Here is a 124,792-nt window from a genome sequence, read left to right on the forward strand (position 1 = left end):
CTAACACAAAACGCCTAGTCTCACAGTGTTATGATCTGCTACGGCAGCCGTCCTAACACAAAATGCCTAGTCTCACAGTGTTATGATCTGCTACAGCAGCCGTCCTAACACAAAATGCCTAGTCTCACAGTGTTATGATCTGCTACAGCAGCCGTCCTAACACAAAATGCCTAGTCTCACAGTGTTATGATCTGCTACAGCAGCCGTCCTAACACAAAACGCCTAGTCTCACAGTGCTATGATCTGCTACAGCAGCCGTCCTAACACAAAACGCCTAGTCTCACAGTGCTATGATCTGCTACAGCAGCCGTCCTAACACAAAACGCCTAGTCTCACAGTGCTATGATCTGCTACAGCAGCCGTCCTAACACAAAACGCCTAGTCTCACAGTGCTATGATCTGCTACAGCAGCCGTCCTAACACAAAACGCCTAGTCTCACAGTGCTATGATCTGCTACAGCAGCCGTCCTAACACAAAACGCCTAGTCTCACAGTGCTATGATCTGCTACAGCAGCCGTCCTAACACAAAACGCCTAGTCTCACAGTGCTATGATCTGCTACAGCAGCCGTCCTAACACAAAACGCCTAGTCTCACAGTGCTATGATCTGCTACGGCAGCCCTCCTAAATCAAAATGCCTAGTCTCACAGTGTTATGATCTGCTACGGCAGCCCTCTTAACTCAAAACACCTAGTAACACAGTCTTATGATCTGCTACGGCAGCCCTCCTAACTCAAAACACCTAGTCTCACAGTTTGTCTGTCTCCTTTTCTCCAACTATAGCAGGTAACCTTGTGGTTAGCGCGTCGGGTCAGTAACTGAAAGGTTGCTTTTAATCATTTTACCTTTATTTAACTTGGCAAGTCAGTTAAGAACACATTTTTATTTTCAATGATGTGGGTTAACTGCCTGTTCAGGGGGCAAAACAACATACCTTGTCAGCTCGGGGGTTTGAACTTGCAACCTTCCGGTTACTAGTCCAACGCTCTAACCACTAGGCTACCCTGCCGCCCATTGAGCTGACAAGGTAAAAATCTGTCATTCTGCCCCTGAACAAGGCTGCTCCTCACTGTTCCTAGTCACTGTAAATAAGATATTTTTCTTAACTGACTTGCCTAGTTAAATTAAGGTTAAATAAAAAAAACTATACAGAGGGCTCTACTAGTCATCTCAAGGAGACCTGGTTTAAAGAGTTAAATATTGAGATCTCAGATAGCCAAAGAGAGAAAGTCTATGGGGAGAAGCCCTGTCTACAATTCACTCCTATTACATCAATGCCAGACATCAATGGATACGATACAAAATCATGCATAGACTTCATTACTCCAAAACCAAATGACATAGAGTTCACCGACCAGGTCTCCACACTGTGTGACACATGTAAAGCCTCGGAGGGTTCATTAACTCATAATTGTTTGGCTCTGCCCCCTACTTCACAATTTTCGGAGTGAACGTCTTTGATTGTTATTCAAAGGTATATGAACCAAGACCATTGAACCTGACCCAGAACTTTCTCTCTTTGGCTATTCGGACTGTTCTCCTACGAGGAAAAAAAGTATCCTCACAGAATGGAAGTCACCCACCCCCTCTGGCTTCGATAGATGGCTTGCAGAAACGATTAACACCATGGATATAAACTGTCAACTGCCTTTATTTTCAGCAAACTTTTCAAGAACATAACAAGATTCAACAACTGGGACATAAACTGAACAAGTTCCACAGACATGTGACTAACAGAAATGGAATACTGTGTCCCTGAATTGAATGAAGGGGGGGTCAAAATCAAAAGTAACAGTCAATATCTGGTGTGGCCACCAGCTGCATTAAGTACTGCAGTGCATCTCCTCCTCATTGACTGCACCAGATTTGTCAGTTCTTGCTGTGAGATGCTACCCCACTCTTCCACCAAGGCACCTGCAAGTTCCCAGACGTTTCTGGGGGGAATGGCCCTAGCCCTCACCCTCCGATCCAACAGGTCCAAGACATGCTCAATGTGATTGAGAACCGGGATCTTCGCTGGCCATGGCAGAACACTGACATACCTGTCTTGCAGGAAATCACGCACAGAATGAGCAGTATGGCTGGTAGCATTGTCATGCTGGAGGGTCATATCAGGATGAGCCTGCAGGAAGGGTACCACATGAGGGAGGAGGATGTCTTCCCTGTAATGCACAGCGTTGAGATTGCATGCAATGACAACAAGCTCAGTCCGATGATGCTGTGACACACCGCCCCAGACAATGACGGATCCTCCACCACCAAATCGATCCCGCTCCAGAGTACAGGACTCAGTGTAACGCTCATTCCTTCGACGATAAACGCAAATCCCACCATCACCCCATGTGAGACAAAAAACCACGACTCGTCAGTGAAGAGCACTTTTTGCCAATCCTGTCTGGTCCAGCGACGGTGGGTTTGTGCCCATAGGCGATGTTGTTGCTGGTGATGTCTGGTGAGAACCTGCCTTACAACAGACCTATAAGCCCTCAGTCCAGCCTCTCTCAGCCTATTGTGGACAGTCTGAGCACTGATGGAGGGATTGTGCTTTCCTGGTGTAACTTGGGCAGTTGTTGTGGCCATCCTGTACCTGTCCCGCAGGTGTGATGTTCAGATGTACCGATCCTGTGCAGGTGTTGTTACACGTGGTCTGCCACTGCGAGGATGATCAGCTGTCCATCCTGTCTCCCTGTAGCGCTGTTTTAGGCGTCTCACAGTAAGGACATTGCAATTTAATATCCTGGCCACATCTGCAGTCCTCATGCATCCTTGCAGCATGCCTAAGGCATGTTCACACAGATGAGCAGGGACCCTGGGCATCTTTCTTTTGGTGCTTTTCAGTCAGTAGAAAGGCCTCTTTAGTGTCCTAAGTTTTTATAACTGTGACCTTAATTGTGTACCGTCTGTAAGCTGTTAGTGTCTTAACGACAGTTCCACAGGTGCATGTTTATTAATTGTTTATGGTTCATTGAACAAGCATGGGAAGCAGGGTTTAAACCCTTTACAATGAAGGTCTGTGAAGTTTTGGGGATTTTTTCAAATGATCTTTGAAAGACAGGGTCCTGAAAAAGGGACATTTCTTTAGAAAATATTTGTTTTCCCAGGACTAATTCCATGTGTGTTATTTCATAGTTTTGATGTCTTCACTATTATTTTACAATGTGGAAAATAGTAGCAATTAAAAGAGAAACCCTGGAATGAGTAGGTGTATCCAAACTTTTGACTGGTACTGTATACATAAAAAATATGTTTTGTTGTCGTGGCACTACTGTTGTAAGGTCATTATTTTTGTAGTGGTCATAACTCCTACAGTAAGGTCACCAGTAAAGTGGATTAAAATGGTTTGCTGAAAGAGGTTCTCATGCTTAGAAAATACCCATGGGCAGATTGCTGTTGTACTAGGGTTTGTTTCTGAATCAGATCTTTTTTTTTTCACAGCTTGAGTGTCCTGTGTCGGCACTCAAATGATTCAGAATCTTATATTTCTGTCTCAACCACAGGTTTCCCCAACAAGGAAAATAAGAAGCTGGTTTATTTGGCTGGTACCGTTTCAGTTCCACATGACAGTAACCACCCTGGCATCATAATGGGCTAAGTAGTTTGTTTAGTAACTTGCCACTTTGACAACATCTTCACCACTCCCCCTAATTCATCCCTTTCATGATCCATGAAAATAATGTGTTGTCCAAGCGGGTAACACATACAATATCCCCAGAGCCATGAGGAAGCAAGTTAATACCACCCAGGGTTGTCTAGTGAATACCACCCAGGGTTGTCTAGTGAATGCCACCCAGGGTTGTCTAGGGAATGCCACCCAGGGTTGTCTAGTGAATACCACCCAGGGCTGTCTAGTGAATACCATCCAGGGTTGTTTAGTGAATACCGCCCAGGGTTGTCTAGTGAATACCACCCAGGGTTGTCTAGGGAACGCCACCCAGGGCTGTCTAGTGAATACCACCCAGGGTTGTTTAGTGAATACCACCCAGGGTTGTCTAGTGAATGCCACCTAGGGTTGTCTAGTGAATACCACCCAGGGTTGTCTAGTGAATACCACCCAGGGTTGTCTAGTGAATGCCACCCAGGGTTGTCTAGTGAATGCCACCTAGGGTTGTCTAGTGAATACCACCCAGGGTTGTCTAGTGAATACCACCCAGGGTTGTCTAGTGAATACCACCCAGGGTTGTCTAGTGAATACCACCCAGGGTTATCTAGTGAATACCATCCATTGTGGTCTGGTGTCTAGTGAATACCACTCAGGTTTATCTAGTGAATACCACTCAGGGTTGTATGGTGTCTGGTGATTACCACCTAGGGTTGTCTAGAGAATACCACCCAGGGTTGTATGGTGTCTAGTGAATACCACACAGGGTTGTATGGTGTCTAGTGAATACCACCGATGGCTGTATGGTGTCTAGTTAATACCACCCAGGTTTGTATGGTGTCTAGTTAATACCATCCATGGTTGTATGGTGTCTAGTTAATACCACTCAGGGTTGTATGGTGTCTAGTGAATGCCACCAGGGTTGTCTAGTTGGCTAGTGAATACCACCCAGGGTTGTATGGTGCCTAGTGAATACCACACAGGGTTGTCTGTTTTCTAGTGAATACCACCCAGGGTTGTATGGTGCCTAGTGAATACCACACAGGGTTGTCTAGTGAATACCACCTAGGGTTGTCTAGTGAATACCACACAGGGTTGTGTAGTGAATACCACACAGGGTTGTCTGTTGTCTAGTGAATACCACCCAGGGTTGTATGGTGCCTAGTGAATACCACCTAGGGTTGTCTAGTGAATACCACACAGGGCTGTCTAGTGAATACCACCCAGGGTTGTATGGTGCCTAGTGAATACCACACAGGGCTGTCTAGTGAATACCACCCAGGGTTGTATGGTGCCTAGTTAATACCACCCATGTTTGTATGGTGTCTAGTTAATACCACCTATGGTTGTATGATGTCTAGTGAATGCCACCAGGGTTGTCTAGTTGTCTAGTGAATACCACCCAGGGTTGTATGGTGCCTAGTGAATACCACACAGGGTTGTCTAGTGAATACCACCTAGGGTTGTCTAGTGAATACCACACAGGGTTGTGTAGTGAATACCACACAGGGTTGTCTAGTGAATGCCACCTAGGGTTGTCTAGTGAATACCACCCAGGGTTGTCTAGTGAATACCACCCAGGGTTGTCTAGTGAATGCCACCCAGGGTTGTCTAGTGAATGCCACCTAGGGTTGTCTAGTGAATACCACCCAGGGTTGTCTAGTGAATACCACCCAGGGTTGTCTAGTGAATACCACCTAGGGTTGTCTAGTGAATACCACACAGGGTTGTGTAGTGAATACCACCCAGGGTTGTCTAGTGAATGCCACCTAGGGTTGTCTAGTGAATACCACCCAGGGTTGTCTAGTGAATACCACCCAGGGTTGTCTAGTGAATGCCACCCAGGGTTGTCTAGTGAATGCCACCTAGGGTTGTCTAGTGAATACCACCCAGGGTTGTCTAGTGAATACCACCCAGGGTTGTCTAGTGAATACCACCCAGGGTTGTCTAGTGAATACCACCCAGGGTTATCTAGTGAATACCATCCATTGTGGTCTGGTGTCTAGTGAATACCACTCAGGTTTATCTAGTGAATACCACTCAGGGTTGTATGGTGTCTGGTGATTACCACCTAGGGTTGTCTAGAGAATACCACCCAGGGTTGTATGGTGTCTAGTGAATACCACACAGGGTTGTATGGTGTCTAGTGAATACCACCGATGGCTGTATGGTGTCTAGTTAATACCACCCAGGTTTGTATGGTGTCTAGTTAATACCATCCATGGTTGTATGGTGTCTAGTTAATACCACTCAGGGTTGTATGGTGTCTAGTGAATGCCACCAGGGTTGTCTAGTTGGCTAGTGAATACCACCCAGGGTTGTATGGTGCCTAGTGAATACCACACAGGGTTGTCTGTTTTCTAGTGAATACCACCCAGGGTTGTATGGTGCCTAGTGAATACCACACAGGGTTGTCTAGTGAATACCACCTAGGGTTGTCTAGTGAATACCACACAGGGTTGTGTAGTGAATACCACACAGGGTTGTCTGTTGTCTAGTGAATACCACCCAGGGTTGTATGGTGCCTAGTGAATACCACCTAGGGTTGTCTAGTGAATACCACACAGGGCTGTCTAGTGAATACCACCCAGGGTTGTATGGTGCCTAGTGAATACCACACAGGGCTGTCTAGTGAATACCACCCAGGGTTGTATGGTGCCTAGTTAATACCACCCATGTTTGTATGGTGTCTAGTTAATACCACCTATGGTTGTATGATGTCTAGTGAATGCCACCAGGGTTGTCTAGTTGTCTAGTGAATACCACCCAGGGTTGTATGGTGCCTAGTGAATACCACACAGGGTTGTCTAGTGAATACCACCTAGGGTTGTCTAGTGAATACCACACAGGGTTGTGTAGTGAATACCACACAGGGTTGTCTGTTGTCTAGTGAATACCACCCAGGGTTGTATGGTGCCTAGTGAATACCACCTAGGGTTGTCTAGTGAATACCACACAGGGCTGTCTAGTGAATTACCACCCAGGGTTGTATGGTGCCTAGTGAATACCACACAGGGCTGTCTAGTGAATACCACCCAGGGTTGTATGGTGCATAGTGAATATCACACAGGGTAGTCTATTGAATACCACCTAGGGTTGTCTAGTGAATACCACCTAGGGTTGTCTAGTGTCTAATTAATACCACTCATGGTTGTCTAGGGAATACCACCCAGGGTTGTATGGTGTCTAGTGAATACCACCCAGGGTTGCACGGTGTCTAGTGAATACCACCCAGGGTTGTATGGTGTCTCGTGAATACCACCCATGGTTGTATGGTGTCTAGTGAATACCACCCATGGTTGTATGGTGTCTAGTTAATAACACCCATGGTTGTATGGTGTCTAGTTAATACCACCCAGGGGTGTATGGTGTCTAGTTAATACCACCCATGGTTGTATGGTGTCTAGTTAATACCACCCAGGGTTGTATGGTGTCTAGTGAATGCCACCAGGGTTGTCTAGTTGTCTAGTGAATACCACCCAGGGTTGTATGGTGCCTAGTGAATACCGCACAGGGTTGTCTAGTGAATACAACCTAGGGTTGTATGGTGTCTAGTGAATACCACCCATGGTTGTATGGTGTCTAGTGAATACCACCCAGGGTTGTATGGTGTCTAGTGAATACCACCCAGGGTTGTCTGATGTCTAGTGAATACCACCCAGGGTTGCATGATGTCTAGTGAATACCACCCATGGTTGGATGGTGTCTAGTGAATACCACCCATGGTTGTATGGTGTCTAGTGAATACCACCCAGGGTTGTCTAGTGTCTAGTAAATACCATCCAGTGTTGTCTGGTGTCTAGTGAATACCACCCAGGGTTGTCTAGTGTCTAGTAAATACCATCCAGTGTTGGCTGGTGTCTAGTGAATACCACCCAGGGTTGTCTGGTGTCTAGTGAATACCACCCAGGTTTGCCTGGTGTCTAGTGAATACCACCCAGGTTTGCCTGGTATCTAGTGAATACCACCCAAGGTTGTCTGGTGTCTAGTGAATACCACCCAGGGTGGTCTGGTGTCTAGTGAATATCACCCAGGTTTGCCTGGTATCAAGTGACACCACCCAGGGTTGTCTGGTAAATAGTGAATACCACCCAGGGTGGGGTTCAGTAGGGAGAAAACGTTTTGAAATTAAGTGAAACTGGGGGTGGGACTACCTGGTCTTGTCCAATGAGAAACACAATTTGTAGTTTTCCAAAATAACAACTGTACTAATAAAGACATAAGGCCATAAACAGTGTACAGCCGACTGGGAACATAAGAACATGTTGGCCTTTGAGGAGCTGAGTTGCTAGCTGCTGCTATTTTTATATATATATAATGTAACCTTAATTTAACTAGGCAAGACAGTTAAGAACAAATTATTATTTACAATGACAGTCTACCAGGGAACAGTGGGTTAACTGCCTTGTTCAGGGGGCAGAACAACAGATTTTTACCTTGTCAACTCTGTGATTTGATCCAGGAATCTTTCGGTTACTGGGCCAACGATCTAACTACTAGGCTACTTGCCACCCCCAGGTAACTGAGCAAGCTGTTGACACCTGGCGCTAACATGCGTCCTTGTTCCTGAACTTGTCCATATTATGATTGTGCGCACACATGGTATTAAAGCGTGTCTCTCATCCGTCCACTGTGTCCCTCCCTGTATTCAAATTATTTGACAGATATTCCTTCAAAAAATTAATTAGGTTCATATTATTTTAAGACACATATTTATGTCAATAACTCAATGGTGCCACTTGTTAAAAAAAAAAAAGGTGGGGATAACGACGATTTAAATGGTTTCGCTGTCCAGATCCGTCTACACTTGTAAGATATCCAGACACAACGTCTGTACCAGGTATACAACGTGGCTATAAAGGGAGACTTAACATAAAGACATCATGAAAGTTCATTCATGATTTTAAAAAGTAATTCACAAATATATATATATATTGTAGGCTTTAAGTAAGTGCAGAACTAAATGAATATAATTTAACAGCGCATTTCAAATGAAAATGCAATCCAGTAGGGTGCAACATTAAGTGGACATAGTTCTATCCCGGACCTTTCACACTCCTGGATAAGAGCCCCTTTTGCAGCTGCATTAAACGTTGAATTGACTGAGTTTTAACATTTCAGTCATTTAGCTGATGCTCTTATCCAGAGCGACTTACAAGTCAGTAGTGAGTGCAGACATTATCATACTTTTAGGAATCGAATCCACAACCCTGGCGTTGTAGGCGCCGTGCTCTACCAACTGAGCAACGTGGGACCATTTCTTTACTCATACGTTCACTATGCTATACTTATGTTGTACACTTCAAAAACCAAGGAAAAAATCTAAACTCAATCAAATAAAATATATATATTTTTTTTTTACATACATGACTGGTGATACATATACAGTACTGTCTTAAAACATAAATGATCTTCCTGATCAGTTGACATAAAACAATTATAATATTTCAAAATGAACTAATTAAAAACATAATTAAACTCATTAAAAACATATAAAACACAAAATGCTAGGACAAAAAGTTTGGTTTTAAATGACCAGAATTGTTCAAGAACAGTGATATCTTTTGGAGAAAAAATAAAACAAGCTTACAAAACACTTTTTTTTTCTAAGAATATGACTTAAAACATAGCAATTATTCCTTGTTCAGTCTTCTGTCTCTGTAGATGCATCATCTCGCAGAGGGGTAAACGCGTCAATCTCTTTGACAATCCTTTCAGCAATTATCTTGTTATTTGCAGCAACAACCCTTCTGGACATGAGGTCCAATGGTCCACCTAGAAAAATGAACAATTCATGTTGTAATCTTTTTTTTATAGCTGTAAAGAAACGTATATCTTATTAACTATTGATAATGAAAGTAAAACTAGTTAAAGTATTCCCTGCAGGAATTGTTAATGAAAATACAACTGCTAAATAACAACAACAACAAAAACACTGTCATTTTTACAAACTGATCAGATCTCAGCGTCTGGGTAATCGATTGTTATTGAGGCTTAATTGAAGTCTATGCTGATCTGTGATTGGATCTTGAGTGCTATTGTGCATAATAGTACTATATACTGTGATTAGTACCACTTAGCAGATACTTCCATACAAAGCGACACACAGTACAGTAAGTGTATACGCGTTTCATCCCTGCAGGAATTGAACCCACAACCTTGGACGTTGTTAGCGCCACACGGTACCACCCATTTTTACGAGTGAACACGCAAACCATTTGGCCGACGCATCAGAATGGGCTGGGAATATGTAGATCAGAATTGTATTTGCCACATGCACCTTACAGTGAAATGCTTTACTTACAAAGCCCTTAGCCAACCATGTCGTTTTAAGAAAAATTATTGTTAAGTAAAAAATAGAGAAGTAAAAAGAATATATAAAAAAATATAAAAGTAGCAAAGAGTGTGTTCATGGTGCCTATGTTTAAAAAAAATATCTTTTTTTAAATAATGTAACCTTTATTTAATTAGGCAAGTCAGTTAAAAACACATTCTTATTTACAATGACGGCCTACACCGGCCAAACCCTAACCCGGACGATGCTGGGCCAATTGCGCATCGACCTATGGGACTTCCAATCACGGCCGGATGTGATACAGCCTGGAATCGAACCAGGGTCTGTAGTGACGCCTCTAGCACTGAGATGCAGTGTCTTAGACCGCCTGCGCCACTCAGGAGCCCAAATGTGGGGCGGAGGTCTATGTGCTATCTGGGATATACAGTGACGTACCATCTACATCCATGAGGACGCCCCCTGCCTCTGTGACTATGATGGCCCCGGCAGCGATGTCCCAGCAGTGAATCCCTATCTCGTAGTAGGCCTCCACGCAGCCCGACGCCACCAGACACATGTTTGTGGCCGCTGTGCCCACACCTCGAATCCTAGGAAGATGGACAGAGAGAGGTTGTGTTCATTACCGTAACAAAATGTTTTACAACAGACAACTAAAACGGGCATTTCTTATTGGACAAGACTATTGCTTGCACAAAGCTTTTCCAGCGTCAGAGTTAGGGTTAATGTCATCAAGTTACCCACACAGAGCAGAGTCTTATCTGATGGTACGAAGGTTTTCCCGCTAGCAATAGGATAAGTTCTGGGATACGAAATGTGAAAAAAACTTCCTGAATAGTATGCAGAGTGGTCCCATACTCATGTCTCAGCTAATGTAGTATGCCATCCTAGTCTTTCAAGAAAACATTTAAATACTTGGCCTCCACGCAATGTCTAATAAGTAGTATGGAAGTATGCCATTTAGGAACGTGGCCAGGACATTCTTACCCGTGGATGACATTCTAAACGTGGCCAGGACATTCTTACCCGTGGATGACATTCTAAACATGGCCAGGACATTCTTACCCGTGGATGTAATTCTAAATGTGGCCAGGGCATTCTTACCCGTGGATGTAATTCTAAATGTGGCCAGGGCATTCTTACCCGTGGATGTAATTCTAAATGTGGCCAGGGCATTCTTACCCGTGGATGACATTCTAAACGTGGCCAGGGCATTCTTACCCGTGGATGACATTCTAAACGTGGCCAGGGCATTCTTACCCGTGGATGACATTCTAAACGTGGCCAGGGCATTCTTACCCGTGGATGACATTCTAAACGTGGCCAGGACATTCTTACCCGTGGATGTAATTCTAAATGTGGCCAGGGCATTCTTACCCGTGGATGTAATTCTAAACATGGCCAGGGCATTCTTACCCGTGGATGACATTCTAAACGTGGCCAGGACATTCTTACCCGTGGATGTAATTCTAAACGTGGCCAGGGCATTCTTACCCGTGGATGTAATTCTAAACGTGGCCAGGGCATTCTTACCCGTGGATGACATTCTAAACATGGCCAGGACATTCTTACCCGTGGATGTAATTGTAAACGTGGCCAGGACATTCTTACCCGTGGATGTAATTCTAAACGTGGCCAGGACATTCTTACCCGTGGATGTAATTCTAAACGTGGCCAGGACATTCTTACCCGTGGATGTAATTCTAAACGTGGCCAGGACATTCTTACCCGTGGATGTAATTCTAAACGTGGCCGAGGCATTCTTACCTGTGGATTATATTCTAAACGTGGCCAGGGCATTCTTACCCGTGGATTATATTCTAAACGTGGCCAAGGCATTCTTACCCGTGGATGACATTCTAAACGTGACCAGGGCATTCTTACCCGTGGATTATATTCTAAACGTGGCCAAGGCATTCTTACCTGTGGATTATATTCTAAACGTGGCCAGGGCATTCTTACCCGTGGATTATATTCTAAACGTGGCCAAGGCATTCTTACCCGTGGATTATATTCTAAACGTGGCCAGGGCATTCTTACCCGTGGATGGGTAAACACAGGATCTTCCTCATGCTGGAGAAGATTTTGTCAACCACCTCTGTGTCCCTGTTGGAACCAAACTCAGTAGCAATGATAGACTGGCTGATTTCTGTAATGAGAAAGTTCAGCACTTCAGTGACATTCCTATTTGAGGTTTGTTGGATAGACAGGGTAAGAGAGACAGGGAGGGAAGTTTAGCAGGGGAGTGTGAGGAGGGAAGTAGGTCAGAATTGAATGATGATGTGTATAAACGATTACAAATTTGTTTTAAGAACTAAAGATGTTGCAAATGCTCATGAATTGTAATAGTCATGAATTGTAATAGTCATGCATTGTAATGCTCATGAATTGTAATGCTCGTGAATTGTAATAGTCATGAATTGTAATAGTCATGAATTGTAATGCTCATGAATTGTAATAGTCATGAATTGTAATAGTCATGAATTGTAATGCTCGTGAATTGTAATGCTCATTTTAACCAAAATAAAATACTAGTTTAAATGCAGCGCTACAATGTAAATCTGGACTCAAACGGAGTAGGGAAATGTAAAAATGTGGCTTCTCACTAAATAAAAGATTGGGAAACACTGGTCTATAGTAAAGTAAAATATGAATAGTAGTGAATTCCGAGAGACATAATACTAGTATTACTATACAGCACTATAGATGCACTGGTTGAACTAACTACTGAACCTTTCTGGTCTGACACATTAAGGAGCTGTCCATTGCAGAAGGCCCCCTGCCCTTTCCTGGCTGTGTACATCTTGTCTTCTATGCAGCTGTACACCACTCCAAACTCCAGCTGAGAGAAACAAGAGAGGAATGTCTGTTGCGGTGGCAATCTGAACAGAGATTCACTATCCCCGTATACACCATGAAAGAGGTGAGGGTACACAATCGACCACAATTCAAAAACCAAAAATAGAAATCTAAATTCAATAACATTTTAGACTTTTACAGCCCCTTTAATGACTGGTGATGAATATACATTAAACTGGTTTAAACATAGATGATCTTCCCGGTCAGTTGATCATTAAAAAAAAATTCGCATTTATATAACACAGAATGCTAGGACAAAAAAAAGTTTGGTTTTAAATTACCGTAATTGTTCAAGAGTACTGTTGTCAATTGCAACAATTACAGAAAACTTTGCAATTTTAAATGAAGAATTAACAATGAAACGTCTCAGGAGTTCTCTAGGCTCAGAAAAATATCTGAATGATTAATAGGAAAACTTGCCTTTCTGTTGACTGCAAAGCCAATAGACACGGCAACAAATGGATATCTGTTGGAAGCCATGGATTTCAGAAAGATGGTGTTAAATAAGATAACCAATGCTACAGAAAGATGGTGTTAAATAAGATAACCAATGCTACAGAAAGATGGTGTTAAATAAGATAACCAATGCTACAGAAAGATGATCAAATGTGCATGCTACATAATGACAGGATTAAATGGAAATCAGGTGTTTGATAAGATATTTTAAAATCGACACAAAATGATTACCACATTTTTTTGAGAAAATAACAATAATTTAATAAATTACCCGTGGACAAAGTTAGTGGTTCCGTCTACCGGGTCGACAATCCAGGTTGGGTTGTCAGTTAGAACACAGGGCTCTCCAGCAGCCACCGACTCCTCGCCTATGAAACTGCAACACAAGGAGAACAAGGTCATGTTCACAAAGCTGCTTAAACACACCAGGAAAAGAACAACCCAGTCGACCTCCATTTGTTTCTATGTAAAGCCAGAGGCGGCTTCGCCTGTGTTTTCAGCTCTCTCTCTGCGTGCAAGATCATTAAGGCACTAAAGGAAACCGACTGCAACAGAGAGGGACAATCTGAAATGCTCATTTTCATTTTCCGTAGCACACTGTTTTCTTATTGGACAGGTCTAGATCGCCCCCTCTTATTGGACAGGTCTAGATCGCCCCCTCTTATTGGACAGGTCTAGATCGCCCCCTCTCCGTAAAACTACCTACTAAACTACCGCCATTAAAGTCCATATAGTCTGCATCATTTAGAAACACCCAACACCTTTATGTCTGCATCATCTATAAACACCTTTATAATGTCTGCATCATCTATAAACACCTTTATAATGTCTGCATCATCTAGAAACACCTTTATAATGTCTGCATCATCTATAAACACCTTTATAATGTCTGCATCATCTAGAAACACCTTTATAATGTCTGCATCATCTAGAAACACCTTTATAATGTCTGCATCATCTAGAAACACCACACACCTTTATAATGTCTGCATCATTTAGAAACACCTTTATAATGTCTGCATCATTTAGAAACACCAAACACCTTTATAATATCTGCATCATCTATAAACACCTTTATAATGTCTGCATCATCTAGAAACACCTTTATAATGTCTGCATCATCTAGAAACACCTTTATAATATCACCTTTAAAATATCAGCATCCTCTAGAAACACCATGTATAATATCACCTTTATAATATCAGCATCCTCTAGAAACACCTTTATAATATCAGCATCCTCTAGAAACACCATGTATAATATCACCTTTATAATATCAGCATCCTCTAGAAACACCTTTATAATGTCTGATTGAACACCAACAGATACTGATCGGGAGGTTCTGTAATACACCTGTAAAAATCCTTCTCTTTTTCTTTGGCTATAAGAAGTGTGTGTGTGTGTGTGTGTGTGTGTGTGTGTGTGTGTGTGTGTGTGTGTGTGTGTGTGTGTGTGTGTGTGTGTGTGTGTGTGTGTGTATGTATGTATGTATGTATGTATGTATGTATGTGTCAGGATATGTCTTTATATAAGCAAAGCCACAGTAAGTTATTGTACCTGTGCGTGGGGAATTTCTCCTTCACAGAGTCTATAATGAGTTGCTCCACCTTTTGGTCAGTTTTAGTCACCAGGTCCACAGAAGAACTCTTCAACATAACCTTCATGTCATTCTGTACTGCATCCCTTACAAGCTGCAGCAGATAGATACACGGTTGAATACTGGAACTTCTGTCTGAAGCCAAAAGGTCAGTGAAGAAAACCACAAGACAAGCAGCACCACCACACGCTCTGACAGACACAAAGTAAGTAGCTAAGTAAGTCAGTCAGTCAGTCACAGTCAGACAGACAGACAAAGACATACAGACAGACAAAGACAGACAGACACAAATTCAGACAAACTCAGTCAGACAGAGACAGTCATACAGAGACAGTCAGACAGACAAACACAAAAACAGACAGAAAGGAAAGACAGACACAAAAACAGACAGAGACAGTCAGACAGAGACAGTCAGACAGACAAACACAAAAACAGACAGAAAGACAGACAGAAAGACAGACAGACACTCACTGAGCCTGCTTTCCTGGCCAGAGCCACAGCATGGTCCATGGCATTCTGCCAAAGGTCAGTCATGGTATGGTGCCTTGATGCAAGACCTATGTCCTTAAAAGGATGCTGTGGAACAGACAGTGAAAAGGTTTTACTTAATACATAAAACATTGATAAAATAACACCTCAAAGTTTATCGATCATACTATGGTTATGTTGGAGAAATTTGCAAATAAACTAGCTACCCCAATACTGGGTCCAGTATGTGCTTGTAGCAATGGAGCTGAACATGCTGTCAATTCCATCAGAATAAGAGCTTTATGAAACCTGAGGCAAATCCTCCTGTAATTTCCATTTTCCAAGAGCATGACCTTTGTAAAAATAGCAACCCTAGAGGGAAGAACGACTGATTGTTCCTATACTGATGGGAATAATGCGAAAGTACATTGACAAATTATGGTATAATCATTTAATTAATTAAAACAAATAGCGATATTCTATAATAAAACTGTTTGCATTGCAAATGTTTTCAGATAAAGTCTTGTTTATCCATTTAAAAAACGATTTACAGTACTGATCCGAGATTGGTTTAGCCTAACAGTTCTCGAGCTATATGCGGGGATTTATAACCATTCCATCTTAAAATGTAACACACAACACGTTATCGAGCTAGTCTGTGCACAGAATAGGAAATAAGAGACTGTAACTAGCATACGAATGATCGAGAAAAAAAGACTAAAATCTCACCGATAGTAGATCGAGTTGGGAAAAGTCAATAAGCCACCACTTCCGCATAGAACCAATTTTTTTATTTTTTACTTCCGCATAGAATCGTCTTCTTCTTGGCTAGTTTGCCCAACAAGACGAATGACGGGTATGTGCTGCCGCTTACTGGCCAGTGTTGCGCCATTGCACGCCATTAGCAATACTGAACAAAACTATTAAACGCAACATGTAACAATTTCAAAGATTTGACTGAGTTACAGTAGTTCATAAAGGGAAATCAGTCAATTTAAATTTTTATTTTATTTATTTATTTTACCTTTATTTAACCAGGTAGGCAAGTTGAGAACAAGTTCTCATTTACAATTGCGACCTGGCCAAGATAAAGCAAAGCAGTTCGACAGATAAAACGACACAGAGTTACACATGGAGTAAAAACAAACATACAGTCAATAATGCAGTATAAACAAGTCTATATACAATGTGAGCAAATGAGGTGAGAAGGGAGGTAAAGGCAAAAAAGGCCATGATGGCAAAGTAAATACAATATAGCAAGTAAAATACTGGAATGGTAGTTTTGCAATGGAAGAATGTGCAAAGTAGAAATAAAAAATAATGGGGTGCAAAGGAGCAAAATAAATAAATAAATTAAAATTAAATACAGTTGGGAAAGAGGTAGTTGTTTGGGCTAAATTATAGGTGGGCTATGTACAGGTGCAGTAATCTGTGAGCTGCTCTGACAGTTGGTGCTTAAAGCTAGTGAGGGAGATAAGTGTTTCCAGTTTCAGAGATTTTTGTAGTTCGTTCCAGTCATTGGCAGCAGAGAACTGGAAGGAGAGGCGGCCAAAGAAAGAATTGGTTTTGGGGGTGACTAGAGAGATATACCTGCTGGAGCGTGTGCTACAGGTGGGAGATGCTATGGTGACCAGCGAGCTGAGATAAGGGGGGACTTTACCTAGCAGGGTCTTGTAGATGACATGGAGCCAGTGGGTTTGGCGACGAGTATGAAGCGAGGGCCAGCCAACGAGAGCGTACAGGTCGCAATGGTGGGTAGTATATGGGGCTTTGGTGATAAAACGGATTGCACTGTGATAGACTGCATCCAATTTGTTGAGTAGGGTATTGGAGGCTATTTTGTAAATGACATCGCCAAAGTCGAGGATTGGTAGGATGGTCAGTTTTACAAGGGTATGTTTGGCAGCATGAGTGAAGGATGCTTTGTTGCGAAATAGGAAGCCAATTCTAGATTTAACTTTGGATTGGAGATGTTTGATATGGGTCTGGAAGGAGAGTTTACAGTCTAACCAGACATCTAAGTATTTGTAGTTGTCCACGTATTCTAAGTCAGAGCCGTCCAGAGTAGTGATGTTGGACAGGCGGGTAGGTGCAGGTAGCGATCGGTTGAAGAGCATGCATTTAGTTTTACTTGTATTTAAGAGCAATTGGAGGCCACGGAAGGAGAGTTGTATGGCATTGAAGCTTGCCTGGAGGGTTGTTAACACAGTGTCCAAAGAAGGGCCGGAAGTATACAGAATGGTGTCGTCTGCGTAGAGGTGGATCAGGGACTCACCAGCAGCAAGAGCGACCTCATTGATGTATACAGAGAAGAGAGTCGGTCCAAGAATTGAACCCTGTGGCACCCCCATAGAGACTGCCAGAGGTCCGGACAGCAGACCCTCCGATTTGACACACTGAACTCTATCAGAGAAGTAGTTGGTGAACCAGGCGAGGCAATCATTTGAGAAACCAAGGCTGTCGAGTCTGCCGATGAGGATATGGTGATTGACAGAGTCGAAAGCCTTGGCCAGATCAATGAATACGGCTGCACAGTAATGTTTCTTATCGATGGCGGTTAAGATATCGTTTAGGACCTTGAGCGTGGCTGAGGTGCACCCATGACCAGCTCTGAAACCGGATTGCATAGCAGAGAAGGTATGGTGAGATTCGAAATGGTCGGTAATCTGTTTGTTGACTTGGCTTTCGAAGACCTTAGAAAGGCACGGTAGGATAGATATAGGTCTGTAGCAGTTTGGGTCAAGAGTGTCCCCCCCTTTGAAGAGGGGGATGACCGCAGCTGCTTTCCAATCTTTGGGAATCTCAGACGACACGAAAGAGAGGTTGAACAGGCTAGTAATAGGGGTGGCAACAATTTCGGCAGATAATTTTAGAAAGAAAGGGTCCAGATTGTCTAGCCCGGCTGATTTGTAGGGGTCCAGATTTTGCAGCTCTTTCAGAACATCAGCTGAATGGATTTGGGAGAAGGAAGGAAATAAATGCATTACGCCCTAATCTATGGATTTCACATGACTGGGAATGCAGATATGCATCAGTTGGTCACAGATACATTTGGAAAAAAAATAAAATAAAAGGTAGGTGTGTGGATCAGAAAACCAGTCAGTATCTGGTGTGACAAATAATTTGCCTTACGCAGCGCAACACATCTCCTTCGCATAGAGTTGATCAGGCTGTTGATTGTGGCCTGGGGAATGTTGTCCCACTCCTCTTCAAGCTATGCAAAGTTGCTGGATATTGGCCGGAACTGGAACACGCTGTCGTACACATCGATCCAGAGCATCTCAAATATGCTCAAAGAGTAACATGTCTGGTGAGTATGCAGGTCATGGAAGAACGGGGACATTTTCAGCTTCCAAGAATTGTGTACAGATCCTTCCGACATGGGGCCGTGCATTATCATGCTGAAACATGAGGTTATGGTGGCGGATGAATAGCGCGACAATGGGCCTCAGGATCTCGTCACTGTATTTCTGTGCGTTCGTTCAAATTGCCATTGTTAAAATACAATTGTATTCATTGTCCGTAGCTTATGCCTGTTTATACCATAACCACACCACCAACACGATGGACTCTGTTCACAACGTTGACATCAACAAACCGCGTGTTCAGTGTATTTTAAAAACGTTTTACAGGCAATCCTCTGTCAGGTTGATATGAACAACCCAATAATACAAACAGTCTCAATTGGAGTAATTTCTAACACTTTACTGAAAAGTAGGAACTGTAGCAGTTATTTGATGCCATAGAAATAGGTACTCTAGATGTATATAACCCCTTGTAGCATGGACATTGCCATTGTAGGAACTGTAGCAGTTATTTGATGCCATAGAAATAGGTACTCTAGATGTATATAACCCCTTGTAGCATGGACATTGCCATTGTAGGAACTGTAGCAGTTATTTGATGCCATAGAAATAGGTACTCTAGATGTATATAACCCCTTGTAGCATGGACATTGCCATTGTAGGAACTGTAGCAGTTATTTGATGCCATAGAAATAGGTACTCTAGATGTATATAACCCCTTGTAGCATGGACATTGCCATTGTAGGAACTGTAGCAGTTATTTGATGCCATAGAAATAGGTACTCTAGATGTATATAACCCCTTGTAGCATGGACATTGCCATTGTAGGAACTGTAGCAGTTATTTGATGCCATAGAAATAGGTACTCTAGATGTATATAACCCCTTGTAGCATGGACATTGCCATTGTAGGAACTGTAGCAGTTATTTGATGCCATAGAAATAGGTACTCTAGATGTATATAACCCCTTGTAGCATGGACATTGCCATTGTAGGAACTGTAGCAGTTATTTGATGCCATAGAAATAGGTACTCTAGATGTATATAACCCCTTGTAGCATGGACATTGCCATTGTAGGAACTGTAGCAGTTATTTGATGCCATAGAAATAGGTACTCTAGATGTATATAACCCCTTGTAGCATGGACATTGCCATTGTAGGAACTGTAGCAGTTATTTGATGCCATAGAAATAGGTACTCTAGATGTATATAACCCCTTGTAGCATGGACATTGCCATTGTAGGAACTGTAGCAGTTATTTGATGCCATAGAAATAGGTACTCTAGATGTATATAACCCCTTGTATATAACCCCAATTCATAGCTTAGTGTTCTGGACAGGTGACAATGAGGCTTTTAAAGGCATTTCACTCGATGCAGTTCCAACTTGCGAAACTGTCCATGCTTTCCAATGCTGGCTGGTCATTGGTTAAAGTAGGATTCTGTTTCAATGTTGTTGTGGCTGCAGTAACTGACCCTATTGGCTCAAATAGTGCATCTCTTATGGCTCATCTCCAGATGGGCCATAACGCTGAGGAAAGGGGTCCTCCTGATTTGAATGTCATGATGGGCTTGCCTGGCATAAAGAAAATACTTGTTTTGAAATATTAGCCAGGCTTGATGGTTGAATGTAGGGCATTGCAACCTGGACTCAGGGGGGAAGGCGTAATATAGTAAATGTAAATCCGAGGACATTCCAATTGGTGTGATATGTTACGAATTACAATTCGTATGATACTGTACGTTTCAGATTGCACTTGGTTGTTGCTAATTTTAGCTAGGTGGCTAACGCTAATGTTAGCTAGGTGGTTAACATTAGCTAGGCTAGGGGTTGGGGTTAGAGTTTAAGGTTAGGGTTAAGAGTTAGGTTTTTTTTATTTATTTTACCTTTATTTAACCAGGTAGGCAAGTTGAGAACAAGTTCTCATTTACAATTGCGACCTGGCCAAGATAAAGCAAAGCAGTTCGACAGATAAAACGACACAGAGTTACACATGGATTAAAGGGTTAGCTAACATGCTAAGTCATTTTAAAGTAGCTAAAGAGTAGTAAGTAGTTGCTAATTAGCTAAAATGTTCAAGTTGTCCATGTGGAGATTTGAACAGGCAAAAGGTTACTAGATGTTTGCATTATACGCCCATCCATCCATCCACCCTGACCAACCACCCTACTTTCAGTTTTTTTTAATGCCTTAATTAACCCTCTGTCTTATGTAATGAGACCAGACTCGGCATCCATCTGATATAGGCAGGCATCAATGCATTCATTAAATGAAATGGTTGCCTCACCAAAAAGAAAACCAAGATGAGAATTCAATGTGTAGCCTAAACGTTATAACAGTGTCTGTGTTTATTCAGATTTTTAAAAAATTTAAATCTACCTGAATATAATAGCAGATTTTTACTGTACCCAAAACCATTCTGTGATTTTATTTGACCAATATGGGATTGACATTATATGGCATTACTGCATAAATGTAATGGAGGTTTAACTGAATTGCGCATCAAGTGACGTTATTATAACCATTTCGTTTCACTATGTCAATGGTAAAAGACATGTAGGTAGAACACACAAACAGTAGGTGGCAGCATAACCTCAAGGATGAGAATCCACACATTGGGTATATTCAATTAAATTGGTCTTTATTTCACGAAGACGTACCTCTCCAAAGCAATGGCGGTTCATTGTTCAAATGGCTAAACAAGGAGAACGCAGTGCCGTGCCTAATGTCCCGTTCTGAACGCTGTGTCCGTTGCTAGGCATCCCACATTTACTTGGCTTTAGAATCCTCGTTGTCATGGGTACAGGGGAAGGCCTGGACCACCTGCGCGTTTTGATTGGCTACGGCCGAGCTGCCCGCTGCAATAACCTTCCTTGACATCATGTCAAACTCAGTGCCTGATGGTATGAAGAGGAGTAACTCTTCAGTGGATACAACATGGAGACCTCCGGACATCTTCACAACTGACATTGATGTCCAAAAGATATGGCTCATGAATTGACATCGAAACAGTGTTATATAGCGCTATGCGTTTCTGCACACACCTGAGTTCCTACTACCTTACCTGCATGTTTCATTTGTATTCTTTTGTCTGTAATGTATGCTGAGCCCTTTTAAACTCATACCTGTATTATTGGGTTGAAAAATGGCACATTTGGGAACTTATAACTGTCTAAATTGCAATGTAGTGTCTGACTTGCCTAGTTAAATAAAGATAAATAAATAAATAAATAGAGAGGCACACCGTTGAGGAAAGCCCCTTTGCCCTTCTGAGCACAGTAGAGTTTGTCCTCCACATGGCTGTAGATGATCCCAAACTCAGTCCAAAGGTGAATGATTACTACAGTGTACTATTATGGTCTGCAGAAGTGGGACCAAAGTCATTGTTTTACAAGTCCCAAGTCAAGTCCCAAGTCAAGACAGGCAAGTCCGAGTCAAGACCGTCTCAAGTCCTAAAGTTTGTGTTTCGAGTCCTAAACAAGTCATAATGTGCTCTTCACCAAATGTAATACCATTTCATATTTTTTAACAAGAGTAATAGTTAGTATATTACATTTACGCAAATCATGAATGCTTAAAAAAATCTCTATATATTTATTACTTTCCATATACATTTTATGTTGCCATGGAAATACATGGGTAGCCATGAGAAAGACACCCCAATAGTGATCGAGGATCGCTATGGGGCGCCATCGGGCGATGTAGGCTTGTACACAATCGCCCAACCTTAACACACACACTGTCACGCCCTGGCCATAGAGAGGTTTTTATTCTCTATTTTGGTTAGGCCAGGGTGTGACTAGGGTGGGCATTCTATGTTCATTTTCTATGTTTTGTATTTCTTTGTTGTTTGGCCGGGTGTGGTTCTCAATCAGAGGCAGCTGTCTATCGTTGTCTCTGATTGAGAACCATATTAGGTAGCTTTTTCCCACTGGGTTTTTGTGGGTAGTTGCTTTCTGTTTTTGTGTCTACACCAGACAGAACTGTTTTGGTTGTTCTCTTTGTTGTTTTGTTAATCAGTGGTCAGTTCCATTAAATGATGAACACGTACCACGCTGCACCTTGGTCCTCACCTTCTTCCACCAACAGCCGTTACACATACACTCTCTTTGTGTGGTTACAGTAGGCTAACGTATGTCATTGGTTTTAGGAACAGCAGTAACATCAGGCAGGATTTAGGCTACATACTGCCTACTGGGTCCTCACTGCCGAGAACAGCAGTAGAGACACTCTGCCCCCCCTTGGCCAGGTCTGGTAATACAGGTATCATTAGTGATTACTAACACCAATCAGAACAGCAGCTTCAAATGTCGAACAAAGTTGGAAATTGTTGCGCCTTCCTCTTATTTTCTTCTTGCATGTTTTGCAGGTTGCAATCAATTTTTTTGTTGATACAGCGTCGTGTTTATATCTGAAAATATATACATTAAAAATGATCATTTGGGGTATCATCTGGTATCAAGTCAGGTCGAGTCATAAGGCTTAAGTCCAAGTCAAGTAACGAGTCATTGGTGTTAAAACTTCTTATGGCTGGGGGGCAGTAATGAGTAGCTTGGATGAATAAGGTGCCCAGAGTAAAATGCCTGCTCCTCAGTCCCAGTTGCTAATATATGCATATTATCCGTATATTTGGATAGAAAACGCTGACGTTTCTAAAGCTGTTTGAATGATGTCTGTGAGTATAACCAAACTCATATGGCAGGCAAAAACCAACCAGGAAGTGGGAAATCTGAGGTTGGTCGATGTTCAACACAGCTCCTATTGAAGATACAGTGGGATATTGGTCATGTTGCACATCCTAAGGCTTCCACTAGATGTCAACCATCTTTAGAAACTTGTTTGATGTTTCTACTATGAAGGGGGGTTGAATGAAGGGGGAATGAGTCAGAGGTCTGCCAGCAGTCATGCGCATTTCACATGAGGTATCTCCAGTTATTTTGCTTTTCTGAAGACAAAGGAATTGGAATATTATTGAAGATTATGTTAAAAACATCCTAAAGATTGATTCCATACATCGTTTGACAGGTTTCTACGGACTCTAACAGAACTTTTTGACATTTCGTCTGCAACTAGTGAACACGCTTCATGAGTTTTGATTTGTTTACCAAACACTCTAACAAAAGTAGCTTTTTGGACATAAATGATGGAAATTATTGAACAAATCAAACATTTGTGGAACTGGGATTCCTGGGAGTGCATTCTGATGAAGATCATCAAAGGTAAGTGAATATTTATAATGTTATTTCTGACTTCTGTTAACTCCAACATGGCGGATATATGTATTTGTTCTCTGAGCGCCATACTCAGATTATTGCATGGTTTGCTTTTTCCGTAAAGCTTTTTTGAAATCTGACACATCGGTTGCATTAAGAGAAGTGTATCTAAAGTTCCATGCATAACACTTGCATTATGATAATGAGTATTTCTGGGGCGGCAGGCTAGCCTAGTGGTTAGAGCGTTGGACTAGTAACCGGAAGGTTGCAAGTTCAAACCCCCGAGCTGACAAGGTACAAATCTGTTCTGCCCCTGAACAAGGCAGTTAACCCACTGTTCCTAGGCCGTCATTGAAAATAAGAATGTGTTCTTAACTGACTTGCCTGGTTAAATAAAGGTCAAATAAAAAATTAAAAAATAGCAGCTTCATTCACTCTTCTTCTTCTACTAACTACTTGCTCGCGATAGTTTTAGAGAACTGCTGTGGAAAACTCGGGCCAGAAGCAAGCGAATCCACCACAACATTACCACAAATGTCTTTTCAAGCCACGTTCAAGCCACAATCGTTTGAGATACTAGCTAGTGATGTTATAATGTCACAATTTATCAAATAGATAATCTGTTCTATAAGGTTTTAAATAGGCTATGATAGCTAACGTTAGCTAGCTACTGTTATGGTAGCTAGGTTAAAAAAACATTCACATGTAAACATGCAGTGGACGGGCTATTTTGAAAATATGATTATATCAAATGAATGCAATTAATTCTGAGAATATTTTTTGTAGATAACAATTTTAATGGTTTGGCATTATAAGTAGTGTGGAAATATATTGAGAAATGTTCATGGATAACATTAGCAGTGCAGAGGAGGAAGACTGGATAGGAACAAGAGTGAAGGAGATAGAAGAGGAAAGGTAAAGATATGGTGACAGAGCCTGCCAATTCATTTTTCCAAACAATGTTTATGAGGAAAAAAAGAAAAAGAAATGGGGCAAACAATGGGAATCTATTAACCAAATATTTGATCTAATAGTTATTTATTAACACAGATTGGAGAGGAAGGAGAAGGAAACAGTAAAGGAGTAAAAAGAGTGAAGCAAGGAGGGTGTAGAAGAGTGAGGTGGAAAGGTGAAGAGAAGGAAAGGAAGACGAGTGAAGAAGAGGAGGAGAAAGATTGGAGGAGAAGAAAAAGTGAAGAGTGTAAGTAGAGTGACACAAGGATAGTGAAGAACAGACAGAGGAGATGCAATGACTCCTTTTTCTATTTCTGAAGACAAATGCCCTTGTTGTCATGCGAACAATGTTCGAAGATCCACTGACTGAACTTTGGCTGGCCTTTGTCCATGGAAACTTGACACGAATTCCGTGACACGATCAAGATGCTTGGAGGCCAGGACCACTGCCGTGGAGTCCGCCGCTATTCTGAGAAACGTTGAGGCAAAATTGACTGCAAGACGTGATGACAACTTCATTACAGTTTTGGTCAGAGGACTTCTGAGAGAGCTAGAGGACAATGGAGACATGTCTAAAGAGAGCTTTCTCAAAACATCCCAATCGTTCTTCACTACGGCTGTGAACTACTTGCAAGCATGGGGAAAGCACACAGATAATCTAAAATATTTACATTGTCTCCTTTTAAAATGGCAACCTCTGCGTGAAGAGATCCAGAAGGCAGCAGTCACACTGCAGGAAAAATGCCCCAATGTGACCATCAATGAGGATGCATTGTGTGACGAGGTTACTGGCCTGCAAGAGTTCCTAAAGAGGGGATCGCTTGAAGAATGGAAAACATCTGAGACACCTCTTAGTCAGAGATGGAGCACGGTGGTTACCCACTTCAAAGAGAACGACATCCCACACACTAACCTGGCTAGATTAGTGTCTGTTGTCATGTGCTTACCTGGATGTAATGCACCAGTCGAGAGAGTATTCTCCCAAACTAATGATATGGACGGCAGCAAGAAATAGGTTCACTGATCCTACCATCAAGTCCATTCTTATTGTGAAGACAAACTTCAACCTCCCCTGCCAGGAGTTCATGGAGAAGCTGGCCAAAGACAGAGCAATCCTGAAGAAAATACATTCTTCTGAGAAATATACAGATTAGGTTGGTATAAGTATATTATGTAGTTACCAATCTCATCAGCATCTTATTTCTTTATTATGTTGTTAAGTATTTCATATAGACTATTGTCTCTTTTTTTCAATGTATCATGTTCTCTTCTGTTCTTATTCTACCCAGACTAGCAGGACCACTGAATGGCTGTTCAGATCAGTTCTACCCAGACTACCAGGACCACTGAATGGCTGTTCAGATCAGTTCTACCCAGACTACCAGGACCACTGAATGGCTGTTCAGATCAGTTCTACCCAGACTAGCAGGACCACTGAATGGCTGTTCAGATCAGTTCTACCCAGACTACCAGGACCACTGAATGTCTGTTCAGATCAGTTCTACCCAGACTACCAGGACCACTGAATGTCTGTTCAGATCAGTTCTACCCAGACTACCAGGACCACTGAATGGCTGTACAGATCAGTTCTACCCAGACTAGCAGGACCACTGAATGGCTGTTCAGATTGGACAGTTCTGTCTTGTCTATAGTGTTTCTGTAGGATAGTTGTTTTCTCTATCACAATGTGCCTGTTAGACGAAACACATGAAACCAGAATTGTCTCTTTTTTTATTTTTTATTTCCTAGATAATAACATTGGATATTTTAATTATATATTGACCGCCGAACTGGAAATGTCCCCGGTTCTCATTCCAGAAATCTGGTCACCTTATGTTAAAGTCGAAGTCGAGTTGCAAAGTCATCATATTTGTGACTCATGTCTGACTCAAGTCCAAGTCATGTGACTCGAGTCCACACCTGGTCTGTATATCTCCGGATTTATTTTCAATAATGACACAATTCGCACACGACAAACACTTCCATAATATGGCCGAGCCTAACCGAACAACAGACTGAATGTTGTCACACTCAATCAGCTGGCAAATTTCACAAACACTTCCAGCTGATTGCGAGGAAATGCTTTGGTCAACTGCCTTCTGTTACATTTCTCTATTTACATATTGTGCATCACCTGCATGGGACAGGAGAATGAAAATACAAGTGACAATTTAGCTAACGAGATTGCAGTACGATAGAAAAGGGGGTGTCTATGGCAACTATTTCACGCTCGTGAGTATTTTTACATGACACTTCCGGACGGATGCTTGCCTAAACGTCAGACTGTTACCATGTTTACCCCGTGGCTATTCAGTCTGAAATAAGTCTGTCTAAAAATAAATAAAAAACGACTCGAGTCTCTACGAGGCAGAATGTTGACTAAAATGAAATTTACACTTACTTGACCTGTTGCACATGCGGTGGGTCCATTTGATGGTAGGTTGGAGGAGATTGGGTATCTGCAGGAAAGTGTTGTTTACCCAAATTTTTGTTGTAGGTTATGTTAACTTGTTAAACTTACCAGTAATGAAGTTTGCGCTAAATACCCGTTTGTATTTTTAACGCTGGCGTCCAACCACCTCGTTTTACAGCAAGTATCCATGCATCTCGTTGTGCTGCTCCTTTGGGAAAATCTATACACTTTTCATTTCTGTCAATCGGGAACACCCCACCAGCGAACATGAATGTCCAAAGCTTTTTACTCTCTACATGGCCCTTAATGTCCTCACATTACTAGCCTAATTCTAGGAGATGGCTAAGATAACTTCCTGTGCGAGTGTAAACCAACAGCTAAAGAAAGTTTCTGGGAACAACGGTTGCGGAACACTTTCGTACATAGCTCCTTGAAAACGGTTCCCAACTGAGCGATATCATTTGCCGCTATGGCCAAGCTGCAAAGTCAACATTGGCTATATCGTGAAATATCGTGAATATGGCTATAAATTAGCCAGAATCTAATATATTTAGAATAGAACTGTATTGTCCCTCAGAATGGTCAATTAGTATTTTTTTTTGTGCCAACAATAAAACAAGGCCAGGATGTTGTACACAAACACCTTAATCACACCGATAGTATGTTTACGCAAAATAGTACGCAGCATCATTTGGATATGTGTGCAACAAATGTTCAACATTCACCTTCCGCTACCATTTCTGTCAAGCCGTCTACGCATACATTTTGACGCTTAACTTCGATAAATCCAACGTATGCACAACGCAGGACGCAGTGCAACTGCCTCTCCAACGCAATGCTGCAAGGCAAACGCAGTGTTCCATATCATATCCATCACACCAATGCTGTTGCTAAACGTTTCTTAAACAGAAGAAAAATTGGGCGGGAGCTACCTTTTATTTGTCCTATAGAAACTCTTGTTTTAGTTGCAAAACGTTTAAACTGTTTTGACTAATAATTACACCCCTGAAATCTCACTGCCATGCTATATTGGATGTAGTTAGCACATTCACCACTACGTGGCAGAATTTGACAGGTTTCAGTAGAACAAAGGCGATGGGTTATGTAAAGTTCAGGAATGTGACTGTACTTGTTCATAATGTTGACATTAAACAGGGAAAATTAAATAAAATACATATATAAAATAAAACACAAAGATTAGATTATTTGTGGGCATGTGGTGGTCGATGTAATGCCGAGAATGGAAGCAGGAGACCATATTTTTTGTGGGCATGTGGTGGTCGATGTAATGCCGAGAATGGAAGCAGGAGACCATATTATTTGTGGGCATGTGGTGGTCGATGTAATGCTGAGAATGGAAGCAGGAGACCATATTATTTGTGGGCATGTGGTGGTCGATGTAATGCCGAGAATGGAAGCAGGAGACCATATTATTTGTGGGCATGTGGTGGTCGATGTAATGCTGAGAATGGAAGCAGGAGACCATATTATTTGTGGGCATGTGGTAGTCGATGTAATGCTGAGAATGGAAGCAGGAGACCATATTATTTGTGGGCATGTGGTAGTCGATGTAATGCTGAGAATGGAAGCAGGAGACCATATTATTTGTGGGCATGTGGTAGTCGATGTAATGCTGAGAATGGAAGCAGGAGACCATATTATTTGTGGGCATGTGGTGGTCGATGTAATGCTGAGAATGGAAGCAGGAGACCATATTATTTGTGGGCATGTGGTGGTCGATGTAATGCCGAGAATGGAAGCAGGAGACCATATTATTTGTGGGCATGTGGTAGTCGATGTAATGCTGAGAATGGAAGCAGGAGACCATATTATTTGTGGGCATGTGGTGGTCGATGTAATGCCGAGAATGGAAGCAGGAGACCATATTATTTGTGGGCATGTGGTGGTCGATGTAATGCCGAGAATGGAAGCAGGAGACCATATTATTTGTGGGCATGTGGTGGTCGATGTAATGCCGAGAATGGAAGCAGGAGACCATATTATTTGTGGGCATGTGGTGGTCGATGTAATGCCGAGAATGGAAGCAGGAGACCATATTATTTGTGGGCATGTGGTGGTCGATGTAATGCCGAGAATGGAAGCAGGAGACCATATTATTTGTGGGCATGTGGTGGTCGATGTAATGCCGAGAATGGAAGCAGGAGACCATATTATTTGTGGGCATGTGGTGGTCGATGTAATGCCGAGAATGGAAGCAGGAGACCATATTATTTGTGGGCATGTGGTGGTCGATGTAATGCCGAGAATGGAAGCAGGAGACCATATTATTTGTGGGCATGTGGTGGTCGATGTAATGCCGAGAATGGAAGCAGGAGACCATATTATTTGTGGGCATGTGGTGGTCGATGTAATGCCGAGAATGGAAGCAGGAGACCATATTATTTGTGGGCATGTGGTGGTCGATGTAATGCCGAGAATGGAAGCAGGAGACCATATTATTTGTGGGCATGTGGTGGTCGATGTAATGCCGAGAATGGAAGCAGGAGACCATATTATTTGTGGGCATGTGGTGGTCGATGTAATGCCGAGAATGGAAGCAGGAGACCATATTATTTGTGGGCATGTGGTGGTCGATGTAATGCCGAGAATGGAAGCAGGAGACCATATTATTTGTGGGCATGTGGTGGTCGATGTAATGCCGAGAATGGAAGCAGGAGACCATATTATTTGTGGGCATGTGGTGGTCGATGTAATGCTGAGAATGGAAGCAGGAGACCATATTCTTTGTGGGCATGTGGTGGTCGATGTAATGCCGAGAATGGAAGCAGGAGACCATATTCTTTGTGGGCATGTGGTGGTCGATGTAATGCTGAGAATGGAAGCAGGAGACCATATTATTTGTGGGCATGTGGTGGTCGATGTAATGTCGAGAATGGAAGCAGGAGACCATATTATTTGTGGGCATGTGGTGGTCGATGTAATGCCGAGAATGGAAGCAGGAGACCATATTATTTGTGGGCATGTGGTGGTCGATGTAATGCCGAGAATGGAAGCAGGAGACCATATTATTTGTGGGCATGTGGTGGTCGATGTAATGCCGAGAATGGAAGCAGGAGACCATATTATTTGTGGGCATGTGGTGGTCGATGTAATGCCGAGAATGGAAGCAGGAGACCATATTATTTGTGGGCATGTGGTGGTCGATGTAATGCCGAGAATGGAAGCAGGAGACCATATTATTTGTGGGCATGTGGTGGTCGATGTAATGCTGAGAATGGAAGCAGGAGACCATATTCTTTGTGGGCATGTGGTGGTCGATGTAATGCCGAGAATGGAAGCAGGAGACCATATTATTTGTGGGCATGTGGTGGTCGATGTAATGCCGAGAATGGAAGCAGGAGACCATATTATTTGTGGGCATGTGGTGGTCGATGTAATGCTGAGAATGGAAGCAGGAGACCATATTATTTGTGGGCATGTGGTGGTCGATGTAATGCCGAGAATGGAAGCAGGAGACCATATTATTTGTGGGCATGTGGTGGTCGATGTAATGCCGAGAATGGAAGCAGGAGACCATATTATTTGTGGGCATGTGGTGGTCGATGTAATGCTGAGAATGGAAGCAGGAGACCATATTCTTTGATCTGGGTTGTTTGATTCAGTTCAATCTACCAATGTGTTCCAGTCACAGCAATACCGTCTGATGTATGCAACTACCCACACGATAGTAGTGTTAAATGGTTTGAGAACGTGACTGAATGTTTAATCTCTTACTGTAACTATTTCCAGCATGCAAAGTGACTTGAATGTTTTCAACAATATGATCTGTAGAGCAGCCAGGGGGAATAATAATAACTATATGATCTGTACAGCAGCCAGGGGGAATAATAATAACTATATGATCTGTAGATTAGCCAGGGGGAATAATAATAACTATATGATCTGTAGAGCAGCCGGGGGGAATAATAATAACCATGATCTGTAGAGCAGCCAGGGGGAATAATAATAACTATATGATCTGTAGAGCAGCCAAGGGGAATAATAATAACTATGATCTGTAGAGCAGCCAGGGGGAATAATAATAACTCTATGATCTGTAGAGCAGCCAGGGGGAATAATAATAACTATGATCTGTAGAGCAGCCAGGGGGAATAATAATAACTATATGATCTGTAGAGCAGCCAAGGGGAATAATAATAACTATATGATCTGTAGATTAGCCAGGGGGAATAATAATAACTATATGATCTGTAGATTAGCCAAGGGGAATAATAATAACTATATGATCTGTAGATTAGCCAGGGGGATTAATAATAACTATATGATCTGTACAGCAGCCAGGGGGAATAATAATAACTATATGATCTGTAGATTAGCCAGGGGGATTAATAATAACTATGATCTGTAGAGCAGCCAGGGGGAATAATAATAACTATATGATCTGTAGATTAGCCAAGGGGCATAAACACACCTATGAATGGAAGTCACCGTTCCAGACAGAGTTGCATGGCGAGCTCCTTAGTGTCTCATTAGTTTGTAATCACAAGCAATGTTTTGCATGGACCATTTCCTGAAATGTTTCAAGAAAAAAAAAAGATATGTTATTTGTGTAAAAACCCAATATGGATGTGATCAGCACAGACAAATCAGGAAATCAATTATTAGACACATAACAGTAATTCATTCTGCAATGAAAATACAAAATGAAACGGATTATGACAGATGACCAACCTTGACTGAGGTGCGGGTTTGACCCTTGTTTACATAGAAGAAATCTTACTCCTCAATGTCTGAGGAAAAAGCATTAATTCCTGATAATTGCACATATTCATTTTAACATTTGGTAGCATCTCTGTTTGATTGCATACTAGTTCTATAATAAGAATTTTGAGACATACATGACTCAGAGGCCATCCTCATTTAGGACATTATTTTATTCCACTATTATGGCAATAAAAAGTAGAGAAGTGAACACACTTGTTCTAGTGATTGTCTGAGCATAGTTAGTGTACACAATTCTTTAACAAAATGGAACTGGACATTGAATTCCCCAAAAAACAAAAAAAACACACTTCACTAAAACCACGGACATGATGGTATGATTGTCTAGCATTTAAAAACTGCAGAAGAATGACACGTAAACAATGAATAAGAGCAGATTTTAGGCTCTAGTTGAAAAGCCAACATAAAAATGAAAAAAACAATGTAAAGGTTTAAAAAGGAGATACAGAACGTTTGCCTCTGGGGGTTCCCTTAAATGTACAGAGATATTGCTCACCGATCACCTGATTGGACAGGAAAGGTGCACGCCTCTCCACGGCACGAGTAGAGGCATATTCTTAATTAAAACTAAGGGTTTTATGTGGTTTCATGAGTTAAGAAATGGACTAACATTCTATCGTATGAACTGTACAGCCTCTTTAAGCAATGTGGAATGACTGGGAGTTACTGGACTCAGCAATGCCAACTGAAAAGGGAGACGTCTTCAGTGGAATGTCACACGTGAACCTTTGACACAAATAAGATAATCATTACTCATAATTAAATTGCATTCCATTTCAAATTCTTGGCCTGACAAAGATACTGAGAAAGCACTAGGAGTTGAGTTTTTTCATGCTATTATAGTTGTTCCTTTCAAATGAATATACACTGTTTTATTACATACAGCAGTCATCTGCTTAAAAACGGATCCCTTTTAGAATTAAAATATGTTCTGAAAAACATTTAAAAAATTGAAAGTTGAGAAACAGCTTGTAGTGAGGGAATAGGGAGGGGGAAAAAAATAACTTAAAAACAGTCTTATGAGTGCTATAATAACAACTATGATAGATTGTCATGTGCACATTACATTACGTGTAGGTGTGGGATACAGGCTTCAGTTTGTAGCCCATTCTCCCCGTCCCCCCGTCCCCCTCAGAAAAAGGCTGGGTTTGTGTGCTCGATGACACAGCGCTTGCAGTGGCGCTTCACGAATCGCAGTGCGTCCAGTGGCGCGTCGCAGTCCTGCACGTTGAGCAGCTGCAGGTCGAAGCAGTTGGCCGCCACCACTTGCAGTCCGCGGCCCGTGATGCTCTCGCACGACTTGAGGCTCAGCCGCTTCAGATTGAAGCAGTTGAGCGCCAGCAGTTCCAGGCCTGCATCCGACACCAGCGGACACTTTCCGATGTCCAGCGACTTCAGCTTGGGGCAACTCTTGGCCAGGTACTCCAGGCCGTGGTCCGTGAGGCCCTCGCAGCCCCGCGCGTTCAGGTATCGCAGCCGTGAGCAATACTTAGCGACATACCGAACCCCGACGTCAGTGATCTTTCCACAATGCGCCACGCTCAAGTAGCGCAACCGGCCTTCGAGCTTGGCGATCTCGCGCAGGCCGAAGTCGCTGACGTATCGGCAGTCGCTGACGCTGAGCTCGCGCACGGCGGGGCAGTAGATGACCAGGTAGCGAAGGCCCTCGTCGGTGAGGCGCATGCAGCGCCGCAGGTATAGGTGGGTAAGCTGGGTGCAGTGGGCGGCGATGGTGTGCAGGCCTTCGTCCTCCAGGGCCAAGCAGTCAGTCATGTCCAGGTAGCGGATGGAGATCTGCTGGCCATGCATTGGCGATAGTTTAAGGGAGACCTCCCGCGTCAGACTGATGCAGGTCACCTTGCAGCAGCCTTGAGAGAGAAGAGAGAGAAAAGAGAGAGAGAGAGAGAGAATGTAGTATTTAGGTGTATTCAGGATTTAGAGAGCGTATCAAAACTACCAACAACAAACAAAACAAAAGTGAAATACAGTTGACCACAGAACCCTTTTTTTAAAACAGTCCCAACATTCAGAGCATAGCTACTTTCTTAAGGCCCACTAATTACATTTTATGGAATTCCATGTCCTGACAATTCTACTCCTGTTTGTTTTAATTCCCAGAGCAATATTAAAACCAGAAGTCATTGAGATCTGCTACTGATCTACAAATGGAAAGCAGCACGGCGCTCCATCTTAAGTGGGGGGGGGGGGGGGGGGTTAAATGTAAAAACACAATGGATAGTAGGGGACACGTCTGGGTTTTCTGGTTCCACACTTTTGCAAAATTTTTCCACGAAAACATGCAGGATGTTTTTAATTGTGACTGGCCACAGCCTTTCTTCTTTCACCAGGCCATCCCTTCCTGAAAAACATGATGTTGAGTTGAGCACCTTTTTATAAGGCTTCTCTTTCCTTCTCCTATAACCTCTCTCCTCTCTGGGGCGGCAGGGTAGCCTAGTGGTTAGAGCGTTGGACTAGTAACCGGAAGGTTGCATGTTCAAACCCCCAAGCTGACAATGTACTGACAATGACAATGTGAGCTGCCAGATAGGTTAGTTGATGGTCTTGCCTTTCGGGGACTGTATGAACGCTATGAAGTGGATGGAATGGTCTTACCTTTCGGGGAGTGTATGAACGCTATGAAGTGGATGGAATGGTCTTGCCTTTCGGGGAGTGTATGAAGTGGATGGAATGGTCTTGCATCTAGGGGAAACATCTGAGATGTGTTACTCCACTTTGTTTCTGAACATTTTTCTTCCATTTGAGGCCTAATGAACAGAACACAGATTCCTTCAACAGAGGGAACTCCAGCAGACCTATGACACGCACCGGGACGGTAACAATCTACCCCGGCAGGAAGAAGGGCACAGGAAGTGGGAAATAAAACACCAGGAAAGAGACTGAAGTCGCATTCCATTCAGTGTGCAGTGAGAGTGTAGAGAGAGAAATACTGTGGCAAACAACACTGGGCTCTGGACAGCTTGTACCACAGAGAACATAGGAAGTTTGTTGGGTTGTCTCAGCAGGTCAAATACATACTGGTATACATGTAACATTTGTGGTGCACTTATCTTGAGATTTTGCACTTTTAGGAGTATTCCATTGGTTCTTCCATTGTGCCAGGAAAAGTAGTGATTGAAAGTATTAAATAATGACATTCGACACACAGTATGTATTTCCCCTAGGTCTGCAAAGCTGGGTTGACTTGGACATGGTGTTAACTCAAAGAGGCCCCTTTTTTCACAGTGCTAGTCAAATTAGGGTTGTGTTATAAGCCTACATGCATTTGGACTAATCTTTCATAGATTAGTCATTTGACTCATGTCAGGTTTTCTGCATGGGAAATAACACTAACATCTGAACGCATTATTCAAAGAGTAGGTCTTTGAAGAGATGAGAGAAGAACATTCCAGAACATTGTGATCCTGTAAGTCCGACATGTTGTAATGTAAACAGAGATAACGCCGTGGGGGGGGGGGGGGGGGGGTTGTTCCTGGGAGTGGGAGGGACAGTCAGAAGTAGTATTCATTACTGCCGGCCCCTGGTTCCTGAAGAACAGGAGAGCTAGGTCATAGGTCATACTTTAGGAATGTACCACCTTACTTACACAAGGTTGCTCTGGTTTGTCTTCTTTAAAATAACAACTCAATGTATCCCTTCCGTACCCGAGAAATTAGTGCATTAAGGTGGCCTTGCTGCATGGGAGACTACCTCTCCAAGAGGAGCGTTGGCACCTTAGATACATTAGACACCATAATGATTTCTGTATGGGAGACTACCTCTCCAAGAGGAGGACTGGCACCTTAGATACATTAGACACCATAATGATTTCTGTATGGGAGACTACCTCTCCAAGAGGAGGACTGGCACCTTAGATACATTAGACACCATAATGATTTCTGTATGGGAGACTACCTCTCCAAGAGGAGGACTGGCACCTTAGATACATTAGACATCATAATGATTTCTGTATGGGAGACTACCTCTCCAAGAGGAGGACTGGCACCTTAGACACCGTAATGATTTCTGTATGGGAGACTACCTCTCCAAGAGGAGCGTTGGCACCTTAGACACCATAATGATTTCTGTATGGGAGACTACCTCTCCAAGAGAGTTGGCACCTTAGATACATTAGACACCATAATATCTCTGAGCAGCAGTTTTTTTTAAATGTTATTTAAGGCAGGAGGAGGCTAAGTGTACTTTTCTTTCTTACACACACAGTTTTTTCTTTGTGGCACTGATTCTGCTGACTGCGGGTATTGGTCTACTTGTGATAACTGTGATATGTGGTGAGGGTTTTTTCCCTACTGAACCTAGTGAATACACTTGACATTAAGTCTGCTAAATGATTCAAATGTTCAATGTAGATGTTTACCTGAAACGTCTAGATGCTCCAGGTTGGGGCAGCGCGACACCACCTCGAACACGGCGTCATTGGACACGTTATAGCAGCCCGCCACCTCCAGGCGGCGCAGCTCGGGGCAGCACTGGGCCACCGTGAGCAGACCGCGGTCCGTCAACCTCCGGCACCCGCTCGCCACAAGGGTCTCCAGCATCAGGCACACGTTGGGCGTGTCCTGGCAGAGGCGCCGCGTCAGTACCCGCAACGCCCGGTCGACGTGCAGCACGTCCCCCGTCAGCCGAATGCTCCGCCACAGCCGGGGATCCCACGCCAGGTTGTACCAGCGGCGGCAGACGCGGGCGCAACGGCACAGCTGGTTGGTGGGCAGGCGGGCAAAGACGTCCAGGAAGATCTGGTCCGGCAAGAGGTCGATGGGCACCGATGCCCCCTGGTGGTGGTCCCGGGTGGCGCGGCGGCGTGAGTGGGTGGCGGAGAAGAAAGGGGGAGTGGAGGTGGCGTGCACCATGGCAACCGTCTCAGAGGAGGAGGTGGAGGAGGAGCTGTTGAAGGGGGCCGACAGGGGGAGGAGAGGAGAGAGAGGGTGGAGGTGAGGAGGAAGGATGAGAGCAGGGCTGGGGGTGCTCAATGTCCGCATGCTCAGGTCCGAATCTGGGTGGGAGCGAAGGAGAGAAATAAAGAGAGAGAGAGCGAGAGAGTGGGTTAATTGTTGCCTCTGTGTGTGTGAAACAACATACTGTCAGATGACCAATAGGAATGACTCTCTTTGTTCTCTGTGGCATCAACAAACCATGAATCAAAATGAATTATTTCCTACGAACCATGAATCAAAATGAATTATTTCCTATGAACCATGAATCAAAATGAATTATTTCCAACAAACCATGAATCAAAATGAATTATTTCCTCAAACCATGAATCAAAATGAATTATATCCTACAAACCATGAATCAAAATGAATTATTTCCTACAAACCATGAATCAAAATGAATTATTTCCTCAAACCATGAATCAAAATGAATTTTATCCTACAAACCATGAATCAAAATGAATTATATCCTACAAACCATGAATCAAAATGAATTATATCCTACAAACCATGAATCAAAATTAATTATATCCTACAAACCATGAATCAAAATGAATTATTTCCTACGAACCATGAATCAAAATTAATTATATTCTACAAACCATGAATCAAAATGAATTATTTCCTACGAACCATGAATCAAAATGAATTATTTTCTAAATTTTTAAACCATGTTTGGGTAATTTGCACTACAGCAAATTAGGTATGAAAACAGACAGGTCCCGTCTATTATGGCCGTGGGCCTGAACTCTGCAGCGTTCCTTCAACAGTCATGTCTATCTCTGTTACGTCTAATTTGGTTAGGTATACATTGTTTAAATGGTCATGCCAAAGATGTCTATAAATCTTCTGTCTGTCTGTCTGATTGAGGTACTATAATTAGTCTATCTGAATATCTGTCTGTCAGATACTAAACTACAGGACTGCTTTGCTAGCACAGACTGGAATATGTTCTGTGATTCTTCCAAATGGCATTGAGGAATACACCACATCAGTCACTGGCTTTATCAATAAGTGCATCGAGGATGTCGTCCCCACAGTGACTGTACATACATACCCCAACCAGAAGCCATGGATTACAGGCAACATTCGCACAGAGCTAAAGGGTAGAGCTGCCGCTTTCGAGGAGTGGGACTTTAACCCGGAAGCTTATAAGAAATCCCGCTATGCCCTCCAACGAACCAACAAACAAGCAAAGCATCAATACAGGACTAAGATCAAATCGTAACACCCCAGCCATCCTACAATCTAAACTTGATGCCCTCAATCTCACACAAATAATCAATGAACCTACCAGGTACCTCCCCAAAACCTTAAACACGGGCACCCTCATAGATATCATCCTAACCAACTTCCCCTCTAAATACACCTCTGCTGTCTTCAACCAAGATCTCAGCGATCACTGCCTCATTGCCTGCATCCGTAATGGGTCAGCGGTCAAACGACCTCCACTCATCACTGTAAAACGCTCCCTGAAACACTTCTGCGAGCAGGCCTTTCTAATCGACCTGGCCGGGGTATCCTGGAAGGATATTGATCTCATCCCGTCAGTAGAGGATGCCTGGATATTTTTTTTAAATGCCTTCCTAACCATCTTAAATAAACATGCCCCATTTAAGAAATTTAGAACCAGGAACAGATATAGCCCTTGGTTCTCCCCAGACCTGACTGCCCTTAACCAACACAAAAACATCCTATGGCGTTCTGCATTAGCATCGAACAGCCCCCGTGATATGCAGCTGTTCAGGGAAGCTAGAAATCATTATACACAGGCAGTTAGAAAAGCCAAGGCTAGCTTTTTCAAGCAGAAATTTGCTTCCTGCAACGCTAACTCAAAAAAGTTCTGGGACACTGTAAAGTCCATGGAGAATAAGAACACCTCCTCCCAGCTGCCCACTGCACTGAAGATAGGAAACACTGTCACCACTGATAAATCCACCATAATTGAGAATTTCAATAAGCATTTTTCTACGGCTGGCCATGCTTTCCACCTGGCTACTCCTACCCCGGACAACAGCACTGCACCCCCAACAGCAACTCGCCCAAGCCTTCCCCATTTCTCCTTCTCCCAAATCCATTCAGCTGATGTTCTGAAAGAGCTGCAAAATCTGGACCCCTACAAATCAGCCGGGCTAGACAATCTGGACCCTTTCTTTCTAAAATTATCTGCCGAAATTGTTGCCACCCCTATTACTAGCCTGTTCAACCTCTCTTTCGTGTCGTCTGAGATTCCCAAAGATTGGAAAGCAGCTGCGGTCATCCCCCTCTTCAAAGGGGGGGACACTCTTGACCCAAACTGCTACAGACCTATATCTATCCTACCGTGCCTTTCTAAAGTCTTCGAAAGCCAAGTCAACAAACAGATTACCGACCATTTCGAATCTCACCATACCTTCTCTGCTATGCAATCCGGTTTCAGAGCTGGTCATGGGTGCACCTCAGCCACGCTCAAGGTCCTAAACGATATCTTAACCGCCATCGATAAGAAACATTACTGTGCAGCCGTATTCATTGATCTGGCCAAGGCTTTCGACTCTGTCAATCACCATATCCTCATCGGCAGACTCGACAGCCTTGGTTTCTCAAATTATTGCCTCGCCTGGTTCACCAACTACTTCTCTGATAGAGTTCAGTGTGTCAAATCGGAGGGTCTGCTGTCCGGACCTCTGGCAGTCTCTATGGGGGTGCCACAGGGTTCAATTCTTGGACCGACTCTCTTCTCTGTATACATCAATGAGGTCGCTCTTGCTGCTGGTGAGTCCCTGATCCACCTCTACGCAGACGACACCATTCTGTATACTTCCGGCCCTTCTTTGGACACTGTGTTAACAACCCTCCAGGCAAGCTTCAATGCCATACAACTCTCCTTCCGTGGCCTCCAATTGCTCTTAAATACAAGTAAAACTAAATGCATGCTCTTCAACCGATCGCTACCTGCACCTACCCGCCTGTCCAACATCACTACTCTGGACGGCTCTGACTTAGAATACGTGGACAACTACAAATACTTAGGTGTCTGGTTAGACTGTAAACTCTCCTTCCAGACCCATATCAAACATCTCCAATCCAAAGTTAAATCTAGAATTGGCTTCCTATTTCGCAACAAAGCATCCTTCACTCATGCTGCCAAACATACCCTTGTAAAACTGACCATCCTACCAATCCTCGACTTTGGCGATGTCATTTACAAAATAGCCTCCAATACCCTACTCAACAAATTGGATGCAGTCTATCACAGTGCAATCCGTTTTATTACCAAAGCCCCATATACTACCCACCATTGCGACCTGTACGCTCTCGTTGGCTGGCCCTCGCTTCATACTCGTCGCCAAACCCACTGGCTCCATGTCATCTACAAGACCCTGCTAGGTAAAGTCCCCCCTTATCTCAGCTCGCTGGTCACCATAGCATCTCCCACCTGTAGCACACGCTCCAGCAGGTATATCTCTCTAGTCACCCCCAAAACCAATTCTTTCTTTGGCCGCCTCTCCTTCCAGTTCTCTGCTGCCAATGACTGGAACGAACTACAAAAATCTCTGAAACTGGAAACACTTATCTCCCTCACTAGCTTTAAGCACCAACTGTCAGAGCAGCTCACAGATTACTGCACCTGTACATAGCCCACCTATAATTTAGCCCAAACAACTACCTCTTTCCCAACTGTATTTAATTTTAATTAATTTATTTATTTTGCTCCTTTGCACCCCATTATTTTTTATTTCTACTTTGCACATTCTTCCATTGCAAAACTACCATTCCAGTATTTTACTTGCTATATTGTATTTACTTTGCCATCATGGCCTTTTTTGCCTTTACCTCCCTTCTCACCTCATTTGCTCACATTGTATATAGACTTGTTTATACTGCATTATTGACTGTATGTTTGTTTTTACTCCATGTGTAACTCTGTGTCGTTTTATCTGTCGAACTGCTTTGCTTTATCTTGGCCAGGTCACAATTGTAAATGAGAACTTGTTCTCAACTTGCCTACCTGGTTAAATAAAGGTAAAATAAATAAATAAATAAATAAAATAAAAAGTACTACACCGGCTCCGACTCTCATTGGATGTGGCAGGGCTTGAAAACTATTACAGACTACAAAGGGAAGCACAGCTGCGAGCTGGCCAGTGACACGAGTCTACCAGATGAGCTAAATAACATTGATGCTCGCTTTGAGGCAAGTAACACTGAAACATGCATGAGAGCACCAGCTGTTCTGGAAGACTGTGATCATGGTCTCCGCAGCCGATGTGAGTAAGACTTTCAAACAGCTCAACATTCACAATGCTGCAGGGCCAGACGGATTACCAGGACGTGTATTCCGAGCATGCGCTGACCAACTGGCAAGTGTCTTCACTGACATTTTCAACCTCTCCCTGTCTGAGTCTGTAATACCAACATGTTTCAAGCAGACCACCATATTCCCTGTGCCCAAGAACACTAAGTTAACCTGCCTAAATGACTACTGACCCATAGCACTAACGTCTGTAGCCATGAACTGCTTTGTAAGGCTGGTCATGGCTCACATCAACACCATTATCCTAGAAACCCTAGACCCACTCCAATTTGCATACCATACCAACAGATCCACAGATGATGCAATCTCAATCGCACTCCACACTGCCCTTTCCCACCTGGACAAAAGGAACACCTATGTGAGAATGCTGTTCATTGACTACAGCTCAGCGTTGAACACCATAGTGCCCTCAAAGCTCATCCATAAGATAAGGACCCTGGGACTAAACACCTCCCTCTGCAACTGGATCCTGGACATCCTGACAGGCCGCCCCAGGTGGTAAGGGTAGGTAACACCACATCCGCCACGGTGATCCTCAACACTGGGGCCCCTCAGGGGTGCGTGCTCAGTCCCCTCCTGTACTCCCTGTTCACTCGTGACTACACGGCCAGGCACAACTCCAAGACCATCATTAAGTTTGCTGATGACACAACAGTGGTAGGTCTGATCACCAACAACGATGAGACAGGCTATTGGGAAGAGGTCAGAGACCTGACCGTGTGGTGCCAGGACAACAACCTCTCCCTCAACGTGATCAAGACAAAGGAGATGATTGTGGACTACAAGACAATTAGGACCAAGCACGCCCCCATTCTCATCAATGGGGCTGTAGTGGAGCAGGTTGAGAGCTTCAAGTTCCTTGTCGTCCACATCACCAACAAACTAACATGGTCCAAGCATACCAAGACAGTCGTGAAGAGGGCACGACAAAACATATTCCCCATCAGGAGACTTGGATTTGGAATGGGTCCTTAGATCCTCAAAAGGCTTTACAGCTGCACAGAGCATCCTGACGGGTTGCATTACTCCCTGGTATGGCAACTGCTCGGCCTCCGACCACAAGGCACTACAGAGGGTAGTGCGTACAGCCCAGTACATTACCGGGGCCAAGCTTCTTGCCATCCAGGACCTCTATACTAGGCGGTGTCAGAGGAATGCTTTAAGACTCCAGCTACCCCAGTCATAGACTGTTCACTCTGCTACCGCACGGCAAGCGGTACCGGAGCACCAAGTCTAGGTCCAAGAGGCTCCTAAATAGCTTCTACCCCCAAGCCATAAGACTCCTGAACAACTAATCAAATGGCTTCCCAGACTATTTGCATTGCCCCCCCCCCCCCCCCCCGAGGTGGGTGCTTGAGGTACTATAATTACAGTATGTCTGTCTGTCTCATTGAGGTACTATAATTACTGTCTGTCTGTCTGATTGAGGTACTATAATTACTGTCTGTCTGTCGGTCTGATTGAGGTACTATAATTACTGTCTGTCTGTCTGTCTGTCTGTCTGATTGAAGTACTATAATTACAGTCTGTCTGTGTCTGATTGAGGTACTATAATTACTGTCTGTCTGTCTGTCTGATTGAGGTACTATAATTACTGTCTGTTTGTCTGTCTGATTGAGGTACTATAATTACAGTCTGTCTGTCTGTCTCATTGAGGTACTATAATTACAGTCTGTCTGTGTCTGATTGAGGTACTATAATTACTGTCTGTTTGTCTGTCTGATTGAGGTACTATAATTACAGTCTGTCTGTCTGTATGTCTGATTGAGGTACTATAATTACAGCCTGTTTTTCTGCAGGTACATGAAATTTGACCACTTGCTATTTTTTGATATTGGGGTAGGCTATCCTCAAGCCATTCTCAACACACCATGGTGTTCACCAACCTCAAAACAAGTTCAAGGTCCATTTATGTGAATATACTATTATAGCCACAGCAATAAGAACCAAAATCTTCCCTCTTTTTCATTTTGTCTTGGAGATTAGAATTCCAGACCCTTCTGAGGTTTATCCCCACACTCTGATGAAGAACACAGGCACAACGTCTGACAAAATGGCCTCGAAATGTCAAGTTCCTCCAGACTGAAACTAACAAAATGGCCTCAGTAGCAACATGTTTTTTCTTTTCTCCAATTAGACCAACAACTATCTTTTTTGCAATCTTGAATAAAGATTCATTCCACCAAATCCAACACCAGAATCGTTTCATAGATAGAACAAGAATACTCCAATGAACGAACTGGTGTGACCTTCTCCTTGAACCAGGCCAAGCATTCCACGCTGAACAAGAAGTGCCGTGTAGCGCTGCGATACAGTCTTTTGTGTTAGTTCAGTAAATGACCCGAAACAACAACAATGTAACCAACAATTGCATTGTTTCAGTCCTTTCATTTTGATCATGAATAGAGGACGTAGTAGAGGGTGGACCTGGACAGGTCATTTAGGTGCAACAGACCAGGAGGAAAAAAAACAAGGCTCGATCAAACACATAAGCTACTGTACATGTTCTACTTTGACAGAAGAAATATTGTGGCGCATGTCTATTGTTTTTGGTCCTATTAAGTATTAGTGAGTTTTTATTTGGTCTCATTTGACGGAAGCACAGCTTATAGGGGCAGCTAAAGACAAGAACGGGACTGGACCTTCTCAAACCCAATTGGTTTGAATAATCCAAAGGTGATTTTGAGATATAACCCTATTTAAAAAACAAAAAACAATAACCAGTTTTATTGATCTCATTACTCTTATTGATTCTCAACCAGCACGGAAGGTGTGGGAGTCCTGCAAACACTCAACTTAATCTAAGGCTAGTCGACCATGTCCCCGTTATAGATAGTTTGTAGCTACACTGTGTGATCACTGTGGCCCGTTCACTGTGTGATGACTGTGGCCCTTTAGCTACACTGTAGCCCTTTCACCATTCATCATTATATAATAGTCAAGTTCAGGATCTGGTTAGAGGGTAAGGTAGCATAGCCTAGATCTGTGCTTGTGAAAAGCCTTCAACGAGCGTCAGACAAGTTGCTTACAGAGCAAAACATATGAAAGGTACTTCTGAGCTCATTAAAAAGTAAGACCGATACATCTGTTGACCAACCGTCTCTTGAAGATTGAGAAATAAAGGACAATATCATGCCTGTCATGTGATATATCTACAATATGGCAATTAAGAGCACTCAATTTAAAATGGAGCAAAGAAATATGGACTCTTTCATCTCACGAGAGCATTAACAGTAATTACTCCAAAATACGAGAAGCAACTGAGATTGCAAGTTTATCTCACATACTGAACCCATTGTTGAAGTCTGGAAAGAATCTTTCCTCCCTCTTTGAAAGTCGAAAATGAGATGTCTTGAGCGTGGGGCCAAAGCTACACAATTATTCGGTGGGCTCCTCGAGTCCTGTCGTGTAGGTGAGTTAAGAAGAGGTCAAGCCTGTTGTTGACTTTCAACAAGTTTCCATGGAGGTGTGCGGTCAGCATTGGATGGGTGTATACTCAAAGCATATTGGATGGGTGTATACTCAAAGCATATTGGATGGGTGTATACTCAAAGCATTGGATGGGTGTATACTCAAAGCATATTGGATGGGTGTATACTCAAAGCATATTGGATGGGTGTATACTCAAAGCATTGGATGGGTGTATACTCAAAGCATTGGATGGGTGTATACTCAAAGCATATTGGATGGGTGTACACTCAAAGCATTGGATGGGTGTATACTCAAAGCATATTGGATGGGTGTATACTCAAAGCATATTGGATGGGTGTATACTCAAAGCATTGGATGGGTGTATACTCAAAGCATATTGGATGGGTGTATACTCAAAGCATTGGATGGGTGTATACTCAAAGCATTGGATGGGTGTATACTCAAAGCATATTGGATGGGTGTACACTCAAAGCATTGGATGGGTGTATACTCAAAGCATTGGATGGGTGTATACTCAAAGCATATTGGATGGGTGTACACTCAAAGCATTGGATGGGTGTATACTCAAAGCATATTGGATGGGTGTATACTCAAAGCATATTGGATGGGTGTATACTCAAAGCATATTGGATGGGTGTATACTCAAAGCATTGGATGGGTGTATACTCAAAGCATTGGATGGGTGTATACTCAAAGCATTGGATGGGTGTATACTCAAAGCATATTGGATGGGTGTATACTCAAAGCATTGCATGGGCTATAGAGGGAGATTTTCCACTCCTTTCTTCCCGACAGCCGTTTCCTTTAAAGGGTTAATCCTTTAATCCACAAAAGGAGATGAGGAAGTGTACATTTAGGGAGAACGGACAGAGAATTGGCACGCAGGACATGTCATTCTTACAGACGTCACACTAACTTTAGACCTACTACGGTGTATATAGGAACTAAAACACTATTTATTTATTTTTACCTTTATTTAACTAGGCAACAAATTCTTATTTTCAATGACGGCCTAGGAACAGTGGGTTAACTGCCTGTTCAGGGGCAGAACGATAGATTTGTACCTTGTCAGCTCGGGGATTTGAACTTGCAACCTTTCGGTTACTAGTCCAATGCTTTAACCACTAGGCTACGCTGCCGTCCCATATTGTTCCCTCTGTTTGGTGCTTTATAATTTCTAAAAGGGGATAGTCCTCGTATGTTTGGCGTTTCCCCCTCTCTTGCTCTCTCTCACTCACTTCATCTCTGTTTCTATATATCTCTCTCTCCTCTCTCTCTGGTGTCTTTGAACAAAATTCAAAGCTACCCTTCTGACATACCTCCAGCCCTGACAATCATGATCACTTTCCTCGGCAACTCTAAAAAGAAATTCAGAGGCCTAATAGCCTATTGAGTTTCACTAGAAATGCTTCATATGTTTTGCATAAAGAGAAACAGACAGTGATTTTACAGGTCGTTATTCACACAGGCTTGACCCATTGGTTTCTATGGTAACCTGACTCACCACCACACCTGGGCTAACAGGCTAGTAGTAGACTCACCATGGCACCCTGGCTAACAGGCTAGTAGGAGACTCACCACAGCACCCTGGCTAACAGGCTAGTAGGAGACTCACCACGGCACCCTGGCTAACAGGCTAGTAGGAGACTCACCACACCACAGCACCAAGGCTAACAGGCTTGTAGGAGACTCACCACAGCACCCTGGCTAACAGGCTAGTAGGAGACTCACCACAGCACCAAGACTAACAGGCTAGTAGGAAGCTCACCACAGCACCAAGGCTAACAGGCTAGTAGGAAACTCACCACAGCAGCAAGGCTAACAGGCTAGTAGGAGAGACCTGTATCCTAGAAACATACTGTTCTCATAAGAAACAAATTGACTGTTTGGTGGTGTCACAATGGAAAAGCAAGCGCTTGGAGGGAAATGACCCGTCTCAGAAGTGACGTCTGATTTCTTTTATCCTTGTTCTCAACATGCAATCGCCCTGCCTTCAGCTTTTCTTCTTTTTTTTAAGTACACTAAGCGTTATGTACTTTTATTTTGGTTTTCAGACAGAACAAAACATATCTGTATACAAAGAAAACAAACAACTTAACATTCCTCAGTCATAGACCCACTAGATCAGGGGTGTCCAACTCATTCCGTGGAGGGCCTAGTGTCTGCCGGGTTTTTGTTTTTTCCTTTCAATTAAGACCTAGGCAAACCAACTAGTGACCTTAATTCATCAATAAAAAAAGTTGTGTTTAAACCCGCAGACACTCATCCCTCTGTGGAATAAGTTTGACACGTGCACTAAACTAAACATGACGTTGGCGGGTACTTAATGCCCAACCTTTAACATAAAAAAAGTAAACTGCCCAGAAGCTAGGATGGATATGCATATAATTGGAAGATTTGGATAGAAAACACTCTAAAGTTTCTAAAACTGTTAAAAGTATGTATGTGAGTATAACAGAACTGATATGGCAGGCGAAACCCCGAGGACAAACCACCCCCCCCCCCCCCACCCCCCAAAAAATTGTTCAGCCTACCACTGTTTTCAATGGCTGTCACTTTTATTATAAGGTGAAATCCTCCCAGATTGCAGTTCCTAGAGCTTCCTCTAGATGTCAACAGTCTTTAGAAAGAGTTTCATGCTGGTTTTTGTAAAAATGAGCCAGAAATTGTAGTTTTTCTAGGTGGCTCCCATTTTGGCTGTAGTGTGGAGGAGAGCGTGTTCATTGGTATTTTTCTCCGGTAAAGACGATAACGATTCTCCGTCTTAAATTTGATCGTTTGTTTCCGTATTAGGGTACCTAAGGTTTGATTATAAACGTTGTTTGACTTGTTTGGACAAGGTTATTAGTAACATTTGGGATTCATTTTGTATGCATTTTGATGGAGGGAAACTGGGTGGATTATTGACTGAAGCGCACCAGCTAAACTGAGTTTTTATGGATATAAAGAAGGACATTATCGAACAAAAGGACCATTTGTGATGTATTTGGGACCTTTTGGAGTGCCAACATAAGAAGATCAAAGGCAAGGCATTCATTATATCGCTATTTCGGACTTTCATGGAACACCTGCCTGGTTGAAATATGTTTTCATGCTTTTGTATGCAGGGCGCTGTCCTCAGATAATCGCATGGTGTGCTTTCGCCGTAAAGCCTTTTTGAAATCTGACACAGCGGCTGAATTAACAAGAAGTTAAAGCCTTATTTTGATGTATTACACTTGTGATTTTATGAAAGTTAAATATAATTCTGTAGTTTAAATTTCGCACTCTGCAATTTCACAGGATGTCCCACCTGCCCATAAGAAGTTAACGATGGAGGATAATTTGATTTCCAATTAAGTATTTTTTTTCTTTAATTGATTGATGAGAAAAGTATGGTCCAACCCTTTGGGTATATCACCGTACCCTTAAAATATGCAGATTAAAATTAAACTTACAGTGTAAAACATCTGACAGCCATCTTTCTAACTCTGCCCATAACTTTAGGACTTCATAGCACTCCCAGAAGGCATGAATCATTGAGTCATTGTTAGTTTTATACTTAAGACATGACTCTGCCGTTGTGCTACTAGAATTTGTGAATTTTGTATAATACATTCTGTACATTAGTACAGTAGGGGAGTGAACCAGGGCAGAGTTTGATCCAGTAGGGGGAGTGAACCAGGGCAGAGTTTGATCCAGTAGGGGGAGTGAACCAGGGCAGAGTTTGATCCAGTAGGGGGAGTGAACCAGGGCAAAGTTTGATCCAGAAGGGGGAGTGAACCAGGGCAGAGTTTGATCCAGTAGGGGGAGTGAACCAGGGCAAAGTTTGATCCAGAAGGGGGTGTGAACCAGGGCAGAGTTTGATCCAGTAGGGGGAGTGAACCAGGGCAGAGTTTCATCCAGTAGGGGGAGTGAACCAGGGCAGAGTTTGATCCAGTAGGGGGAGTGAACCAGGGCAGAGTTTGATCCAGTAGGAGGAGTGAACCAGGGCAGAGTTTGATCCAGTAAGGGGAGTGAACCAGGACAGAGTTTGATCCAGTAGGGGGAGTGAACCAGGGCAGAGTTTGATCCAGTTGGGGGAGTGAACCAGGGCAAAGTTTGATCCAGAAGGGGGAGTGAACCAGGGCAGAGTTTGATCCAGTAGGGGGAGTGAACCAGGGCAGAGTTTGATCCAGTAGGGAGAGTGAACCAGGGCAGAGTTTGATCCAGTAGGGAGAGTGAACCAGGGCAGAGTTTGATCCAGTTGGGGGAGTGAACCAGGGCAGAGTTTGATCCAGTAGGGGGAGTGAACCAGGGCAGAGTTTGATCCAGTAGGGAGAGTGAACCAGGGCAGAGTTTGATCCAGTAGGGAGAGTGAACCAGGGCAGAGTTTGATCCAGTAGGGAGAGTGAACCAGGGCAGAGTTTGATCCAGTAGGGAGAGTGAACCAGGGCAGAGTTTGATCCAGTAGGGAGAGTGAACCAGGGCAGAGTGAATGCACTCCAGGTAGCAAGTTGATGAACTGGAACTCGTGTCGATGTCTACAGTGTTTCCGATCAGTCCCTATGGCTTCTTCCTTGCACACACACACACACACACACACACACACACACACACACACACAGAGAGAGAGAGGGCATTGCAAGAAGAACCCCAAGAGCTCCGGCAGCCGGCGAGGACCGGCCTGCCTCGCATGAGAAGCACAGAAGGCATTTTAATTAGAGCAAGGTGCCCCGCTGGCGGCCACATAGCAAATGGCAGCAGCCCCGGCAGGCTCGCTGAAGAAAGACGAAGGGCCTGCCAGCTAGCTGCTAGTTTGTCTGGGAGAGGGGGATGGGAGAGAGGGAGGGGGGATGGATGTATAAGAAGAGGGAAGTGGGGATAGATGAATGACAAGGGGGAAGTGGGGATGGATGAATGACAAGGGGGAAGTGGGGATGGATGAATGACAAGGGGGAAGTGGGGATGGATGAATGACAAGGGGGAAGTGGGGATGGATGAATGACAAGGGGGAAGTGGGGATGGGTGAATGACAAGGGGGAAGTGGGGATGGATGAATGACAAGGGGGAAGTGGGGATGGATGAATGAGAAGGGGGAAGTGGGGATGGATGAATGACAAGGGGGAAGTGGGGATGGATGAATGACAAGGGGGAAGTGGGATGGATGAATGACAAGGGGGAAGTGGGGATGGATGAATGACAAGGGGGAAGTGGGGATGGATGAATGACAAGGGGGAAGTGGGGATGGATGAATGAGAAGAGGGAAGTGGGGATGGATGAATGAGAAGGGGGAAGTGGGGATGGATGAATGCGAAGGGGGAAGTGGGGATGGATAAATGAGAAGAGGGAAGTGGGGATGGATGAATGAGAAGAGGGAATTGGGGATGGATGAATGAATGAGAAGGGGGAAGTGGGGATGGATGAATGAGAAGAGGGAAGTGGGGATGGATGAATGAGAAGGGGGAAGTGGGGATGGATGAATGCGAAGGGGGAAGTGGGGATGGATAAATGAGAAGAGGGAAGTGGGGATGGATGAATGAGAAGGGGGAAGTGGGGATGGATAAATGAGAAGGGGGAAGTGGGGATGGATGAATGAGAAGAGGGAAGTGGGGATGGATGAATGAGAAGGGGGAAGTGGGGATGGATAAATGAGAAGGGGGAAGTGGGGATGGATAAATGAGAAGAGGGAAGAGGGATGGATGAATGAATGAGCGCAACAGAACAGAGCGAAAAGCCATCTGAGGAGACTGGGTCTCTGAGTAGCAGGAGGAACTACGTCAGTGCCTATGTCACTGCCGCCCCAAAATAAATACCTGCCCCCCCCAAAAAAAAAAATACTAAATAGGAGCTAGCAAGATGAGTGCATTTCACAAGTGGCTAGTTTACATCAACTACCTTCACTAAAACAACTGCAAAAAGTTTTGCCTGCAAACATTAGTTTTGAATCCTAACGTTCTGGCATGTCTGCCTCTTGATTTGTTGGGAAGAGACCCCCGGAATATTCACTTTTGTCAATTGATGTTAATTAAAAATGCAATGTTGGAAAGCAAAGTTTATTTTTAATTTTTTGAACTTGCCCTTTTCTGAGTGAGTATGGTGGGCTGGAGCAGCCTACACTTTGGGTGGGTCACATGGTGAAAGGACTGTTTTTAGCCTCACACTTTTTAAATTGTTTTCATACCATATTGTTATCTTTCTTTTACATTGTTGCTCCTCTCATAAGCCAGCCACTGCAGGTTGGAATGGGCTACTGAATGAAAACCCATATGAATCTACCTCGATCAACAAGGCAGCTGCTCCCAAAACCCTCTCTCTCCATCTCTTATTTCTTACACTCTCGGGCCCTGTTAAGAGGATACATCCTATTTTCCTCCTGTCCTTGAGGAAAGGGGTCTCTGTGTGCTGACCTGTGTCTGATGGTTCCACCTACAGCTGCAAAATACAGAATACTTCCCTGATTTTTTAGAAGTCACAGTCGGAGGATCCCCAGAATCATAAGGGAATAGATAAGGAGGAAATCCTGTATCCTGGATTTCTGGAAAAACCCAGGAACACCCTACTGCTTTCATCAATCTTACTGGGACGATCTCTTGTGCAAAACTCAGTTGTCTATTGAAAGCAAATGGGTGACTCCCTTAAAAAGTTTACCTCACATAGAAAGAAGTACACAGAGTGAACTCTGCTTGAGATCGACGATTCCAAGTGAAACTGTGCCAAAGGTATCTTTGCTTAGGATTTGTTTCAGTGCAAAGTAGATAGGACATGGCAGACTGTGGAATAAACCAGTGAGTTAGACAAAGGTAAACTTCATAAAGCATTATGAGACAGAGAGAGGAACAGCAAAGGGCCTTTAGACCATGGGAAAGTGAGAGACTAGGTAGCCACATTATGAGGTACATTTGTATGTGAACTATCCCTTTGAAGGGGTCTGATTTATTTGCGGCTGTCCTTATTGAGTCATCCTGTTCTGGCTAACCCCTAAGCCTTTCTTCCTATAGAGGCATTGGGGTTCTTTATGAAATCCAAAAACATCATAAAAATGTAAAAAAATATTTAAACATCTGGTCTGAAAACACGGACTTTGCCACAGCAGAGGGGAAGAGAAAAGAGAAACCACTTCAGATGACTTTCTCTTTCCACCCCCCCCCCCCCCCCCTTTGAATGATGGAGCCTTGCTAGTGGTCTGTAAAGCAGAGAGGATCTGGAGAAGTGTTCTGAGACGCTGTGTGTTAGGGGAGATCCTCCACTCCAACACAAACAGACCCAGACACGCTGAACAAAGCTAGACCCACTGGCCTCGACATTAGTGGAAATGAGATGTCTGAAAGAAGAGAAGATACATATGTTTGTTATTTTTCCTCTCTGAAAGCGTGCAGCTCTAATAAACCCCATTTTAATTAACTGGAATGGAAAAATACAGAAGAAATCTTCCAGAACGGTATAAAAATAACTGTAGTCCATTTCAAAATGGTTCCAAGATGAAAAAAAGCATACTGCTGAGTGACTAATGTGTGTCCTCTTTCACAGAAGTATTGCCAGCTGTCTCCTAATTCAAAACAAATATTGGTACTACTCAGCTATGTATAATTGTTTTAAGAAAGTCATACCAAGGAAAGCTTTGCTATTTGACTTTGAAGTTTAAGACACCTTCTAATTTGAGGTCTAAGGCACTGCATCTCAGTGCTAGAGGCGTCATTACAGACCCTGGTTCGATTCCAGGCTGTATCACAACCAGCCGTGATTGGGAGCCCCATAAGGTGGTGCACAATTGGCCCAGCATCATCTGGGTTTGGCCGGGGGTAGGCCATGATTGTAAATAAGAATTTGATCTTAACTGACTTGCCTGGTTAAATAAAACACATTTTTGTCAGTAAACAATCTCCATGTACAGTACCAGTCAAAAGTTTGGACACCTACTCATTAAAGGTTTTTCTTTATTTTTACTATTTTCTACATTGTAGAATAATAGTGAAGACATCAAAACTATGAAATAACACATATGAACTCATGTAACCAAAAGTGTTAAACGAATCAGAATATATTTTATATTTGAGATTCTTCAAAGTAACCACCCTTTGCTTTGATGACAAATTTGCACACTCTTAGCATTCTCTCAACCAGCTTCACGAGGTAGTCACCTGGAATGCATTTCAATTAACAGGTGAGCCTTGTTAAAAGTTAATTTATGGAATTTCTTTCCTTCTTAATGCGTTTGAGCCAATCAGTTGTGTTGTGACAAGGTAGGGGTGATATACAGAAGATAGCCCTATTTGGTAAAAGTACCATATTATGGAAAGAACAGCTCAAATAAGCAAAGAGAAACGACAGTCCATCATTACTTTAAGACATGAGCGTCAGTCAATATGGAAAATTTCAAGAACCTCTAAAGTGTCTTCAAGTGCAGTCGCAGAAACCATCAAGCGCTATGATGAAACTGGCTCTCATGAGGACCGCCACAGGAAAGGAAGAACCAGAGCTACCTCTACTGCAGACATTCAGAGGATACGTTCATTAGAGTTACCAGCCTCAGAAATTGCAGCCCAAATAAATGCTTCACAGAGTTCAAGTAACAGACACATCTCAACATCAACTGTTCAGAGGAGACTACGTGAATCAGGCCTTCGTGGTCGAATTGCTGCAAAGAAACCACAACTAAACCAATAAGAAGAAGACTTGCTTGGGCCAAGAAACATGAGCAATGGACATTAGACCGGTAGAAATCTGTCCTTTGGTCTGATGCCATGTCTTTGTGAGACGCAGAGTAGATGATCTCCTCATGTATAGTTCCCACCGTGAAACAGCAGCCAACAAGTGTTCAGCATATGTGGGAATTCCCTCAAGACTGCTGGAAAAGCATTCCAGGTGAAGCTGGTTGAGAAAATGCCAAGAGTGTGTACAGCTATAATCAAGGCAATGGGTGGCTACTTTGAAGAATTTGTTGAACACTTTTTTTGGTTACTACATGGTTCCATGTGTGTTATTTCATAGTTTTGATGTCTTCACTATTATTCTACAATGTAGAAAATAGTACAAATAAAGAAAATCCCTTGAATGAGTAGGTGTGTCCAAACTATTGACTGGTACTGGGGGACATTCAGACGAGTCTTGTGAGGCCTGTGGTTGTCCTAAAGCAAAACATGTACGTGTTTGTGAGAGTATCACCTTTACACAGAGGGGTCATATTAGTGTGTAGCCCAAATTCTTCGGAATCTACAGACAGAAGTTGGCGGATCGGCTATACCGACTTCAGACGAGTCCCAAGACGCTTGTGGGAGTCGTAGAGCAAAACGGGGAACACCTTGTGTTTGTGAGAGTCTCTTTTTCCAATGAGAAGACCGATTTTCAGGATGTCTCATGATCTGCCAAACACTGCTCTCTCTCTCTCTCTCTCTCTCTCTCTCTCTCTCTCTCTCTCTCTCCCTCTCTCTCTCTCTCTCTCTCTCTCTCTCTCTCTCTCTCTCTCTCTCTCTCTCTCTCTCTCTCTCTCTCTCTCTCTCTCTCTCTCTCTCTCTCTCTCTCTCTCTCTCTCTCTCTCTCTCTCTCTCTCTCTCTCTCTCTCTCTCTCTCTCTCTCTCTCTCTGCTGATGCGGAAGTGTTACAGTGGATTGAGGCCAACTTAAACTGACAGATTTTTATGGTGATTTTTTATTGTGTTAAGTAGATTTCCGCGGGAGCGAGGACACCAACCTTAGTGCTTTCATCCTAAAAAATGTCCCAACTGTATGCCTCTCTGCTAAATGACTCAGATGTAAAATGTACCACCTGGGCACACCTGTAGATCTGAGAGGAGCAGAAATGTGGATAGCCATAAGCTATATGGCTAGTATTCCATCTACAGTAGAGGGAACCCCTAACCCTATCAGAGGGAGCTACTACCATGTGGAGGGAACCCCTAACCCTATCAGAGGGAGAGTTGGAACTACTACCATGTAGAAGGAACCCCTAACCCTATCAGAGGGAGAGTTAGAACTACTACCATGTGGAGGGAACCCCTAACCCTATCAGAGGGAGAGTTGGAACTACTACCATGTAGAAGGAACCCCTAACCCTATCAGAGGGAGAGTTAGAACTACTACCATGTGGAAGGAACCCCTAACCCTATCAGAGGGAGAGTTGGAACTACTACCATGTAGAAGGAACCCCTAACCCTATCAGAGGGAGAGTTGGAACTACTACCATGTTATTTACACTCTCCGGTCCAGAGATGGAGGGTGGAGTGGATGCTCACTGCGGGTGGCAGAGCAGCTTGGAGCCAAAAGCCTATTATACTACAGCATCAACTTAAAGTATACTAATCTCTACAACGGGAGAGAAAAGGTCTAATCTGCAGCCCAGTGAACACAACACACATCTCAATGGAAACATTTTTAGCGCCAGACCAAGGCACCAGCAGTGACTAGGGTCAGTTTTTACACTGTTATAAATCGGAGGATGTAGGAATCCCCTTTCGAGTTGACACTACAGTTTAAAGGCCTCCTTCCCGCAGAGCCACAATAATCCCACGGACCACTGTGACATGGTGTAACTACACCCACAGATTCCCCCCACCCCCCCCCCCCCATGTTTGTGCTTTGCCCTAACAACAACACACACCAAAGAACACCAGCGACCGCCCATGTCTCTCAGCAACTACTGCAGTAGGAGTTCTGGCTGAAGACATGCGACTTTAGGCCCCAGCAGTAAACCACTATGGTCACGTGAATTGAAATCATACAGTATTTCTGAAAATGCCAGAGTTGCAAATTTTGTCCCCCCAAAAAAGGGGCCATTCTGACTCTGTCCTCTCTCTCTCTCTCTCTCACACACACACACACACACACACACACACACACACACACACACACACACACACACACACACACACACTTTAAAAACAGACATAAAACTGATGTAAAAGTCCCCAATCAAAATCCTGTAATTCTGAGGTTTTCCATTGGTGTAAAAGTCCCAATCAAAATCCTGTAATTCTGAGGTTTTCCATTGGTGTAAAAGTCCCAATCAAAAGCCTGTATTCTGAGGTTTTCCATTGGTGTAAAAGTCCCAATCAAAATCATGTAATTCTGAGGTTTTCCATTGGTGTAAAAGTCCCAATCAAAAGCCTGTATTCTGAGGTTTTCCATTGGTGTAAAAGTCCCAATCAAAATCATGTAATTCTGAGATTTTCCATTGGTGTAAAAGTCCCCAATCAAAAGCCTGTAATTCTAGGGATTTAAAGCCTGTAATTCTAGGGATTTAAAGCCTGTAATTCTAGGGGTGTAAAAGTCTACTGGTGTTGTCCATGTAATGTCAAGGTGACACTAGATACGCAGTTCAAGGACATGCATGACCGCTCAATGAAAATGAAGTGACTCCGGTAGAAGTGGTCAACAGTGTCACTAACCCCAAACTCCAGAATAGTAGGGCAGTTGACCAATACAAAAGCTGCTGCCTGTCAATAAAAACAGAATAAATCAATTATAAAATATCTTAGTTCAATGAGGTTTATTAAGAAAAATATCTTGGTTCAATGAGGTTTATTAAGAAAAATATCTTGGTTCAATTAGGTTTATTAAGAAAAATATCTTGGTTCAATTAGGTTTATTAAGAAAAATATCTTGGTTCAATGAGGTTTATTAAGAAAAATATCTTAGTTCAATTATTTTAAGAAAAATATGCTAGTTAAATTATGTTTATTAAGATAAATATGTTAGTTCAACGTTATGTTGAGGTAGATAAGAGTATACTGTAGGCCTTCCATTCCATGTGCTTAACAGTCTTAGGTACAGTATGTCACACAAAACAACTGTTAAGTCCAAAGTACTATGACGAGAGAGCCATGTACGGCATCAACAACACCTGATAATATTAAGAGTCAGATTTTAATGCCAGCTCCCAATGTACAGGAGCAACAATCCAATAGACGCTGTTAATTTAGGCCTCGTCACCAGGGAAACACATCCTCAGTTTGTTTTACCTCACTTTACTAGTCACCATCTTGCTGATCAACAACACATTGTGCTCACAGGAAAGTGCTTTAAAATAATCAGTATAATTGCAATGAATGCCTGACACTATGGTGTGTGTGTGTGTGTGTGTGTGTGTGTGTGTGTGTGTGTGTGTGTGTGTGTGTGTGTGTGTGTGTGTGTGTGAGAGAGAAAGAGAGAGAGGATTCATTCCCCACCCCAAAAAAAGAATACTGACAAATACAAAACACAATATTTCCATTCTTAATCTGACTTGAAGCATAACTATTACTCCATCAATTATACTTGATAGGTGAAAAACTATACAATACACCATAATGATGTGACTAACAGCACTAGCTGATGCTGTGTACTTCCCCCCCATCACTGTCACCTATTTGGCAAAATGAGATTAACAGCCCCTCGACTACAGTACAAATCCACAAACCAAGTGTTAAGCTTATCCTAGCTATTGTCTCAGCTAGGCTAAAGATGCTATAGTCACTGATTTAAAAACAAAGAAAAATAAAGGTGTATCTTGTCTTATCTTACTAGCACTGACTTTGCCAATAACTACTTTAATAAGGGAAAATTAATACTTGCTACGACTGAGCTGGGTGAAGACAACCACATACCAATCTTAAGATGAATGCAATTGTCAATCTAAATAAGAGCGTCTGCTAAATGACTACAATATAAATGTAAAATGTTGATTCCAAAAGGGTGTGTTGTTTTTTTAGTCCGTGTGGTTTAAGTTTTTTCCCCGACTCCATTCAAAGCCAAAAGGTAGAAAAGACCACAAACCACAGAGTTTTCCACCCAGAAATCCATCAAGATTGATTTGGTCTACTTAGAAAGTAGCTCAAGATTGTCCCAAAAAATGTCACATCTCCATAACTCAGTTTACAGCTTACAATGAAATATATATTGTAATGCTAATTGCTCAAATACGGCAGGTAGCCTTTTGGTTAGAGGCAGGTAGCCTAGTGGTTAGATGAGGCAGGTAGCCTAGTGGTTAGAGGCAGGAGGCCTAGTGGTTAGAGGCAGGTAGCCTCATGGTTAGAGGCAGGTAGCCTAGTGATTAGAGACAGGTAGCCTAGTGGTTAGAGGCAGGTAGCCTAGTGATTAGAGACAGGTCGCCTAGTGGTTAGAGGCAGGTAGCCTAGTGATTAGAGGCAGGTAGGCTCGTGGTTAGAGGAGGCAGGTAGCCTAGTGATTAGAGAAGGCAGGTAGCCTCGTGGTTAGAGGCAGGTAGCCTCGTGGTTAGAGTCAGGTAGCCTAGTGGTTAGAGGCAGGTAGCCTAGTGGTTAGAGGCAGGTAGCCTAGTGGTTAGAGGCAGGTAGCCTAGTGGTTAGAGGCAGGTAGCCTACTGGTTAGAGGCAGGTAGCCTAGTGGTTAGAGGCAGGTAGCCTAGTGGTTAGAGGCAGGTAGCCTCGTGGTTAAAGGCAGGTAGCCTAGTGGTTACTCGAATCCCCGAGCTGACAAGGTACAAATCTGTCGTTCTGCCCCTGAACAAGGCAGTTAACCCATTGTTCCTAGGCCGTCATTGTAAATAAGAATGTGTTCTTAACTGACTTGCCTAGTTAAATAAATAAAATACAAAAGATCATTTGCCTTGCTATTCCATGGGCAAAATAATTATTTCAGTTTCAGGAATGCCGTGTTCATTATTTATTTTCCTCCAGTTAGCCTCACTCCACAACATTGTTCCAACTCAGACTTCAACCCTGTTCACAGTGCTAAGCAAAGCCAAAGCTGAGTCGTGCTGTGGGCTGTACCCACCACAGTTACTAGAACCGTGCTAGAAAGGACAATAGGGAAAAGACAAGAAACAAACTAGCATAGTACAGTACGATAGTGTATAATAGGTACAACACTATGGTTAATGAATGTCTATTCATTAAACATTTTAACATGTGTTTTTTTTTTGCATGATAAACCGAAGTAAATCTGCTTGGAATGTTTTGTTGGATGAACAACGTGTCTAAGGAGTGGTCTCAATACAAACACATGCATGACATTTTCTCTTTCCGAAAAAAACAACAACAAGTTTCCCTTTTTCTGATCAGCAGCCTTGTTATGACAGATTTAGGGCATATGAAGTACTGTCACCGTGATAGTCTGTTTACGATGGAAATCACAGTCAGGGCGTGCACAGATGTTTTGTGGGGGGCTCAAACAAACAAACAAACAAACAACCCCCCCCCCCCCAAAAAAAAGACATTCCTACAGCTGCGGTCATAGACTTGTTAGGCAATTATTAGGCTCCTTTTATTATTTAGGCACATTAAAACAATAAATCCCCGCATCTTAATGGCAAATTAAATGATGAAAGAAATGACCCTTAGTCTCAAACTAATTTAATATTTAATCTATAATAACTCTATAGTCATGTAGCACATATCTGTTACATGTATTGCTTTGCCTAATTTAGACTGGTGGAAATGGGCCTATATGGACAGCTCTTTAGACTGGTGGAAATGGGCCTATATGGACAGCTCTTTAGACTGGTGGAAATGGGCCTATATGGACAGCTCTTTAGACTGGTGGAAATGGGCCTATATGGACAGCTCTTTAGACTGGTGGAAATGGGCCTATATGGACAGCTCTTTAGACTGGTGGAAATGGGCCTATATGGACAGCTCTTTAGACTGGTGGAAATGGGCCTATATGGACAGCTCTTTAGACTGGTGGAAATGGGCCTATATGGACAGCTCTTTAGACTGGTGGAAATGGGCCTATATGGACAGCTCTTTAGACTGGTGGAAATGGGCCTATATGGACAGCTCTTTAGACTGGTGGAAATGGGCCTATATGGACAGCTCTTTAGACTGGTGGAAATGGGCCTAGATGGACAACTCTTTAGACTAGTGGAAATGGGCCTAGATGTATAGGGACAAATTTAAATGTTTCTTATAGATAAAACTATAAAAAAAAGTATTTGCATGACCATGGTAGCAATTGAAAGAGAACACAAGAGATTATGGGGAAATTATCAAACCAAAATGCGAGGCCAGTTTACCTGACACAAGCCTGAATACAAACATTACACTGTTCACTGTTTACTGTGCATTATAAATTGCATTCTGGGTCAGGTGAGCATCATCTGGAAGCGTATTATATTGCCAACATGGCTAGCTAAATTATAAAATACTAGATTACAGTGTTAGGCTTTCACAAATCACTTCAGGCAAACATACGGTTCATTCAGAAAGTATTCAGACCCCTTAACGTTTTCCACATTTTGTTACAGTCTTGTTCTAAAATGGATTAAATATGATTTTTGTTTCTCTCATCAATCTTCACACAATACCCCATAATGACAAAGCAAAAACATGTTTTTATACATTTCTGGTCTGATGAAACCAAGATTGAACTCTTTGGCCTGACCGCCAAGCTTCAAGTCTGGAGGAAACCTGGAACCATCCCTACTGTGAAGCATGATGGTGGCAGCATCATACTGTGGGGATGTTTTTCAGCGGCAGGGACTTGGAGACTAGTCAGGATCGAGGGACAGATGAACGGAGTAAAGTTACAGAGAGATCCTTGATGAAAACCTGCTCCAGCGCTCATGACCTCATACTGGGGCGAAGGTTCACATTCCAACAGGACAATGACAGTAAGCACACATCCAAGACAATGTAGGATTGGCTTCGGGACAAGTCTCTGAATGTCCTTGAGTGGTCCAGCCAGAGCCTGAACTTGAACCCGATCGAACATCTCTGGAGAGACCTGAAAATAGCTGTGCAACGACACTCCCCATCCATCCTGACAGAGCTTGATTGGATCTGCAGAGAAGAATGGGAGAAACTCCCCTAATACAGGTGTACCAAGCTTGTAGCGTCATACCCAAGAAGACTTGAGGCTGTAATCGGTGTCAAAGGTGATTCAACAAAGTTCTGAGTAAAGGGTCTGAATACTTCTGTAAATGTGATATTTCCGTTTAAAAATATATATATATAAATATGCTAACATTAAAAAAATATATGTTTTTGCTTTGTCATTATGGGGTATTGTGTGTAGATTATTTAATCCATTTTAGAATAAGGCTGTAACGTAACAAAATGTTGAAAAAGTCAAAGGGGTCTGAATACTTTCCAGATTAACTGTATATTGGAGTCATGAATACATTTAAGTGCGTGTTCCACGACAACTTTTCTTCACAATACGACAAACCTTCTGTTTCAGGACAACCCAGGTCATAACAGCATGTTGCCCTTGTAACTGTGGATCAAACAGGCTCATTCTGTTTCAGGACAACCCAGGTCATTACAGCATGTTGCCCTTGTAACTGTGGATCAAACAGGCTCATTCTGTTTCAGGACAACCCAGGTCATAACAGCATGTCGCCCTTGTAACTGTGGATCAAACAGGCTCATTCTGTTTCAGGACAACCCAGGTTATAACAGCATGTCGCCCTTGTAACTGTGGATCAAACAGGCTCATTCTGTTTCAGGACAACCCAGGTTATAACAGCATGTCGCCCTTGTAACTGTGGATCAAACAGGCTCATTCTGTTTCAGGACAACCCAGGTTATAACAGCATGTCGCCCTTGTAACTGTGGATCAAACAGGCTCATTCTGTTTCAGGACAACCCAGGTTATAACAGCATGTCGCCCTTGTAACTGTGGATCAAACAGGCTCATTCTGTTTCAGGACAACCCAGGTTATAACAGCATGTCGCCCTTGTAACTGTGGATCAAACAGGCTCATTCTGTTTCAGGACAACCCAGGTTATAACAGCATGTCGCCCTTGTAACTGTGGATCAAACAGGCTCATTCTGTTTCAGGACAACCCAGGTTATAACAGCATGTCGCCCTTGTAACTGTGGATCAAACAGGCTCATTCTGTTTCAGGACAACCCAGGTTATAACAGCATGTTGCCCTTGTAACTGTGGATCAAACATAGCGATCATAAAACATGGATACTGTAAATTACATGATGAGTTTTAGGACATGGAAATGTGAAGTGAACATTTGGACTCATGGGTGTGTGTGGTTTTGCTTGTATGACATCAAAGCAGTAATATATTATAATCCTCAATGTCTCATCTTTCGACATCTGGATTTACAGCATCATTTCAGACAACAAATGCTGAAAAGTTGCCCAATTAGCAGGAAGGGATGGGGGGGGGGGGGGGGCAACTTTACGTCGCTGCCGCAGTGCTCAAGCTTAGAACAGCTGTGAACATCACGTCATGCATAGCATACTGTGTAGCCCCATACTGTGTTCCATTTTAGGCACTTATCAATGACCATATCTGCCAAAATGATCGATTACTTTAACGACGATTTGCGGGCAGTGGGTTTCAGAACAAAAACTACACAACATTTATAGAAATTATACTACCAAACAAAAGGGCACTTTGGAGACTAGAAGAGCAAAGGTGCACATGCTCTGCACAGGTAGAGCCCGATCTGTAGAGCGACCCGATCTGGGCATACCGGACTTGAATGTTATTCTTTCTATGTGTTACGTAATCCACCTTGAACCTAGGATCCTATGCTTCCATCAAAAAGGATATCGCGCAGCTTGCTTAGCGAGTACTGCTTCCTCCGGATCAGGTTCATACCGAGGATCCAACCCAGGACCGTGTGAAAGCCCTCCTGAAGCTTCTTACCCAGTCCCACCACCGAAAAGCTATTTGGCAGTGCAAGTAGAGATACTTCAGGTTGAGGAGTGAGTTTCACAGATCCCCATCTGTTACACTTCCACCAGTCGCCTGCAATCCAAAGAAGACCGTTGTTGGCCAGCTAAGCTGAAGCCTGTCTTTGTGTCTCAGGTAGGGTGATGTCACTGTCCATGAAAGCTACTTATCTTCGGCAGCAAAACCAAAATGGCCGTCTCTTAATTAACCTTTCTATTGGACCAGGGAAAGGAAAAGTGTCTTTCTTCTGTATATGAGAACATAGTGGTAAACAGGGTGGGAATCTAATTCTTAAATTAAAAGGAAAGCATTGCTACTGTACTTGTAGCATTTCAGTAATTGCGCTGACACTAGTTAGCATTGCCTTGTAAAACTAGCGCTAACGTCCTTCATATCGCACGCAGAGACATAAAAATGGGATCCACAAATTCATCTGACTCTGGGTAAGTAAAACAAGCCTTAACCCTTAAATTGCCAGAATCTTGTAGTATCCCTTTAAAACATTATGCCCTCCTATCAATTTCTTTGTTCCCCACCTGCTTTGTTTTCAATTAAATCAGGAAAGAGTGAAGGAGGAAGTGTGTATTTACATTTTGTGTCACTGTGTGCTCCCTCTCCGGTCACTAGGCTGCTCGTCATGGTGCACACCTGCCACCAACGTTACGCACACCTGCCACCAACGTTACGCACACCTGTGCGTCATCAGACTCACCTGGACTCCATCACCTCCCTGATAACCTTCCCTATATATGTCCCTCCCTTTGGTTCCTTCCCTATATATGTCACTCCCTTTGGTTCCTTCCCTATATATGTCACTCCCTTTGGTTCCTTCCCTATATATGTCACTCCCTTTGGTTCCTTGCCTATAGATGTCCTTTCCTTTGGTTCCTTCCCTATATATGTCTCTCCCTTTGGTTCCTTCCCTATATATGTCACTCCCTTTGGTTCCTTCCCTATATATGTCTCTCCCTTTGGTTCCTTCCCTATATATGTCACTCCCTTTGGTTCCTTCCCTATATATGTCACTCCCTTTGGTTCCTTCCTTATATATGTCACTCCCTTTGGTTCCTTCCCTATATATGTCACTCCCTTTGGTTCCTTCCCTATATATGTCACTCCCTTTGGTTCCTTCCCTATATATGTCACTCCCTTTGGTTCCTTCCCTATATATGTCACTCCCTTTGGTTCCTTCCCCAGGTGTTATTGTTTCTGTTTCATGTCTGTACGTTGTTCGTGTTTCGGATTATGTTGCATGTATTCATTAAAACACTCACTCCCTGAACTTGGGGTGGTGACAGCATCATGTTGTGGGGGTGCTTTGCTGCAGGAGGGACTGGTGCACTTCACAAAATAGATGGCATCATGAGGTAGGAAAATTATGTGGATATATTGAAGCAACATCTCAAGACATCAGTCAGGAAGTTAAGGCTTGGTCGCAAATGGTTCTTCCAAATGGACAATGATCCCAAGCATACTTCCAAAGTTGTGGCAAAATGGCTTAAGGACAACAAAGTCAAGGTATTGGAGTGGCCATCACAAAGCCCTGACCTCAATCCCATGTTTTTCGGGCTCTCGGTCCCAGCTTTGATGTACCTGTACTGGCCTCGCCTTCTGGATGATAGCGGGCAAAGAAAGTGTTTTGTTTGTCTGGAAAAGTGACGTCGGTGTCCGTGACGTGGCTGGTTTTCTTTTTTTGTAGTCCGTGATTTCCTGTAGACCCTGCCACATACGTTTTGTGTCTGAGCCGTTGAATTGCGACTCCATCTTGTCCCCGTACCGGCATTTCGCTTGTTTGACTGCCTTGCGAAGGGAATAACTACACTGTTTATATTCAGTCATATAGACCAGACCTCTTTCCATGGTTAAAAGTGTTGCATCATCCATCCACGGTTTCTGGGTTTTAATAGTCACAGTGGGTACAACATCTCCAATGCACTTCTTTATAAATGTACTCACTCAGTACAGCGTGTAGATGTTGTTCTCTGACTCCAATAAAGTTGTAGAAACATCTCAAGGATGATCAATGGAAACACGATGCACCGGAGCTCAATTTCGAGTCTCATAGCAAATGGTCTGAATACTTATGTCAATAAGGTATTTCTGTTATTTTTTATACATTTGCAAAATATATATATAAAAAAGCTGTTTACACTTTGTCATTATGGAGTATTGTGTGTAGAATGATGAGATGTTTTTATTTATTTAATTAATGTTAGAATAAGGCTGTAACTTAAAATGTGGAAAAAGGAAAGGGGTCTGAATACTTTCCGAATGCACTGTATCTAGCTCAATACATTTGGTTATCAAAATAACAGCTTTGAACGATGTCAAAGTAACTGGTGGAGATGAAACAGTTGTTTATACTTTGGTTAAAAACTAGCTTTCATATTTGTTTATTTAGCTATACAAACAATCAAAAACTGCACACCTCCGAGAACATTGACCAGCTGGCAGTTAATAATGCAAGCTAGCAATCAGAACGATTGGGAACTAACTAACTAACTAACTGACTGACTAACTAACTAACTGACTGACTAACTAACTAACTAACTATTTTTACATGACACCATGGAACGGGTGTGAATTTTAAGCCAGAGCCTTACCCATGCCCACAACGTTCAGGCCTTACCCTTATTAGGCCTGACTGCTTCTTCCAAATTTAAGGCAAACCCCCTTTCTGAAACCAGAAATAACTTCCTCAGTTAGTAAATCCATTGGCTGTTCCTCTCTGTCTGTCACTCGCCCCCTTGTGGCGCGCAGCTCACTCTGCATGCGCTCTGCTCATGGTGCCTCTTTGTGTTTGTGAGTATCCATAGCAACAGTTTCACTTGGGCTGCTCTGATCAATGAAGAGACATGAGAGAGCAGTTGGCTACTTTTCGTCACTCTAAACTCCCACAAAACTCAAGGAACATTATTATTTTAGGTGAAATAATCACTCCTGTCTTATAATTGAACGAGGTTGAAGCACCTCTGACTCCATGTTATGATCTTAGTCAGATATGACTGTACTAGCACGGGGCTCAGCTTCAAAATGTTAGTGATCAATTTAGTGATACCCGAGCCCTGCCCGTACCATTGTTATTGATGAGAAAACAGGCCCGGGTTGGGTAACGGAGCTCTAATGAGGGTATAGATAGTCCTGAAGGTGTAGATAGTTGTGAGGGTATAGATTGTCCTGAGGGTATAGACACTTCTAACCCTTAACAGATAGATCAATTACCCTGCGCTGGGTTCTCTCATGTCCCTTCTAACCCTTAACAGATAGATGAATTACCCTGCGCTGGGTTCTCTCATGTCCCTTCTAACCCTTAACAGACAGATCAATTACCCTGCGCTGGGTTCTCTCATGTCCCTTCTAACCCTTAACAGATAGATCAATTACCCTGCGCTGGGTTCTCTCATGTCCCTTCTAACCCTTAACAGACAGATCAAATACCCTGCGCTGGGTTCTCTCATGTCCCTTCTAACCCTTAACAGACAGATCAATTACCCTGCGCTGGGTTCTCTCATGTCCCTTCTAACCCTTAACAGATAGATGAATTACCCTGCGCTGGGTTCTCTCATGTCCCTTCTAACCCTTAACAGACAGATCAATTACCCTGCGCTGGGTTCTCTCATGTCCCTTCTAACCCTTAACAGATAGATCAATTACCCTGCGCTGGGTTCTCTCATGTCCCTTCTAACCCTTAACAGACAGATCAAATACCCTGCACTGGGTTCTCTCATGTCCCTTCTAACCCTTAACAGACAGATCAATTACCCTGCGCTGGGTTCTCTCATGTCCCTTCTAACCCTTAACAGATATTTAACTAGATAGAACAGATCCACATAATGGAAGCATTATTATTCCCCTTCTTGGAATCACGGTCTAACACCTTGCCCATTCGCTGCCAAAGAAAACAGGACTGGAAGTCGGTATTCCAGAACACAGGAGTAATGGCTGGGACTAGGTCTTCCAGAACACAGGAATAAGGCTGGGACTAGCTCTTCCAGAACACAGGAGTAAGGCTGGGACTAGGTCTTCCAGAACACAGGAGTAACGGCTGGGACTGGGTCTTCCAGAACACAGGAGGCTGGGACTAGGTCTTCCAGAACACAGGAGGCTGGGACTAGGTCTTCCAGAACACAGGAGTAAGGCTGGGACTAGGTCTTCCAGAACACAGGAGGCTGGGACTGGGTCTTCCAGAACACAGGAGGCTGGGACTAGGTCTTCCAGAACACAGGAGTAAGGCTGGGACTAGGTCTTCCAGAACACAGGAGGCTGGGACTAGGTCTTCCAGAACACAGGAGGCTGGGACTAGGTCTTCCAGAACACAGGATGCTGGGACTCGGTCTTTCAGAACACAGGAGGCTGGGACTAGGTCTTCCAGAACACAGGAGGCTGGGACTAGGTCTTCCAGAACACAGGAGGCTGGGACTAGGTCTTCCAGAACACAGGAGGCTGGGACTTGGGCATCCAGAACACAGGATGCTGGGACTCGGTCTTTCAGAACACAGGATGCTGGGACTCGGTCTTTCAGAACACAGGAGGCTGGGACTAGGTCTTCCAGAACACAGGAGGCTGGGACTAGGTCTTCCGGAACACCGGAGGCTGGGACTAAGTCTTCCAGAACACAGGAGGCTGGGACTAGGTCTTCCAGAACACAGGAGGCTGTGATGTGTATCATCTGTCTTGGAGAGAGAAACAAAGGAGGGATATAGCCTAGACTAGTCTGAACATCTCCAGCCAGAGCCAATGAGGTGTTTGATGAAAAGACATGTGACCTAACCTCCATAGAAAACACAGGAAATAAAAAGCAAAGTATCACCGGACGTGCTATTATGACTTGGCAACGGCTCAAGCAGCTGTGGAGGAATTGGACAAATGCTTCTTTTCCATCTTTTTAACATATGGATTCCAGGTCATAATATGTTCCCTTGGTTGTGTCTTCTTTAACGTTAAACTGCTTACAGTAATGTTAATGTTCTCTAGGACCAAACTGTCAACATTACTTATGAGTGTCACCTTCTGACCTTAGTTCCTTTGTTATGTCTTTTGTTTTAGTAAGGTCAGGGCGTGAGTTGGGTGGGTTTGTCTATGTTCCGTTTTCTATGTTGTGTGTTTTTGCGTTTGGCCTGGTATGGTTCTCAATCAGAGGCAGGCGTCGTTAGTTGTCTCTGATTGAGAATCATACTTAGGTAGCCTTTTCCCACTTGTGTTTTGTGGGTGTTTAATTTCTGTGTCAGTTGTTTGTTCCACACGGAACTGTTTCGTTTTGGTTTTTTCACGTTGTCTTTTATTGTTTTGTTTCAGTGTTCACTTGGTTTAATAAAGAGCATGAACACGTACCACGCTGCACATTGGTCCTCCGATCCTTACTAACTCCTCCTCGTCAGAGGAAGACAATGAGGTTTCCTGAAAAACCAAGACGGTCTTGTTCCGAATTAACGAGTGAAACTGCCATTTGTCTATTCATTGTATTGCTGTCAATGTGCTTATACACTGAACAAAAATATAAACGCAACATGTTTTCACTTGTATTAAAGAGTTCAAATGTTAAAATTTCACATGTGAGAATCGGATATGCAGTTTCACAAAAACCTCCAAGTGAAAATCTCACTTTCACATGTGAAATTGCAAGTTCATGTGAAAATCAAAAAAAAAAATCTGATTTGCAGGTTAACATGTTAAAATTCCATGGAATTGCATTTTCACATGTGAAAAACATTCAAATTTGAAAATCACATTTGCTGTTTCATATATATATACATGTAAAATAGCTACACATGTTCAAATCTAATTTGCAGTTTCATGTGTGAAATTGTAAATGGATACAAAAATATATACATCTTTTTTTGAATGATAAATAAAATACCTCCAATGGCAATTTAATTGTGTTTTGACACATTCATTCCAGCAACGAAGCACCCTTCACCCCATTGAGGCTTTTCCTCTGAAGCTAAGCAGGGTCCTAGTCGGCCCCTGGATGTGAGACCAGATGTAGCTGGAAGTAGTGCAAAATAATAATGTGAAAAATAAACGTGTGGAGAAAAATTAAATCACGTTTCAATTCAAATGTGACACTTCATGAAAACCACGCGTCTGGCTTTGTTTTTGTAAGGGCGTCGTTGGCGGTGCCTGAGTATTACCACGGTTATTGTGGTAACATTGAGGCGTGTGTTTGTTTGGTGAAAATATGAGCACACACTGTAAATCATACACATAGATAGTGAGAAACAGAACGTGCATGTTTTCATTTTTAGGGTTGGAATTTGCCTTGTTAATGTTTGTGCGCGTGTATGTTTGTGTGGTCCGCATTAGTCGTTTATTTTTCTGCCTTCCAAAAAGGAGGAGACAGAGAGGGAGAGACAGACAGACAGACAGAGGGTGTGAGGCAGACATACAGACGGAGAGACAGACAGACAGACAGCCAGACAGACAGACAGACAGGGGGAGAGAGAGATGTGCAGACAGGCAGAGACAGACAGACAGTTAGAGGGAGAGACAGACAGACAGGCAGAGGGAGAGACAGACAGCGGGAGAGAGACAGACGGACAGAGGGAGAGATAGAGGGAGAGACAGACAGACAGTTAGAGGGAGAGACAGACAGACAGGCAGAGGGAGAGACAGACAGCGGGAGAGAGACAGACGGACAGAGGGAGAGAGATAGAGGGAGAGGGAGACAGACGGACAGAGGGAGAGACAGACAGACGGACAGAGGGAGAGACAGACAGAAGGACAGAGGGAGAGACAGACAGCGGGAGAGAGACAGACGGACAGAGGGAGGGAGATAGAGGGAGAGACAGACAGACGGACAGAGGGAGAGAGAAACAGACGGACAGAGGGAGAGAGAGAGACACGCAGAGGGAGAGACAGACATGCAGAGACAGACAGACAGACAGACAGACAGACAGACAGACAGACAGACCAACAGGCAGAGGGAGAGACAGACAGACCAACAGGCAGAGGGAGAGACAGACAGACAGACCAACAGGCAGAGGGAGAGACAGACAGACAGGCAGAGGGAGAGACAGATGGACAGAGGGAGAGAGAGACAGACGGGCAGAGAGAGAGAGAGACAGACAGATGGACAGAGGGAGAGAGAGACAGATGGACAGAGGGAGAGAGAGACAGATGGACAGAGGGAGAGAGAGACAGATGGACAGAGGGAGAGACAGATGGACAGAGGGAGAGAGAGACAGATGGACAGAGGGAGAGAGAGACAGACAGACAGATGGACAGAGGGAGAGAGGGAGGCAATGTAAACATATGTTTCCCATGCCAATAAAGCCCCTTAAATTGAATTTGAGAGAGAGAGAACAAGCCAAAGCAATGTCGGTCTGATTTTATCAGATGTAATTATCTATGTTGGCTTTGCTACCCCGTTGTTATTGGCTAGATTGGCTATGCTACCCCGTTGTTATTGGCTAGGTTGGCTTTTCTACCCCGTTGTTATTGGCTAGGTTGGCTTTGCTACCCCGTTGTTATTGGCTAGGTTGGCTTTGCTAATCCGTTGTTATTGGCTAGGTTGGCTTTGCTACCCCGTTGTTATTGGCTAGGTTGGCTATGCTACCCCGTTGTTATTGGCTAGGTTGGCTTTTCTACCCCGTTGTTATTGGCTAGGTTGGCTTTGCTACCCCGTTGTTATTGGCTAGGTTGGCTTTTCTACCCCGTAGTTATTGGCTAGGTTGGCTTTGCTAATCCGTTGTTATTGGCTAGGTTGGCTTTGCTACCCCGTTGTTATTGGCTAGGTTGGCTTTGCTAATCCGTTGTTATTGGCTAGGTTGGCTTTGCTACCCCGTTGTTATTGGCTAGGTTGGCTTTGCTAATCCGTTGTTATTGGCTAGGTTGGCTTTGCTAATCCGTTGTTATTGGCTAGGTTGGCTTTGCTACCCCGTTGTTATTGGCTAGGTTGGCTAGGCTACCCTGTTGTTATTGTCTAGGTTGTCTATGCTACCCCGTTGTTATTGGCTAGGTTGGCTATGCTACCCCGTTGTTATTGGCTAGGTTGGCTATGCTACCCCGTTGTTATTGGCTAGGTTGGCTATGCTACCCCGTTGTTATTGGCTAGGTTGGCTATGCTACCCCGTTGTTATTGGCTAGGTTGGCTATGCTACCCCGTTGTTATTGGCTAGGTTGGCTATGCTACCCCGTTGTTATTGGCTAGGTTGGCTATGCTACCCCGTTGTTATTGGCTAGGTTGGCTATGCTACCCCGTTGTTAATTGGCTAGGTTGGCTATGCTACCCCGTTGCTGAACGTCATCATCTTTCTCATGCTCTTCACAGCTTTAATGTAGCATATGTTCTCCCCTGTAATCCCCTGCTGAAAACAACCAAGCACTTCAGTAGTGTTTCCCTGTGAGGCCTATGCCAGGCTATGACCTGTCCCATCCCATTAGAAAACAATGAGCCTCGCTCTTTTTTAGCTAAACTCAATGAGCTCTTAAAACCATTGTCAAGAGGTTTATAAGGAACTAGCAGATTGTCTTAAAGTGTAAATGGCCTTGGCCTTGTCTGTGTTAAGCCCCTTATACATACAAACTCAGCTTTTACCAGGCCAACTCTAGACCCATTGACACAGGACTTACAGAAAAGCCATAGAAATCAAACAAAGTGTTTTGATCAAGTCAAAACAGCTTGCATTGTTTCACATTTTTCCAATTTGCCGGTTTCCCCATCAGTGCAGGTTGTAGTCCAGGCAGTAGTCCAACATGGAAGAAGTCATATATATTTATACTTTTTTTCTCTCTCTCTCTCTCTCTCTCGCTCGCAGTGGAGTCCAGGCTGGCTTACCGTTAGAGTGATAACTCACCTAGATACATACTGGTAATGAGTACTCACCTAGATACATACTGTTAGAGTAATAACTCACCTAGATACATACTGTTAGAGTGAGTACTCACCTAGATACATACTGTTAGAGTGAGTACTCACCTAGATGCATACTGTTAGAGTGAGTACTCACCTAGATACATACTGTTGGAGTGAGTACTCACCTAGATACATATTGTAAGAGTGAGTACTCTAGATACATACTGTTAGAGTGAGTACTCACCTAGATACATACTGTTAGCATAATAACTCACTTAGATACATACTGTTAGAGTGAGTACTCACCTAGATGCATACTGTTAGAGTGAGTACTCTAGATACATACTGTTAGAGTGAGTACTCTAGATACATACTGTTAGAGTGAGTACTCTAGATACATACTGTTAGAGTGAGTACTCACCTAGATACATACTGTTAGAGTGAGTACTCACCTAGATACATACTGTTAGAGTGAGTACTCACCTAGATACATACTGTTAGAGTGAGTACTCACCTAGATACATATTGTAAGAGTGAGTACTCACCTAGATACATACAGTACACGGGTTTAGCTACTGTATGTTTACAGCGTAGTTGACTCATAATCGGTTGAAACTCACTACCATGAGCTTATGGACCGTTTATAACGGTTTGGAGTCCACCTTCTGCCCCACAAGCCTTAAGACTGGCCTCACAAGCAGTAAGACTGGCCCCACAAGCAGTAAGACTGGCCTCACAAGCCGTAAGACTGGCCCCACAAGCAGTAAGACTGGCCCCACAAGCAGTAAGACTGGCCACACAAGCAGTAAGACTGGCCCCACAAGCAGTAAGACTGGCCCCACAAGCAGTAAGACTGGCCCCCAAGCAGTAAGACTGGCCCCACAAGCCTTAATACTGGCCCCCAAGCAGTAAGACTGGCCCCACAAGCAGTAAGACTGGCCCCACAAGCAGTAAGACTGCCCCACAAGCCTTAATACTGGCCCCCAAGCAGTAAGACTGGCCCCACAAGCAGTAAGACTGGCCCCCCAAGCAGTAAGACTGGCCCCCCAAGCAGTAAGACTGGCCCCACAAGCAGTAAGACTGGCCCCACAAGCAGTAAGACTGGCCCCACAAGCAGTAAGACTGGCCCCACAAGCAGTAAGACTGGCCCCCAAGCAGTAAGACTGGCCCCACAAGCCTTAATACTGGCCCCCAAGCAGTAAGACTGGCCCCACAAGCAGTAAGACTGGCCCCACAAGCAGTAAGACTGCCCCACAAGCCTTAATACTGGCCCCCAAGCAGTAAGACTGGCCCCACAAGCAGTAAGACTGGCCCCCCAAGCAGTAAGACTGGCCCCCCAAGCAGTAAGACTGGCCCCCCAAGCAGTAAGACTGGCCCCACAAGCAGTAAGACTGGCCCCACAAGCAGTAAGACTGGCCCCACAAGCAGTAAGACTGGCCCCACAAGCAGTAAGACTGGCCCCCAAGCAGTAAGACTGGCCCCACAAGCAGTAAGACTGGCCCCCAAGCAGTAAAACTGGCCCCACAAGCAGTAAGACTGGCCCCACAAGCCTTAAGACCGCTGAACAATTAATCAAAAGGCTACTCGCTGTTTAATATCTATGCATAGTCAGTTTACAAATTACCTCAACTAACCTGTGCCCCTGCACATAGACTCTGTACTGTAATACCCTGTATATAACCTCCACATTGACTCTGTACCGTAATACCCTGTATATAACCTCCACATAGACTCTGTACTGTAATACCCTGTATATAACCTCCACATTGACTCTGTACCGGTACCCCCTGTATATAGCCTCCACATTGACTCTGTACTGTAATACCCTGTATATAGCCTCCACATTGACTCTGTACCGTAATACCCTGTATATAGCCTCCACATTGACTCTGTACCGTAACACCCTGTATATAACCTCCACATTGACTCTGTACCGTAACACCCTGTATATAGCCTCCACATTGACTCTGTACCGTAATACCCTGTATATAGCCTCCACATTGACTCTGTACCGTAATATCCTGTATATAACCTCCACATTGACTCTGTACCGTAATACCCTGTATATAGCCTCCACATTGACTCTGTACCGTAATACCCTGTATATAGCCTCCACATTGACTCTGTACCGTAATACCCTGTATATAGCCTCCACATTGACTCTGTACCGTAATACCCTGTATATAGCCTCCACATTGACTCTGTACCGTAATACCCTGTATATAGCCTCCACATTGACTCTGTACCGTAACACCCTGTATATAGCCTCCACATTGACTCTGTACCGTAATACCCTGTATATAGCCTCCACATTGACTCTGTACCGTAATACCCTGTATATAGCCTCCACATTGACTCTGTACCGTAATACCCTGTATATAGCCTCCACATTGACTCTGTACCGTAATACCCTGTATATAGCCTCCACATTGACTCTGTACCGTAATACCCTGTATATAGCCTCCACATTGACTCTGTACCGTAATACCCTGTATATAGCCTCCACATTGACTCTGTACCGTAATACCCTGTATATAGCCTCCACATTGACTCTGTACCGTAATACCCTGTATATAGCCTCCACATTGACTCTGTACCGTAATACCCTGTATATAGCCTCCACATTGACTCTGTACCGTAATACCCTGTATATAGCCTCCACATTGACTCTGTACCGTAATACCCTGTATATAGCCTCCACATTGACTCTGTACCGTAATACCCTGTATATAGTCTCCACATTGACTCTGTACCGTAATACCCTGTATATAGCCTCCACATTGACTCTGTACCGTAATACCCTGTATATAGCCTCCACATTGACTCTGTACCGTAATACCCTGTATATAGCCTCCACATTGACTCTGTACCGTAATACCCTGTATAAAGCCTCCACATTGACTCTGTACCGTAATACCCTGTATATAGCCTCCACATTGACTCTGTACCGTAATACCCTGTATATAGCCTCCACATTGACTCTGTACCGTAATACCCTGTATATAGCCTCCACATTGACTCTGTACCGTAATACCCTGTATATAGCCTCCACATTGACTCTGTACCGTAATACCCTGTATATAGCCTCCACATTGACTCTGTACCGTAATACCCTGTATATAGCCTCCACATTGACTCTGTACCGTAATACCCTGTATATAGCCTCCACATGGACTCTGTACCGTAATACCCTGTATAAAGCCTCCACATTGACTCTGTACCGTAACACCCTGTATATAGCCTCCACATTGACTCTGTACCGTAACACCCTGTATATAGCCTCCACATTGACTCTGTACCGTAATACCCTGTATATAACCTCCACATTGACTCTGTACCGTAACACCCTGTATATAGCCTCCACATTGACTCTGTACCGTAATACCCTGTATATAGCCTCCACATTGACTCTGTACCGTAATACCCTGTATATAACCTCATTATTTATTGTGTTACTTTATTATTATAAAAAATATATAAATGTTTTACTTTAGTTTATTTAGTAAATATTTTCTTAACTCTATTTCTTGAACTGCATTGTTAGTTAAGGGCTTGTAAGTAAGGATTTCAGGGTAAGGTGAGTTGTATACCTGTTGTATTTGGTGCATGTGACAAATAACATTTGATTTATAAAGTCACTTTCCATTAATAAAAGCATTGCCCCAAACGGCTAACCACTTCCAACTGTTGACACTCAGTCGTTCACATTTCATAAACCCCCAACCCACAGCATTTCTGAGAATGGTAGAATGGTAGTATGGTAGTATGGTCAGTCAGGTATTTGGGAGTCCAAAGAAGATGAAGGAAGTCAAAGGCAAATTGCCAGAATAGGGAAATTACTCATGATATTTCTTGGGAGAATTCTAACATTTCTACACAAGAGATGGATAGTTATAACACACACAGGGTGGGAGAGCGAAAGGAGGGTGGGAGAGCAAAGGGAGGGAAGAGGGGAGAGAGAGGAGGGAAGAGGGGAGAGAGAGGAGGGAAGAGAGAGGAGGGAAGAGGGGAGAAAGAGGAGGGAAGAGGGGAGAGAGAGGAGGGAAGAGGGGAGGGGAGAGGGGAGAGAGAGGAGGGAAGAGGGGAGGGGAGAGAAGGCAGGGTGGGAGAGAGAAGGCAAGGTGGGAGAGAGAAGGCAGGGTGGGAGAGAGAAGGCAAGGTGGGAGAGAGAAGGCAAGGTGGGAGAGAGAAGGGAGGGTGGGAGAGAGAAGTCAAGGTGGGAGAGAGAAGGCAAGGTGGGAGAGAGAAGGGAGGGTGGGAGAGAGAAGGGAGGGTGGGAGAGAGAAGTCAAGGTGGGAGAGAGAAGTCAAGGTGGGAGAGAGAAGGGAGGGTGGGAGAGAGAAGGGAGGGTGGGAGAGAGAAGGCAAGGTGGGAGAGAGAGCACTGGTTGGTGTTCTGCGTGGTCCTCCCTGCTAGAATCTGCAGGAGAAATCTGATCTACGTTGGAGGTGGACCAAGTGCATAGCCTGGGCTGGACCCAGCGCATAATCTGGGTTGGACCCAGTGCATAATCTGGGCTGGACCCAGCGCATAGTCGGAGGTGAACCACAGTTCACCGAGAGACACACACGCCACCATATACGCTACCGCCACCCACCCATCTCAGAGGAGAATGCAGCCACACAGGCTCCTCCATCTACGCCCCAAGGCCTGGCTCAAACTTAAATAAGCAAGGCCTGTAACACACACTGTGTTTCTCAGCACTCAAAGATTCTCTGTGATTTACAGGAAATGCCTGCATTTTAACATTTACATTTGAGTCATTTAGCAGACGCATTTATCCGGAGCGACTTACCGTGCATTCAGCTTAATTAAGATCACTAGGTGGGACAACCACATATCTCTGTCATAGTACATTTTTCCTCAACAAAGCAGCTGTGTTCTTTCGACAAAAAAAAACAAAAACATAGCAAAATGAAGCCCCCTAAGTCCATATATCTCTACGGTTATTCACCTGAAGCCCCCTAAGTCCATATATCTCTACAGTTATTCACCTGAAGCCCCCGAAGTCCATATATCTCTACGGTTATTCACCTGAAGCCCCCTAAGTCCATATATCTCTACAGTTATTCACCTGAAGCCCCCGAAGTCCATATATCTCTACGGTTATTCACCTGAAGCCCCCGAAGTCCATATATCTCTACGGTTATTCACCTGAAGCCCCCGAAGTCCATATATCTCTACGGTTATTCACCTGAAGCCCCCGAAGTCCATATATCTCTACGGTTATTCACCTGAAGTCCATATATCTCTACGGTTATTCACCTGAAGCCCCCGAAGTCCATATATCTCTACGGTTATTCACCTGAAGCCCCCGAAGTCCATATATCTCTACGGTTATTCACCTGAAGCCCCCGAAGTCCATATATCTCTACGGTTATTCACCTGAAGCCCCCGAAGTCCATATATCTCTACGGTTATTCACCTGAAGCCCCCGAAGTCCATATATCTCTACGGTTATTCACCTGAAGTCCATATATCTCTACAGTTATTCACCTGAAGCCCCCGAAGTCCATATATCTCTACGGTTATTCACCTGAAGCCCCCTAAGTCCATATATCTCTACGGTTATTCACCTGAAGCCCCCTAAGTCCATATATCTCTACGGTTATTCACCTGAAGCCCCCTAAGTCCATATATCTCTACGGTTATTCACCTGAAGCCCCCGAAGTCCATATATCTCTACGGTTATTCACCTGAAGCCCCCGAAGTCCATATATCTCTACGGTTATTCACCTGAAGCCCCCTAAGTCCATATATCTCTACGGTTATTCACCTGAAGCCCCCTAAGTCCATATATCTCTATGGTTATTCACCTGAAGCCCCCGAAGTCCATATATCTCTACGGTTATTCACCTGAAGTCCATATATCTCTACGGTTATTCACCTGAAGCCCCCGAAGTCCATACATCTCTACGGTTATTCACCTGAAGCCCCCGAAGTCCATATATCTCTACGGTTATTCACCTGAAGTCCATATATCTCTACGGTTATTCACCTGAAGCCCCCGAAGTCCATATATCTCTACGGTTATTCACCTGAAGTCCATATATCTCTACAGTTATTCACCTGAAGCCCACGATGTCCATATATCTCTACGGTTATTCACCTGAAGCCCCCGAAGTCCATATATCTCTATGGTTATTCACCTGAAGCCCCTGAAGTCCATATATCTCTACAGTTATTCACCTGAAGCCCCTGAAGCCCATATATCTCTACAGTTATTCACCTGAAGCCCCTGAAGTCCATATACAGTGCCTTGCGAAAGTATTCGGCCCCCTTGAACTTTGCGACCTTTTGCCACATTTCAGGCTTCAAACATAAAGATATAAAACTGTATTTTTTTGTGAAGAATCAACAACAAGTGGGACACAATCATGAAGTGGAACGACATTTATTGGATATTTCAAACTCTTTTAACAAATCAAAAACTAAAAAATTGGGCGTGCAAAATTATTCAGCCCCTTTACTTTCAGTGCAGCAAACTCTCTCCAGAAGTTCAGTCAGGATCTCTGAATGATCCAATGTTGACCTAAATGACTAATGAGGATAAATACAATCCACCTGTGTGTAATCAAGTCTCCGTATAAATGCACCTGCACTGTGATAGTCTCAGAGGTCCGTTAAAAGCGCAGAGAGCATCATGAAGAACAAGGAACACACCAGGCAGGTCCGAGATACTGCTGTGAAGATGTTTAAAGCCGGATTTGGATACAAAAAGATTTCCCAAGCTTTAAACATCCCAAGGAGCACTGTGCAAGCGATAATATTGAAATGGAAGGAGTATCAGACCACTGCAAATCTACCAAGACCTGGCCGTCCCTCTAAACTTTCAGCTCATACAAGGAGAAGACTGATCAGAGATGCAGCCAAGAGGCCCATGATCACTCTGGATGAACTGCAGAGATCTATAGCTGAGGTAGGAGACTCTGTCCATAGGACAACAATCAGTCGTATATTGCACAAATCTGGCCTTTATGGAAGAGTGGCAAGAAGAAAGCCATTTCTTAAAGATATCCATAAAAAGTGTAGTTTAAAGTTTGCCACAAGCCACCTGGGAGACACACCAAACATGTGGAAGAAGGTGCTCTGGTCAGATGAAACCAAAATTGAACTTTTTGGCAACAATGCAAAACGTTATGTTTGGCGTAAAAGCAACACAGCTCATCACCATGGTTTGGGCAGCATCATGGTTTGGGCCTGCTTTTCTTCAGCAGGGACAGGGAAGACGGTTAAAATTGATTGGAAGATGGATGGAGCCAAATACAGGACCATTCTGGAAGAAAACCTGATGGAGTCTGCAAAAGACCTGAGACTGGGATGGAGATTTGTCTTCCAACAAGACAATGATCCAAAACATATAGCAAAATCTACAATGGAATGGTTCAAAAATAAACATATCCAGGTGTTAGAATGGCCAAGACAAAGTGCAGACCTGAATCCAATCGAGAATCTGTGGAAAGAACTGAAAACTGCTGTTCACAAATGCTCTCCATCCAACCTCACTGAGCTCGAGCTGTTTTGCAAGGAGGAATGAGAAAAACTTCAGTCTCTCGATGTGCAAAACTGATAGAGACATACCCCAAGCGACTTACAGCTGTAATCGCAGCAAAAGGTGGCGCTACAAAGTATTAACTTAAGGGGGCTGAATAATTTTGCACGGCCAATTTTTCAGTTTTTGATTTGTTAAAAAAGTTTGAAATATACAATAAATGTCGTTCCACTTCATGATTGTGTCCCACTTGTTGTTGATTCTTCACAAAAAAATACAGTTTTATATCTTTATGTTTGAAGCCTGAAATGTGGCAAAAGGTCGCAAAGTTCAAGGGGGCCGAATACATTCGCAAGGCACTGTATCTCTACAGTTATTCACCTGAAGCCCCTGAAGCCCATACATCTCTACAGTTATTCACATGAAGCCCCTAAAGTCCATATATCTCTACAGTTATTCACCTGAAGCCCCTGAAGCCCATATATCTCTACAGTTATTCACCTGAAGCCCCTGAAGTCCATATATCTCTACAGTTATTCACCTGAAGCCCCCGAAGTCAATATATCTCTACAGTAATTCACCTCAAGCCCCTGAAGTCCATATATCTCTAAGGTTATTCACCTGAAGTCCATATATCTCTACAGTTATTCACCTGAAGCCCCCGAAGTCCATATATCTCTACAGTTATTCACCTGAAGCCCCCGAAGTCCATATATCTCTACAGTTATTCACCTGAAGCCCCCGAAGTCCATATATCTCTATGGTTATTCACCTGAAGTCCCCAAATTAATAACAGAGAAAGAGACTGTAGAAATACTTTTACATTTGGACCATTTCTCTCCTTTTAGACAACTCTGGATTTGGATTGATACAGAGCGAATAAAACCATTTGAATCAAATCAAATCAAATGTTGTCACATGCGCCGAATACAACAGATGTAGTAGACCTTACAGTGAAATGCTGAATACAACAGGTGTAGACCTTTTTTTTTGTGATGCAACCCGTCAGGATGCTCTCGATGGTGCAGCTGTAAAACCTTTTGAGGATCTGAGGACAAATGCCAAATCTTTTCTGCCCTCTTCACGACTGTCTTGGTGTGCTTGGACCATGTTAGTTTCCTGGTGATGTGGACCCCAAGGAACTTGAAGCTCTCACCCTGCTCCACTACAGCCCCGTAGATGAGAATGGGGGTGTGCTCGGTCCTCTTTTTCCTGTAGTCCACAATCATCTCCTTTGTCTTGATCACATTGAAATGATGTATTTTGGGGTAAATCTTTTTTTGTTGTTGTTAAAATCTTTATCTCATATTTTTTATTTTCTTAGTCCAAAGTGCAAGCGCTTAGGAAATCTGTCCCTTGGTGTCTCTCAGTGTTGAGACCGAACTAACACCTGCTCACAATCCTCAAGGCCTATGGACAGAGTTTGCACACAATTGACACGCTTAGTAAACTCTCAGATCCTAAATACTGCAATTTGTGGCTGCCATAGTAACTGAGCGCTCATCCCCACAAGCCTCAGGAGTTCTGTTGAAAACCATCATATGAATTGTATCCCAAATGGCACCCTACCTATTTCATATAAAGTGCCATAGGGCTCTGGTCAAAACTAGTGCACTATATATAGGGAATAGAGTGCCATAGGGCTCAGGTCAGAAGTAGTGCACTTTGTAGGGAATAGGGTGCCATAGGGCTCAGGTCAGAAGTAGTGCACTATTGTCACACCCTGACCATAGTTTGCTTTGTATGTTTCTATGTTTTGGTTGGTCAGGGTGTGATCTGAGTGGGCATTCTATGTTGGATGTCTTGTTTGTCTATTTCTATGTCTGGCCTGATATGGTTCTCAATCAGAGGCAGGTGTTAGTCATTGTCTCTGATTGGGAACCATATTTAGGTAGCCTGGGTTTCACTGTGTGTTTGTGGGTGATTGTTCCTGTCTCTGTGTTTTGCACCAGTTAGGACTGTTTTAGGTTTTTGCACGTTTGTTGTTTTGTTAGTTTATTCGTACAGTTTCTTTATTAAAGAACAATGAATAACAACCACGCTGCATTTTGGTCCGCCTCTACTTCACCTAAAGAAAACCATTACAACAATGTAGGGAATAGGGTGCCATAGGGCTACGGGCTAAAGTAGTGCACTATATAGGGAATAGGGTGCCATAGAGCTACGGGCTAAAGTAGTGCACTATATAGGGATAGGGTGTCATAGGGCTCTAGTCAAAACTAGTGCACTATATAGGGAATAGGGTGTCATTTGGGATGTACCCATGACGTGTGAGGTATCAATCAATCAATCAAATGTATTTATAAAGCCCTTCAGCTGATGTCACAAAGGTATGCAGCTGTAGAATGTGTTTCTTGGACAGACCATAGACATGAAGCAATGAGTGGGGACATTACAGGTTGAAGGTACTGTTTGTTAACTGTCTTTCCATGTGGTCTTCAGAGGTTGGTTGGCTGGTGTTAAATTAGGTTTACGTTTGGCCTTGCGACCTACGAAGTCGATTTATAAAGCATTCCTGTGCGATAGTACATTTACATCGTGCGGGCAAATTTCATCTGTACATTTTATAACCATAAATGGAGAAGCTACGCTTCTTTAGTTGCGTTGTTTTTACGAGGGTTTCACACAGATTGAGATAGAGGTTTAGGATTGTAGTAATACCATAGAGCTTATGACCTTGTTGCTCTATTTTCCATCCATTTTGTGTACAGTACAACTTATGTTATAAAGCCTTCATAATGCTATCATAATAGTGACTTTAGTGATGTTATAATCAGTAATGACAACTGACGTCAAGCTTACGGTAACCATCTTTACACACCCAATGACATTGACCATTACCATGGTATGCTACAGTACAGAACCCTTGACTTTTTCCACATTTTCTTACGTTACAGCCTTATTCTAAAATTGATTAAATAAAAAAAAATCCTCATTAATCAACACATAATACCTGACTATGAGACTAGAAATTGAGCTTTTCTTCCAGCTTTTTCTACAACTTTATTGGAGTCCACCTGTGGTAAATTCAATTGATTGGACATGATTTGGAAATGCACACACCTGTCTATACAAGGTCCCACAGTTGACAGTGCATGTCAGAGCAAAAACCAAGCTATGAGGTTGAAGGAATTGTCCATACAGCTCCGAGACAGGATTGTGTCGAGGCACAGATCTGAATGGAACCAAAACATTTCTGCAGCATTTAAAGACCACAAGAACACAGTGGCTTCCATTCTTAAATGGAAGAAGTTTGGAACCACCAAGACTCTTCCTAGAGCTGTCCGCCCGGCCAAACCAAGCAATCAGGGGAGAAGGGCCTTGGTCGGGGAGAAGGACCTTGGTCGGGGAGGTGACAGGGAGGACAACCATTTCTGCAGCACACCACCAGGCCTTTATGGTAGAGTGGCCAGATGGAAGCCACTCCTCAGTAAAAGGCACATGACAGCCAGCTTGGAGTTTGCCAAAAGGCACCAAAAGGACTCTCAGACTATGAGAAACAAGATTCTCTGGTCTGATGAAACCAAGATTGAACTCTTTGCCAAGCTTCAAGTCTGGGCGAAACCTGGCACCATCTCTACTGTGAAGCATGGTGGTGGCAGCATCATGCCGTTGGGATGTTTTTCAGCGGCAGGGACTTGGAGACTAGTCAGGATCGACGGAAAGATGAAGGGAGGAAAGTACAGAGAGATCCTTGATGAAAACTTGCTCCAGAGCACTCAGGACCTCAGACTGGGGCAAAGGTTCACCTTCCAACAGGACAACGACTCTAAGCACACAGTCAAGACAACGCAGTAGTGGCTTCGGGACAAGTCTCTGAATGTCCTTGAGTGGCCCAGCCAGAGCCCAGACTTGAACCCGATTCAAACTGAAATCTTCATCCCTAACTACAACATTTTCAGACAAGATAGAACGGCCAAAGGGGGTGGTGTTGCAACCTACTACAGAGATAGCCTGCAGAGTTCTGTCCTACTATCCAGGTCTGTACCCAAACAATTTGAACTTTTACTTTTAAAAATCCACCTCTCTAAAAACAAGTCTCTCACCGTTGCCGCCTGCTATAGACCATCATCTGTCCCCAGCTGTGCTCTGGACACCATATGTGAACTGATTGCCCCCCATCTATCTTCGGAGCTCGTGCTGCTAGGCGACCTAAACTGGAACATGCTTAACAACCCAGCCATCCTACAATCTAAGCTTGATACCCTCAATCTCACACAAATTATTAAATGTACCTACCAGGTACCTCCCCAAAGCCATAAACACGGGCACCCTCATAGATATCAGCCTACACCTCTGCTGTTTTCAACCAAGATCTTAGCGATCACAGCCTCATTGCCTGCATCCGTAATGGGTCAGAGGTCAAACGACCTCCACTCATCACTGTCAAAGCAGGCCTTTCTAATTGACCTGGCCAGGGTATCCTGGAAGGATATTGACCTCATCCCGTCAGTAGAGGATGCTTGGTTATTTAAAAAAAAAGCTTTCTCTGATAGAGTTCAGTGTGTCAAATCAGAGGGCCTGTTGTCCGGGCCTCTGGCTGTCTCTATGGGGGTGACTCAGGGTTCAATTCTTGGACCGACTCTCTTCTCTGTATACATCAATGATGTCGCTCTTGCTGCTGGTGAGTCTCTGATCCACCTCTACGCAGATGACACCATTCTGTATACTTCTGGCCCATCTTTGGACACTGTGTTAACAACCCTCCAGACAAGCTTCAATGCCATACAACTCTCCTTCCCTGGCCTCCAATTGCTCGTAAATGCAAGTAAAACTAAATGCATGCTCTTCAACCGATCGCTGCCTGCACCTGCTCGCCCGTCCAACATCACTACTCTGGACGGTTCTGACTTAGAATATGTGGACATCATACAAATACCTAGGTGTCTGGTTAGACTGTAAACTCTCCTTCCAGACTCACATTAAACATCTCCAATCCAAAGTTAAATCTAGAATTGGCTTCCTATTTCGCAACAAAGCATCCTTCACTCATGCTGCCAAACATACCCTTGTAAAACTGACCATCCTACCGATCCTCGACTTCGGCGATGTCATTTACAAAATAACCTCCAATACTCTACTCAATAAATTGGATGCAGTCTATCACAGTGCAATCCGTTTTGTCACCAAAGCCCCATATACTACCCACCACTGCAACCTGTACGCTCTCGTTGGCTGGCCCTCGCTTCATACTCGTCGCCAAACCCACTGGCTCCAGGTCATCTACAAGACCCTGCTAGGTAAAGTCCCCCCTTATCGCAGCTCGCTGGTCACCATAGCCACACCTACCAGTAGCACGCGCTCCAGCAGGTATATCTCTCTGGTCACCCCCAAAACCAATTCTTCCTTTGGCCGCCTCTCCTTCCAATTCTCTGCTGCCAATGACTGGAACGAACTACAAAAATCTCTGAAACTGGAAACACTTATCTCCCTACTAGCTTTAAGCACCAGCTGTCAGAGCAGCTCACAGATTACTGAACCTGTACATAGCCCATCTATAATTTAGCCCAAACAACTACCTCTCCCCCTACTGTATTTATTTATTTTGCTCCTCTGCACCCCATTATTTCCATCTCTACTTTGCACATTCTTCCACTGCAAATCTACCATTCCAGTGTTTTACTTGCTATATTGTATTTACTTCGCACCATGGCCTTCTTTTGCCTTTACCTCCCTTATCTCACCTCATTTACTCACATTGTATATAGACTTATTTTCTACTGTATTATTGACTGTATGTTTGTTTTACTCCATGTGTAACTCTGTGTTGTTGTATGTGTCGAAATGCTTTGCTTTATCTTGGCCAGGTCGCAATTGTAAATGAGAACTTCTTCTCAACTTGCTTACCTGGTTAAATAAAGGTGAAATATATATTTTTTTTAATCTCTGGAGAAACCTGAAAAAAGCTGTGCAGCGACGCTCCCCATCCAACCAGACAGAGCTTGAGAGGATCTGCAGAGATTAATGGGAGAAACTCCCCTAATACAAGTGTGCCAAGCTTGTAGCGTCATACCCAAGAAGACTGGAGGCTGTAATCGCTGTCAAAGGTCAACAAAGTACTGAGTAAAGGGTCTGAATACTTACGTAAATGTAATATTTCGGTTTTTATTTGTAGTAAATTTGCTAAAATGTATAAAAACCTGTTTTTGCTTTGTCATTATGAGGTACTGTGTATAGATTGATGAGGGGGGAAAAAAATGTCATCCATTTTAGAAGAAGGCTGTAACGTAACAAAACGTGGGGTCTGAATACTTTCCGACTGCACTGTACCTGCAGGTTTTACATTCTACATTTGGCAAATGCATTTTCTGCTATCTGTTGTACGTTGACTGTTCCGCAAAATCAACCACACAGTCCCCCCCCCAAAAAAAACACACAATTCCCCCAAAAATCACACAGTTTCCCCTAAAAACCACAGTTCCCCCCCAAAAAACACACAGTTCCCCCCCAAAAACACACAGTTCCCCCCAAAAAAAACGCGGGTAAAAAAACGGTAAAGAAAATATCCCTCACTATTACAGCACAACTGCCAATGAGCCTAGTCCATTGTGTTACGTTACTCCGAATGACCTTAAATGAGCCTAGTCCATTGTGTTACGTTACTCCGAATGACCTTAAATGAGTCGAGTCCATTGTGTCACATTACTGCTAATGACCTTAAATGAGCCTAGTCCATTGTGTCACACTACTGCTAATGACCTTAAATGAGCCTAGTCCATTTTGTTACGTTACTCCAAATGGCTTTAAATGCCACGTGGCCAATATTAGCGGAGTTCAAGAGGCACATAAGATATTGACTCCTTTGAGGGAAATTGGCTCTATTTCTGACTCCTTCCTATACTGAACAAGTATTTGAGGAATGTGAATGAAATCATAGCAGTGAACTGGAACACAGACTCAAGTGCAGAGAGAAGTTGTGCCAAGTGTACAAATCTGATGTAAGGTCACAATATTTGAACACACAGAAAATAAGAAAACTGGACTGACCACTGAGCTGGTCTGGGTGTGTTACGTTACTCCGAATGACCTTAAATGAGTCGAGTCCATTGTGTGAGCATACAGACATGGTCAAGTTGCGGTCAACCTCTTTTTATTTTATTTCTTACTACGACCCATTTCCTGGAACAAGCTACCGGTTGACTGTTCAATACACATGTTCCTCGAGTTGACACAGTTCCAACATCACAATTGTCACGCCATAGAGAGGCTTTTATTATCTATTTTGGTTAGGCCAGGGTGTGACTAGGGTGGGCATTCTATGTTCATTTTCTATGTTTTGGATTTCTTTGTTTGGCCCGGGTGTGGTTCTCAATCAGAGGCAGCTGTCTATCGTTCTCTCTGATTGAGAACCATACTTAGGCAGCCTTTTTTCCCACCTGAGTGTTGGTGGGTAGTTACTTTCTGTTTTTTTGTGTTTAGCACCAGACAGAACTGTTTCTCGTGGTTGTTTTGTCATTCAGTGTTCTGTTCTATTAAATAATGATGAACACGCTGCACCACGCTTCACCTTCTTCCACCAACAGCCATTACAATAATAACATTGTTGAATTCGACGTTTGAATAGTTTATATTTCTATGTCACTATCCCCAAGGATCATAATGCGACTTAAATACAGTTTCCAGGATGGATAAAGGTAAACACTGATTAAAATATATAGATACAGATAGATACAGATATAAAGCACAATATATTTTGCGAACTGCTGTGCGACACTACCGCCCTTACAGGGGAGTGTATGCCACCCTCGTCAATCTGCCGCAATAGGCAGCCGCCTCATCCTGCCTACTGGGCAGGCCCTGGAAGCAAGTCTCTGGAGCCACTGAGCGGATGGAGTGTGTATGAATACTGCTGTAGGACTCATTGGGCCAGCACTAGCAGGTCAAACCAATAACTAAAATGAATGAGTCACTCAGAAAAAAACGAATCATGACTCTCGAGTCAGTAAAAAGAATTGTTCAAAAAGAACGAATCGTTTGCGAACTGCACATCACACACACACACACACACACACACACACACACACACACACACACACACACACACACACACACACACACACACACACACACACACACACACACACACACACACACACACACATATCCTTTGAGGTTTATCACAAGGGCAACGGTGAAAGGAGAGGCCCCACTAGGAACAATGTTATCTCACAGAGTGCTCTAACCAGGCCACACACTGCCATTTCAAAAGAGCCCATCACAGTTTTTTTCTGGATCAAAACGAGGCGTAGGTGATGGGGCATGGCCATGGGCACCAATTTTTTGTTGCTGTTTTAAAGCTAATTTCCTGCAATTCTACACATTTCTGCCATGCCTTATGCTATCTGAGTGAGTCCAACATTATAACAAAATCAATGGGGGCCCCATGCCATGACAAAAATACTCCTCAATGCATAATTCTTTGGAATTTGAGATTCTCCCTGACTGTCCAGCTTTTATTTTGGTGATTGTTAGTTCTCAAATGTGATCTTATTGAAAAATGTATATGTCTATTATATTTTCTGCATACTTTAGATCTTGTTTTACACACACACGGCCATTTCAATAGAACTCATCAATGTTCTCTCACAGAGAGCTCTAACCAGGTCACACACGGCCATTTCAATAGAACTCATCAATGTTATCTCACAGAGAGCTCTAACCAGGTCACACACGGCCATTTCAATAGAACTCATCAATGTTATCTCACAGAGAGCTCTAACCAGGTCACACACAGCCATTTCAATAGAGCCCATCAATGTTCTCTCACAGAGAGCTCTAACCAGGTCACACACGGCCATTTCAATAGAACTCATCAATGTTATCTCACAGAGAGCTCTAACCAGGTCACACACGGCCATTTCAATAGAACTCATCAATGTTATCTCACAGAGAGCTCTAACCAGGTCACACACGGCCATTTCAATAGAACTCATCGATGTTCTCTCACAGAGAGCTCTAACCAGGTCACACACAGCCATTTCAATAGAGCCCATCAATGTTCTCTCACAGAGAGCTCTAACCAGGTCACACACGGCCATTTCAATAGAGCCCATCAATGTTCTCTCACAGAGAGCTCTAACCAGGTCACACACGGCCATTTCAATAGAGTCCATCAATGTTCTCTCACAGAGAGCTCTAACCAGGTCACACACGGCCATTTCAATAGAGCCCATCAATGTTCTCTCACAGAGAGCTCTAACCAGGTCACACACAGCCATTTCAATAGAGCCCATCAATGTTCTCTCACAGAGAGCTCTAACCAGGTCACACACGGCCATTTCAATAGAGCCCATCAATGTTCTCTCACAGAGAGCACTAACCAGGTCACACACGGCCATTTCAATAGAGCCCATCAATGTTCTCTCACAGAGAGCTCTAACCAGGTCACACACGGCCATTTCAATAGAGCCCATCAATGTTCTCTCACAGAGAGCTCTAACCAGGTCACACACGGCCATTTCAATAGAGCCCATCAATGTTCTCTCACAGAGAGCTCTAACCAGGTCACACACGGCCATTTCAATAGAGCCCATCAATATTCTCTCACAGAGAGCTCTAACCAGGTCACACACGGCCATTTCAATAGAGCCCATCAATGTTCTCTCACAGAGAGCTCTAACCAGGTCACACACGGCCATTTCAATAGAGCCCATCAATATTCTCTCACAGAGAGCTCTAACCAGGTCACACACGGCCATTTCAATAGAGCCCATCAATGTTCTCTCACAGAGAGCTCTAATCAGGTCACACATTGCCTATGTTGCAATTGCTGCCATTCCCCAAATGTTCCATCTTAGCTCGTGGAGATGGATGATAGTTTATCTGCTGATTTACTCCTGGCAGAGCGCTATTAGCTACAGCCACTTTAATCTTGTGAAGGAACCAAATCTCGCTAGCCACTCCATTTGATCCTGGGGCGCAAGTGTTCGAATGGAAACTGGTTAGAAAATGTTTTATGACCTCATTTAAGCCAGTTTTTTTTTCCACGTTGGGAATCCATTCCTGATAGCTACAGTTGTAAGTAGCTTACAAGCCTGAAACAGTCGCCATTTTGTGGCTGAATTGGAGCCACAGGCCAAGACCACAGTCACCACGGGTCAGTGCTGAGGGTGCCTTCTCTAGAATACAGGCCGTTTTGGCCTTGCTACACCATTGTTATTTTAGAGAGGAGAGGACAGCCCTCCCTGCTATTATTTTGGCGGCTGGAAGTTCAGTGTGTGTGTGTGTGTGTGTGTGTGTGTGTGTGTGTGTGTGTGTGTGTGTGTGTGTGTGTGTGTGTGTGTGTGTGTGTGTGTGTGTGTGTGTGTGTGTGTGTGTGTGTGAGAGAGAGTGTGGGCTGAAGCAGAATAGACAGACAGACAGGCAGACAGGCAGACAGGCATACAGGCATACAGGCAGACAGGCAGACAGGCAGACGCCTCTTCTAATCTTGGGAAACAGTTCTCATCTCTCCTCCCTTCCACAGACACACGCTGGTACACACACACTCTACACACTCTCTCTCTCTTTCCAAAGCAGCACCACAGAGTTGGAGTCAGTATTCTCCCTCCGCAGGGCCAGACTCTACTGTTAACAACAGAGTTGGAGTCAGTATTCTCCCTCCGCAGGGCCAGACTCTACTGTTAACAAAAGAGTTGGAGTCAGTATTCTCCCTCCGCAGGGCCAGACTCTACTGTTAACAACAGAGTTGGAGTCAGTATTCTCCCTCCGCAGGGCCAGACTCTACTGTTAACAACAGAGTTGGAGTCAGTATTCTCCCTCCGCAGGGCCAGACTCTACTGTTAACAACAGAGTTGGAGTCAGTATTCTCCCTACGCAGGGCCAGACTCTACTGTTAACAACAGAGTTGGAGTCAGTATTCTCCCTCCGCAGGGCCAGACTCTACTGTTAACAACAGAGTTGGAGTCAGTATTCTCCCTCCGCAGGGCCAGACTCTACTGTTAACAACAGAGTTGGAGTCAGTATTCTCCCTCCGCAGGGCCAGACTCTACTGTTAACAACAGAGTTGGAGTCAGTATTCTCCCTCCGCAGGGCCAGACTCTACTGTTAACAACAGAGTTGGAGTCAGTATTCTCCCTCCTCAGGGCCAGACTCTACTGTTAACAACAGAGTTGGAGTCAGTATTCTCCCTCCACAGGGCCAGACTCTACTGTTAACAACAGAGTTGGAGTCAGTATTCTCCCTCCGCAGGGCCAGAATTTACTGTTAACAACAGAGTTGGAGTCAGTATTCTCCCTCCGCAGGGCCAGACTCTACTGTTAACAACAGAGTTGGAGTCAGTATTCTCCCTCCACAGGGCCAGACTCTACTGTTAACAACAGAGTTGGAGTCAGTATTCTCCCTCCGCAGGGCCAGACTCTACTGTTAACAACAGAGTTGGAGTCAGTATTCTCACTCCGCAGGGCCAGACTCTACTGTTAACAACAGAGTTGGAGTCAGTATTCTCCCTCCTCAGGGCCAGACTCTACTGTTAACAACAGAGTTGGAGTCAGTATTCTCCCTCCACAGGGCCAGACTCTACTGTTAACAACAGAGTTGGAGTCAGTATTCTCCCTCCGCAGGGCCAGAATTTACTGTTAACAACAGAGTTGGAGTCAGTATTCTCCCTCCGCAGGGCCAGACTCTACTGTTAACAACAGAGTTGGAGTCAGTATTCTCCCTCCACAGGGCCAGACTCTACTGTTAACAACAGAGTTGGAGTCAGTATTCTCCCTCCGCAGGGCCAGACTCTACTGTTAACAACAGAGTTGGAGTCAGTATTCTCACTCCGCAGGGCCAGACTCTACTGTTAACAACAGAGTTGGAGTCAGTATTCTCCCTCCGCAGGGCCAGACTCTACTGTTAACAACAGAGTTGGAGTCAGTATTCTCCCTCCGCAGGGCCAGACTCTACTGTTAACAACAGAGTTGGAGTCAGTATTCTCCCTCCGCAGGGCCAGACTCTACTGTTAACAACAGAGTTGGAGTCAGTATTCTCCCTCCGCAGGGCCAGACTCTACTGTTAACAACAGAGTTGGAGTCAGTATTCTCCCTCCGCAGGGCCAGACTCTACTGTTAACAACAGAGTTGGAGTCAGTATTCTCCCTCCGCAGGGCCAGACTCTACTGTTAACAACAGAGTTGGAGTCAGTATTCTCCCTCCGCAGGGCCAGACTCTACTGTTAACAACAGAGTTGGAGTCAGTATTCTCCCTCCACAGGGCCAGAATTTACTGAGAACAGCTTACAACGGCAGTGATGGCAGTTTGTTTTCCAACAAAGTATCTCTCAACAAAAAAAAACTTGGTTTTGTCCAAAAATAGTCAACAGTGCAGGAAAAAGAGAGGGAGAAAAAAGACAACATGTAAACAGATTTGGCCTAACGAGGTCCAGATGCCCTACCTTCGCTGGTAGCTGCATTCTTGGGAGCTTTGGTTGACGTCTGATCCGTACTTGAACTCAGGTCGGAGGAAATACTGGAGCTGCCTTTACCTAGAGGAACACAGGACCAAATCAGGACGGGACGTATCACAGTGGAACACACCACGAAAAAGCCAACCAGACAGGCAAACAATCCCACGAAAATCAACAGCGGACGGGTACACCAAGTAGTCTTTTCAGCAGTTTTAAACCAAAGTCACTAACATCCTATTTGATTCCAGGTTGAACCCTTTCCAGAGGGGTATATCTGGAATCAAAAAGGCTTTCTACTATGGGAACAGTCTAAGAACCTTTTCCACAGGGTTATATCTGGAATCAAAAAGGCTTTCTACTATGGGAACAGCCTAAGAACCCTTTCCACAGGGTTATATCTGGAATCAAAAAGGCTTTCTACTATGGGAACAGTCTAAGAACCCTTTTTTCTAAGAGTGTAGACTGGACCCAGATCTGTTTTTAGGCAACTGACATATTATTTTGAATCCCGTTTAAGGCTGAACGAGTGACACTCGTATGTCAACTTGAAAATAGATGGTTGTACCTTGACATTAACATATTCCAAATCAAGTATAACGGGGCATTCAGTATAACGGGGCATTCAGTATAACGGGGCATTCAGTATAACGGGGCATTCAGTATAATGGGGTGTAATGTGTCAAATCATGTGGTATTACTTTAACACACATACATAAGCATTGTAGTGGACAGTTCAGGTACAGTTGTAACATTAAAGAATAAACTCTTTGTTGTTTCCATCTGAGATGACAGGTTGAGATCCACTACAGGGCTAGTCCCCCTGTGGACTCTGGTTCAAAGATGACAGGTCATGGGATCCACTACAGGGCTAGTCCCCCTGTGGGCTCTGGTTCAAAGATGACAGGTCATGGGATCCACTGCAGGGCTAGTCCCCCTGTGGGCTCTGGTTCAAAGATGACAGGTCATGGGATCCACTGCAGGGCTAGTCCCCCTGTGGGCTCTGGTTCAAAGATGACAGGTCATGGGATCCACTACAGGGCTAGTCACCCCTTGTGGGCTCTGGTTCAAAGATGACAGGTCATGGGATCCACTACAGGGCTAGTCACCCCTTGTGGGCTCTGGTTCAAAGATGACAGGTCATGGGATCCACTACAGGGCTAGTCACCCCTTGTGGGCTCTGGTTCAAAGATGACAGGTCATGGGATCCACTACAGGGCTAGTCACCCCTTGTGGGCTCTGGTTCAAAGATGACAGGTCATGGGATCCACTACAGGGCTAGTCCCCCTTGTGGGCTCTGGTTCAAAGATGACAGGTCATGGGATCCACTACAGGGCTAGTCCCCCTTGTGGGCTCTGGTTCAAAGATGACAGGTCATGGGATCCACTACAGGGCTAGTCACCCCTTGTGGGCTCTGGTTCAAAGCACGGTGCCATTTGAAACACACTACAGGATCTAAGGTCAGTTATGCAGCATGTTTATAATCCCATTAACAACACAAACAAAACAGTCCTCGCTACATTTCACCATAAAAGGTGAGAGTCTTGCACCTCTAACATGATAAAACTATCCATTACAGTGCTTCTATAATGGCTATAAGGCCTCTTCTACATTACATTACAGTGCTTCTATAATGGCTATAATGCCTCTTCTACATTACATTACTTCTATAATGGCTATAAGGCCTCTTCTACCTTCAAGGCATATCCACATATGGGAGAAGTCAAAGACCGACAGACATGAGGACATGAGGAAGTGGCCTTTACACAGAATTACTTCCAGGTGACATTCCTGTCTCCTTCTCTCTCTCTTTCTCAGTCCATCCTGTTGTCAGAATAGTCCGTATGTTGTTGTTGTTTTATCAGAATAGTCCGTAGTGTTTTGCAATGTGGAGATCAAAAACGTGCTCCGTCTGTCTCAAACTATAAAGAAGTGGCCCACAAACTCTGCACAAATACAACTGAAGTACTAAGATACGATGTTATATTGTCACATACAGCAGATAGGTGCAGTGTAATGTGTTGTTTTACAGGGTCAGCCATAGTAGTACGATAGGTGTTGTTTTACAGGGTCAGCCATAGTAGTACGATAGGTGCAGTGTAATGTGTTGTTTTACAGGGTCAGCCATAGTAGTACGATAGGTGCAGTGTAATGTGTTGTTTTACAGGGTCAGCCATAGTAGTACGATAGGTGTTGTTTTACAGGGTCAGCCATAGTAGTACGATAGGTGCAGTGTAATGTGTTGTTTTACAGGGTCAGCCATAGTAGTACGATAGGTGCAGTGTAATGTGTTGTTTTACAGGGTCAGCCATAGTAGTACGATAGGTGTTGTTTTACAGGGTCAGCCATAGTAGTACGATAGGTGTTGTTTTACAGGGTCAGCCATAGTAGTACGATAGGTGTTGTTTTACTGCAGTGTAATGTGTTGTTTTACAGGTTCAGCCATAGTAGTACGATAGGTGTTGTTTTTACAGGGTCAGCCATAGTAGTACGATAGGTGCAGTGTAATGTGTTGTTTTACAGGGTCAGCCATAGTAGTACGATAGGTGATCTGGAACCATTTGACCCGGTGTAGATCAGTGATCTGGAACCAGTTGTCCCGGTGTAGATCAGTGATCTGGAACTAGTTGACCCTGTGTAGATCAGTGATCTGGAACCAGTTGACACAGTGTAGATCAGTGATCTGGAACCATTTGACTAGGTGTAGATCAGTGATCTGGAACCAGTTGACCCGGTGTAGATCAGTGATCTGGAACCATTTGACCCGGTGTAGATCAGTGATCTGGAACCATTTGACTCGGTGTAGATCAGTGATCTGGAACCAGTTGACCCGGTGTAGATCAGTGATCTGGAACCAGTTGACTAGGTGTAGATCAGTGATCTGGAACCAGTTGACACAGTGTAGATCAGTGATCTGGAACAATTTGACTCGGTGTAGATCAGTGATCTGGAACCAGTTGACCCGGTGTAGATCAGTGATCTGGAACCAGTTGACCCGGTGTAGATCAGTGATCTGGAACCATTTGACTCGGTGTAGATCAGTGATCTGGAACCAGTTGAGCCGGTGTAGATCAGTGATCTGGAACCATTTGACTCGGTGTAGATCAGTGATCTGGAACCAGTTGACCCGGTGTAGATCAGTGATCTGGAACCAGTTGACTAGGTGTAGATCAGTGATCTGGAACCAGTTGACACAGTGTAGATCAGTGATCTGGAACCATTTGACTCGGTGTAGATCAGTGATCTGGAACCAGTTGACCCGGTGTAGATCAGTGATCTGGAACCAGTTGACCCGGTGTAGATCAGTGATCTGGAACCATTTGACTCGGTGTAGATCAGTGATCTGGAACCAGTTGAGCCGGTGTAGATCAGTGATCTGGATGATAAGTTTCAGATCTAACTTGTTATTTCTGTTACCACATCTTTTTATTTTATTTTATTTCACCTTTATTTAACCAGGTAGGCTAGTTGAGAACAAGTTCTCATTTGCAACTGCGACCTGGCCAAGATAAAGCATAGCAGTGTGAGCAGACAACAAAGAGTTACACATGGAGTAAACAATTAACAAGTCAATAACACAGTAGAAACCAAAGGGGGAATCTATATACAATGTGTGCAAAAGGCATGAGGAGGTAGGCAAATAATTACTGCTCCCCCTCCATTTTTTTCTACTCCCGGTTTCCCTTCCAGTTTACAGTAATTAGAATGACTTATCTTGCCTCTAAGAAAAGCACATTTGAACTCAAGTAGCTAATTCTATTACCCACACTGGGCCTTATTATCCATGTTTAGTTGAGGTGGAAGGGGTTTTATGTGTAATTCTATGCCCCTTACTACTGATACAAGGTCCAATATTTTCTCATGACCCAAACGGTTAATGTTAAGAAGTTAATCTGATCCTAGATCTGTGGTTATGGGCATCTTATACCTCAAGCTATTGCTCCAGTGGAAATTTGCTGGTGTCATCCAACGTGAGCCAGTTGGGAGGACGACCCAAAGCGTAACCTTATAAGAAGGAGCTGGTTTATTGGTTTGCTTACCGCAGGTTTAAAACTCCAGCCAACAAGTCACTCAGCGGGAGAAGAATGTGGCAGAGGCATATTACATAAAAACTATTTTTTAAATTAGTCACTGCTCTGAGTTTTGCATTTGACAACAAATGAGAAACTAAACAATGAAATGGATCTAATACATATATATACATATATATATATATCTAACAGTGTTCAATAGTATGTAGTGTGAACAAACTTATCCACAGGGAACACAACCTGAGCCACACACAGGTCGACCAAGATTTAATTCCCAGGTGAGGCACAGTAGCCTATAGTCAGAATCTAGTCTACTGTAAATCCTTATTCTCATCTAATTCACTAACTGATCATGTTAATGTTGAACTCCACAAAGGGGTGAACGTATACCAACATAGCATCAACTATACCAGCCTCATTACTGCTGCGATCCCGGGTAGTCAACCAGGTCTCGTAATATCCAACACATACAAAATGGATGAAATATTACCGTACCATATAAATAGAATTACAGAATGTTGATTTGAATGGGGATGCATGTTCTAGAAACTTTATTTCTATGGCATTCCGAATGTATCTACAGTCTTGCGTAAGAGGCTGGTAATAACACTTCCTGTATGAGTGGCATTCTGTACAGGAAGTGGGAATGACAACTTAAGCTGGTGTTTTATCCCACCTCATTACACGGAAAACGACTTTGGTCACCAGCTGTCGATTTTTCTCTTTCACACCTCAATTAATGTTGCCGACAGCGACCGTCTAGTAAAACGGCATGAGGTTTTATAACATGACATTATACTTGTGTTCGTGGTTCAAGCCCTCCTCACTACCCAAAATGACCTTGTGCTTGTGATGCAGCTGTCAAAGCTATTTGTACCAAGAATGTTGTCCTTGTGTTAGGACAAACAAAAGGTAGCTGACTTGCTGATCACCCTTATAAAAATATACAAATATTGCAGTTTCGCATTCAACTGTAGTATTTTGGAATAACAGAATTATTGTTATTCCAGAATAACTGCAGTTGCATCTTTATTTCCGTAAGGGCAGCATATGTGGGGCGGCAGGGTAGCCTAGTGGTTAGAGTGTAGAGGCGGCAGGGTAGCCTAGTGGTTAGAGTGTAGAGGTGGCAGGGTAGCCTAGTGGTTAGAGCGTTGGACTAGTAACCGGAAGGTTGCAAGTTCAAAACCCCCGAGCTGACAAGGTACAAATCTATTGTTGTTCCCCTGACCAGGCAGTTAACCCACTGTTCCTAGGCCGTCATTGAAGATAAGAATTTGTTCTTAACTGACTTGCCTAGTTAAACAAAGGTAAATAAATGTAGCATTAAGCATTACTTTTCTCATGGGCGTTGTTCAAATACCCATACTAACATACTGTATACTACATATTTAAAAAGTATATACTAGTAGTTCATTTTTGTATACTGGAAAAGAACGGTATCCCTTCAGTTGAGTGTACTAGAGCTTCACCTGTCTACCGGAAGTTGAGGCTGTTGCTATGCAACTTCTTGCTAACTTGTTACTTTATTACATTGCTCAACATTTTTCTTCACATTTCTCATAATTAGTTAAAGCAATGAATTTGAATCTCGTCTGATTTCGGCTGCATTTATTCCACCGTTTGCTTCAAATCTGAAAATGTTGTGAAGCCACGCCCATTTTCCAAAGAATTGCATTAGGGGCCCTAAACCAACAGTAATAGTGTCCACTGCTTGTATACTTCATATTTTCGCAAATGTTGTGTGAACTAACGTTTGTACATACAATTGACCTTATTTTAGCGGCCAAAAAACATAATACTTCCAGATCAACTGTAACATCAATACCATTGTAAAGCACAATTTATCCCCTTTACAACAAAAGCATTGACGAGACCTTCATGATGCACGTCTCTGCGTGATTCAAGCAATGAGCTCCGTCGTGTGGGGAAGTGAAACCTATTGCGTGATAGTGAGAAGGAGAGATGTCATGTGGGGAAGTGAAACCTATTGCGTGATAGTGAGAAGGAGAGATGTCATGTGGGGAAGTGAAACCTATTGCGTGATAGTGAGAAGGAGAGATGTCATGTGGGGAAGTGAAACCTATTGCGTGATAGTGAGAAGGAGAGATGTCATGTGGGGAAGTGAAACCTATTGCGTGATAGTGAGAAGGAGAGATGTCATGTGGGGAAGTGAAACCTATTGCGTGATAGTGAGAAGGAGAGATGTCATGTGGGGAAGTGAAACCTATTGCGTGATAGTGAGAAGGAGAGATGTCATGTGGGGAAGTGAAACCTATTGCGTGATAGTGAGAAGAGAGAGATGTCATGTGGGGAAGTGAAACCTATTGCGTGATAGTGAGAAGAGAGAGATGGTGGGTGGGGAAGTGAAACCTATTGCGTGATAGTGAGAAGAGAGAGATGGTGGGTGGGGAAGTGAAACCTATTGCGTGATAGTGAGAAGAGAGAGATGGTGGGTGGGGAAGTGAAACCTATTGCGTGATAGTGAGAAGAGAGAGATGGTGGGTGGGGAAGTGAAACCTATTGCGTGATAGTGAGAAGAGAGAGATGGTGGGTGGGGAAGTGAAACCTATTGCGTGATAGTGAGAAGAGAGAGATGGTGGGTGGGGAAGTGAAACCTATTGTGTGATAGTGAGAAGAGAGAGATGGTGGGTGGGGAAGTGAAACCTATTGCGTGATAGTGAGAAGGAGAGATGTCATGTGGGGAAGTGAAACCTATTGCGTGATAGTGAGAAGAGAGAGATGGTGGGTGGGGAAGTGAAACCTATTGCGTGATAGTGAGAAGAGAGAGATGGTGGGTGGGGAAGTGAAACCTATTGCGTGATAGTGAGAAGAGAGAGATGGTGGGTGGGGAAGTGAAACCTATTGCGTGATAGTGAGAAGAGAGAGATGTCATGTGGGGAAGTGAAACCTATTGCGTGATAGTGAGAAGAGAGAGATGTCATGTGGGGATGTGAAACCTATTGCGTGATAGTGAGAAGAGAGAGATGTCATGTGGGGAAGTGAAACCTATTGCGTGATAGTGAGAAGGAGAGATGTCATGTGGGGAAGTGAAACCTATTGCGTGATAGTGAGAAGAGAGAGATGGTGGGTGGGGAAGTGAAACCTATTGCGTGATAGTGAGAAGAGAGAGATGGTGGGTGGGGAAGTGAAACCTATTGCGTGATAGTGAGAAGAGAGAGATGGTGGGTGGGGAAGTGAAACCTATTGCGTGATAGTGAGAAGAGAGAGATGTCATGTGGGGAAGTGAAACCTATTGCGTGATAGTGAGAAGGAGAGATGTCATGTGGGGAAGTGAAACCTATTGCGTGATAGTGAGAAGAGAGAGATGGTGGGTGGGAGAGTGAAACCTATTGCGTGATAGTGAGAAGAGAGAGATGTCATGTGGGGAAGTGAAACCTATTGCTTGATCGTGAGAAGAGAGAGATGTCATGTGGGGAAGTGAAACCTATTGCGTGATAGTGAGAAGAGAGAGATGTCATGTGGGGAAGTGAAACCTATTGCGTGATAGTGAGAAGAGAGAGATGGTGGGTGGGGAAGTGAAACCTATTGCGTGATAGTGAGAAGAGAGAGATGGTGGGTGGGGAAGTGAAACCTATTGCGTGATAGTGAGAAGAGAGAGATGGTGGGTGGGGAAGTGAAACCTATTGCGTGATAGTGAGAAGAGAGAGATGGTGGGTGGGGAAGTGAAACCTATTGCGTGATAGTGAGAAGAGAGAGATGGTGGGTGGGGAAGTGAAACCTATTGCGTGATAGTGAGAAGAGAGAGATGGTGGGTGGGGAAGTGAAACCTATTGCGTGATAGTGAGAAGAGAGAGATGGTGGGTGGGGAAGTGAAACCTATTGCGTGATAGTGAGAAGAGAGAGATGGTGGGTGGGGAAGTGAAACCTATTGCGTGATAGTGAGAAGAGAGAGATGGTGGGTGGGGAAGTGAAACCTATTGCGTGATAGTGAGAAGAGAGAGATGGTGGGTGGGGAAGTGAAACCTATTGCGTGATAGTGAGAAGAGAGAGATGGTGGGTGGGGAAGTGAAACCTATTGCGTGATAGTGAGAAGAGAGAGATGGTGGGTGGGGAAGTGAAACCTATTGCGTGATAGTGAGAAGAGAGAGATGGTGGGTGGGGAAGTGAAACCTATTGCGTGATAGTGAGAAGAGAGAGATGGTGGGTGGGGAAGTGAAACCTATTTGCGTGATAGTGAGAGAGAGAGATGGTGGGTGGGGAAGTGAACCTATTGCGTGATAGTTGAGAAGAGAGAGATGGTGGGTGGGGAAGTGAAACCTATTGCGTGATAGTGAGAAGAGAGAGATGGTGGGTGGGGAAGTGAAACCTATTGCGTGATAGTGAGAAGAGAGAGATGGTGGGTGGGAAGTGAAACCTATTGCGTGATAGTGAGAAGAGAGAGATGGTGTGGTGGGGAAGTGAAACCTATTGCGTGATAGTGAGAAGAGAGAGATGGTGGGTGGGGAAGTGAAACCTATTGCGTGATAGTGAGAAGAGAGAGATGGTGGGTGGGGAAGTGAAACCTATTGCGTGATAGTGAGAAGAGAGAGATGGTGGGTGGGGAAGTGAAACCTATTGCGTGATAGTGAGAAGAGAGAGATGGTGGGTGGGGAAGTGAAACCTATTGCGTGATAGTGAGAAGAGAGAGATGGTGGGTGGGGAAGTGAAACCTATTGCGTGATAGTGAGAAGAGAGAGATGGTGGGTGGGGAAGTGAAACCTATTGCGTGATAGTGAGAAGAGAGAGATGGTGGGTGGGGAAGTGAAACCTATTGCGTGATAGTGAGAAGAGAGAGATGGTGGGTGGGGAAGTGAAACCTATTGCGTGATAGTGAGAAGAGAGAGATGGTGGGTGGGGAAGTGAAACCTATTGCGTGATAGTGAGAAGAGAGAGATGGTGGGTGGGGAAGTGAAACCTATTGCGTGATAGTGAGAAGAGAGAGATGGTGGGTGGGGAAGTGAAACCTATTGCGTGATAGTGAGAAGAGAGAGATGGTGGGTGGGGAAGTGAAACCTATTGCGTGATAGTGAGAAGAGAGAGATGGTGGGTGGGGAAGTGAAACCTATTGCGTGATAGTGAGAAGAGAGAGATGGTGGGTGGGGAAGTGAAACCTATTGCGTGATAGTGAGAAGAGAGAGATGGTGGGTGGGGAAGTGAAACCTATTGCGTGATAGTGAGAAGAGAGAGATGTCATGTGGGGAAGTGAAACCTATTGCGTGATAGTGAGAAGAGAGAGATGGTGGGTGGGAAGTGAAACCTATTGCGTGATAGTGAGAAGAGAGAGATGGTGGGTGGGGAAGTGAAACCTATTGCGTGATAGTGAGAAGAGAGAGATGGTGGGTGGGGAAGTGAAACCTATTGCGTGATAGTGAGAAGAGAGAGATGGTGGGTGGGGAAGTGAAACCTATTGCGTGATAGTGAGAGAGAGAGATGGTGGGTGGGGAAGTGAAACCTATTGCGTGATAGTGAGAAGAGAGAGATGGTGGGTGGGGAAGTGAAACCTATTGCGTGATAGTGAGAAGAGAGAGATGGTGGGTGGGGGAAGTGAAACCTATTGCGTGATAGTGAGAAGAGAGAGATGGTGGGTGGGGAAGTGAAACCTATTGCGTGATAGTGAGAAGAGAGAGATGGTGGGTGGGGAAGTGAAACCTATTGCGTGATAGTGAGAAGAGAGAGATGGTGGGTGGGGAAGTGAAACCTATTGCGTGATAGTGAGAAGAGAGAGATGGTGGGTGGGGAAGTGAAACCTATTGCGTGATAGTGAGAAGAGAGAGATGGTGGGTGGGGAAGTGAAACCTATTGCGTGTAGTGAGAAGAGAGAGATTGTCATGTGGGGAAGTGAACCTATTGCGTGATAGTGAGAAGGAGAGATGGTGGGTGGGGAAGTGAAACCTATTGCGTGATAGTGGAGAAGGAGAGATGGTGGGTGGGGAAGTGAAACCTATTGCGTGATAGTGAGAAGAGAGAGATGGTGGGTGGGGAAGTGAAACCTATTGCGTGATAGTGAGAAGAGAGAGATGGTGGGTGGGGAAGTGAAACCTATTGCGTGATAGTGAGAAGAGAGAGATGGTTGGGTGGGGGAAGTGAAACCTATTGCGTGATAGTGAGAAGAGAGAGATGGTGGGTGGGGAAGTGAAACCTATTGCGTGATAGTGAGAAGAGAGAGATGGTGGTGGGGAAGTGAAACCTATTGCGTGTATAGTGAGTAAAGAGAGAGATGGTGGGTTTGGGGGAAGTTGAAACCTATTGCGTGATAGTGAGAAGAGCGAGATGGTGGGTGGGGAAGTGAAACTATTGCGTGATAGTGAGAAGAGAGAGATGGTGGGTGGGGAAGTGAAACCTATTGCGTGATAGTGAGAAGAGAGAGATGGTGGTGGGGAAGTGAAACCTATTGCGTGATAGTGAGAAGAGAGAGATGGTGGGTGGGGAAGTGAACCTATTGCGTGATATGAGAAGAGAGAGATGGGTGGGTGGGGAAGTGAAACCTATTGCGTGATAGTGAGAAGAGAGAGATGGTGGGTGGGGAAGTGAAACCTATTGCGTGATAGTGAGAAGAGAGAGATGGTGGGTGGGAAGTGAAACCTATTGCGTGATAGTGAGAAGAGAGAGATGGTGGGTGGGGAAGTGAAACCTATTGCGTGATAGTGAGAAGAGAGAGATGGTGGGTGGGGAAGTGAACCTATTGCGTGATAGTGAGAAGAGAGAGATGGTGGGTGGGGAAGTGAAACCTATTGCGTGATAGTGAGAAGAGAGAGATGGTGGGTGGGGAAGTGAAACCTATTGCGTGATAGTGAGAAGAGAGAGATGGTGGGTGGGGAAGTGAAACCTATTGCGTGATAGTGAGAAGAGAGAGATGGTGGGTGGGGAAGTGAAACCTATTGCGTGATAGTGAGAAGAGAGAGATGGTGGGTGGGGAAGTGAAACCTATTGCGTGATAGTGAGAAGAGAGAGATGGTGGGTGGGGAAGTGAAACCTATTGCGTGATAGTGAGAAGAGAGAGATGGTGGGTGGGGAAGTGAAACCTATTGCGTGATAGTGAGAAGAGAGAGATGGTGGTGGGGAAGTGAAACCTATTGCGTGATAGTGAGAAGAGAGAGATGGTGGGTGGGGAAGTGAAACCTATTGCGTGATAGTGAGAAGAGAGAGATGGTGGGTGGGGAAGTGAAACCTATTGCGTGATAGTGAGAAGAGAGAGATGGTGGGTGGGGAAGTGAACCTATTGCGTGATAGTGAGAAGAGAGAGATGGTGGGTGGGGAAGTGAAACCTATTGCGTGATAGTGAGAAGAGAGAGATGGTGGGTGGGGAAGTGAAACCTATTGCGTGATAGTGAGAAGAGAGAGATGGTGGGTGGGGAAGTGAAACCTATTGCGTGATAGTGAGAAGAGAGAGATGGTGGGTGGGGAAGTGAAACCTATTGCGTGATAGTGAGAAGAGAGAGATGGTGGGTGGGGAAGTGAAACCTATTGCGTGATAGTGAGAAGAGAGAGATGGTGGGTGGGGAAGTGAAACCTATTGCGTGATAGTGAGAAGAGAGAGATGGTGGGTGGGGAAGTGAAACCTATTGCGTGATAGTGAGAAGAGAGAGATGGTGGGTGGGGAAGTGAAACCTATTGCGTGATAGTGAGAAGAGAGAGATGGTGGGTGGGGAAGTGAAACCTATTGCGTGATAGTGAGAAAGAGAGAGATGGTGGGTGGGGAAGTGAAACCTATTGCGTGATAGTGAGAAGAGAGAGATGGTGGGTGGGGAAGTGAAACCTATTGCGTGATAGTGAAGGAAAGGAGAGATGTGCGTATGTGGGGAAGTGAAACCTATTGCGTGATAGTGAGAAGATGAGAGATGGTGGTGTGGGGAAGTGAAACCTATTGCGTGATAGTGAGAAGAGAGAGATTGGTGGGTGGGGAAGTGAAACCTATTGCGTGATAGTGAGAAGAGAGAGATGGTGGGTGGGGAAGTGAAACCTATTGCGTGATAGTGAGAAGAGAGAGATGGTGGGTGGGGAAGTGAAACCTATTGCGTGATAGTGAGAAGGAGAGATGGTGGGTGGGGAAGTGAAACCTATTGCGTGATAGTGAGAAGAGAGAGATGGTGGGTGGGGAAGTGAAACCTATTGCGTGATAGTGAGAAGAGAGAGATGGTGGGTGGGGAAGTGAAACCTATTGCGTGATAGTGAGAAGAGAGAGATGGTGGGTGGGGAAGTGAAACCTATTGCGTGATAGTGAGAAGAGAGAGATGGTGGGTGGGGAAGTGAAACCTATTGCGTGATAGTGAGAAGAGAGAGATGGTGGGTGGGGAAGTGAAACCTATTGCGTGATAGTGAGAAGAGAGAGATGGTGGGTGGGGAAGTGAAACCTATTGCGTGATAGTGAGAAGAGAGAGATGGTGGGTGGGGAAGTGAAACCTATTGCGTGATAGTGAGAAGAGAGAGATGGTGGGGTGGGGAAGTGAAACCTATTGCGTGATAGTGAGAAGAGAGAGATGGTGGGTGGGGAAGTGAAACCTATTGCGTGATAGTGAGAAGAGAGAGATGGTGGGTGGGGAAGTGAAACCTATTGCGTGATAGTGAGAAGAGAGAGATGGTGGGTGGGGAAGTGAAACCTATTGCGTGATAGTGAGAAGAGAGAGATGGTGGGTGGGGAAGTGAAACCTATTGCGTGATAGTGAGAAGAGAGAGATGGTGGGTGGGGAAGTGAAACCTATTGCGTGATAGTGAGAAGAGAGAGATGGTGGGTGGGGAAGTGAAACCTATTGCGTGATAGTGAGAAGAGAGAGATGGTGGTGGGGAAGTGAAACCTATTGCGTGATAGTGAGAAGAGAGAGATGGTGGGTGGGGAAGTGAAACCTATTGCGTGATAGTGAGAAGAGAGAGATGGTGGGTGGGGAAGTGAAAACCTATTGCGTGATAGTGAGAAGAGAGAGATGGTGGGTGGGGAAGTGAAACCTATTGCGTGATAGTGAGAAGAGAGAGATGGTGGGTGGGGAAGTGAAACCTATTGCGTGATAGTGAGAAGAGAGAGATGGTGGGTGGGGAAGTGAAACCTATTGCGTGATAGTGAGAAGAGAGAGATGGTGGGTGGGGAAGTGAAACCTATTGCGTGATAGTGAGAAAGAGAGAGATGGTGGGTGGGGAAGTGAAACCTATTGCGTGATAGTGAGAAGAGAGAGATGGTGGGTGGGGAAGTGAAACCTATTGCGTGATAGTGAGAAGAGAGAGATGGTGGGTGGGGAAGTGAAACCTATTGCGTGATAGTGAGAAGAGAGAGATGGTGGGTGGGGAAGTGAAACCTATTGCGTGATAGTGAGAAGAGAGAGATGGTGGGTGGGAAGTGAAACCTATTGCGTGATAGTGAGAAGAGAGAGATGGTGGGTGGGGAAGTGAAACCTATTGCGTGATAGTGAGAAGAGAGAGATGGTGGGTGGGGAAGTGAAACCTATTGCGTGATAGTGAGAAGAGAGAGATGGTGGGTGGGGAAGTGAAACCTATTGCGTGATAGTGAGAAGAGAGAGATGGTGGGTGGGGAGTGAACCTATTGCGTGATAGTGAGAAGAGAGAGATGGTGGGTGGGGAAGTGAAACCTATTGCGTGATAGTGAGAAGAGAGAGATGGTGGGTGGGGAAGTGAAACCTATTGCGTGATAGTGAGAAGAGAGAGATGGTGGGGTGGGGGAAGTGAAACCTATTGCGTGATAGTGAGAAGAGAGAGATGGTGGGTGGGAAGTGAAACCTATTGCGTGATAGTGAGAAGAGAGAGATGGTGGGTGGGGAAGTGAAACCTATTGCGTGATAGTGAGAAGAGAGAGATGGTGGGTGGGGAAGTGAAACCTATTGCGTGATAGTGAGAAGAGAGAGATGGTGGGTGGGGAAGTGAAACCTATTGCGTGATAGTGAGAAGAGAGAGATGGTGGGTGGGGAAGTGAAACCTATTGCGTGATAGTGAGAAGAGAGAGATGGTGGGTGGGGAAGTGAAACCTATTGCGTGATAGTGAGAAGAGAGAGATGGTGGGTGGGGGAAGTGAAACCTATTGCGTGATAGTGAGAAGAGAGAGATGGTGGGTGGGGAAGTGAAACCTATTGCGTGATAGTGAGAAGAGAGAGATGGTGGGTGGGGAAGTGAAACCTATTGCGTGATAGTGAGAAGAGAGAGATGGTGGGTGGGGAAGTGAAACCTATTGCGTGATAGTGAGAAGAGAGAGATGGTGGGTGGGGAAGTGAAACCTATTGCGTGATAGTGAGAAGAGAGAGATGGTGGGTGGGGAAGTGAAACCTATTGCGTGATAGTGAGAAGAGAGAGATGGTGGGTGGGGAAGTGAAACCTATTGCGTGATAGTGAGAAGAGAGAGATGGTGGGTGGGGAAGTGAAACCTATTGCGTGATAGTGAGAAGAGAGAGATGGTGGGTGGGGAAGTGAAACCTATTGCGTGATAGTGAGAAGAGAGAGATGGTGGGTGGGGAAGTGAAACCTATTGCGTGATAGTGAGAAGAGAGAGATGGTGGGTGGGGAAGTGAAACCTATTGCGTGATAGTGAGAAGAGAGAGATGGTGGGTGGGGAAGTGAAACCTATTGCGTGATAGTGAGAAGAGAGAGATGGTGGGTGGGGAAGTGAAACCTATTGCGTGATAGTGAGAAGAGAGAGATGGTGGGTGGGGAAGTGAAACCTATTGCGTGATAGTGAGAAGAGAGAGATGGTGGGTGGGGAAGTGAAACCTATTGCGTGATAGTGAGAAGAGAGAGATGGTGGGTGGGGAAGTGAAACCTATTGCGTGATAGTGAGAAGAGAGAGATGGTGGGTGGGGAGTGAAACCTATTGCGTGATAGTGAGAAGAGAGAGATGGTCATGTGGGTAGTGAAACCTATTGCGTGATAGTGAGAAGAGAGAGATGGTGGGTGGGGGAAGTGAAACCTATTGCGTGATAGTGAGAAGAGAGAGATGGTGGGTGGGGAAGTGAAACCTATTGCGTGATAGTGAGAAGAGAGAGATGGTGGGTGGGGAAGTGAAACCTATTGCGTGATAGTGAGAAGAGAGAGATGGTGGGTGGGGAAGTGAAACCTATTGCGTGATAGTGAGAAGAGAGAGATGGTGGGTGGGGAAGTGAAACCTATTGCGTGATAGTGAGAAGAGAGAGATGGTGGGTGGGGAAGTGAAACCTATTGCGTGATAGTGAGAAGAGAGAGATGGTGGGTGGGGAAGTGAAACCTATTGCGTGATAGTGAGAAGAGAGAGATGGTGGGTGGGGAAGTGAAACCTATTGCGTGATAGTGAGAAGAGAGAGATGGTGGGTGGGGAAGTGAAACCTATTGCGTGATAGTGAGAAGAGAGAGATGGTGGGTGGGGAAGTGAAACCTATTGCGTGATAGTGAGAAGAGAGAGATGGTGGGTGGGGAAGTGAAACCTATTGCGTGATAGTGAGAAGAGAGAGATGGTGGGTGGGGAAGTGAAACCTATTGCGTGATAGTGAGAAGAGAGAGATGGTGGGTGGGGAAGTGAAACCTATTGCGTGATAGTGAGAAGAGAGAGATGGTGGGTGGGGAAGTGAAACCTATTGCGTGATAGTGAGAAGAGAGAGATGGTGGGTGGGGAAGTGAAACCTATTGCGTGATAGTGAGAAGAGAGAGATGGTGGGTGGGGAAGTGAAACCTATTGCGTGATAGTGAGAAGAGAGAGATGGTGGGTGGGGAAGTGAAACCTATTGCGTGATAGTGAGAAGAGAGAGATGGTGGGTGGGGAAGTGAAACCTATTGCGTGATAGTGAGAAGAGAGAGATGGTGGGTGGGGAAGTGAAACCTATTGCGTGATAGTGAGAAGAGAGAGATGGTGGGTGGGGAAGTGAAACCTATTGCGTGATAGTGAGAAGAGAGAGATGGTGGGTGGGGAAGTGAAACCTATTGCGTGATAGTGAGAAGAGAGAGATGGTGGGTGGGGAAGTGAAACCTATTGCGTGATAGTGAGAAGAGAGAGATGGTGGGTGGGGAAGTGAAACCTATTGCGTGATAGTGAGAAGAGAGAGATGGTGGGTGGGGAAGTGAAACCTATTGCGTGATAGTGAGAAGAGAGAGATGGTGGGTGGGGAAGTGAAACCTATTGCGTGATAGTGAGAAGAGAGAGATGGTGGGTGGGGGAAGTGAAACCTATTGCGTGATAGTGAGAAGAGAGAGATGGTGGGTGGGGAAGTGAAACCTATTGCGTGATAGTGAGAAGAGAGAGATGGTGGGTGGGGAAGTGAAACCTATTGCGTGATAGTGAAGAAGAGAGAGATGGTGGGTGGGGAAGTGAAACCTATTGCGTGATAGTGAGAAGAGAGAGATGGTGGGTGGGGAAGTGAAACCTATTGCGTGATAGTGAGAAGAGAGAGATGGTGGGTGGGGAAGTGAAACCTATTGCGTGATAGTGAGAAGAGAGAGATGGTGGGTGGGGAAGTGAAACCTATTGCGTGATAGTGAGAAGAGAGAGATGGTGGGTGGGGAAGTGAAACCTATTGCGTGATAGTGAGAAGAGAGAGATGGTGGGTGGGGAAGTGAAACCTATTGCGTGATAGTGAGAAGAGAGAGATGGTGGGTGGGAAGTGAAACCTATTGCGTGATAGTGAGAAGAGAGAGATGGTGGGGTGGGGAAGTGAAACCTATTGCGTGATAGTGAGAAGAGAGAGATGGTGGGTGGGGGAAGTGAAACCTATTGCGTGATAGTGAGAAGAGAGAGATGGTGGGTGGGGAAGTGAAACCTATTGCGTGATAGTGAGAAGAGAGAGATGGTGGGTGGGGAAGTGAAACCTATTGCGTGATAGTGAGAAGAGAGAGATGGTGGGTGGGGAAGTGAAACTATTGCGTGATAGTGAGAAGAGAGAGATGGTGGGTGGGGAAGTGAAACCTATTGCGTGATAGTGAGAAGAGAGAGATGGTGGGTTGGGGAAGTGAAACCTATTGCGTGATAGTGAGAAGAGAGAGATGGTGGGTGGGGAGTGAAACCTATTGCGTGATAGTGAGAAGAGAGAGATGGTGGGTGGGGAAGTGAAACCTATTGCGTGATAGTGAGAAGAGAGAGATGGTGGGTGGGGAAGTGAAACCTATTGCGTGATAGTGAGAAGAGAGAGATGGTGGGTGGGGAAGTGAAACCTATTGCGTGATAGTGAGAAGAGAGAGATGGGGGTGGGAAGTGAAACCTATTGCGTGATAGTGAGAAGAGAGAGATGGTGGGTGGAAGTGAAACCTATTGCGTGATAGTGAGAAGAGAGAGATGGTGGGTGGGGAAGTGAAACCTATTGCGTGATAGTGAGAAGAGAGAGATGGTGGTGGGGAAGTGAAACCTATTGCGTGATAGTGAGAAGAGAGAGATGGTGGGTGGGGGAAGTGAAACCTATTGCGTGATAGTGAGAAGAGAGAGATGGTGGGTGGGGAAGTGAAACCTATTGCGTGATAGTGAGAAGAGAGAGATGGTGGGTGGGGAAGTGAAACCTATTGCGTGATAGTGAGAAGAGAGAGATGGTGGGTGGGGAAGTGAAACCTATTGCGTGATAGTGAGAAGAGAGAGATGGTGGGTGGGGAAGTGAAACCTATTGCGTGATAGTGAGAAGAGAGAGATGGTGGGTGGGGAAGTGAAACCTATTGCGTGATAGTGAGAAGAGAGAGATGGTGGGTGGGGAAGTGAAACCTATTGCGTGATAGTGAGAAGAGAGAGATGGTGGGTGGGGAAGTGAAACCTATTGCGTGATAGTGAGAAGAGAGAGATGGTGGGTGGGGAAGTGAAACCTATTGCGTGATAGTGAGAAGAGAGAGATGGTGGGTGGGGAAGTGAAACCTATTGCGTGATAGTGAGAAGAGAGAGATGGTGGGTGGGGAAGTGAAACCTATTGCGTGATAGTGAGAAGAGAGAGATGGTGGGTGGGGAAGTGAAACCTATTGCGTGATAGTGAGAAGAGAGAGATGGTGGGTGGGGAAGTGAAACCTATTGCGTGATAGTGAGAAGAGAGAGATGGTGGGTGGGGAAGTGAAACCTATTGCGTGATAGTGAGAAGAGAGAGATGGTGGGTGGGGAAGTGAAACCTATTGCGTGATAGTGAGAAGAGAGAGATGGTGGGTGGGGAAGTGAAACCTATTGCGTGATAGTGAGAAGAGAGAGATGGTGGGTGGGGAAGTGAAACCTATTGCGTGATAGTGAGAAGAGAGAGATGGTGGGTGGGGAAGTGAAACCTATTGCGTGATAGTGAGAAGAGAGAGATGGTGGGTGGGGAAGTGAAACCTATTGCGTGATAGTGAGAAGAGAGAGATGGTGGGTGGGGAAGTGAAACCTATTGCGTGATAGTGAGAAGAGAGAGATGGTGGGTGGGGAAGTGAAACCTATTGCGTGATAGTGAGAAGAGAGAGATGGTGGGTGGGGAAGTGAAACCTATTGCGTGATAGTGAGAAGAGAGAGATGGTGGGTGGGGAAGTGAAACCTATTGCGTGATAGTGAGAAGAGAGAGATGGTGGGTGGGGATAGTGAAACCTATTGCGTGATAGTGAGAAGAGAGAGGATGGTGGGTGGGGAAGTGAAACCTATTGCGTGATAGTGAGAAGAGAGAGATGGTGGGTGGGGAAGTGAAAACCTATTGCGTGATAGTGAGAAGAGAGAGATGGTGGGTGGGGAAGTGAAACCTATTGCGTGATAGTGAGAAGAGAGAGATGGTGGGTGGGGAAGTGAAACCTATTGCGTGATAGTGAGAAGAGAGAGATGGTGGGTGGGGAAGTGAAACCTATTGCGTGATAGTGAGAAGAGAGAGATGGTGGGTGGGGAAGTGAAACCTATTGCGTGATAGTGAGAAGAGAGAGATGGTGGGTGGGGAAGTGAAACCTATTGCGTGATAGTGAGAAGAGAGAGATGGTGGGTGGGGAAGTGAAACCTATTGCGTGATAGTGAGAAGAGAGAGATGGTGGGTGGGGAAGTGAAACCTATTGCGTGATAGTGAGAAGAGAGAGATGGTGGGTGGGGAAGTGAAACCTATTGCGTGATAGTGAGAAGAGAGAGATGGGTGGGGAAGTGAAACCTATTGCGTGATAGTGAGAAGAGAGAGATGGTGGGTGGGGAAGTGAAACCTATTGCGTGATAGTGAGAAGAGAGAGATGGTGGGTGGGGAAGTGAAACCTATTGCGTGGATAGTGAGAAGAGAGAGATGGTGGGTGGGGAAGTGAAACCTATTGCGTGATAGTGAGAAGAGAGAGATGGTGGTGGGGAAGTGAAACCTATTGCGTGATAGTGAGAAGAGAGAGATGGTGGGTGGGGAAGTGAAAACCTATTGCGTGATAGTGAGAAGAGAGAGATGGTGGGTGGGGAAGTGAAACCTATTGCGTGATAGTGAGAAGAGAGAGATGGTGGGTGGGGAAGTGAAACCTATTGCGTGATAGTAAGAAGAGAGAGATGGTGGGTGGGGAAGTGAAACCTATTGCGTGATAGTGAGAAGAGAGAGATGGTGGGTGGGGAAGTGAAACCTATTGCGTGATAGTGAGAAGAGAGAGATGGTGGGTGGGGAAGTGAAACCTATTGCGTGATAGTGAGAAGAGAGAGATGGTGGGTGGGGAAGTGAAACCTATTGCGTGATAGTGAGAAGAGAGAGATGGTGGGTGGGGAAGTGAAACCTATTGCGTGATAGTGAGAAGAGAGAGATGGTGGGTGGGGAAGTGAAACCTATTGCGTGATAGTGAGAAGAGAGAGATGGTGGGTGGGGAAGTGAAACCTATTGCGTGATAGTGAGAAGGAGAGATGGTGGGTGGGGAAGTGAACCTATTGCGTGATAGTGAGAAGGAGAGATGGTGGGTGGGGAAGTGAAACCTATTGCGTGATAGTGAGAAGAGAGAGATGGTGGGTGGGGAAGTGAAACCTATTGCGTGATAGTGAGAAGAGAGAGATGGTGGGTGGGGAAGTGAAACCTATTGCGTGATAGTGAGAAGAGAGAGATGGTGGGTGGGGAAGTGAAACCTATTGCGTGATAGTGAGAAGAGAGAGATGGTGGGTGGGGAAGTGAAACCTATTGCGTGATAGTGAGAAGAGAGAGATGGTGGGTGGGTGAAACTTGTCCAACTTATCAATGTAAATAAACACTATAAAGGGTTTTGTAGTTTTGAAAAAGGGTATATATATATATATATATATATATATAATGTGTCATTACATACCTTTTTTGAAGGTTTGTGTTGAATTTGAATCGTGTTTTTAGTGCGGTGCTAAAGTGATCTTCAGAAGTAAACAGCGGCTTTGAGAGTCATGATCGCTTGTAGTGACGATGCAAAAAATGACTAGGTATCCCCCCTTACCCTGTCCCTTTCTTGTTTTTAAACGATGAGAGAAGTGCCTGGTGTAGGGAGACTATGACAGAATGAGTTGCTTTATGCGTGCTGTACGTTACGACGTGACACGTCAAGATGTAGCGTACAGCGTCGGAGAGGTCTGTTTTTTCTCCAATACTACAGAGCCATTACCATGAATAGAAACTTAGTTCACACCCCAGATTCTGATGTCAACACAGTCGCTACAGTCCCATTAGATTTCATTGCAGCCTCGTTTGAATGTCGCGGTTGCGCAAATTTGTTCGGAATTGGGTTAATCACTGTTAGTACGAAATCTGGGAACTTTTGGCACACTAACTGTTGTCCTTATGACCAATAAGCATACTACATACTCAACTTACATCACAATTAGTGAGGTTAGTATGAGTATTCGGACCCAGCTACGGTGTGACGTCAGCGCACAGATGCAGCCTGTGCAAATGAATCCCACTAATTTCAAACAGCTGTCAAAACCAGTCCCCTAAAAGGTATGACAGATGAGGCCATTGAAAGTGTAAAAAAATAGTATTTTTTTGACGATGGCAACAGCGAAGCATATATATTTTTTTGCTGTTATTTTTGGTTTTCCCTGCATTACAGTAGAATGAGAACGCTTGAAACACAAATTTTGGCTACGAGGGTTAGTTCGCCCCCCCCCCCAAAAAAATTGGGCCTATACGATTTTCCACATTTAACTTGGCTGTTGTCAAACAACAGACCATTTCTCCATATTTGTGCAATTTAGTTACTTACAGCCGCCTCTGGTTAGCATTACTGTATACAGGACCGGAAATAATTGAAGCCAAGAAGACCATATAAAGCTGGAACATGCCCTTAAAGTAGCTCCAAAGTAGTTTGGATTTCGTTGATATCATTAATGATCATTTCCACTGTGCATAACACTTGTCAGCGCTCTGCAAAATCTGTACAATTGTTGCAAGTGAGATACAGTGCATTCGAAAAGTATTCAGACCCCTTCCCTTCTTCCACATTTTGTTAAGTTATAGCCTTATTCTAAAATTGATTAAATTATAAAACTACACACAATACCCGTTAATGACAAAGCGAAAACATTTTTTCTAAAAACCTGATTTTTAAACTGAAATGCCTTATTCAGACCCTTTGTTATAAGACTCTAAATTGAGTTCACGTACATCCTGTTTCCATTGATCACCCTTGAGATGTATCTACAACTTGATTGTGGTCCACCTGTGGTAAATTTAATTGATATGACTTGGAAAGGCTCACACCTGTCTAGATTTGACAGTGCAAAAACCAAGCCACGAGATCAAAGGAAATGTCCATAGAACTCAGACAGGATTGTGTCAAGGCACAAATCTGGGGAAGGGTACCAAAACATTTCTGCAGCATTGAAGGTCCCAAAGAACATAGTGGCCTCCATCATTCTTAAATGAAATAAGTTTGGAACCACCAAGACTCTTCTTAGAGTTGGCCACCAGGCCAAACTGAGCAATCGGTGGAGAAGGGCCTTGGTCAGGGAGGTGACCAATAACCGATGGTCACTTTGACAGAGCTCCAGAGTTCTTCTGTGGAGATGGGAGAACCTCCCAGAAGGACAAACATCTCTGCAGCACTCTACCAATCAGGTCTTTATGGCAGAGTGGCCAGACCGAAGCTACTCCTCGGTAAAATGCACATAACAGAATCCACTGGGATTCTCTGCCTCTAACCCTATTACAGGGACTGAGTCACTGGCTCACTGGTGCTCTTTCATGCCGTCACTAGGAGGGGTGCGTCACTTGAGTGGGTTGAGTCACTGATGTGATATTCCTGTCTGGGTTTGCGCCCCCCCTTGGGTTGTGCCGTGGCGGAGATCTTTGTGGGCTATACTCGGCCTTGTCTCAGGATGGTATGTTGGTGGTTGAAGATATCCCTCTAGTGGTATGGAGGCTGTGCTTTGGCAAAGTGGGTGGGGTTATATCCTTCCTGTTTGGCCCTGTCCGGGGGTATCATCGGATGGGGCCACAGTGTCTCCTGACCTCTCCTGTCTCAGCCTCCAGTATTTATGCTGCAGTAGTTTATGTGTCGGGGGGCTAGGGTCAGTTTGTTATATCTGGAGTACTTCTCCTGCCTTATCCAGTGTCCTGTGTGAATTTAAGTATGCTCTCTCTAATTCTCTCTTTCTTTCTCTCTCTCTGAGGACCTGAGCCCTAGGACCATGCCTCAGGACTACCTGACATGATGACTCCTTGCTGTCCCCAGTCCACCTGGCCTGCTGCTGCTCCAGTTTCAACTGTTCTGCCTGTGACTATGGAAACCTGACCTGTTCACCAGATGTGCTACCTGTCCCAGACCTATTATTTGACCATGCTGACAACCATTGACCAACATTTGAACATCTTGGCCATGTTCTTCTATAATCTCCACCTGGCACAGCCAGAAGAGGACTGGCCTCTCTAGGTTTCTTCCTAGGTTTTGGCCTTTCTAGGGAGTTTTTCCAAGCCAACGTGCTTCAATACCTGTATTGCTTGCTGTTTGGGGTTTTAGGCTGGACTTTGAGATATCAGCTGATATCAGCTGATGTACAAAGGGCTATATAAATAAATTTGATTTGATTTGAACAGCCCGCTTGGGGGAAAAAAAGGCACCTAAAGGACTCTCAGACCAAGAAAAACAAGATTATCTGGTCTGATGAAACTAAGATTGAACTATTTGGCTTGAATGCCAAGCTTCAAGTCTGGAGGAAACCTTGGCACCATCCCTACGGTGAAGCATGGTGGTGGCAGCATCATGCTGTAGGAATGTTTTTCAGCGGCAGGGCCTGAGAGACTAATCAGGATCGAGGGATAGACAAACGGAGCAAAGTTGAGAGATATTTTAATAAAATTTCTTTGGTACTTTTAACCCTTTTTCTCCCCAATATCGTGAAGATATCTCACTTCCTGTTTTGATTTCTACTCAGGATTTTTCAAATCGGTAGTCACAATCCTGTCCCATTGCTGCAACTCCCATACGGACTTGGGAGAGGCGAAGGTCGAGAACCGTGCGTCCTCCGAAACACGACCCTGCTAGGCCGAACTGCTTCTTGACACTCTCCTCTCTTAACCTGGAAGCCGTACAAACGGCAACCGAAGTCAGCTTGCAAGTGCCCGGCCCGCCACAAGGAGTCACTAGATAGAACAAGGACATCCCAGCCGGCCAAACCCTCCCCTAACCTGGACAACGCTGGGCCAATTGTGCGCCGCCTCCTGGGACTCCCGATCACGGCCGGCTGTGACACAGCCTGGGATCGAATCGGGTTGATCCCACACAGCAGGAGTGGCTTCGGGACAAGTCTCTGAATGTCCTTGAGTGGCCCAGCCAGAGCCCGGACTTGAACACAATCGAACATCTCTGGAAAGACCTGAAAAAAGCTGTGCAGCGATGCTCTCAATCCTACCTGACAGCACTTGAGAGGACCTGCAGAGAAGAATGGGAGAAACTCCCCAAATACAGTTGTGCCAAGCTTGTAGCGTCATACCCGAGAAGACTCGAGACTTGTAATTGCTGCCTAAGATGCTTCAACAAAGTACTGAGTAAAGGGTCTTAATACTTATGTAAATGTGATATTTCCATTTTTTGTTATATTTACACATTTGCAAAAATGTCTATAAACCTGTTTTTGCTTTGTCATTATGGGGCATTGTGTGTAGATTTACGGGGGGGGACTATTTAATCAATTTGAGAATAAGACTAACGTTAACAAAATGTGGAAAAAGTCAAGGGGTCTGAATATTTTCCAAATGCATTCTATGGGAAATTTCTAATGCTACATACAGAGTCAAATCACATCAAGAGAAGACCAACAAGACGATAACATGAAGATAACATGTATATTCTTCATGCTTTCATTTATACAAATGGTATTTCTGAATCTGTGTGTCTATTCTTTGCTGAACTGTCAAAAGATGTCCACCACCAGAACAGGTCAGATCATTTCCACCACCAGAACAGGTCAGATCATTTCCACCACTAGAACAGGTCAGTTCATTTCCACCACCAGAACAGGTCAGATCATTTCCACCACTAGAACAGGTCAGATCATTTCCACCACTAGAACAGGTCAGATCATTTCCACCACCAGAACAGGTCAGTTCATTTCCACCACCAGAACAGGTCAGATCATTTCCACCACCAGAACAGGTCAGATCATTTCCACCACCAGAACAGGTCAGATCATTTCCACCACCAGAACAGGTCAGATCATTTCCACCACCAGAACAGGTCAGATCATTTCCACCACCAGAACAGGTCAGATCATTTCCACCACTAGAACAGGTCAGATCATTTCCACCACCAGAACAGGTCAGATCATTTCCACCACCAGAACAGGTCAGTTCATTTCCACCACCAGAACAGGTCAGATCATTTCCACCACCAGAACAGGTCAGATCATTTCCACCACCAGAACACGTCAGATCATTTCCACCACCAGAACACGTCAGATAATTTCCACCACCAGAACAGGTCAGATCATTTCCACCACCAGAACAGGTCAGATCATTTCCACCACCAGAACAGGTCAGATCATTTCCACCACCAGAACAGGTCAGATCATTTCCACCACCAGAACAGGTCAGATCATTTCCACCACCAGAACAGGTCAGATCATTTCCACCACCAGAACAGGTCAGATAATTTCCACCACCAGAACAGGTCAGATCATTTCCACCACTAGAACAGGTCAGTTCATTTCCACCACCAGAACAGGTCAGATCATTTCCACCACCAGAACAGGTCAGATCATTTCCACCACCAGAACAGGTCAGATAATTTCCACCACCAGAACAGGTCAGATCATTTCCACCACCAGAACAGGTCAGATAATTTCCACCACCAGAACAGGTCAGATCATTTCCACCACTAGAACAGGTCAGTTCATTTCCACCACCAGAACAGGTCAGATCATTTCCACCACCAGAACAGGTCAGATCATTTCCACCACCAGAACAGGTCAGATCATTTCCACCACCAGAACAGGTCAGATCATTTCCACCACCAGAACAGGTCAGATCATTTCCACCACCAGAACAGGTCAGATCATTTCCACCACCAGAACAGGTCAGATCATTTCCACCACTAGAACAGGTCAGATCATTTCCACCACCAGAACAGGTCAGATCATTTCCACCACCAGAACAGGTCAGATCATTTCCACCACCAGAACAGGTCAGATCATTTCCACCACCAGAACAGGTCAGATCATTTCCACCACTAGAACAGGTCAGTTCATTTCCACCACCAGAACAGGTCAGATCATTTCCACCACCAGAACAGGTCAGATCATTTCCACCACCAGAACAGGTCAGATCATTTCCACCACCAGAACACGTCAGATCATTTCCACCACCAGAACAGGTCAGATCATTTCCACCACCAGAACAGGTCAGATCATTTCCACCACCAGAACAGGTCAGATCATTTCCACCACCAGAACAGGTCAGATCATTTCCACCACCAGAACAGGTCAGATCATTTCCACCACCAGAACAGGTCAGATAATTTCCACCACTAGAACAGGTCAGTTCATTTCCACCACCAGAACAGGTCAGATCATTTCCACCACCAGAACAGGTCAGATCATTTCCACCACCAGAACAGGTCAGATCATTTCCACCACTAGAACAGGTCAGATCATTTCTGAGTTCTGGTGAGAAAGGTAAAGCTTTTCAGATACTGCTCTATGGGCTGTGGTGTGATCATTCAAACTCTTTCAAATGAATTGAACTTTTAGTCGGTTATACCTGAGATATACCAACGACAAGGCTACCAATGGCCCAATGTAAATCAAATGGCAGGAAGCTTGGCCCCGGTGATGTACTGGGGCCATCTGCCTCTGTCTGAAATGTAATGTGAATATCCTACGTTGCGTAATAAATCGAATTTAGATAGGCATATCTAGGACAGACAGTTTCAGATCAAATCAGCTTTTTTTTCGGGATATAGTAATATTTCATAGCTATACATAACTGGCGACACTGTATAAAGAAAGATCGGGTCAATTGTGTAGCCTGGATGATTATATTACTGAAACAATGTAGCCTGCAAAATGGTATGACGTTGCCACAAGTATGGCTTCAGAACATACTGTAAAACTCATTCCTTTTCTCCAGTTGCACTTACCCTCACTCCCACTTTGTTTCCCATTGTTCGCACCCATCCTGTGTAATGCATTATCTATTCACAGAGCTCGGAGGTATCCATCAAATAAAAAGTATTCCTACAAAAACGTGCGCGTTATATGAGGAGAAATGCGCGTGGATCCTCTTTTTTTTCACCCAGCGGAAGATAGTCCCCCAAAAAACGTTCTTCTCAAACCATAAATCCAAACATAGTCAGCATGTCATTACAGATATTTTTTGACTGAATACATTTTGATTTTAAACTAAATTCTAACAAGACGTGCAGGTAATAGTGCACGATTCCAACGACTGTTGAAGGCTAAAAGTGTATTTTATCTCCGAGTGTTACAAATGGAAACTTATTCGCATCCAGTATTTGATATAAACAAAACCCGAAACTTGTTGCGTCAAGACGCAATGCCACCACTCCTGCCGAGTATGAAACCGTTACCATGTAGACATACTTTCCGCGGCCGCGAGAGGCAACGGCGATTTGCTGTAACCCCCCCCCCCCTTTTTCCCCGGAGTGTCAATTGCCTACCATAGGAATGACGAGAGGTAGGCTACAGTTTTAAAGAGACAGTGGACCCAAAAAGAACAACCCATGATTACATTGATATTATCCAGATTCTTAAATAAGATCCTGGAAAATGAACTCAAAGATTGTAATAACATTCATTGGGGATTTTGGCGTAGCTGCAGAGGTGCACCACATGAAGCAACTTGGACAGTTGCTTGCAACAAAGTTGCATTTGGGTTTGCTCCCAATCATTGGTTGTCTCTTTAAAAAAAAAAAATGCCTGCAACTTACTTGCAACTCATTACACGTTGTAGCAAAGTGAAGTGCACCCATGTGTGCATGCGCAGACACTCTGTGTGACATGCATGAGAGAAAAGTATGTATGTAACAGATTTTGGGGTATCGTGGGGATCGGCTCCCCCTGGTGGACAGTTGCTCATCCAGTGATCCAGACATCCAGGCCAAGGTCCAGTACCAGCAGAGCTGAACCAGTGGTCAAACTGTCTGGGCCAGTGTGAACAACCTGAGGGAGAGAGGCCCTCCAAGTGATAAGCCTGCATGTGCGGTCAGCTGATGTACTCTTATAAAATATAGATAGAAATATAGAAATACATATATTTTTAAATTATATATATATATATAACGTTTTGTAAATATATTTTTATCTATTATTATTATATATATATATTTTAAATATTTTAACATTAATTTAACTAGGCAAGTCAGTTAAGAACAAATTCTTATTTACAATTACGGCCTACCCCGGCCAAACCCGGACGATGCTGGGCCAATTGTGCGCTACCCTATGGCACTCCCAATCACGGCCCATTGTGATACAGCCTGGAATCGAACCAGGGTGTCTGTAGTGACGCCTCTAGCACTATAATGCAGTGTCTTCGGGAAGTTTTCAGTAAAGCTTGTGCTACCTCCCTTTCTCCACATCGTCCTTATGGTTGTGCGATTTTACCTCCTCCTGGGCACCACACCGCCTCGAGGACGGATTTATTCCCTGTCTGGCCCTGAGACCAAGGCTATGGAGGAGTACATTGATAACTCTCTGGCGGCTGGAAGCAATCGCCCTTAGCCCTCTCCTGCCGGCGCAGGGTTTTTCTTTGTAGGGAAAGAAGGACAAGACCCTGCGTCCATGTACTGATTACCGGGGTGTCAATGACATCACAGTCAAGAACCTTTCCCCGCTACCACTCCTCTTCTCAGCTTTCAAACCTCTCCAGGGGGCAACCATATTTTCTAAACTGGACCTCCGAAATGCCTACCACTTTGTTCGGAGACGCGAAGGAGACGAGTGGAAGAGTGCTTTCAATACAGCAAGTGGACACTATGAGTGCCTGGTCATGCCGTTTGGACTCACTCACTGTCTACCAGGCTCTGGTTAACGATGTGCTCGGGGACATGTTGTATCGTTTTGTTTTTAGTGTACCTTCGATGACATCCTGTTTTTCTCCCATTCTGTCCAGGAACACGTTCTCCATGTTTGACAAGTTCTTCAGGAAAACCAGTTGTTCGTTAAAGCGGAGAAGTGAGAGTTCCACCGCTCCACAATCACTTTTCTGGGATACGTCATTTCCGAAGGGAATGTTCAGATGGGATCTGGAAAAAGTGAGAGCGGTGGTGGATTGGCCCCAACCCACATCCAGGGTGCAGCTACAGCGGTTTCTGGGGTCATTATTACCACTGTTTCTTTCGGGGCTACAGCAACCTGGCGACTCCCCCCTCTGCACTCACCTCTCCCAAGGTACCGTTCACTTGGTCAACAGAAACAAACAAGGCTTTTGTGGATTTGAAGCAATGATTTACCACTACCCCCATCCTCATCCATACGGATCTGACCCATCAGCTTGTGGTGGAGGTTGACGCTTCCAGCGTAGGGGCCGTTCTTTCCCAGCGATCCGTCCAGGAACAAAAGCTTCATCCCTGTGCCTTCATGTCCCATTGTCTCAACTTGGTGGAGAGGATCTATGGCGTTGGCAACCGGGAACACCTAGCAGTAAAGATGGCTCTGGAGGAGTGGAGGCATTGGCTGGAAGGGGTGGAACATCCATTTTTGGTTTGGACCGACCACAAGAACATGGAAAAACTTAACTCTAGGCAGGCCCGGTGGGCTCTGTTAATCACTAGGTTAAATTTCACATTCTTCTACCGCCCAGGGTCCAAAGATGTGAAGCCGGACACCCTTTCCCGCCAGTACAGTTCTGCTCCCACACCTTCGGAATCAGAGACCATTTTCCCTGCCTCATATTTGCCGGCTGTGGTTGTCTGGGGTATTGAGGCTCTGGTTAGCAAAGCACAACTTTCCCAGCCAGACCCCAGGGAAGTCCCGGCTTACCGGATGTTTGTTCCCAATTCGGTCCGGTCCCAAGTCCTGGAATGGGCTCACTCCTCCAGGCTTACCTGTCATCCTGGTGCTCGCCGTACCTTGGCTTTCCTCCGACAGTGCTTCTTGTGGCCCACCATGGCTCCTGATGTCTCGGCCTTCGTCGCCGCATGCATGGTGTGTGCCCAAAGCAAGACTTCGCAGCAAGATCAGTCTGGTCTCCTTCAGCCACGTCCTGTTCCTCATCGCCCCTGGTCCCATATTTCCCTGTATTTTTCCACTTGGCTTCCTCCGTCAGATGGCAACACCACCACCACAGGTTCTCCAACGCTGCCCATTTCATCCCTCTTCCTAAATTACCTTCAGCCAAGGAGACAGCCCAGTTCATGGTGCAGCACATCTTCCGAATCCATGGACTCCGTTCGACATTGTCTCGGATCGGGGTCCTCAGTTTTCGTCCGGTTTCTGGAAGGCGTTCTGCACCCTTATCGGGTCGTCGGCCAATCTGTCCTCCGGATTTCATCCCCAGTCCAACGGCCAGTCGGAGTGAGCTAATCAAGATATGGAAACGAAACTCCAGTGTCTTGTTGCCAGTAACCCCACCACCTGGAGTCAGCAACTGGTCTGGGTGGAATATTCCAGGAACACTCTCCCCTGCTCAGCTACTGGACTACCTCGAATGCTCCATGGGAAATCAGCCCCCGCTCTTCACAGAGCAAGAAGCGGAGGTCAACATACCTTCAGCTAAGATGTTCGTCCGTCGCTGTTCGGCGTACCTGGAAAAGAGCCTGGGCAGCTCTTCTCAAGACAACCTCCAGGTGTCGTTGACAAGCAGACCGCCACGGACTCTGGCTCCTCGCTATCGGTTCAGGCAGAGGTCATGGTTGTCCACTCGGGACCTACCCCTCCGGGTAGAATCCCATAAACTTTCCCCCCGTTTCATTGGTCCTCTCCCCATTTCTAGAGTCATTAGTCCCACTGCTGTCAATCTGCTGTTGCCCCGTACTCTCCGTGTTCACCCTACTTTCCATGTGTCCAGGATGAAGCCCTTGTCTCACAGTCCTCTGTCTTCCGTTTCTAGGCCCATCCCTCCCCCGGGTCATCGATGGCCAGCCGGCATATGCAGTGAGACGCCTCCTGAGGGTTCGACCATGGAGCAGGGGTTTCCAGTACCTGGTTGACTGGGAGGAGTATGGTCTGGAGGAGAGGTGCTAAAGACATCCTGGACCTGGCCCTCATCGACGATTTTCACTGACGACACCCCGGTCAGCCAGGAAAGCGCCCAGGTAGGACACCAGGCGGTGTCCCTAGAGGGGGGGGGGTACTGTCACACCCTGATCTGTTTCACCTGTCCTTGTGATTGTCTCCACCTCCTCCAGGTGTCACGTATTTCCCCCAGTGTATTTATCTCTGTGTTTCCTGTCTCTCTGTGCCAGTTCGTCTTGTATGTTTTCAAGCCAACCAGCGTGTTTTTCCCATGCTCCTGTTTTTTAGTATATTTTTCTAGTCTTGCCAGTTTTGACCCATGCCTGTTTTTTCTGGACTCCGTACCTGCCTGCCTGACCCTTCTGCCTGCCCTGACATCGAGCCTGTCTGCCACTTTGTACCTCCTGGACTAAGAATCTGGTTTTGACCTTTTGCCTGTCCACGACCATTCTCTTGCCTACTCCTTTTGGATTATATATAAACTACAAAGACTCTAAACATCTGCCTCCTGTGTCTGCATCTGGTTCTCGCCTTGTGCCCTTATAAAACCTGTGGTTGTCAGAGGTGACATCTGAAGATGACGTAAACCTGTGGTTGTCAGAGGTGACCTCTGAAGATGCAAGGTCAGAACCCTCTGAAGAGGAAATGCAGCTCTTGGACACACAGGAAGATGAGGTCTGTCATCTGTGCGGTCATGGTTAGTCCGGTGAGTTTTTTGTTGTTATTTAAAAAAAAATGTACAATGGCACTGACCTGGCACTGACCTGACCTGGCACTGACCTGACACTGACCTGGCACTGACCTGCAGGTTGAAGAGGCCGACTGACATTTCTGACCTAGCAGAGATCTGGACTACGGAGGGAGGAAGATTAGAGGGACGGTTAGATGCTTTGTGTGCGATGGTAAAAAACACCAAAATGTTACTCGGGGTAGAATGGATACGAACGAAACTCCACCCAAAGAGGGGTCTGATTCAATGGAGTGATGTACCAGGAGACAGCTAATCTAAACACGCGCACAGATGCATCATTTCCAAGTTCAGATGCAGTCATAGCACCACCACGGCACCACACCATTGTCTGACCTCCAGGTTGACATGGTTCAGAGATTCCCGATTGATTTACATGCACCAGGCCTGCCTGGAGGTCACAACAACAACAAAAAACTCTTGATCATCTGGTGCAGAGTAGAGTCCTGTACGGGTCAGTTTCTTTGGATCCTCCCCAGCTACATCAATTCCAAGTCCCACCCGATACCCACATCAGGACAGATTATTTCTCCTCAATCCACCCACATATAATTGTTCCGGAGAGCCAATCCGAGACCCGCCAAATAACATAAATTAATTAAATTGTTTTTAGGACTCCAGAGTACTAGGCTATTAGGCTATTCCCTTTCCCTGCATGAATTAATGCACAACTCTTTGCAATGACTCTATGCACACACACACACACACACACACACACACACACACACACACACACACACACACACACACACACACACACACACACACACACACACACACACACACACACACACACAAGAACCACACACACACAAGAACCACACACACACACTCTATGATTTGACTATTAGATGTTCAATGTTTCTTTTGAAAATAATATTTAAAAGATGCACTATGCAGACATTTCTCTGCCATTTCCTGGTTCCTAAAATTATAATACTTTGATTAATTTCAGTTTATTTGACAAAACAAGGAAGTATAGTGTAGAGAATCATTATAACATAGGACCCTGGGACTGGGCACGACAAAATGTGGAATAAATCAAGGGGTATGAATACTTTCTGAAGGTATTGTACATATTACCTCAAATACCTCGACTAACCCGTACCCCTGCACATTGACTCGGTAACCGGTACCCGTACCCCTGCACATTGACTCGGTAACCGGTACCCGTACCCCTGCACATTGACTCGGTAACCGGTACCCCTTGTATATAGCCTTGTGGTTGTCATTGTATTACTATTTTTCCTTTAGTTTATAAAGAAAATGTTTCTTACTTTTTGTATATTCTGCATTGTTGGTGAAGGGCTCATAAGTAAGCATTTCACTGTAAGGTCTACTACACCTGTTGTATTCAGCATTTCACGGTAAGGTCTACCTACACCTGTTGTATTCAGCATTTCACGGTAAGGTCTACTACACCTGTTGTATTCAGCATTTCACTGTAAGGCCTACTACACCGGTTGTATTCAGCATTTCACAGTAAGGTCTACACCTGTTGTATTCAGCATTTCACGGTAAGGTCTACTACACCTGTTGTGTTCAGCATTTCACGGTAAGGTCTACTACACCTGTTGTATTCAGCATTTCACGGTAAGGTCTACTACACCTGTTGTATTCAGCATTTCACGGTAAGGTCTACTACACCTGTTGTATTCAGCATTTCACGGTAAGGTCTACTACATCTGTTGTATTCAGCATTTCACGGTAAGATCTACTACATCTGTTGTATTCAGCATTTCACGGTAAGGTCTACTACATCTGTTGTATTCAGCATTTCACGGTAAGATCTACTACACCTGTTGTATTTGGCGCATGTGACAAATACAATTCGATATGATATGAATCACATTAAATAAATAATCTTCAGAAATGACTTTGTCAAGGCAACTGGGGCTTTATAATGATAGTGAAACTTGAAGAAATGTTGGGATTAATTGGATTAAAATCTTCCTAGAAGTGACAAAGGGTTGACTGTCCCTCCGTTGAGTTTCGGCACTTTAGCAGGCCTTTATTTATAATAAAAATTGGCCACTTCATTTAATAACAGGCTTTTAAAATTCAATATCAGTTCATCATTTCTACCTAAAATATCAAAGGGATTGCAAGAGGCACTCTTTTTGTGGAATGACCCATTGTAAATGTATTGTATTGTATTACAGCCTATAAACATTTTCTACAGATCCCTTGGCCAAAATGTGTTTAATTTGTTAGTTATATTCATTCTTTGTTTTTAAATGTAATTTTTATTTTTGTATGTTTCATTGAGATCTGTCAATGGATCATTGCATACCTCCGCGGCCTACTTTGAGAACCACTGGCTTAGCTCGCAGTTTAGCAAACCAAACCATCAGTCCTAGCTTGCTGTTATGAAAAACAAATTAAAAAATGCCAATCATGTTTTGAATTTGAGTTTTGCATTCAAAAACAGCTCAGGCATAGAACATGTAAAAAATGTCTTTCATAGCCATTGAATTATACTGTGCATTATAATTTAAAGGGAAATAATACACACTCTAGAATGCCCTACGAGCCAATCAGAAATTAGTATTCAACAATACCATGATGTAAGTCGTGATCAATCTTCTCCATAGAGCTCGCCAGTTTGTAGATTTACCTCTGGGTTCGTTCAGCCATTCCTATGGGCAAAATGAATGGTGAAAGAATAGGATATTGGAACTAACGCCGAAAAATAAGGCCTATACGTTTTGTTCTATGTGATAATATCATTCAGTTAACAT

General features: G+C 44.3%; 2 protein-coding genes across 2 annotated transcripts; both read right to left on the reverse strand.

Moving 5' to 3' along the window:
• Positions 1–8,930: 8,930 nt before the first annotated feature.
• On the reverse strand, positions 8,931–16,111 carry impa1 (inositol monophosphatase 1). Its single transcript, XM_020463297.2, has 9 exons — positions 16,000–16,111; positions 15,274–15,378; positions 14,763–14,896; positions 13,477–13,581; positions 13,170–13,215; positions 12,624–12,732; positions 11,931–12,039; positions 10,329–10,480; positions 8,931–9,373 (listed from the first exon to the last, which is right to left on the reverse strand). Exons 1-9 carry the CDS (start codon positions 16,045–16,047, stop codon positions 9,243–9,245), a joined length of 939 nt encoding a protein of 312 aa, XP_020318886.1. The 5' UTR covers positions 16,048–16,111; the 3' UTR covers positions 8,931–9,242.
• A 15,920-nt stretch (positions 16,112–32,031) lies between these two features.
• On the reverse strand, positions 32,032–117,773 carry fbxl7 (F-box and leucine-rich repeat protein 7). Its single transcript, XM_020463347.2, has 4 exons — positions 117,247–117,773; positions 90,794–90,883; positions 36,274–36,909; positions 32,032–33,766 (listed from the first exon to the last, which is right to left on the reverse strand). The coding sequence occupies exons 1-4, from the start codon at positions 117,281–117,283 to the stop codon at positions 33,030–33,032; spliced, it is 1,500 nt and encodes a 499-aa protein (XP_020318936.1). The 5' UTR covers positions 117,284–117,773; the 3' UTR covers positions 32,032–33,029.
• Between the last annotated feature and the right edge of the window lie 7,019 nt (positions 117,774–124,792).

The sequence above is a fragment of the Oncorhynchus kisutch genome, linkage group LG27 (assembly GCF_002021735.2).
Source record: "Oncorhynchus kisutch isolate 150728-3 linkage group LG27, Okis_V2, whole genome shotgun sequence".
Taxonomy (NCBI): domain Eukaryota; kingdom Metazoa; phylum Chordata; class Actinopteri; order Salmoniformes; family Salmonidae; genus Oncorhynchus; species Oncorhynchus kisutch.

Bases quoted from the DNA above. Each gene is read 5' to 3' on its own strand.
- impa1 (XM_020463297.2), bottom strand. From the start codon at position 16,047: ATGCGGAAGTGGTGGCTTATTGACTTTTCCCAACTCGATCTACTATCG. The intron at 15,379-15,999 runs GTGAGATTTTAG...TCTGTTCCACAG, and splicing joins CCCAACTCGATCTACTATCG to CATCCTTTTAAGGACATAGG. The intron at 14,897-15,273 runs GTGAGTGTCTGT...TATCTGCTGCAG, and splicing joins TGGCCAGGAAAGCAGGCTCA to CTTGTAAGGGATGCAGTACA.
- fbxl7 (XM_020463347.2), bottom strand. From the start codon at position 117,283: ATGGGTGCGAACAATGGGAAACAAAGTGGGAGTGAGG. The intron at 36,910-90,793 runs GTAGGGCATCTG...GCTCCCACCCAG, and splicing joins GAATGCAGCTACCAGCGAAG to ATTCGGACCTGAGCATGCGG. The intron at 33,767-36,273 runs GTAAACATCTAC...TTCTCTCTCAAG, and splicing joins GGAGCATCTAGACGTTTCAG to GCTGCTGCAAGGTGACCTGC.